At 35.4% G+C, this 144,179-nt stretch overlaps 1 protein-coding gene across 1 annotated transcript; it reads right to left on the bottom strand.

Moving 5' to 3' along the window:
* Positions 1-7,671: 7,671 nt before the first annotated feature.
* On the bottom strand, positions 7,672-101,778 carry LOC149547207 (uncharacterized). The gene is made up of 4 exons (XM_089791551.1): positions 101,471-101,778; positions 8,729-9,719; positions 8,424-8,590; positions 7,672-8,269 (listed from the first exon to the last, which is right to left on the bottom strand). The coding sequence occupies exons 1-4, from the start codon at positions 101,638-101,640 to the stop codon at positions 8,062-8,064; spliced, it is 1,536 nt and encodes a 511-aa protein (XP_089647677.1). The 5' UTR covers positions 101,641-101,778; the 3' UTR covers positions 7,672-8,061.
* Between the last annotated feature and the right edge of the window lie 42,401 nt (positions 101,779-144,179).

The following is a 144,179-nucleotide window of genomic DNA, read 5'->3' on the forward strand; positions in this document are numbered from 1 at the left end:
AATTGCCATCACTTCTACCCCCCCCCCCCCCCCCCTCCCAACTCTACTTCCATCCCACCATCCATACCTACACTACTTCCAACACCCATCAACCCTTCATCCAATACCTCCCCCTAAACATTGTCCCTATTTTCATTGTCCTTCCCTCCACCCTAATTCTAAACTAGGATAAGAGAGACCAAAGCCTAAAGGCCTTTACAACCAAACCTAATACTTAAACTCCCTAAAACATGGCTTGCACAATAGAAGGTCCTCTACTCGCTTGCACAAACATCCCATGTGCTAGATGCAAGCTCCGCTCTTACCATCACTTTCCATATCACCGCAATGACACACTGGAACAACAACCGATGTCAAATCACACTCCCAAATTTGTGCCAATGGAGTGAGAAAGAAAAGCATCGTTAGGGAGCTGCGCATAGCAAATGGGTTGTTTCTTTATTCCACTCTTATAGGTTCAATGTCATTGATTTCATTTGGAATCTCATACTGCATTCATCCTTTTCTCATTCTTGGAAATGGCTCCCTCATCACTCATGATAAGCAGCACAACTGCTAGATGATGGCTCACCCTTCAGATCACTTTCTAGGCAACCACAATGACAACCACTATTGAACCATTTCGCAAATTATGCTAATGAAGTTGCATAGAGACAACTTTGGGGAGCCCTTGCATAGCAATCAGGATGCTTCATGGCCCTCTAATAGAAAGGATGCTAATGCCAATATTCGAAATCTAGAAAATGTGTCTTTCTTGAACACCAACAGTAATTCTTTTGGAGGGTCGCTGAGAGCTTTTGTTATCAAATCTCTCATTAGCCACGATAGGTTCATAACAAATTGCTAGAGTGCCAAGTAACCACCTAATGCTAGATGAGGGCTCACCATTAGATCAACTTCAAAATTGCTAAACAAATGCACTATACAATGGTAATTGTTGCCAAGCCTCTTTCGAAATTGCATTGGTCCAAGAAGATGATCTAACAAAGAGTCCACGGGTAGGCATTTGTTGAGGGATTCACCTACTATATTTTTTTTTTAACCACATAGTTTGGTTAAAATTTTGACCATCTCCTCATGGTTTTCCACCAACAATTGGTTGCAATTTTGCCCAATCTTTTGGTCGTGACCATGGCATTGTGGTCAAAAACTTTCAATAATTGGTAGAAATTTTGACCAAATATTGGTAGAAAAATTTCAAGAATTGGTCAAAATTTCCACCATTGCTTGGTTGAAAACATTCAAAAATTGGTGGAATTTTTAACCAAATATTGGTAGAAAATTTTGAAGAATTGGTCGAAATTTCTACCAACACGTTGGTCATGACCATGGCATCCTAGTTGTGGGATAGGCTAGAATTGGTCGAAATTTCAAGCAATTCTTGAAAGTTTTCTACCAATATTTGATTGCAATTTCCACCAATTCTTGAAAGTTTTTTACCAAAAATTGGTGAAAATTTTGACCAATTCTTTAAAAAATTCTATCCATATTTGGTCAAAATTTCCACCAATTCTTGAAAGTTTTCTACCAAACATTGGTGGAAATTTTGAGAAATTCTTGAAATTTTTCTACCAATATTTGGTCAAAATTTCCACCAATTCTGGAAAGTTTTCAACCAATTTTTGGTCAAAATTTTGACCAAATATGGCAAATCAGAGCAAAGATTTTTGACCAATGTATTCGCTGAAATTTTGACCAACCTGCAAGTTGGTCAAAATTTTGACAAGAAAAATACCGAGCAACTACTTGGTCAAAATTTTGACAAACTTGGGTTGAAATTTCGACCAAAATTCGTCAAAAATTGAGTCCAAATTTACTAGTGTTAGAAGCATAATGACCAAATTCATCACAAGTCCAACATTTAAAGATTTTCTTACCATCGCATTCTCTCCTTACAAGCGAGAAAATTCCTTCTTCAAACCTTCTTTCTTTCTCAAATCTGGATCTACTACTACTAGCATAATATTCATTGGTGCTCGCACTTCTTGATAAGGAAGGGTGAACACTCAATGCACTAAAAGTAGTTTCCACTCTAGGAAAATCTCCAAATTGTTTCAAGCTTACTTATGTTGCTTCCAATCTTCCAAGAAGAATCTCTTTGGTGAATTTCAGTAAAAAGTACCAATTGCTCAGTCGTATGTGCTGTGCGCTTGAATGGTGGTGTCAAGGTTTTCAAGATCTTCCATATGATATCATCTTCATCTTTAGTTCCATTAAAAGGCATGTTCTTTGCTCAAAATACAAAAGACAACACTTAACAGGTGATATTTTTCCATTTGTTCTACTTTCTTTTCTTTTCGAAGAAAAGCTTCAATTGAGCCTTTTACTTCAATAGGCTCCATACGTATTTTCTCCTACAATGAAATATTGTTGCATTCCTAACATGTTAAGATTCCTCCTTGGTTTTCCATCTTATCACTAATTGTTCCACTACATCTGTGATCTTCTTCTCATAATATTTACCCATATGCTTCTCTATGGTGTCAATTTTCAGCTACAACCTATTTTCCTTTCTATTTATCCTTGTGCATACCTTACGTCTACAGTCTATCAAAGGCTCATCTTTAATTGGATTGTTCATAGGTTCAATCAATGGATAATTTAAGGCACATTTTATTTAAAAATTCTTGACTGATAGATCCCACTTTCGATCCTTATTTGATTTCAGATCATTTTTTTATTTGTATGTTCTTTTTCCTTTTTGTGGTTGTGCACCCTCGTCTTCTTTGGTATTCTCATCCAAGTCGATCATATTGTTTAGGCTACTTTGTGTATTTACCTAAAAATCTTCTTCAAGTTTAGCGTGATAAAAAATATTAGGTTTGTCAACTTCAATATGCAACGGTGGTGTACTAATACTTGTAAGTTGGGATCTTGTAAATGTACTTGTGGTGATGTAGCTTCTTGATTTTGGCTACAAACTTTTTGCCGCTAAAATATGATGACAAGGTTTTGCATTTTGTTGACCTTTCTTGGCTTTCCCCAAATTCAAGACTCTTACCCTTAGTCATGTTTGACATCTCCAAAGAAATAAAGGATGCCAAAAGAAATATTAACATATTGAAGAAGTGACAATAAATTGTCACATGTATTTATCTAAATTTGATCCATTAGTTGTATGACCTAAAATATAAAATATAGATGTCATAATGTCTGAGGTCTCCCAGGTGACCATTGACCACTAACTTGTATCCACTAAATAAGAATAAACTCAAATTGTAGACAAATGGAGATCTAAGTAAACTTCAAAAATTAATCACTCACCTTTATGTCAATTGCAGTCGTCAGTTGCTAATGCTCTCGCAAGTTTGAGACTTCACTATCGATCAGAATTGAGATAACCAACCTAAATTGTGTAAAACATCATTGATCTATGTATTATACCAATCATTTTTGGCAAATTTGGTGGGAAGCTTATAGCGTATACAAATATTTGGTGAAGCACATGTAATAACAACATAGCTTATGTCATTTTTAGGTGATTAAGGTTCATCGAATATATTGTCATGAATAATAGAGTTAGCAAAATGGCATTAGTTTGTGACATGCATCTGCAAAATTTCAAGCAAATTTTGGCCCTCCTCTAAATAAATCCTTATAAAGCCATGGGCAATTTTAGGTTTTAGAAATTGTAGTCAAATGTTTGCAATTTGTTGTATCCAAAAAAATTAATTTGGTTGGCTATATTGCGCCAAAAATTGAGATGATTTCATAAATCATTGGGTGACATGCCCATGCAAGCCAATTTTTATAAAGTTTAGGCGACACACACCATTCCATATGTACAATTTATTTGCTAAGTCTTTGTTTACCAACATGTAGAATATGTGAATTGGGGAATATCTGCCACTAAAATTATCCATATTCAATTGATTAGAATATAAGGGCTAGAAACCCAAATTGGACTGCAGTCCACAAACTAAACTAGAGAGTAACGTCACCTATGCAAGAACAATTCCTTGTAAGTGCAATAAGATCAGCCTAACCTTAACATCTACCTTTTCACATATTTAGCAAGTCAACACATCATCATATTTTCTCTATACATTGCACATCAAATCACTTACAAACTTGATCTCTTATACCTAATCTCAAGAACAAGACTTAACAAGTCGGCTCCAACAATGACATAAGGAACATGTAGAACACTAGATAATACATCAATCAAATCTTCATGCTAACCTCTACCAAAGGTATATGTGATATGAAAATCTTGGTTCAACCAATATCAATTATCAAAATGATCATATCATCGATCTAACAGGATTATAATCAATCCAAAAAGTCTCTATCACTACATAATGTAGTTTTTTGTCAAGTTGACACTCATATCATCATGATGTATGCATAAGACAACATTATCAACTATGAGCATAGGAGTATATGCATCAGAACCTCTATAACTATAACAATGTAATACAAGATTCTTTGTACTTTTCTTATACTGATCCAAAAATTGACCTAGTATATTGGCCTATTTACTCAAACTTAGTTGATTTCATCAAGTAAACTATGTTACCTCCGAAAGCTATCAAGTGGCCAAGAGAATAGAATGTAGGCATACATGACAACATACAAAATATATGTAGTAGCGTCTCTTGCTAACAAATTATTGTCCCAAAACAAGTACTTGAATTCTTTCTTAATTGCACTATTTTGGTGAGTTAGTGGCTCCTACCAATTTGGGCCTATTTTCATATGTGCTAATATCAAGTCCCTGATAGTTATACCTCAATCCTGGTGTCTCAATATGATCATTGGAAGTCATTTTATTCGCGAAATACCTTAAGAACCCTATATAACAGCATTCTTTCAATTTATTTTCACATCCTTTATTTTGCAACCAACACAACACATCAAGCAAGTATCAAGCAATCAACGTGACATTTTACCCCACCATATCATTCAAGCAATTTTTAGATCTAAGCATTATGGAAAGTTAGAACAATCAATATGCAAACATATCTTTATGATTGATCTTCTTTTTGTCATGTCATTTTATCGTATCAACACGTGTGATCACATTGAAATGGATATGTATTAATAGGTATGAGGTATGAGATTCAGTTATTTGCTCCAAAGTTGTCATTTCAATTCAGTTTGAAGGTTAGTTCCACAATCGAGGCTTTATGTAGGCAAGCCCTTGTCAATCAAACATTTTTTATTCTTTGTTTATGTCAGTGGCAAGATTGAAAGACATGGATTTAGAATCAAATAAAGAAGACAAATACCTATAGAGTGAACTTTTGCATATCTAAAAATTCAAGGTCAAAGATGCTCTGTCTAACTTTGACCTACACCTTTTTTATGAAACTTTCAAGAAAGAGTTTAAGCATTTGTCTGATACCAAAACAACAACTTCCATTTGCATCTGGCATTCCTAGGTCAAGATCACCCCAAGCACCATTGACCTAATGATTTCAACCCATTTGCATATATATAAAAACCAATTTCTCACCTTTGGCCATAGATTTAGCATCAAATTCAAGTCATTTGTACAATAAATTTCAGCTCAAACAAGGAGTGTTGAATCCATCTTGTGGTCAAATCCTCTAACCCAAGTGGATCCACTCCCAATATAATCAAGGAAAAATGGATCTAGTTTCTAATTTGCATGCATAAACTAGTGAATACATTTTCCACTACATTATGATTTAAAATATCAAAGAGCAAGATCAGCAAAAACTTCATCTTTAGACAAAATAATAATAATAACTTTCCACAAACAAAATGACTTGTCACCCATAACTTTGCTTAAAATCTCAATCCATTACAAACAATGACTTTTAAAAAGATAATATTACAAGAAGAAGAAGAAATGCACCAATTCAACCAAAGAAAGGAACAAATACAAGTATTTTCCTTTGATATTATTGAGTACGAATGCACTAAGATGTTTGTGACTTGAACGAAATTGTAGACCATCATTACATCAAAGTGTGGGATGATCAGTCGTACTAATATGTCCTAAAGAAAAGTTAAAAATTAAAAATGGTTTCATCTTATTAAACATAACTTTAAATTTTTAAAACATTAGATATAAGTTGTGTTTTTCAATTACAATGTGCACATTAGTAATTGTCTTATTGATGTTATCAGCCTTGTCAATAGTGTAGAGATAAAGATCCACATAAGGATAAATGGGATAATATTGCTTACATTAAATATGGAATATTTATATAAATGATTTGTAGATCCGTTTCTTTTGGACATCTTTAAAATGATGTTATCAACCTTGTCAATAGTGTAGAGCTAAGATCAACATCAGGATAAATGGAATGATATTGTTTACATTAAATATAGAATATTTATATAAATGATTTGTAGATCCATTTCTTTTAGACCTCTTTAAAATGTTCCTCGTGTTCTTACTAACTAATTATTGATAACCAAATGCTCAAGAGCCAAATCCAAAAGAATTTATCCAGAACATTTATCCTTGTATATACATTTTGTCTATTCCTTCCTATTTGTGAAAGCTTGGCTTTCACTCACAAGTTTTTAATTCTCTTTTAAGACACTAATTCTTGCAGCTATACCATCTCCATATATTTTTGTACTCAATAAGCCGTCTCCGTATATTTGTGTAATAAAAAATGTTTGGCTTTCACCCAGCCATAAGATTCATAAGTAGCATCTTTTGTGATCAGACCCTAACCCATTTGCCTTAAACAGTGCAACTACACTCATTAATTATGATTCTATTATTCTATACTGGTAACAATACTTATGTTTGTCAGAGCTAATAACAAGTTTGGGCATGTAAATTACAAAATGAGACTTTAACTTCATAATATTACCATCAAATGAATCACTAATCATAAGGAACAGTGTAATTATTATGAATATAGAATCATCGTCATTTCAACGTTTGGCCATTATAATTTAATCTTAAAGTTTCGAAAACTAGTTCCAAAGAATATTTCAAATTAATACTCTCCTTGTTAATTCTTTATTTCTACAATCACGAGTTGTTTAAGTGGCTTGATTGAGAGAGGTATTTAATTTTTAACATGACAAATACCAAAATAATATAATAAAAATAAGTGAAAATACATTTTCTCGTGTATCTGTCAAGTTTACTCCATAATAGTGCTAATTTATAGACTGCTAGTTGTACACAGGTGATTTTTGTTTCCAGATAAAAACAGTTAGTAATCATCCAAACGCCAGTAAGCGATAATACACATGCACAAAAAGGAGCTATTATAGGTCTTCGCTTTGGCTCAAATGGAAGAACGAAAGAAATCTCAAGTTCTCTACAACAAAATAAAGTAATTTCATTCTCTGTTTGTTCCATTAACATGAATATGCCAAACAGTAGAAGACTCTAAAGTCTCAACTGATTACAGACAATGCTACATGTTTGCCTATCAATTCCATCCAGCGGACCTACCCATCTCATAGATCCTTCCAGTATTTACAACCTTAAGAATTGATAATAAACCTTTCTCTAACAACTTCAGAAAACCCCAAAACCCATTGCTGGGAAGTGTCCATAGTAAACAGGACACTGAATTCTGCAATCTTTTGTTGCAATTAACCTCATTACCCACGATGTTGCAGTTAAAGACTGGCCATTTGAGCTTTCTGAAGCTCTCAGCACTAGAGAAGTGAACCTCTTAATATATGTCCATATGATAAACATTAGATATTCAGAATCATAGCAAATTTTGAAACAAGCTACTCAAATTGTAATTTTTTGCACCAACAATTTGGTTATCAAGGGGAGAAAGTCCATGTGCCAACAAGCTACTCCAAGATAATGTGTCAGGGCGTCCACAATAAACAAAGGAAAACTGAAAAACAACATGCCGGTGTCAAATCATTAAAAGTAGACACAATTCAAGTTTGACATAACAAAAATCAGGAAATCAGTTAGTTGTACATAGCCATGACACCAGCAAAATCTCTACAAAGAAAGCTTGTGCCTAGTGCAGTGAAATACAAGGATGCATCATGCAAGAGATTATCGATACCCAAACTGAGATAATTTCTTAAATAAATTTGAAGATCTAAGTCAGTCTCAAATCCTAAGACAGATTTCTGGAGTCATTAGAACTAACAACCAACCAAGGCCCGAGGTCTATGCTCTATTACTAATAAGGGCATTCCTGTCTGCCGTACTGCTCTTACAAACCCCATATTAGCAGTCAATGTCGGAGATTGAAAGAGATCTCCAGTGCCAAAGATCACTTTGTGCTTCAACTTTATTTTCCCGGTCTCAGGAAGGCCCATCACACGAGCAGAAGGATTGTCTGGCAGCACCCTGTAATTTTATGTAGATCACCAAAAATTTACAAAGTCAACAATTCCCATACCAAAATAATAATAAAGAAAAATATACGTGACCAGGAGTAGCAGATGCTAGATGCAGATTTAGAATAATAACATTTAAGCTGAATTAGGCATAGGTTACTTACAGTATAAACTTTAGTAAGCATTCTGCTCGCAGTTTCTCATTAGGACCACTGCACATTGAAATAAGATCCCTGAATTCATCATCAACAAATTGAGAAATTATTGCTCTTTTTCCTCCTAAAATAAATGCCATATCTTCCAAGATGGGGCACTCAAGCTCGGACTCCGCCTGTTTCAGAGGTGCATAACATTTTAATACATCCATGGTCATTTAAATCAACAAAATCTCAGTGTCCTCATATAAAACAAGTGACATTAAAGACTAAATATCAAGCCTGCTCAGAAATTAAGAAGAAACCAAAATTACCTGCTCCCTCATGAAGCTTGCCGTGCTCTTAAAGCGCCTGTTCATATCTTCTTCTGACATTTCAACAAGTTCCTTTGCACAACCATTGCTTAGTTCCGACACAAGTGCCACTAAGGCTGTTGTATCCAGATTAATCAAATTGTCTTTAAAATTAGTTGTCTCTCCACCATTTACCAACACATCTGAAGACAGGTCCATTGATACAAGTATTGAAAGAAACTTATTGTCAAGATGAGGGATGTATTCCTTCAAAAGGCCTGCATTTCCACTCAATAACTTCTCTTCCAATTGAACGATGTCTTTTCCTTCTGGGACAAAGCCTTCATCAGGACATTTTTTGTCTGCCATATTAACCCTATCAATTTGACATTTGATACATCCACTCCCAAAACTTTCCTCTTTAACTTTTATCTCAAATGCCATCCAAACTTGATTTGGATTGGAAGCATTACTCCTAGAATCATCGATACATTTTTCCTTCATATCAAGAATATTGACCCATTCACCACCTTCCACATCCTGAAAAATATCGAAGTAACAAGTCCCTGGCCTTCCTAAATATTCTTTAGTGAAACTTTTCTTTTCAACAATATTTTGCTTGAGATCAGGTATCTCCACTGCATGATAATCTTCTTTGAGTCTTTGAGCAATAGCATTCTCAATTCCATTGGCAAAACAAAGAATTATTGAAACTGGCTGTAGAATAACACAGTTCAATGCAGCTTCCAGAAGGAAATCCAAACGTGTTTTTAATCCCTTTCTAGTGCATTTATTTGACCAAGAAATATACTTCGGATTTCGATCAGAAACAACAAACCACGCTGGCTTTCTATTATAAGTACAAACTATATCAACGTGAGTTCCTCTGAAATCAGTATTAAAAGTTCCACCTTGCAATGGTCCTCGGATTGTCTTGCATACACAAGACACCCCATTTATACCTGGTTGTAGCACAACATTCAGAATAGCTTCAACATACCCAATGTTTGTACTGCAAAATAACAGAAATCAGTTAATGTATAGAACAATCCCTTTTAAACAACAATTTGTTTTTATCATTTAACAGGTTTCTCTGCCCAAAACACAGCAGCATGTCACAGAAACTGAAGAACCAGCGAAAAAGGAAGGGAGGGAAGCTTTTAGGAAAAACAAGTAAGTTCAATGAAACTAATCCTTAAAACAGTTGGTAAAGATGGTGTACACCTTGCACAGGAATATCCAATATCATCTAAAATTAATGCCTGTCTCAAAATGAAGCACCGGGTGCAATATTTTCCTTGGGTGATTGTTGCATATAACATTAGCACTCTATTAACGTGCTGGGACACTGAAAAAAAAGCACTTAAAACTGAAGATCACGAATTAGTGACCCAATCAATGGCTTAATGGCCTCATGAACCAAAGTCAAAGGGCATATCAGGCAGATGCATTTAATGTGAGAGGCACATAAAAGATGCATTTAATAGCTAAATATCTTGTTAAAACCATTTAGAAAAACGAGTTCAATGAAACTAGCCCCAAAAACAGTTGGTAAAGATGATGTACACCTTGCACAAGAATATCTAATATCATGTAAAATTAATGCCCGTCTCAAAATGGAGCACCACATTTTAGGGGTGTAATATTTTCCCTGTGTGATCATTGCATATAACATTAGCAATCTACTAAATGTGCTGGCACACTCAAAAGAATAGCATTTAATACTGAAGAACACAAATCAGTGACCCAATCAATGGCTTAATGACCACATGAATCAAAGTAAAAAGGCATATAAGGCAGATGCATTTAATGTGAGAAGCACGTAATAGAAATGCATTTTATAACCAACTATCCTGTAAAAACCATTTAGAAAAACAAGTGAGTTCTATGAAACTAATCCTAAAAAGAGTTGGTAAAGATGATGTACACCTTGCACAGGAATATCCAATATCATGTAAAATTAATGCCCGTCTCAAAATGGGGCACCGCACTTTAGGGTTGTAATAGTTTCCTTGGGTGATTGTTGCATATAACATTAGCGATCTATTTAATGTGCTGGCACACTGAAAGAAGAGCATTTAATACTGAAGATAATGAATTAGTGACCCAATTGATGGCTTAATAGCTTCATGAATCAAAGTCCTTTCAGGCAGATGCATTTAATGTGAGAAGCACAAATGCATTTAATAGCTAAATATCTTGTAAAAATCATTTAATGTAGAGTTACAACAAACAAGACATCTTAGGTACATGATTGAAGAAAGCATCTAGGTTGCTCTATAAATATAATGATTCTTGATCGTAAAGTCAAACGTGGCCCTGAATGGCAGCAACGTAGTGTGTCCCTAACTAATCAGGGACATAGTGCATCCCTGTTTGGCTAATCAGGGACGCACTGTGTCCCTACTTGGGCCCTATCTTGGGACCTCCCCTTGGGTACCCTGTCCTGATTGATCCCTGGAGTTCATGCGCTGTATTGTTGGCCCGTGGGAGAAAGTCAATCCGAGCCCTTTATAAGCCCATCCATTTGCTCCATTTTCATCCATAACCAACAAGAATCCACCAAGTTCATAATCAAGCATTCAAGTCTTCAAGCATTCTTCAAGCAAACTCCTCCATTGAAGATTGAGGATTCAAGCATTCAAGCAAATTCCTTATTGAAGATCAAAGATTCAAGCATTCAAGCAATTGAAGGAGTTTACCTTCAAGATCCCCCTCAATCCATTCAAGGTCCTTTGTGTCATCTTCTAAATCCATTCATCCCCATTCTTGATCTTATCCAATAGGTAAAGAGAGCTCATTGCATTCGATTCAAGAGATCCTACTATTGTAAGGTGAATTCATACACTTGCGTTACATTTCTATAATTCAATTATTTCAATTCAAGGTTAATTCCTAAACTGGGCAACAAACAAAAACCTTTTTTAATGTAGGTTTCGGATCTTTGATTGGCAAACAAATTGCAGATTCAAATATCCTTTTTGTCATTTGTCAGAATTGCAAAATCGAATTCAAGATCGGACACGGTTGATCAAGGATGCAATGCTCCCCTACTTTAGGAGAAACTTATAATCGCACAAAAGTTGACCTTGCTAGATTGTCGAATGATTATTGGGTTTTGTAGATTCGGTAATTTCAAGCCCAAATGTTGAGTTGTTTTGTCCATTTTGAGCAAAACAAGTAGAAAATCAGATCCAAAGGTGCATCCTCTAATCTCCTTTGTTATTTATAAAGAAGGCAGGGAGAGGGCCCTGAACCCGAAGAACCATTACAAAAAGATAGCATTGCCCTCGGCCATTACAGCCAAGCAGCAGACTAAAGCATCATAAACAAGCTATGCAACCTTCCACAAAAATTATCAAAAACAACCAGCAAAACTAACAAAACTACACTATAATTTTCCACAATAAAAACATACAAATTACTATATAAGGAAAACATAGATCTATGTCTATTAAGCATCATGCTTAAACTATAATTAAACCAAAATATATATCTCAAAATGTTAAGCCAATGGAGATCATTACCTTAACACTTAACTAACATAAACATAAGAAAGTTCAAACAGCTTTTTAAACATAAGCATCTCTGAACCAAGAGATAACCAAAACTAATAAAAATAAAAGAACAACAGAACTTTCAAGCCTACTTGATGGCATTCCATTCCTTCTCCAATTGATAGAGCTCATACTGCTAGTTGATGGTGTCGCCAGCGTCCTGGTCGTCCTTCTTGTCGCCCGTACCTGCTTCCTTGGCCTTTTTCATCTTTCTCCTTCGGGTCACAACACCAAGAACAGTTCTTTCCAGGATCTCATGCTGAATTTTGCATAGGATAGAAGCAATGACTCCTAGCTCAATGTTAGCAATAGCCTTATTGTACATTTTGTCGAGGGAGTCAATCTTGCTCTGCATGTTATCCAATCAGCTAATTAAATTGAATTCCATCTCTTTTATCCTTACATGCAGAGCATCCATTTCTTTCTTCCCCTTATTTTTCTCTTCCATGGCTTCACTCTGACTCCCCTATTTGTTGGCTTCATCCATATTGGGCTTCTCCTGGCCAGGACTCACCACAACTAAGTCCACCTCAATGTGTGCCTCTCGTTCTTCCATTCATGTGTCCTCATCCTCCCCATCATAACTCTCTTCCTCTCCCTCTGCATACGCTTCATTCTCGGAGTCAATATCTACACTATCGTTAGACATTTCAGTTTCAGCTTCCAAGTATTTCAACTCTTCTTCTGCAACTTTTGTTTCCTTCTTGTCCTCCCTCATACTCATCTCTTTCTTCTTGTGGATGCATTCAGACCTCCTCTTCGTGGAGCTGAACTCCTGGCTTTTCCCTTTAGTTCCAGCATCCTCATTTTTTCCAACCTCTTCCTTAGACCCCCTATTAATTGGCATCTATAATTTCCTTTTCAATTTTCCTATATTTAGGGTTAGGGCCTTGGGGATTATGTTGGGGTGACTTCTTCCTCTTGGGTGGGGTTTCAAGCAAAAGGGATTCTTCAAGAGAGAGCATTTGGGTTGTTAGTTTTAGGGCTCGAGGGTTCCTTAATATCATTTTTTTGGGTAGAGATCTTAGGGTCAGCAAGATTATTCTTCAAGCGAGAGGAGCTAATTTCTTCAATCCTCATAGAGGAACTAATGCCAACATCCTCCTTTCTAAAGGCTAGACTCCTACTAAAAGCAGGGCATTGTGAGAAAACATGGCAGTAGAGCACAAAAGTCAGCCCCTGGTGGAGCGGAGGGTTATCACCACTAGCAATACTACCTTGTAGACAAGAAAGTAACAACAACACATTTATCATTTCAGCATTACGCAAGATATTAAGCAGGGGGAAATGATAAGCATGGTAAGGATTAAAATGCCCCTTAGGTAAAATACTTCATGACTTAGAGACAAACAATAGCAAAAGGAGGAACTAGAGAAAATTTGTCATACCCGTCTTTGGATTTTATCCTTTCTGCCTTCTCCTATTCTTGAAGAATTTCTTCTTGTAGAGGTTGTATCTAGCTTGGCTTTTCCGTTCTACCCGAGCCCCTTCACATTTAAGACCAGTAGCTTCAGCAATTACCTCCAAAATGACCACCAACTAAATATTGCGTATCGTAATTGTGCCCTTGTGCCAAGAATTAGCAAACCTAGATGAGAGTTCATGGTTGAAACCTCTCATGGCTTCAATGTAGGTATTCAACCCAGTTTTTTGGAAATAACTCCATATTTCCAAGTTCTGCTTCAATTCTATGTTATCCCTCGGCTCTATTACATCCCCAAATTTTGACCTAATTAAAATAAGTTATAGCCGTTGAGATGATTAGTTAAAACTATCATTTCCTTGATCATATGAAAAGAGAAGTTATAGTTAACCATTTATTTCATGTGAAAATGGTTTGTTTATTTGAATCGGGTAATTGTCATCATGTTTACTTGTTTATTGATTTTGGTAGTTAACCGTCATTACAGTTATCTGCAATATATTTTAATATTTGATTTAAATGGAGGAACTTGTTATTATTGTGGAAATGTTGCGTTGGTGGTTGCAGGAGTAGACGAAGGGGAGAATGCATTGTTAAACAGGATTCAAGGAACACTACCCTAGTCCATTGTTGATCATTAGGCATGACCTCTAGCTACCTTGACAAAGATTTAGCGACTTCATAGTAGAGTACACCACTGGACAGTCATCAGGTATTTTAATTATCACAAATATATATATATATATATATATATATATATATATATATATATATATATATATGTATGATGCCACCATGATACTAGGATGATATCTATAAATCGTACTTATTAATATATATATATATATATATATATATATATATATATATATATATATATATACATGTGCATACACAAAGAGGATATGATGTTAGAAATAAACCATATTTCTCTTAACTACACACGTATATAGATATACGTATATCTCTAGGTGCAACTTTAGATATACTAAATAGCATGATGAAATCATATCTTTAAAATAATTAAACATATGTATAATTTGAGAAAAGGAACTTTTAATAATTTAAAACTTATAATCTCTTCATGAGAGGCAACCAGGTACACTTGGCGCCACCTTTCAAATTCTATAACCTTGAAACCGAAGATCTTTGAAACTGTCATCTTGAACAAAGTGCGTGACTAAGGCTACAGCTTGCTTGAGCCAATGGAGAGATATATATATTGAACATCAGGCACCAAATGAGAGACGATCTTCATATCACAAGAAACAAAATTCTTCTTTTTATTCTTGGACTGCCCGATTTCATTCTAACTCTTTTTAGCCACCATCAAGAATCGGCCATCAAGTCGTGCGGCTTGGAAGCATCAGACTCCTTGGGACAATCATTACCAATAAGGTTATGTTCTAAGTCCTTTGTATCTCGATTTCACTATGGTTTTCTTTTTCTTTGTATCTCTACAACTTTCTATCAACCATTTAAAGGCTCGATATGCAAAGAGCCTGAATTTATTGTCTATCCGCTTTCCTCTCTGTCATATGAAATCCTTCTTAGAAGAATACTGTAATATAAGTCTGGTAACCGAAATGGAATACATTATGGCACATGATAGTGTCCGCGGTACATCGGCCGATGGATAGCAATCCATGATCATTATGAGGTTTTATATCCAAATGAGATTACATTCTCCAAGGACTCACCCTAGCTGGTATAGCCAATGAAGAAGGGTGGAGAGGAGGGGATCCCCAAGGGAAAAATAACACAAATCAGAGCTTCAATGTATAACATGGTAAACTATATGATGATTTCTAAAAGAACATCCAAGTTAGCTCATGATTGTCCAATATGTACCCTGTTGTCAAGTTGAGCAGTGGTGATTGGGTATTAAAAACCCATCTAAATCCTTGGCCAAGGTTGTTTAGAGGCATGCTTGTCTAATTTGATCACAAAATGTCGATGGTGCGAATGAATTAGGCATGTCCGCCTATTATTGAGTAGACATTCTAAACACTGGTATGCTCGGATGGTTGAACTATAGTGCCCCAAGCCTAACCTAGGGTAGAGAGGGTCTTTCTTGTTAAAAGATTGTGAGGGGATTTACAAGGTCCGAGGTTGGGAGGTTAAGCCTATGTCAATGCTTCTCCTCTTACCAGAAAGCCAAGGCTTGAACAACAACTTCAGTTAGTTTCAATATGTTTTCTGGATCCTTTCTTGCAAGTACATTTATCTTACTTAATGTGTAAATCTTAGAATAAATAGAAATGATTTAGATTCCTTTTTGAATTGTTATAGAAATCAGTTTAGTTAGTTGTTTCAGTTTTGGAAGTTAATTCAGTTATCATCACATGAAAGGGCTTGTAATAAATGTTGCTTTGGAAATAAAGTTAAGATGTATAGCTTTCCTCACTGCTTTACGTGCTTCTAGTTAATTGTATAAGTTATGGACTTCATAATTAAGTACTTATTTGCAGTTTAGTAAATTGGTATGTTACATATGGATCAGAGCATTGGGTTCAATACTGAACCTCGAGCACATCACTTAGCAACTTAGCAAACCTGAGAATCTTTAGATTTAAATATAGCAGGATGTATTCACGAAAGACTCCTTGCAAGAAAGCATGGCATCCCATATTTCCCTACTTGATCAAGAACATGCCAAGTTATGACTACTCTTATTGTCCCATGGCCCGAGATGACAAAAACTTAGCACAAGCATTACAACGAATGAAAAAAGGAAAGGGTCAAATGAACTACTGCCAAGAAGGCAACTTATAGAGACAAACTCATCCAAGCTTGGAATGTCCGCCAGGCTAACCCCCTTATGCACTTCCATAGAGCCTGGATAGTGCGAGATATGTATAAAACTGAAAACTAAGCAAGAATCCTAGAATAAGATTCTGGATTGATCAAATTTGTAATTCAATATAGCACCCTCAGAAGAAGGAATTTTGTAAATAACACATGCTACAATTGTAGCTAAGGAAATATGGGAATAAATAAATAATTAGCAAAATTCTTGTCTTGTGGGATTCTCTTTTAAAAAAGATGAGTATTAATAGGAAATTGACTCAAACATTGTATGTAATTTTTTTCAGGCCAACTAAAACTAGGAAACTTGAGCAGCAATGGAAACACTTTAGACAATGAAATAATCCATGAAAACAATCCACCCTTTCCCTCGGATCTGCTGCATCAGGTTTTGCAATCCACGCAAACGAAGCTAGAAAGTATGGAAAAGAAAATGAACAATCTGGCAGCCCAGATTGGGCGAGGTGAAGAAGAGATGCAAACTTTGCCTCCTCCCGAACTGAACATGAAAGCTTTGAACACAGTGAAAGGAATACTCAAGCCTCACTCACACAAACTAAGAATCAAAAGAAACTGGAAATAGTTAATGACTTATCCTTGGATTTAGTAAATTGGTATGTTACAAGCTCCCTTCAACGAGCCTCCCATGATTTTTATTTTACCCAATTCCTCAAGCACCTCCCAAATATCTTTCGTTTCCTTGGCATTGTCCTCCTGGTAATTGGCAACTTTTTGCATTCTTATAGTAAAAGCTTTAGTTTCATGGGAATCGTTACTCTGAGAAGGTTCAAGATCCATGATATTTTGCAAAACTAATCAACCTTCATCATTTATAAAACACCCTTGAAAAACGGATGTCCTTGGGCCGTTTGAAATGACATAAATCTTCACAGGCAACCTTCGCACAAATGTTTTTCATTAAGGATCTTAAGTAATTTATATAAAATCGTACTTTCCTTCTCCCTTATTCTTTTGAAATCACTCTAAAATCTTGCCATTAATGCCGGCATAGGCAATATCTTTAAAGATGGCCCCAGTAGAGTAAGTTAGCAGGTTACCAAATTTAGAGAGATTATAAACTTTTCAAATACCCATTTTAGTATTAGGAAAAGGATTTATCTTTATTGAATGAAATATTTCTAGACCTTTTGAAAATATCCTTTGAGCCTTTTTTCAAACTTTCGCACTTGTTAACAGCCATCGGTAAAAAAAATAGCCTCACACCTTATAGAACTAAAATAATTATTAATATATCTCCTAGGGAACCAAACAAAGATTCTCTTAGCCTCTTTCTTGCCCGATCTACATTTCTGTATTATCATTGATTAAAATTATCTGGAGTTCCTCAAGGCAGTTCATACCTGACACATATCTTCCTTTAGAGTAACCTAGGCCCCAGTTGGCCAAGAAATCAGCAGTGCCATTTCCTTCTCTCAAGGTATGTTTTATCTTGACATTCCAAAACAAGGATAGCCTTCTTTTACAGTCCTCCATAAGATTTACAATTCTCCAAGGACAGGTCGCTTTATTGGTGAGGATATCAGCAATGAGCTTTGAGACTACTTCCATAATGATATTGTTTGCACCTAGCTCTTGAAGAATCTTAATACCTTTCCACATAGCCATTCCCTCAGCATAATTGTTAGAATTGACTCCTACATCACTAGCGAAACTTTGGATCATTTCTCCTTTATTGTTTTTCGCCAGACCTCCTATACCAAAGATATAGGGTTGCCCTTAGAGCAACCATCCACATTGTATTTCACACAATTTGACTCGGGACGGTGCCCTTTAGTCTCCTTTCTCTTCCTTATACTGGCCCAATTAATGTTACTTAGGCTTTGATTGATAGGCCAAATCTGTTTCACTCTGGAGTCAATCAAGCTGGGGAAGGCAATACATTTAGGATAGGTAGCAGCATTAACACTATCCCTAACCAAGCTTTTGACTAAATGAAATAAGTCCACTTTTTTCCTCTCCTCTCTGAAAGTCCTATTATTCCTTTCCTTCAACAGGGTCCAAGCGACTATAGGAAGAACCTAGAGCCATAGATTGTACATAACATGGTGGTTTAAAGGAGAAAAATTCCAAGCCAGTCATGTCTTTAACGATTTTTGGCATAGCCCATTGAGTTTGAAGAGATTGGAACAGTAGACCCCATAGATCATAGGCCATATCGAATCTAAGGAAGATGCGATCAATAGACTCCTCATTCTTCTCACATAGCACACATCTGTTAGGGAGGTAGAAACCTCTTTTGGATAAATTGTCCAAGGTTAAAATTTTGTTATGAACCACCGCCCACCAGAAGCAGTTAATCTTAGGCATGACTTTAGGAATCCAAACCACCTTCCATGTAGGATCGGGTTCTACATTCCTATCTTGGAATAAGAATGCAAACTTAACTAAGAAAGTTCCATTGCTGGTATGTTTCCAAATCCATCTGTCCTCAGTACCCACTGAGAACAACTTAGGACACGGCAGCAAATCAAATAGAGATACTCTTCTTTTCTAATATTAGGGATTCTTCTCATAGCACGATGCTTTTCCTAGATATTTTTTAGGTCTGTACATCTAGCTCTACCCGCTTTCCAGACTAAGTAGTCCCCCACCTTGTCTCCCACAATTCTGTTCAGCCATTCCATCATTGGATTGTCCATGAACAGCACCTTCAATCATCTCTCTTCTTTCTATAACTCCATCCAGAGGCATGTATTTCTATCATTGCCTATGAATTTTCTACTCCCCTTTCTGAGAATACCTTTAATCTTGTTGATGACATTGGTGTTGTTCTTTTCCAAGAAGGTTCCATCCTAGACATGAGGTAAGTATTTAGCTCTAATAATACCAACCCATTCTTTTTCTCCTTCCATCAACTGCCAACTTACCTACCTAAGCTACAAGTTTGCAAACTTTCCCATCTAACCAAAGGCATCTTCCTTTTGTCCTCAATGTGCACCCACAAAAAGGTCTTTTGTATTTTTTTCCAAAGTGTCAGCAATCTTACTTGGCATGACAGCAATAGACATGAAAAATATAGAGATGCTCTGAAGACAAGCTTTTAGAAATTGAAGTTTACCTCTGAGACTCGGGAGCTTCCCTTTCCACCCAGCAAGTTTCTTTTGGAATCTCTCCACAAGGCTATTCTAAAAAGATATAGGGGGCTTGTTAGTAGAAAAGGGGAGACCCAACTAGGTATAAGGGATAGGGGATATTTCACAGTTAAGAATAGAAGATATATGGATCTATATATCTCTCCTCGTATTAAAGATCAGATAAGATAAGATAAGATGAAATTATTAATGTCCAACAAAAGACCACAAAAGGTCTATGGGACTAAGAGTTTACAACCAGACAACTGACAACAGCAGGAGCACCAAACGGTGTTCGAGAAAAGCGAATAACAAAAAACAAGAAGAGAGAGGATAAGGCAGACTAGGAGTCCTTCCTTGGCAAAAAGAAATCAGTCACAAATGGATAAGACTATGAGTGGACATGAGCCCTGAACTATCTCTATGAACTCGTGGAGTGTCACTGACGTAAGAAACCATTGTGAGATCTGACAGATCTGAAATGACTAGCAAAACTGGTAGAACTAGCCGGCCTTTTTAACCCCGTAAAGGAGATAAGGGTGCAAAAAAGGCAGTAATAGGCTAATCAGAGCTATGTTGGTGAGGAAGTAATGACTATAGAGTACTATCATGGAGTAGAGTGGCCTCTTGAAGATAGAGTGCTACATGCTGCTGATCACAATAACTAAAGAAAGATGAAAGAGAAAAGTAGTCTCAGAACAAACAATAAAATCTCCCACTGATCTCATAAAAGATAGGGCATCAGAAAAAAAAGTTGTCTCTGTCTCAACCTCAGCTAAAGTACACAGCTTGCAGATTCGTTCATCTCTGTCAATATGATGGTCTGTCTGAGCACGGAGACAGTGAGAACCAACACTGAAAGACCCTAGAGAGATACGAAGAGCATAACTCCACCGTCGAGAAAGGTAATTAGGATGGACAATAATCCCATCACTGATCTCCAGAAAGTGCTCCATATAGAAGGCCATCCTCGAACGTAAACCACAATAAGGGTTAGTCCAGGTAGTCCTAATATATTGTCTATAAATATCAAGTCTAACATGCTCATTCAACCTCTGTCTAGATGGGAGGAGATGAGCAAGGGCATTCAATGAAAACTGATGAGGGAGACAATCAATATCAATCCCAATCGAACTGAACAAAGAAGCATGTGCATACCAGCAACAAGCACAAGAGCTAGTATCAGAATGTACAATAACAACAAAAGAACAATATCCCAGGTAGGAATATCTATCATGTTCACCAACCGAATCTACAAAATCATGCAGACAATGAAGGAACCAAATCAAGTCAAATATAGCCGCAAGAGTAAGGGATGAGCACCAAACTCAGAAGGAATGATACTGTGAGGAGTGAATCTGTGACATCTAATGATGCGCCATAAAAGTAGTGTCCAAACCCGATCGATCGAGACCCAATCAAAACTAAGGAGAGAGGGCCCCCAAACCACTGAGCCATAAAGAACAATCGGCCAAACAACGCCAAACAAGGGAAGCCTCCTTTTAAAGAAGAACAATTTACTTTTTTGAAGGTTGATGCTTTGTCTTGAGACTCTACCATAATCATTTAGAAGAGCTTTCCATCTTTCTACTTCACCTATAAGAGCTTCTCCAAATAGAACTGTGTCATCAACAAATTGTTGATGTGTCGAGGGAACAAGTCTATGAGCAGCTTTAACCCCTTCCAAATCTTGAATAGTGTTCAAACTGCAAAGGTTTCTCCCTAGAACTTCTACTACCAAAATAAAGAGGTAAGGAGATAGGGGGTCTCCTTGTCTGATCCCCACCCCCACAGAGAAGAAACTAGTAGGGGCCTCGTTGATCAGAATAGCATACTTGGTAGTTTTAACACAGCTCATGATCATGTTTAGGAATTTACCTTTGAAACCAAATTTTATCAAAACTGCTTCCAAGAAAGTCCAGTTAATGCTGTAATAAGCTTTAGAGATATCTAGTTTTAAACTCATAGTCAGTTTCCCTTTGGAATCCATAGAATGGATTAATTCATGAGTAGTTATAACCGCATCCATGATATTTATTCCCTAGACAAATCCCTTTTGTTCTTTGGAAACTAATTTATTTAGAATAGGTTTTAATCAATTCACCCTAACCTTAGAGATAATTATATATGCAGTATTGCATAGGCTTATAGGTTTGAAATCCACCAGGGAAGTAGGGTTGTCCTTTTCTGGAATCAAGGTAATATACATATTGTTTAGGTCTCTAGCTAGCTTTCCTGTTCTAAAGAAATGACAAACCAAATTGAAGAGCTCATTTCCCACTAACTCTCAATACTCTTGGAAGAAAGCAGTGGGGAAGTCATCAGGTCCACGAAACTTGAAGGCTTAAAAAGAAAAAGTGGCTCTTCTAACTTCCTCTTTGCACTCTAGCCACAAGATTATAGTTGTCATCCTTAGAGACCAGTTGAGCAATGCAGCTAAGAAGATCTTCAAGGTCCTCAAGATTGTTGCGATTTCCCCTATTCATAAAGTAGTTGACAGCCTCAGTGTTGATGTCAACCTCCTCAGTGACCATCGTGCCATCTAACTTGGTTTAAGATCTGATCCTGTTTCTACATTGATGTTTCAACGTTGCTTCATGAAAAAACCTAGTATTTTTGTCACCTTTAGTAAGTCATTGGACTCTAGTTTTTGCTTCCAGAAAACCTCTTCCTGCTTAGATAGCTTCAACCACTATTCCCTTAGGTTTCCTCTCTGATTTTCCCAACTCTTCATCCTCATAATCTATCTCCATTTAGTTTTGGACTCTCTTGGTCTTCCTTATTAGGTCTTCATTCCTTTAAAAAGTGCTGCCTAAAGAGCTCTTATTCCATCCTTTAACTTTGATTTCTTTTAGCTTAGAACACATATTAATCATAGGGGAGCTCACAGCTGAACCACTCCACCATCGATGAACGATATCCCTTAGTCTATTGTGTGAGAACCACGTATACTTGAATCAGAAGGGGGAGGCCACTTTTTTGCCAAAGGTCCATTTCAGCAAAATAGCATTGTGATCAAATCCATTTCTAGTTTTAGCAATAAGATAACATGCAGTTTCAATTTCTGGATTTGATTGTGTATAGCTTTTTTATCATCAACATTTTGGATTTGATTGTGTCAGACGAGTTCGGGAGAACCTGGCCTAACATATTGCTTCATCCAGAATCTTCTTCTAGGTTGAGTTAGGAGAGGACTATTTTCCTTCATCTCAAGGGAAGAGGTTGGTTGACTAGTAGGGAATTTAGGCTTGATAACGAGGATACCTCCAGTATTGAGGGGGGCGGGGGGTTAAGCTCTTCAAACACCCTGAGGCACTGTACCGCCTATAGAGGAAGGGAGGGAGACATTAAGGTGACCAAACCTTTTGCACTTAACACAGAACATCTCTACTTTCTCATATTCCAAATGTTGGACAACCAGTTTAAATTCCAATGTCACCACTATAGGCAACTCCTTGTTTACCTTAATGCTCACACAAGTTCTAGCAAAGAGGAGCCTAGACTTAGCTTAAGTAATCTTATCCACGGATAGGAGCACACCAAATGACTTTGAAATTCCTCTGAACACTTTGTTGTTCCAAAATTCAAGGGGGAGTCTAGGGAAGTGGACCCAAGTCAAGGACTCCGATCCAAGGTCAACCGTTGGGTCAAGTTTAGGCTTCCATTTGCATATTGCCAAAGTGTTTTTAGCATTTGATCCTAGAGACCATGGCCCATTAGAAAGAACACTAGTGAAATCTTCCTTATTGAATATCTCCTTATTGTATCTACATTTCATTTCCTAACTTACATTACAACTAGGGTTTTCAAGGACTTTTGCATCTTTTCCCTTATTCTACTTACTAGATTCTAGCTTTGCATTAGTGCTCCTTTATCACTTGGCTAGCACTAATCTTTCTATATCTGGTCTTTTAGAATTGGGATTGAAACGATTAATTTCCTTGACTCCCTCTTCAAGTTGTACAAGTGTGGTTATGTGATGAACCTAGGTTTACATTCCTTGATTCACATTTCCCTCTTAACATCTTTGGTGAACTTGACATGTACACCCTTTGTATTTGGAGTTTGATTGTTGTGTGTTCACCTTTCTTTGGTGAACCTCTTCTTTTGATTTTGGAGTTAGATCATTATATGTCATTGTGTTATCTCTTGTGATCTATCTTTGCATGCTTTATATCTCTTGTGATCTATCTTTGCATGCTTTATATATTTACTTTCTAAGCTTATATTATGTGCTTTGTGATTTAGTTCATATCATAAGGTTAGATTCCTTTTGTGTCTTCTTTCCTTGTTTAGTGTATGAGTTTTATTACCTTAAGCTGTCATGTCCCCACTCTAGCTTAGTCTAGCAAAGACATGTGAGTCAGCTTATTATGGGTCTTGTAGGCTGACAGGGTTGGATAGAGACCCAGTATGGTTATTCAGTGTTGGGGACTTGGTGTTCTGGCGGTTATTGATCAATTGGGAGACGTTCCTTGTTTTTAGGAGACAGTTCTTATATTTATGGGGTTCATTCCTACTTTTTAGGAGGTATGATCATGCACAGGGTTGGGTTTCCATGAGTTTTCTCTTTGGGTTCAGTTTTAGAGGGATAGAGCTTGTTTCCTAAAATTTAGGAGCATCCCTAGATTTTAGGGATGAGACTACCAATGGATCCTTGATTTCCGACTTCAGTCACAGACAGGTGACAGGATGATTTTATGGTTTGTGATGTCAGTTGGGCATTTTGTAGCTATTTGGGTTATATTTTTAATATTTCCTAAGTTAGTGTTTATTAATTAAATAAGGCTGAGTTAATAGCCATTTTGGAGTAATAAGGGAAATTTTGACCTCATTTGGATGCGTACCCCTTGGTGTGATAGCTCGTTGGAAAGGTCTTGAACTTTTCTAAATCTTTCTCTTTGGTCTCAGGGCGATTCAGTGAACGGATTTATGTCTATGGAGAAAAAGGGTCATTTTTAGTAACATTGCCACTTTAAAATAAGACTTAAATCACTTTTGTAACCCAACGCCTTTTGGAGTCACTTTAAGGGTTCGATTTGCTTTGGAAGGGGTTATAAGGAGATGGAGGCGCCATTCCTCATTCATATTATGCATTTTAAAACTTGTTTACAAATTTGCTCTGCTTGGGCGATTTTATTCTGGGACGCAAACCCCAGGGTATTTACTGGCTGGGATGTAACCCTCAGCAGTATTTGGTCTTGGAATTTTCAGTGGTATCAGCTGTTATCAAGGAAGGAGGACGCCATTTCAGCTTGGGTCTGCAGTATTGTTTAGCTGGGCACAATTATGGGTACATGGGAAAGTGAGCCTTGCAGCAGTAGCCACCATTTGCAAGCAGCACTTTGACATATAGAGAGTCGGATAATCAGCAGCAGACGTTTGCATGTTCACAATCCTTTTCCATCAGCCAGTTTGGTGTCATTGTTAGGGAAAATATACTGGATCCTTTATTTGGCTCTATAATTCAGAGATCTGCCCGGTACGATTTGTATCAATTCTGATTTTGCTGCATATTGTTATTTATTTTCAGACTCTTTTCATATCATTTGTTCCTTCTCATTTCTATGTTGAATAATCATCAAAAACGCAAAAACAAACAAACTCTAGTTCTGCAAAAAAACTTTAATAAACAGGAAAAAGAAAATTAAAAAGAAAAAATATAATAAAGCTACAGCAGATTAGCGGCAGAGATCCATCAGGGATCTTTCAGTGGTATCAGAGCTTACATCCTGCCAGCCTGTAGGGTTTGTGAGAAATTATTACAACAGTTTTTGGCTGCTGGGTATTGGATAAAAAGTTTTGATAATTCATTTCAGCATCTGGGTACTGGCTAAAAAGTTTTGATAATTCATAGTGGCATCTAGGTAGTCACTAGTTGGTGGATTGAATACAAATCTATGCATCCTAGTGGAGAAATACATAGGTTCTACGAGCGCAGGAGAAACCAGTGGCAAGCAGAGGCCACCAGAGACACACAGATACCAACTATGGGTGAGGCACAGGGTGTCGCTGGCGACAGCATGCCTACAAAGGCAGAAGAAAGAGAGATGGTGCGGACCCTATTCACTACTCAGCCCAGGATCGCTCAGGCTTTAGACAGATTACAGGATACCTTGGAGCGTTTGGAGATGGGTGGACACAGAGGCAGGCAAGCTAGATCAGTTTCAGTGGCTGGTAGTCAGTGCAGCCATCAATCCCATTCTTCAGTTGGGAGCTCCCTTCATTCCAGTAGGAGGCATCGCCATCATACACCTACTACAAATAGGCCATTGCTTCCCCAATTCATACCAAGTGAATGGCCAGCACAGGTGGAACCACTAGAAGTGGGGTTTCAGGAGTCAGTTTTGGCGCCCACAGCTGAGTGGAGAGCTCTACCTCCTGAGGTTAGGGACGTCTTCCCTCTTCCCCAGTATTGTGCACAACGTAGAGATACAAACAGGTTCAGGGGAGATCGTGGTAATAGACTACCACAGCAACAGCAGAATTATGACCTCAACAGAGCTACTGGGAAGATTACATTGGCCCCATATAATGGCTCAGAAGACACTAGCGCACGAGCTTGGGTCCACAAGCTAGACATATATCTTTCATTAAGGCCCATGCCTAAGTGTGAGGCTATTCAGTTTGTTGTGTTGCATTTAGAGGGGATTGCCTATGATTGGTGGCACCATGGATTGGTCACCCAGGATCATGCCTTAGTTCACTCCTATGCTGAGTTCACCGAGCGACTCATTGCATGGTTTGACTGTAAGGATACAGAACTTTAATACTGAGAGTTGGCTCACCTTAAACAAACTGGTCATGCAGAAGCCTATATTAATGAGTTCCAGCATATTGCAGTTATGGTACCTGATATGCCCCAGAAACGTAGTGTGATGTTGTTCATTGAGGATTTGCAGGATAGGCTAAAGGGGTTGGTACGTGCTTTCCAACCAGCTACTCTTAAGGAGGCTATTGATGTGACATTGAGACTAGATACTGTTCCCACTTCTTATCAGGCAGATAAGAAACCATTTAGAGATTCACGGCCTGCACAAAAGGCCAATACATCACAGAACAAAGGAGGGACCTCATCTAAAACTCTTTGGATGAATCAGGAGACGAGGAATGAATTGAGGAAAAAGTTGTGTTTTTCCTGCAAAGAACCATGGGAACCAAGACACCGTTGTATGGGTAAAGGAAAGGTTCATTTGATTGAGGTGACTTCTGAGTTAGGGGATGAGGAGGTTCCTGATACTGATATTGAGGATAATACAGAGGATGTTGAGCAGTTTCAGACACAATTGGAGTTAGACACCCCTGAGCCTGTGGCATCAGCTAAAGTAGCTATGGCTACCCTCTCCAGTTATCCTAAGTTTCATGCCTTTCGGTTGAAAGGTACACTTAAGGGTAAGCAAATCACCAGTTTGGTAGACACAGGTGCTACGCATAACTTTATTGATCAAAAATTAGTTGAGAGGCGTGGCTCACAGTACGAGGAGTTTGGTGGTTTTGGAGTGAAGGTGGCTAATGGTGCTATCTTGGGTTGTACCAAGCGGATTCCACAACTTAGTATTCAGATGGGAGATTATACTTTGACTGATGACTTCTATGTGCTTCCCATAGAAGATTATGATGTGGTTTTGGGCATGCAGTGGTTACAAGGTATTGGGCGTTACATTATTGATCACCACCGTATGCAATTAGAGTTTCTTTCTGGTGGGCAAAAGGTGATTTTGAGGGCAGCGTCAGATGGTGGACCTAGAGAGGTGACTTCTTGCAGGATGGAGACCATCCTTAGGCATAATGATGTGCTTTGGGCTACACACTGTTTGGTTAAATCCAAAACACCCATATCTCAGGATGACTGTGTATTTCATGTGGACATTCAGTCAGTGATGGGTCGTCACAGTAGAGTGTTTGGTGATATACCTCCTGGAATACCACCAGATAGAGGGTTTGAGCATGGTATAGAGTTGGAGGATGCAACGAAGCCAATGATTACTACCCCATACCATCATCCTAGAGCCTATAAGGATGAAATTGAGAAGACTATTCATGAGCTATTGGACATGGGTTTCATTCGGCCTAGTTCCAGCCCCTTTGCTTCTTCTATAGTGCTAGTTAAGAAGAAGGATGGGACTCTATGGATGTGTGTAGACCATAGAGCTTTGAACAAGAAGACAATAAAAAACAGATATCCCATTCCGCGCATTGATGAGTTGTTAGATGAGTTACATGGGGCTGTCTACTTTTCTAAGATTGATCTTTGTTCAAGCTATCATCTGATACGGGTGTGGGCAGAGGATGTACACAAGACTGCCTTCCGTTGTCACTAGGAGCACTATGAGTTTCTGGTAATGCCTTTTGGCCTTACCAATGCACCAACTACTTTCCAGTCCTGTATGAATCATATCTTCAACAAGCAGTTGAGGAAATCGGTTCTAGTGTTTTTTGACAACATATTGATTTACAGCAGTACTTGGGAGGACCACCTCAGACATATCGAGGAGGTACTTAGCATAATGGAGAGTCAGTCTCTATTTGCTAAGCTCTCCAAATGTGAGTTTGGATTGAGGGAGGTGTTATATTTGGGTCATGTGATCAGTGCTGAGGGGTGAAGGTGCATGAAGAGAAGATTCAAACAATTCAGAATTGGCCTGTTCCTCGGAACATTACTGAGTTACGAGGATTCTTTGGATTGTGTGCTTATTATAGAAGATTTGTGAAGGGATTCTTGCAGTTGGCAGCACCTTTGACAGATCTCACTAAGAAAGGGGCTTTCAGATGGACAGAACAAGCACAGGGGGTCTTTGATAGACTCAAGGAGGTTATGAGTACTTGCCCCGTTTTGGCACTACCTGATTTCTCGCAGCCATTTGTCCTAGAGTGTGATGCTTCGGGTTTGGGTATAGGAGCAGTGTTGATGCAGAATAGACACCCCATTGCCTATGAGAGTAGGAAGCTGCAAAACAATGAAAAGTTGTACTCTACCTATGATAAGGAAATGTTGGCTTTTATGCATGCGTTAGCTAAGTTCAGACAGTATCTTGTTGGCAGCAAATTTGTGGTGAGAACAAACCATAAAAATCTGAAATATTTCCTAAATCAAACAGAGCTCAATGATTGACAACAAAAATGGGTTAGCAAAATTCAGGCTTATGACTTTGACATCGAATTCATAAAGGGGAAGAATAATACTATGGCTGATGCACTCTCTAGGAAACCTTCATTGGCTGCCCTATGTTCATTGAGCGAGATTTCAGCGGATTGGAAGGCTCAACTTTTAGTTGAGTACTCCAAGGATCAGTATGCTTGTGAGATCTTGGAAGGGTTGATAGTGGATGACAGATACAGTGTGGTAGATGATATTATCTACTACAAAGGCAGGGTTTACCTTGTTCCAGGTTCTCAGTTGAAGGAACAAATTTTGCATGCTCTCCATGATACTCCTACAGCAAGACACCCAGGATATGGTAAGACTTACAGGGTGGTTCGTGAGAGATTCTCTTGGAAGGGTCTCAAAGATGATGTTTTACGCCATGTCCGTGAGTGTATGACTTGTCAGCAGAACAAGTCGGAGCATACCTACCCAGCAGGATTATTGCAGCCATTACCTATACCAGAACAGAAGTGGACGGGGATCTCAATGGATTTCATTACAGGTCTTCCTAGGGTTCAGGGGAAAGATTGCATTTACGTTGTTGTGGATAGGCTAACAAAGTATGCCCACTTCTTTCCAATTGCGTTAGATTTTACAGCATCTCAGGTGGCTGAGTTATTCTTCAAAGAGGTGTTTAAACTTCATGGTCTTCCCAAGACCATTGTGAGTGATAGGGACAGCAGATTCATGAGTTCCTTCTGGCAGGAACTTTTTAGGTTAGCAGGTACTTTGTTGACACCTAGTACTAGTTACCACCCTCAAACTGATGGGCAGACAAAAATAGTCAACAAGTAGGTTGAGGGATATTTGCGTAACTATGTGTCAGGACAGCAAAAAGCATGGGTGCGTTGGTTGCATTTGGGCGAGTATTGTTATAATACTAGGCATCATATGTCCATTGGCATGACGCCTTTCAAAGCTCTCTATGGATATGAGGCATTATCTTTCACTGATTTGGCATTTAGTGACAGTAGAGTACCCTTGGCTCAAGATGTCATGAGATCTCTTAGGGAGAATTTACAGCAGGCCCAGAATCAACAAAAGATGTGCACTGACAGGCACAGGATTGAGAGAGCATTTGAGGTGGATGATATGGTCTTTCTACGCTTACAACCATATCGGCAAAGCACCCTAAAATGGGGGGGAGCTGAAAAGCTCAAACCACGTTTTTATGGTCCATACAGGATACTCAAGCGAGTGGGAGAGGTTGCATATGAGGTTGAGTTACCACCTGGCAGCAGAGTTCACAATGTATTTCATGTATCTTGCTTGAAAAAGGCCCTTGGACAGCATATTACGGTTTCACCTGAGTTACCTCCTATGGATGAGGAAGGTAAATTGATTTTGGTCCCTGATGCGATTCTTGAGGTGAGGGAACGGCGGCTGAGAAGCCGAGTGATTCGAGAGTATTTGGTTCGATGGAGAGATCTTCCCATAGAGGATGCCACCTGGGAGGGTGAGAGCATTTTACAGCATCCAGCATTACAGTTGCGTGTGGGCAAGCATCTCCGAGAGGGGAGGACTATCATGTCCCCACTCTAGCTCAGTCTAGCAAAGACATGTGAGTCAGCTTATTATGGGGTCTTGTAGGCTGACAGGGTTGGATAGAGACCCAGTATGGTTATTCAGTGTTGGGGACTTGGTGTACTAGCGGTTATTGATCAGTTGGGAGACGTTCCTTGTTTTTAGGAGACAGTTCCTATATTTATGGGGTTCATTCCTACTTTTTAGGAGGTATGATCATGCACAGGGTTGGGTTTCCATGAGTTTTCTCTTTGGGTTCAGTGTCAGACGGATAGAGCTTGTTTCCTAAAATTTAGGAACATCCCTAGATTTTAGGGATGAGACTGCCAGTGGATCCTTGATTTCCGACTTCAGTCACAGACAGGTGACAGGATGATTTTATGATTTGTGATGTCAGTTGGGCATTTTGTAGCTATTTGGGTTATATTTTTAATATTTCCTAAGTTAGCTTTTAATAATTAAATAAGGCTAAGTTAATAGCCATTTTGGAGTAATAAGGAGAATTTTGACCTCATTTGGATGTGTACCCCTTGGTGTGATAGCTCGTTGGAAAGGTCTTGAACTTTTCTAAATCTTTCTCTTTGGTCTCAAGGCGATTCAGTGAACGGATTTATGACTATGGAGAAAAAGGGTCATTTTTAGTAACATTGCCACTTTAAAATAAGACTTAAATCACTTTTGTAACCCAACGCCTTTTGGAGTCACTTTAGGGTTCGATTTGCTTTGGAAGGGGTTATAAGGAGATGAAGGCGCCATTCCTCATTCATATTATGCATTTTAAAACTTGTTTACAAATTTGCTCTGCTTGGGCGATTCTATTCTGGGATGCAAACCCCAGGGTATTTACTGGCTGGGACGTAACCCTTAGTAGTATTTGGTCTTGGAATTTTCAGTGGTATCAGTTGTTATCAGGGAAGGAGGATGCCATTTCAGCTTGGGTCTGCAGTATTGTTTAGCTGGGCACGATTATGGGTACATGGGAAAGTGAGCCTTGCAGCAGTAGCCGCCATTTGCAGGCAGCACTTTGAAATATAGAGAGTCGGATAATCAGCAGCAGACGTTTGCATGTTCACAGTCCTTTTCCATCAGCCAGTTTGGCGTCATTGTTAGGGAAAATGTACTGGATCCTTTATTTGGCTCTATAATTCAGAGATCTGCCTGGTACGATTTGTATCAATTCTGATTTTGCTGCATATTGTTAATTATTTTCAGACTCTTTTCATATCATTTGCTCCTTCTCATTTCTATGTTGAATAATCATCAAAAACGCAAAAACAAACAAACTCTTCTGCATTTCTGTCTAGTTCTGCAAGAAAACTTTAATAAACAGGAAAAAGAAAATTAAAAAGAAAAAATATAATAAAGCTACAGCAGATTAGCGGCAGAGATCCATCAGGGATCTTTCATAAGCCCTACCTATAGTGTACCCATTGGGAGAAGTTGTAGACTCATGGCTCACTTTGATCCAGAATCTTCTTCTCCTCTCTTCAGGAACCTTAGTGATCCTATGGCTTCTCATGATCTTAATCCTTCTATGGAGCATGACTCTTCTCATCCATCTCATGATGAAGATGGGGCTTTGAGGGTTCCTCCTAAACAAGTTCATAAGCTTGCTACTAAGACTGATAAAATGCATGATTGGCTTCTTCAAGAGAATCACAATATAGATACTATTGCTACTTTTGATGCTCTTAAGAAAGTGATTTGTAATGATGAATATGGTTTTAATCTTTGCATCGTCTTCCCTTGTTCACTCTCATGTTAACCCTTTGGCTCAAGTCGCATCTAAAATAGGATTGGCTCCACCTGTAACTACTATTGAACCCACCTTACCTATTTCCACACCTATCTCTAACATTCCTACTTATGTTGCTCCTATTGTGCCTATTTCTATTCAACAATCTAATCCTCCTATTAGTAGTCTTCCTATTCCTTATCTACCTATGAGTGTTCCACCTACTTCATTGCCTACCTACAAGCCTTCATACAATAGTGTTCCTTACACTTATCCTAATCCTCTTGTTGTGGTTCCTAGTGTCCCACCTATAGTACCTTTTATGTCAGCTAATTAATATTTAATATTATATGTTATTTTATATTTATATTATATGTTATATTATATAACATATAATATATATAATTTCATGTGTGTGTATATATCTATTATTATATATTTAATATTAATAATTTAATATATATAATATAATATATAAATTGTTTAATATTATTTATTTCTCATTTAATAAATATTTTAAATATTGTAGTATTTGAATATTTGATATATTTATAATTTAGTAAATGTGATGTTTAAAGTGAATTTGATTTATTATTTATATATGGGTTGATTATTATATATTATATTATATTTTATAATATATATATATATATATATATAATTTGATAATGATGTATATTAATTAATAAACGAATTATATATATATATATATATATGTATGTATATATATGTATGTATGTATGTATGTATGTATGTATGTATGTAGAACGAAATATATATAAATATTTTCTAATGGCTTATGGGGGTCCAATAGAATAAATTATGTATCATAATACACAAAACTTTCTTAATAGAACTTTGATAAATCATAGACACTATTAGTGACTCTTAGGTGAATTGGAACCTAAACATGTATTCAGTCAACTAAAAACTGGGAAGTGATTTTGGAAACCTAGAACATCTATTGAAACATTTAGCTAGTGAACTTCGAAAATAGGAAAATGGAAACCGAAACAAGAATCTTTTAAACATCCAACTTGAACTATCAATTTGTACAACGAAAACATTTGAATCGATTATCAATGTAGATGCAATTCTTTTTAGTTAAGTGATCAGTTAACCTAGTAGTTAAACCTGTTAGACAAAAAAAATTGGTGTGTTTTGTCCGAATTTTGGGTATGACAACCTCCAAGCCTTCATACAATAGTGTTCCTTACACTTATCCTAATCCTCTTGTCGTGGTTCCTAGTGTACCACCTGTAGCACCTTTTATTTCAGCTAATTCATACACTCTTCCTAGTCTGTCAAATGTGTCATTGCCAACCATTTCCTCTAATTATTCCACTATCATTAGCCTTGCTCAAATTGTTTCTCCATTGCAACAACAACTTGCTTCCCTTAGTCAATTCAAGTTTAATGCACAATATCAACATCAACATCAACATGTCTACACGTGATATGGGTAGTCCTTTGTCTTTTGACATTATCTATACCATTGCTCCTCAACAAGTTGATATGCCTCGCCTTGATACTTATGATGGTAAGGGTGACCCTGTGACTCATCTTAAAACTTTCCAAGTTCTATGTATTGATTATGCTCATGATCATAGGATTTTAGCTAAGTTGTTTGCTCGCACCTTTTGTGACAAAGCTTTGCAATGGTATTGCTCTTTGACACCTTATTTTATTGATTCATTTCATAACTTGCTAATGCCTTTATCCAACAATTTCGTACTAACATTGGTCCTCAAGTGTCTTTGACTGATTTGATGCATTATAAACAAGGTCCTAAGGAAAATTGACTAATTTTATTAGTAGAATTAAGCATTTGCATGCTCAGATTTCTTATCCTGTGTCTGATATTGATGTTCACCATATGTTTATTGTGAATTTACAAAAAGACATTAGAGATAAGGTTTTGCTTACTAAGTTTGCCTACTTTTCACAACTTAGTGCAGTGCTTCATCATTATCAATTACAAGTGAGTGAGTTTGAGAGCACACTCCAACAGCTCCTATACTCATTGATAAGAGGAATGCCACACTTAGTTACAACAAATTCGAGAAACCTAATAATTATGTCAAGATTAACAAAGCCATGAATACAATACATGAACAAGTAGTTGTTGCATCCAAAGGTATCATTGCTTCTTCCTCTATTTTTTGGATGAAATGTAAGTATACTCCTCTTTCTAAATCTTTGCATTTCATTACAGGAAGATTGGTTAGTGCTAATATTATTACACTTCATCCTGTTAAACCACTTCTTCCTTCTACTACATCAAGCCACCCTCAATCTATACCAATCCTTTACCTCAACACACTACTAATACAATTGTTCAATCTTCTTCTTCTCCTAATCTAAATGTTGCTTATGATACCTTACGGGAAGAGAATGACTGTACTCTTAAAACTGTGGAACGTGTATCTCCACCTCCACCCAAGAAGAAAGTTCCATCTAAATCTCATGATCAACCTAAGCCTAAGCCTAAGCCGAACCTCAAGTGTGCTAGAGACCATACAATTTCATTTAATGACTCTGATATTTTCAAGGCTATTAATGGCCCTCTTTACATTGCTACTAGGATTGCTAAGTATCCTTCTTATGGCTGTCTTGTTGATCCTACTTCCATGGTAAATTTTATCACTAAGGAACATTTGTTTACTAAGCAAAATACATCGTGACTTCTATGATTCAAGTGATACTTGGATTCAGACTTGTAATGGTTTCTTGTATCCCCCTCAAGGTTCCATTTCCTAGCCTATTAAATTGTGTGGTAAAGTGGTGAGTAGTAACTTTGTTGTCATTCCTACTTTCAATAAGTTCCAAGTCAAGTTTGGTGCACCTTGGTTGATTGCCATGCAAGCTATTCCTTCTCCAATTCATCAATGCATTAAATTTCCTTACGATGGTGAGGTTAAGACGATAAATCATAATCTTTACAATCCTTCTAGGCCTAGACATTGTGCTAAACTTGATTTCTTTTGGCCTTCTATTCCTACTATACCTCCTACTCGTCTTAATTATCTTTTTCAATCCTATCAAGCTCATAAATGTCAAAAGATTGTTGAGTTGAGTATGCCTAGGGATATCTCATGTGGTCTTTTGCCTACACCTATTTCTTCTTATTCTTCTATTTATAATGGTCAACCACCTCCGGCATCTAATGATCCTTCTAATATGGTTCAACCTAGTGTGGCCCCCCTTCTAGTGTGGTTCCTCCTCTTAGTTCTCATCCTATTGTTGTTCCTCATGTTACTCCGTATAATGATAGTAAGGACCTATGGTTGTCGATCCTTCTTCTCAACAAAATTCTGATGAGACTAGGCCTAACCGACATGCTCGTGAATGTCAAAGGAATCATTAAGCTCGTATGCATGCTTCTCATCAGCCCATGTCTGTAGAGGAAGTTAATCATACTAATGAGATAGATATATGTGATATTCGTACTTTGGATTCTATTGTAATTAACCTTGATGAGGAAGCTACATTAGATGATGATGAGCAATAGATTATTGATCTTGATGTTGGTTTGCCTACATGCCTTCTATGCAGCTTACACCTACATCTAGTGTTGAGCATAGTGACTCTCAAGGGAGTCCTCCTTTAGACTTAGATATTGTTCTTGTTGTGTTGGATGTTGCTCCTCTTGCAAGTTGACCACCTTCTCTGGATACTACTGACCAAGATAGGGGAGGAGGGCAATGCACCTGAGTGAGTACTCTACCATAGTATTTTTTTGTGTGTTTGTCTGTTGTAATGTGCTTCCCATGTATTGGGTTTGCTATATGTTTGCTTACATTTCTTTAGACGACCTTTCTTGCTCTATTGGGGCAAGGTGATAAGGGAATACAAATGTTGTAATCATTCTTCTATTTGTATCCCAGTTCTTCTATATATTGTTATATGTTATGTTGTACATGTTCAGCGTTCGTAGTTGTATCGTTGTGTTGTTTGTTTGGATTTGTGACATGGTAGCATCAAATTCTTTTTGGTCTCCATAATGACAGTCCAAAAAGACTCTTCTTTGTAACTCTTACATTTGTTTCTTCCATTGCGTTGTAGTTCTACTTCCTTTGGGGAATGATGATATTGTTGGCAATTTGGCTAGGTAGATAAGTTGTAGTTGTCATTTATTGCAACATATATCTTGTATGAAGAAAGCATACTGTAAAGTCAAATATACAACAGTTATACTTAGAAAATTGTCTAAGAATCAAATAGTTTATCTGGCAGAACAGATACAGTTTTGATATGCGTAGTAGACAGAGACATTATAGGCACGTGTGCAATTAAGTAGAGAAAGGACAGTGTCAGAATGACGTATGGATGAGCACAAGTCAGCTTGGTTAGTACGGAAAGAGATATAACGATTTTACCAATCACAACTGAGAACAGGCAGAACAGAGCATGATAGGAAAGAGATAATTATGAATTAAGAAATTATTTTGTTTACAAAATAATTAATTAATTAGGGATGACATCCTAGATGTTAACCCTAAGTCAGCAAATGATATTATTATATTTTGTAAAGCATGTGAAAGCTTGAAGGTCGACTAGACAGTATTTTGTAAATTGTAAAGGTATAAAAGAAAGTACGAAATGCGAAGTTAAGTGTGCTCCTAAGGAAGACTATGTGAACTGTATGTGATGCGAATTCTGATGTATGATTAGAGGAATGTGAATATTGTGATGAGCAGCAAAGGAAATATCAAATATTGAAGATATCAGCAGCAGTGAAAGAGGTTTTTGTATCTATCTCTTTGTATCAAAAAACTACATTGTATATTGCATGTTTATGATGCAGAAGCATCCAATGGTGTAAGGGCAATCCTATATCAGCCAAAAATATGCTTAGTGTTAGTTTATGTTTAATGTGTTTTCATTTCTGGATACCCATTTGGGTCAAATAAAGATTGCAACTCTCATAGTTCCACTACTGATTTTCTAGGTTAGAGTTTTTGAGCACTTTGGGATACATGTCAATGCTAAAATAAGTTATTTTGTAATTGAGCCGTAATTATAATGAGTTAGAGGGTGTAAGTTGGAGGGATGATTATGCTTGTAATTTAAAGCACTCCAGAAAAAGAATCAAGTCAAAAGGCTTTACATTTTGAAAGTTATTGCAGTTTTAAGTTGCCTGGAGACCTCCTAAGAGCACTTCAAAGTCAAATTTGAGGTACTAAACGGCCTCGTACGGGCCCGAAAAATGGGGGGCAATAGTCCATAGGGCCATAGAGAGCTTGGAGAGCTTTCTGGAAATGTAAACAGTTCCTCAATCGAAGTCCTAAATCAAAAGTTATGCCTCCTGGAAGTTGGACTACCATTTCTAGATTCTTCTAATTTTACACCGACTTTTGACGTGTTTTCTAGAACCTTCTATTTTGGCGATGGATGCCAAATGGCATATTCTAAAATGTATTTCTAACCCTAAACCTAATTTGGTTTTATCAGAAGCATAAGAAACAAAGGTAGGTACATAGGAAGACCCAGTAGCTGATTCCTTCCAGCTCCAAGAAAATAGTGTAATCTCTGATCTATATCCTCCGCCAACTCTCCTCCCCACTATTCTAAAGGGCGGCCCCTAAAACTCCTCCTCGAGAATAATAGTGGTTAGTTTGCACATGCATAGACCTATCTTGTGACCTAGGTAGTCTGCATCGGACCCCAACTTACTTAAGGACATTTTTGGCATTGTAAAGGCAGTTTTTGGTGGAGTTTGGGAGAAGGTACCGTGAGAAGGATTTTCTCCAAAATCTAATAACATTGTAAGCCCACAGGGCATGTCGTGGAGTCTATTTTCATTGTACAGAATGTAGTAGCAAATCACTTATGATAATAATATGCCCCTTTTCCTGTTGCGTTCATTTTTGTCTTATAGTGTGCCCTGATCAAGTGGTATCAGATCAGGGCTTCCTGAGTGTGTAGACAGAGTGCCGACTATGAGGCAATTTGCACCAGGATCATGTGGTCGTGGGTTTGATACAAGAAGATGCCTCCACGAAGGGAGCGTGGTGGAAAGGCCAAAGTTGTTATTCCTGAGGATAGAGCCCTCCAGAGACAAGTCCAAGCATTACAAGAGGAGATCTGTAGAGGGATGAATGTTGTTGTAGGCAACGAAAGTGAGGAAGAAAATGAAGGAAATATTGGGCAGGAAGGGGAAGGAGACAGAGAATTCCTAAACCAGGCAGAGGAGAGGCTTTTTAGGGCCATTGCCAAGCTTGGAAAAAGACCTAAAATTGACGTCAACATGTTTTCGGGAAATCTAAACCCGAATGAGTTGATCAACTGGATCAATGAGTTAGAGGAATATTTTGAGTATGAGGACATCGGGGACCCTGATAGGTTAAGTGTGCGAAGGCCAAAATAAAAGGCCATGCCAAAATCTGGTGGCAAGAGATTTAGTTGGAAAGAAATAGAAGAGGAAAGGAGAAAATCACAAGATGGGATTGCATGGTGGACAAACTAAAGAAGCAATTCATTCATGTTGATTACGCGCTTGATTTGTTCAAGAAGATGCAAGGGTTAAAGCAAGCGGGAAAATCTGTCCAAGAATACACAGAGGAATTTTACCGAGTCCTTCTTAGGGTGGGGCATGCAGAAGCAAACAAGGAGAAGGTTGCCCATTACCTTAGTGGGTTAAGACCTAGCATTCAGGAGGAGTTAAGTCTGGTTAGAATGACTAGCATTGAAGAGGCATACCAGTTTGCCTTGTGAGTTGACGAGAAACTAAACAAAAAGTTTGATGGAAGGCAAAAAGGGCGCAGTCAAGGAGGAAGGGGCGGTGGCAGGTCATTTGGAGGTCGAAATCAGAGGAGCGAGGGTTTCAACCGTTCCCGTGATTAAAAATTTGGAGATCAAAGAGGAAGAGGTAGAGGACATCGACAAGGTTCAGTTAGAGGAGGCTTTTGTGGTACCTATTTTCATTGCAATGAAGAAGCTCATCGTGCCTTTGAATGCCCTCAACGCCAGGGAAGGACAGATAAGAAAGCCGATGGTTAAACAAGGGTTCCTCATGTGAATGATGATGCACAGTCATCACATTCAAAGGATGCAAAAAGAGGAGAGGTTCTAGTTAATGAAAGGGTCTTACTGAGAGGTGAGACTGAACCTGGACAAAGAAGTAGTTTGTTTTGTATCAAGTGCAAGTGCAAGGGTAAATTTTGTGATGTGATTGTTGATGGTGGAAGCATTGACAACTTGGTGTCAGAGGAGATTATCTCAAAGCTAAAGCTCAATAGGGAGAAACACCCCCGACCCTATCGGATTGCTTGAGTGTAGGATGATAATAACGTCCTAGTTAGTGAGCAATGTTTGGAAAAGTTCAAGATTGGGAGTTACCATGATGAGGCTCTTTGTGACATCATTCCAACGGTTGTCTTTCATTTATTGTTGGGAAGGTCGTGGCAGTTTGAGAGGCATGCTATACATGATGGTCATGCAAATACATACTCTCTGACAAAGGATGGAGTTTGCCACAAATTGAAGCCCTTGATAAAGGAGGGTGAAAAGGTATGCAGTAGTGCTAGGATATGTCTTGTTGATGGAAGAAAATTTCTGGATGGCATGAAACATCAGCATGTGGGTTATGCTTTAATTCCTAGAAAAGATAAGGTAGTAGTGAAATTCCACTTGAAGTTTCAAGTCTATTGAGTGAGTATGGAGATGTCATCTCTGATAATGTTCCAAAAGGGTTGCCACCAATAAGACAAATTAGTCATCAAATAGATTTAGTCCTTGGAGCTAGTTTTCCTAACAAGGTTGCTCATAGGATAACTCCTACCGAGACTGAGGAGCTAAACAGACAAGTTCAGGAGCTGTTGAGGAAAGCTTTGATTCGAGAAAGCCTGAGCATGCAGTGCTGGCACCAAAGAAGGATGGAGAGTGGAGAATGTGTACAAACTCTTGGGCTATAAATAGAATAACTATCAAGTATCAGTTTCCTTTGCCAAGAATGGATGATCTTATGGACTATTTGAGTGGAGCTCAGTACTTCAAAGATAGATCTCAAGAGTGGTTATCACCAGATACAGATACGAGAGGGAGATGAGTGAAAGACTACATTCAAGACCAAGGAGGGTCTATATGAGTGGTTAGTCATGCCCTTTGGACTGACCAATGTGCCAAGCACCTTCATGTGGCTTATGAATGAGGTACTAAAGAAATTTTTGGGAAAATGTGTTATTGTCTATCTAGATGATATTTTGATTTTCAGTAAGTCTTTAGATGAACATTTATTGCACATTCGTAGTGTCCTTGAAAGGTTGAGAGAAGAGAAATTGTTGATTAATTTGAATAAGTGTAGCCTTGTCAAAAAGGAGTTAGTATAATTGGGGTTTGTTGTATCAGCTGAGGGTCTCAAAATGGACCCAGAGAAGGTGAAGGTCATCTTGGAATGGCCTACTCCACGGTGTGCCACTAAGGTGAGGTCATTCCATGGTCTGGCTAGTTTTTATAGGAAGTTCATCAGGAATTTCAGTAGTATATGTGCACCCTTAACCGAAACAATGAGGGGGGATAGAAAAGAGTTCAAGTGGACTACAGGAGCTGCAAAGAGTGTTGAATTGCTAAAGAAGGTGACGGAGCACCCTGTGTTAGCACTTCCTGATTTCAACAAAGTGTTCCAAGCGGATTGCAATGCTAGTGGCAATGCTATTGGGGCTATATTGAGCTAAGAAGGAAAACCTATTGCCTATTTTAGTGAAAAATTGAATGACGCAAAGAAGTATTATGTTTATGATCAGGAGTTATATGCAATAGTTCAGGCCTTACAGAAATGAGGCATTATTTGTTGCCAAAAGAATTTGTTTTGTATACTGATCACCAGGCATTGCAGTACCTAAATAGCCAAGGTAAATTGAATCAGAGACATTTGAAATGGGTAGAGTTCATGCAAAGCTATACGTTTGTATTGAAACATAGAAATGGAAGATCTAATAGAGTTGCAAATGCATTAAGTAGGAGACAGTTGTTGTTGACAATAATGCAGGTTGAAGTGGTTGGGTTTGATGAACTCAAGAATCTGTACCCTGAGGATCCTGACTTTGCAGAGGCTTGGAAGGCTTGTAAATAACCTGTTACTCTAGACAGGACCAAGTGGCTAGATTGCATGATTCAAGATGGTATGTTGTTCAAAGGAAGTCAATTGTGTATTCCAAAGAGTTCCATGTGTAGTGCCTACCCTAGTTCGCATTTCTGTTATCATTGCCTAACTCTTTTAGGCTAGTTTTATGCTTATGATTAGTGGCATTGTTTTAAGTTTCTCAAATATTCTTTCAAATTCAATTTATTATATGATGAGATTACTTATATTTCATATATGCATGACGATTATTCAGTGATTTCAGTTATGGATGATGATTAGTTAGACGGATTATCATATGTGCTTTCTTCTGGATACTTACCCTATACTACATGTGTATGGTGTGCGTGTTTGTTTTCTTTATGTATGGCATTTCTGATATGGTTAAGGAAGGGAGTCGTAGTCACTTGCTAGTCGAGATCTACACGATGCACCACTTCTTGCCATTGCTTGTTTAGCTTAAAATATTGTGTTTGTACATAAGTGGATTTTATGCGGGTTGCAGGTACCGGGTATCAACTTTCCTAAATTGCCAGGATGAGCATACCCTATCACATTATCTCAATGGTAAGAGAGGGGAGATAGATTCTTAAGTCCAAATCCTAAACCCTTAAGCCATTTGTCCTAATTGATAATTAAGATAAGTATCCGAGTTCTGTACTCTCCAAATGCGTCGAATGACGTTAATTCGTGATTATAACCCTTTAATTTGATTTTGTATATGTTTTGCTATGATGGGTTTTTCGAATGTTGTTTTATGAGTCTTTGCTGGATTTTCTATTAATTGAGTTAAATTAAAACATTTAATTAATGATTTAATTTAATGAAAAATTATTATGATATTTTAATATTTAATTAATTGAGAAATTAATTAAATAAATAAAATTAAATGTGAAGATAAAAGTTACAAGGATAAATTTAGAATGTGATAATATTTATTTAATTTAATAATAATATATTTAGAGTTCATTTTTAAATAAATGTTAAATATTATTATTTACGTTAATAAATATTTATCAAATTAAATGTTCAAAAATAAATTAAAAGTGAAAAAAGATATTAAATTATGAAAAAGTTTTAAGTTCACATGATGCCCACATGAGATTGAAATAAAAGAAATTAATTAAAAAGATAAAATAAGTATATTTAATAAAGATATTTTAAGTGCATAAATTGCGCATGGGGTTTAAATTTAACAAATTAATTGAAAACAGAGTCAAGTGGAAATTAAATAAAGTAATTTAATAATTTATTTAACGTGCATGGAAAAGATAAAAGAAAGATTAATAAAAGTTAGTATTAAGGGTTGTGAGCAAGGAGTTCTCCCGGGTGAATGCACAATCAGTGCCCCAATTTAAGGAGAGAACTCTTTATCACAAAGGAAGGGTTCGTTTTTGAGAGAGGATGGTGGAGATGAATTTGGAGACAAATTTTGACATGAATTTTGGAAGAAGTTTTTTTTGGATAGAAGCGAATTCTCTCACAATCTTCGGGTGGTTGCATATTAGCATCAAGTTCAGGTAGGGTCTTGTGTTCTGATCACTAATTTATTTCGCAATTTCCTTTCCTATCTTCTTCGTGACTGTGGTTTGTTTGTTGGTGTTTTACTGTGATGAATCCTGTAATCTTGTTATGTGGAAATTTTATATGCATATCATTTTCATCTATATTTGAGAAAATTGAAAACATCAGAGCAACCCTCCTTTCTTAGAATTAAAATTTAAAAATTAATTAGGAAGGGTTTGAATTTAATGATGAAATGTTAGTTTGGTAATTTGAATGGTTAATGATATTTCTTCTATCAAACTATAATTGTAAACGTTTAAAAAAAAAAATTTTAAAAAAACATATATATATTATTAGCAAAGGAAGAAAAAAAATTTTGTAATGAATTTTATTAAAAATAAAATATAAAATAAAATCATACATATATATATATATATATATATATATATATATTATCACGCATTTGCAAGGGGGTTTTGTTTTATGGAAATGTTAAATAAAACATGATTTTAAAACAAATTATAATAATAATAAAAGTTTATACATTTAAAAAATAATAATAATTAAAAAAATATAATACATGTGGGAGGGGTTTGACCCACCCCCCCCTCACGTACTTCTTTGGTCGGCAGTTGCACTGCATTAACCGTAGTGTACTGCGATGAGGTGGCCGCACGGCTAAACCCAAAGGGCCAGCGGCTTATTTAAAGCACCCCCTTTATAATTATTGTTAACCTTGCATGATTCATTTGATATTTAATTTTTATTTTGAAAAATATAATTGAGTGAGCCAATTTTTAAGAGACTGTCCATACAACTAAACTCTCTATTGAATTAATTCTGTATATTGACTCTCCACCCAAGAATAATTATTAATTATGTGGGGCCATGGAGATTAAATTGGCTGTTCACTTCCTTCCACTTCACTTTTAAATACTTTTAATACTTAGGTTCCCACTTTATTTAGTCTCTTACATAGACATGAGTAAGGGAACTTTAAGTTTTGTTTGGCTATTCTTTTTATCCTTAGAAAGAATATTCTTATTTTGAAAAAAAAAAGGGATTTGTCTCCTCTAATTAAAATAAACTCATCTCATTATTTTTAAAGATCTCCATTCCTTAAGATATATTTTTTAGGTAACTTTTGGTGTTCAAATTTTTATTTGAAAGTATATTTTGGAGGATTTAAAAGGATATTTATGATTGAAATTTCCTTATAGATATTTTTAAAAAAAGATTAGCTAAGGTTTATAAATTGTTAGGAAAGTTTAAAATTTATTTATTAATTGTAATAATTAAATATAAAATATATTTAATAACTTTAGATAATTTTTCTTGCCAAGGATTTAATTTATAATATAAATTGAGTGTTGATTAAAATCAACTAGGAATGATGATGTTATTTAATTTATTTTAAATCTATTATTGATTTAATTAAATAATCATCTATCTAGAGAAATTGAAATTTGTCAACCTTATTTGTTTGGAGACTTGAAAAGGATCAAAACTGAAAACCCGATTGAGATCAAAGACATTATCAACTCATGTTATACTTAGGAAATGAAAACTGAAACCTTGGTTGCTATTTAATCTTTGTATTTTGAAAATAAAGATGAGAACTTGGAAACCTATATAATGAAAATTAAACCATTGTGTTTTCTAAACCTAATATTTTGTGAAAGTAACCTTTGTATGCACTCTTTTTATGACATGTGATTTTAACTGGTGGGTGTCGGTTTGACCTAGCTTTGACCAATCCTAGGTTGTTACCAGAGGCTTGGGTGTTCTATGGATTGTGATGATATGATGTTCTGATTTCGATCTTTTTTATACCCAACCATGGTAATGCGATGGCATGCTCTATGATGTGCATGGATTATTGATTGTTATTGCTTTCCAGTCTTCTTGTGTGAAGTTGAGGTGTATGTTTATGAGATACCTGACTTAACCACTTTTGAGTCATTGATCAGTTATATTTGATTTGCCTTCCAGTCGCTTTGAGAGGACTGAGATGCTTTGGATGATTTGTTCTTGATGATATCATGTTGTGATATGTTTGACTTGACCATTTTGGAGTCTTCGATCAATATTATTTTGGGATGCTTTTTGGTTGCTCATTGAGAACCAATGGATATTATGGGATACTTTCCGATTGCTCGTTGGAGAACTGATGGATATTGTGATTTATCATTTGATGCTATTCAATTGTTCATGGAGAACTGATGTGATTATTGTGGATTATACTTATCATGCTTTCCAGTCACTTGTACAGAACTGAGGTGATTTTACTATGATTCTTTGATTTGTGATTTCATGAGCTTAGGGTAGATAATCTATATGTAGTGTCGGGAAATGGCTTACAATGGGGGATGGGGCCCTAAGTGGTTGCCAGGTTAACTCATTGCAAGTTGTTTTAATGAATGATAAAATTTACACTATATGAGAGTAAAATGAACCTAACAAGATTAATTGTATGTTCTCCCCCACACCTCGAGTGCTAGTACAGACTATGATGGGAGTAGAGAGAACACTTGGTTATGACCTTGCATTCCGTAGTATGCCTCGTCAGTACAAGAGGATACTAGTGGCCGCAAGGATCACTAGGGACCCGAGATTCCTAAGGGATTGCTCAAGTAACTCCAAACGTGATTCGTGCGATGACACTTGCCCGCTTATATAGTAGATTCCTACGTGTCTTGTGTGCCTCTAGGTCTAAATGTCGGTCTGAGTTGGAACCTTTGAGTTAGTATACTTTTAGGATTTCCTGGACTTAGAGAATTTTTGTGTTATGTGATTTGATATCCTGTTTGGGACTTGAGACTATCTCCTCAACGCGGTGGGAGTGGGCCATTTAGATTCCACGTGGTCGGATGGTAGTGCTTTTTAGTCTTACTATTGAGATCTGTCTGTAGTCACTGTGGCTGGAGCTTCTTGGGATGTTATTTATCATGTTTAGGTGATGTTATTCACTAATGCATTTCTTTATATTGATGATTAGCATGTTAGATTTATTTATGCATATGCTATAGTATGTTTAGTAGTGACGTCCCTATTACTATAGTACGGACGATCTATTCGATGGCTTGCGATGTTACACGCGAGGGATGGCTAGGGCCCACGATGGTCTAATGATGCTATTGATGATTGGGAGGAACAGCGTACTTAGTTATGTTTTATGATGGATAGTTGTATTTCATGTTGGATGTTTATATCTTTTATGATGGATGGATGTATCATGTATGGTAGATGGTTTCATTACTTTATTGTACTTTGTATCATGGATCCAAAGAGGATGATGTATTTCTGTTTCTACGTATGTATATTCTTTTAGCCTTTCATACCCTGTGACATGTACAACGGATGATTGAGCATTTCGAATTAATTTGCCAAGAGGCATTCCGAACAAATGTATATTAAATGGACATTGGACTTTATAATTATTCTTTCATGTGGATGTGGTAGTTGATAGACTTAGAGTTAATTAATGTGAGTACACGTCTTCGGATCCTTAAGGAATGTAATCTATTATGTATGCTTATCGTTGATTGTATGTCATTGCTTCCACTACTATGGGTTTGATGTGCATGTTATACTTTATTGTTTAAAAAAAAAATGTTTAGCAAACTTAGTAAAACTATTACATCCCAAATTTTTGCCCTAAAATTTTAAGTTGTTTCTAGCCGTTGATATATCATGTTAGTTCCAAATGTTATTTAGTTTTCATGTTCATGTGAAATTGAATTAGTTAATTTTAGCCGTTGTATCAGTTTGATCATGTTCATGTGAAATTGAATTACTTAATTATAGTCGTTACATCATTTTGATTATTAAATGAAACTAGTCAATTAAATCTATACGTTGTGCTCATGTGAAGTGGAATTAGTTAATTTTAACCGTTATGTAATGAGATTTCCTAATGATCATTTGATGATTTTGCTTAACAAATTATGAATCTCGAATTGATATTTTGGCAAGAATATTGTTGAAAATGTTTGCAAGATAAAGACCAAAGAAGGAGAGGAAGCATTACAAAACGAGGTCATCCGGAAATGGGATAATCATATGACCTAGTTATCAGGTATATCAAGTTTGATCTAAAAAGTCACCATGGCAAGATTGTTAGGGTTTGACAATAAATTTCTAAGTGGAAAATTGCATGAGCTAAAATTTTTTTAAAAAACAATACAATTATTAAAATAAAATAAAATTCTTACCTCTATTTATTAAATAATAATATCATTTAATATTATATTACTCTCTTGATTAAAATCACAAATAAATATTTGCAAAGTGGCACTATTATATTAGGATTTATAATACAATAATGTCACCTTATAAATACTTAATTATAATCTAACCAAGACAATAGTATAACATTAAATAATATTAATAAAACTTTTTCACCTTTGTTCCAACAATTCATTTTTCCAATCAATGGAATTCAAAGCGCATATGAGTCTTGTAACGGCAAAAGCTGAAAAGCCATTTCAATATCTTCTTATATTTTTGACTTTGTCATTTTTGGACACACACCAAAAAGATTTCCGTCTGTTCCTTGCTCCGCCATAGTCTCAGAACTTTTACTATTCTGCAACCCGAGTTCATACATCAAAGGAAGTTTATTTGCCTTGTTTCCTGAGCCATACATCTCTAACTCGCAAGTCATTGTTTTCGTGGAAGCAACAAGAGGCGTTAGCCAATATTAGTAACTTATCCAAAGGGCAAGAAGTCACGTAAGGAGATATTGTTTTCCTTTCAAAACTTTTGCTTATTTTCTTTCCATTTGTGAACTTGTAAGTAGAGAGTCGAATCTCCTTAGATTTAACCTTGTAATACTAGTCGTTTGGAAGCAAGTAATAGTCGTTTGGAAGCAAGTAATCATGTCCACGATTCTGTAAGCATCGAATCACGTAAGAAAACATTTTTTACACTTTCCTTATTTTATTGAGCTGAGTCCGCAGATGATCAATATGTACTCCAATCATTAACAAAATGAGTTGAAATCTATATACTCTTGTATCTGTACTTAAGTCTATTCCATAAGAAATAGCTGACGTTGAATGATGTACTGGTTTAATATAAACTTATCAGAATTAACTGATTGCCATAATGTAGAATCTTTTGGAAGTAAGAATAATCCATCACCATATATACATTAGAAACTCTGTAGAATTTTTCCTGAAAAGTATTCTTCTGAATTATAGATTAGAGATCCCAAATCTGAGATAAGTCAAATTCCAAATATAGAAGAAAACTATAGGCTGCAAAGCTAGAACCTTGTGAGTACATGCATGTTGAAATTAAGGGTTCAGGCACCAAAGATGCACCAGCCTGATGATCTGTTAATGGTGAGGAGGTGTAGATGAACCTGTTTAAGAAAACAAGTATTATATAAATTCAGTAACTAAGTAATTTCAAATAATCTAATAACTTTAGCTCATGCAAAAATCCACTTTCAAAGTTAGTTGTCAAGCTTGAGTGGTGGAGATCGAGTTAAAAACCACCATCATGAAATCCTTGGCCAGGGTGATTAAAAGGCATATTCGCCACAACAAATTGCTCGTGTTGTTGTCTTGATGCTTCAGTTATTCTTTTGAATAGTTGTTGGGACCTCAACCCACCTGAATACTCCGATGGCTAGATCAATAAACATCCCGTGCCCGACTTCGGGGTAGGAAGGGTCGTTCTATTAACTTAGAACTTGTGGGGATAAGTAAAAAGGTCCACGGTTGGGAGGTTAAGCCTATGATAATGCTTCTCCTCTCACCAAAGTCAGAGCCTGAACAACCAATCAAAAAGAGTATCAACTAAAAAGTAAGTTCCTTCTCATCTGAAAGTATAGTAAATTTTTCATTTCAAAATTGTAATTTTATTTTACTTAAAGGAAAAATATTATCTGGAAAATCTAGTTATATGTTTATTTTCATTAATTTAGATTTATTTTCAGTTTAATTATATTAATTTAAATTAACATTGTTAAACTTGTTAGAATTTAACTCTCAAATTTTCAAACAGTTTTTCTTGATTTCCATGTCTTGAGAATAGGAAGTTAAATCTAATAGATAACTGATGAATTTAGTTAGTGGAAAAACCAGTTGTTACATATGGTATCAGAGCGTTGGGTTCAACACTGAACCTAGGGCACATCACCTTCCTAAAATTTACTAAAAATTGAAAAATATATAATACGGGATGCTAATACAAAGAACACCTCGCAAGAAAACACATCATCCTATTTTTCCTTACCTCATCAAGAATGTGACTAAGTACGATTATTCATGCTGTTTTGAGCCTCAAGATGATGAAACACTGAGTCAAGCCATTCAACGTATGAAGAAGGAAAGAATTCGCTAGACCCCTACCAAGAAGGCAGCATACAAGAATAAACTAATTTTGGAATGGAATGCTCAGCAGAACAATTCCTTCCTCCATTTTCATAGATCGTGGATGGTACGAGACATGTACTAGGCAGAACCAGAAGCTGAAAAGCAAAAATTTTAATTTAAAAAAAAATATATATATATATATATTCTACGAATGTAAAACAAACGACCTCACTAGAGGAATTTTGTAAATAAAGAAAAAAAATTTGCTTTGATGAGCAATGGAAAAGAAAAAATTTTGCTTTGTTGAGCAATGAATTTAGTTTGTGAAAAAAAAAAAAATTTGCTTTGTTGAGCAATGGAAATGAAAATTTTGCTTTGTTGAGCAATGAATCTATCCTTGTAATAAAAGATTGCTTTGTTGAGCAATGAGCAATGAATATAACTTTTGTGAATCAAAATTTGCTTAGTTGTAAATCTTGCTACTGGCAAATAATGGGAAATTTTAGAAGTGAAAAATTTTTTAGCAATGAAAAACTAAAACTATAAATTTTTAACTGTGTAAACCAGCAGGTGAAAAACCTGAAATACAACATGAGTAACAATGAAAATGCAAGAAATCGAGAGATGGTGCGTGAGAATCATAAATCTTCTAACGAATTACTACTTCAAATTCTACAAGAAACACAACTAAAACTGGAAACTATAGAAAAAAGAATGAGTGAGATGGCAGCCCAAATGGGGCAACATCATGCGGAAATGCAAGACATACCTAGAGCCGAGACAGAAGTCTCAAGTCATAATAAAACTTCCTCTCCAATACAAGATGATAAGCAAAAGAAAAAGGAAATCGTAGCTGACTTAGCAGCAGATATTAAGAAAATTAAACCCCCTAAGTTCTTCGGTACTGAGTCAAGAGAAGAGGCCGAAGCATGGCTGACAGAAATGGAACAATACTTCGAGATCCGAAACTTTTCAGAAACCTCAAAGGCAGTTTGGGGTATATATCAATTCACTGGAGAAGCAACAACTTGGTGGGGAAACACCAAGGTGGAACTAAATATTAAATCCACTGACATTACATGGGAAAAATTTGTAGACATATTTAGAACACGATGGCTGCCTCAAACTTTCTTTGATCAGAAACTTATGGAATTTCAGAATTTGAAACAAGGGGATTTGTCAATTCATAGGTACTGGGAGAAATTTACCAGGCTACTTAAGTACGTACCAACCTATCAAAAAGACATCAACCTAAACGTAAGAAAGTTGATTATGGAATTGAATAACAGGATAGGGGGAGCTATAGATGTCCTTGCACCGCAAACCATGGAAGAAGCCTTGGAAAAAGCTGTTCAACAAGAGCATAAGATTAAAAAGGATGATTCTATTCAAGAGAGTAAGAGAAAGACCAATTGGAATTACGAGGGTACTGAATCTGGACGACTAAGAAAAAAATTTAGGGATTTTAAGAACAATAAATCTGAAAACAAAAGCAGCAGAAACAAAAACATTCAAGGAAATTTTCATGTGGTCAAAAGTGACAAAAATAATGAAGGAAGAGGACCACCGGGAGGTTGTTATATTTGCAAAGGGAACTAGTACAGAAGACAGTGCCCTAATCTCAATCAATCACAACGCACACCTTTGCCACAACAACAGCACGTATTTCAGCAAAGAATACACGCAGCCTTGGATAACAAATAGGCACAGCAACAGTTAGGTCCCATCGAGACACCGGGTAAGATGTATGGAAACCCTGTAACTATACTCATTGATACCGGAGCAATTGAATGTTTTATATCACCTAAACTGTTAAGTAAATTTCCAAAAAGAACTGGTTTTATGGCAAACCCATGGATGGTTGAATATGCAAACCAGTCAAAGGCCAAGGTAGAGAAATGCCTGTTTGAAGCCTAGGATGATTTCCCAAACTTCTCTATAGAATTGAATTTATATGTAGCTCCATTGGGGTCCTATGATATTATCATTGGAATAAACTGGCTTAGTGAACATAAGGCTAAAGTAGATTGCCTTGCCAAAATCGTCAATTGTGTGGATGACAAGGGTAGACCCACACGTATATCAGGAATCAAACATGAAATTAGAGTCCAACAGATTTCAACGATGCAACTTAAGAGACACGGAAGGAAAGGCTATAAAATATTCGCAGTAAAGGTTGAGGATACAAGAGAAACCACTTATGGCCATGATTATATTTACGAAGATGGGGAAATCAATCAAAAATTAAAAGAATCATTCGAAGAAAAATATCCTTACTTGAAGAACTATCAAGATGTATTTCCTGAGGAACTTCCTGGTTTACTCCCTTCTCGGAAATTTGATTTTACCATAGACTTAATACCGGGAGTAGAACCTGTATCCAGAGCCCCTTATAGGATGATCACCACAGAGTTAATGGAATTGCAGATTCAATCACAGGATATGTTGGATAAGAAAATGATTTGACCTAGCATCTCACCATGGGGAGCCCCTGTGTTATTTATAAGAAAGAAGGATGGAACCATGAGACTGTGCATAGACTACAGAATGCTTAATAAAGTCACTATCAAAAATCGATACCCATTACCTAGGATAGATGATCTCTTTGATCAAATGAAGGGTGCGACTGTGTTTTCAAAAATTGACTTAAGCTCAGGTTATCACCAGCTGCGAATAAAGGAAGAAAATATACACAAAACCGCTTTCAGAACTAGGTATGGACATAATGAGTTCACAGTGTTACCATTTGGGTTAACTAATGCTCCAGCAGCCTTCATGAACCTAATGAATAGTATATTTCACGATTGTTTGGACAAATTTGTGTTGGTATTTATAGATGATATTCTTATATACTCTAAAACTGAAGAAGAACATCAGAGACATTTAGAGAGAGTATTACAAAGACTTACAGAACATAAGTTATATGGAAAATTATCAAAGTGTGCCTTTTACCAGAAAGAAATATAGTATTTAGGGCATATAATTTCAGCACAAGGCATAGTAGTAGATCCATCTAAGATTAAAGCAATTAAGGACTGGCCCATACCTAGAAATGTATCTAAAGTCGGGAGTTTCATGGGGTTAGCTAGATTTTACAGGAAATTTGTCAGGAACTTCTCAAAAATAGCCTATCCCATCACATCACTTCAGAGAAAGGGGAAGAAATTTGTTTGGACAGGAAAATGTCAATCAGCTTTTGAGTTTCTAAAAGAAAAATTGACTACTGCACCTATTTTAAGGGTACCTAATCCATAGAAACCATTTGTAGTAATCATCGATGCTTCAGGTGAAGGATTAGGGGGCGTGTTAATGCAAGAAGAACAAGTCATTGCCTATGAATCTAGGAAGTTGAAAAATTACGAGCAAAATTATCCACCTCATGACTTGGACTTAGCAGCCATAGTACATGCTTTACAAATGTGGAGACATTACCTAATTGGAAAACCCTTTGAGCTCCGATCCGATCATCAAAGCTTAAAATATATTTTCACTCAACAAAAGTTGAATGCAAGGTAGCAAAGATGGTTAGAATTTTTGGCAGATTATGAGTTTGACATAAGCCACATTAAGGGGAAAGAGAATAAGGTGGCTAATGCTTTAAGCCAAAGAAGACATATCTCAACAATAACTAAAATAAAATTTCAATTGAGGGATCAAATCTTACAACATTTAGAGCGTGATGAATTTTATGAAGAAATCAGCATGGCCCTTATTAGAGATCCACAAGACCCCAAATATTTAGATTTTAATTTGGAAGATGATGGACTGTTGAGATATCACCACAGAATTTACGTACCAAATCAACCTGAGTTGTGAAGATTGATTTTAGGAGAGTATCATTCAGCTCCATATTTAGGACATCCGAGGGTAACAAAGATGTTATCTGACATAAAACCTTTATACTTTTGGAAGGGAATAAAAAGAGACATAATTGAATTTGTAGCAAGTTGCTTAGAGTTGCTTAGAATGTTAGAGAGTAAAGGCGGAACATAGATACCCAGCAGGATTGTTGCACCCGAATGAGATACCTGAATGGAAATGGCAAGTAATATCTATGGACTTTGTACAGGGATTGCCTATGACTAAGAATCGACATAACACTATTTTGGTCGTGGTTGATAGATTAACCAAGGTTGCACATTTTATTCGAGGGAATTTATCCGATGGAGCACCTGAGATAGCCCATAAATTCATAAAAGAAATATTCAGATTACATGGGGTTCTAGAGAAAATCATTTCAGATCAAGACACAAGGATAACTTCTAGATTTTGGCAAACATTATTTTCAGCCATGGGTACTAAATTGAATATAGGTTCAGCTTATCATCCTCAGACAGATGGGCAAATAGAACGAGTGAATTAGGTACTAGAGGACCTTCTAAGGGTTTATTGCATGGATCGATAGTATCAATGGGAAACGTACTTACCTTTGGTTGAATTTGCATATAATAACTCATACCAATCTTCGATAAAAATGGCTCCTTTTGAAGCCTTGTATGGTCATAAATGCAGAACCCCAATAAGTTGGAATCGAATAGAGGGCAGCGTCATTGTTGGGCGAGAAATGCTACAAGAGATGGAAGAATAAGTATTTCAAATCCGCCAGAAATTGAAAGAAGCAAACAATAGGCAGAAAAGTTATGCTGATGCAAAAAGGTTACCCAGAGAATTTTCAATAGGAGACAAGGTGTTATTGAGAGTCAAGCCTCAAAAGAGTACAATTAAGTTTGGGAAGAATGCTAAGTTGGCCCCCAGATACATAGGACTTTTTGAAGTTTTGGAGGTTGTTAACCCAGTGGCCTACAGGATTGCTTTACCTCCTGCCCTTGCCAGGATGCATAACGTTTTCCATGTGTCTTACCTTAAAAAGTTTGTTAATCATCATGACCACATGATTGATTGGAAATTGTTGCAGGTACGAGAGCCAGGGGTGGTAGAGGCAAAACCGCTCAGAATACTCGAGGTATGTAAGCTACGCTTACAGAATCAAGAGGTAACACAGTGCAAGGTCCAGTGGGACCAATATTCAGAAGATAATGCTACATGGGAAGATTATCATGATATTTTTCAGAAATACCCCTACCTATTTACAAAAACTGGAAACTAAATATTTCATTCCTTTATTTTAATTTTCTGATGTTATTTCATCGTGGACAATGAAAAACTTAAGGGGGTGGGTATGTTACATCCCAAATTTTTGCCCTAAAATTTTAAGTTGTTTCTAGCCGTTGATATATCATGTTAGTTCCAGACGTTATTTAGTTTTCATGTTCATGTGAAATTGAATTAGTTAATTTTAGCCGTTGTATCAGTTTGATCATGTCCATGTGAAATTGAATTAGTTAATTATAGCCGTTGCATCAATTTGATTATTAAATGAAACTAGTTAGTTAAATCTATACGTTGTGCTCATGTGAAGTGGAATTAGTTAATTTTAACCGTTATGTAATGAGATTTCCTAACGATCATTTGATGATTTTGCTTAACAAATTATGAATCTCGAATTGATATTTTGGCAAGAATATTGTTGAAAATGTTTGCAAGATAAAGACCGAAGGAGGGGAAGCATTACGAAACGAGGTCATCCGGAAATAGGATAATCATATGACCTAGTTATTAGGAATATTAGGTTTGATCTAAAAAGTCACCATGGCAAGATTGTTAGGGCTTGACAATAAATTTCTAAGTGGAAAATTGCATGAGCTAAAAATTTGAAAAAAACAATACAATTATTAAAATAAAATAAAATTCTTACCTCTATTTATTAAATAATAATATCATTTAATATTATATCACTCTCTTGATTAAAATCACAAATAAATATTTGCAAAGTGGCACTATTATATTAGGATTTATAATACAATAATGTCACCTTGTAAATACTTAATTATAATCTAACCAAGACTATAGTATAACATTAAATAATATTAATAAAACTTTCACCTTTGTTCCAACGATTCATTTTTCCAATCGATGAAATTCAAAGCGCATATGAGTCTTGTAACGGCAGAAGCTAAAAAGCCATTTCAATATCTTTTTATATGTTTGCTTTTGTCATTTTTGGACACACACCAAAAAGATTTCCGTCTGTTCCTTGCTCCGCCATAGTCTCAGAACTTTTACTATTCAGCAACCCGAGTTCATACATCAGAGAAAGTTTATCCACCTTGTTTCCTGAGCCATACATCTCTAACTCGCAAGTCATTGTTTCCGTGGAAGCAACAAGAGGCGTTAGCCAGTATTAATAACTTATCCGCAGGGCAAAAAGTCACGTAAGGTGATAGTGTTTTCCTTTCAAAACTTTTGCTTATTTTCTTTTCATTTGTGAACTCGTAAGTAGAGAGTCGAATCTCCTTAGATTTAACCTTGTAATACCAGTCGTTCGGAAGCAAGTAATCATGTCCATGATTCTATAAGCATTGAATCACGTAAGAAAAGAGTTTTTACATTTTCCTTATTTTATTGAGCTGAGTCGGCAGATGATCAATGTGTACTCCAATCATTAACAAAACGAGTTGAAATGTATATACTCTTGTATCTGTACTTAAGTCTATTCCATAAGAAATAGCTGACTTTGAATGATATACTGGTTTAATATAAACTTATCAGAATTAACTGATTGCCATAATGTAGAATCTTTTGGAAGTAAGAATAATCCATCACCATATATACATTAGAAACTTTGTAGAATTTTTCCTGAAAAGTATTCTTCTGAATTATAGATTAGAAATCCCAAATCTGAGATAAGTCAAATTCCAAATATAGAAGAAAACTATAGACTGCAAAGCTAGAACCTTGTGAGTACATGCATGTTGAAATTAAGGGTTCAGGCACCAAAGATGCACCGGCCTAATGGTCTGTTAATGGTGAGGAGGTGTAGATGAACCTGTTTAAGAAAACAAGTATTATATAAAATCAGTACCTAAGTAATTTCAAATAATCTAATTGTTAGAAAGGTTAATCTTTCCTTGGATATATTTTAATTAGGATATTCCAAGGGTCCCTACATGTAATTTGTCCACTTGTACACATGTGGAGGACATGTCATTATTTGTCCATTATTCCACATGTAAGGACAACTCTTGTTTATTTCTTTATTTAGTTTATCCTCCTTAAGAGGATTGTGACACTTTGCACACACCTATTATGAATGTGGCATTCATAGAAATGGGAGTTACAAATGCAACTCCTCTCTCATCTCTATATAAGAGATGCTCCTCCTTCTTTCTTCACAACTACACACCACTCTAAGCACTTGATGTTATTGTATTGAGCTACCTTTGCTCCAACACTCTCTCTCTCTCTTCTTTAGGCATTTGCCTTCATTCATAATAACTCACAAGGGGTTTTCTTTGCTTTCCCCTTATAAATCCTTGTCTCCATTGTTGAACCATCTTGGTGTATGCTCTTGGAGTTGCTTATCTCATGGTAACATTGTTTCACACTTAACTTACTTGGATTGTTTCTCGTTCCTTGCTCAACATTATTCATTTCTTACATGGTATCAGAGCTTGGTTATCTAATCCTTGTTTTAAGTTTTGTGGTGAAGGTTGCCATTCATTGGAGCACACCTTATTTGGAGACGTTATTGAGAGAAGAAGATTGTGTTGTGATCTTAGCTCGTTTTAACTAATCTTGTGCATGTAAGTTTTTTTTACTAACCCTCTTTGGAAGGCTTGCCGCCAAAGGGTTTTCTTGCAAAGCTTCATTTTTTTTACTAACCCACTTTGGACGGCTTGCCGCCAATGGGTTTTCTTATAAAGCTTCTTATTCTTTTCTAACCCTCTTTGGACGGCTTGCCGCCAAAGAGTTTTCTTAGTAGTTTTTTTTGGTTTGTTTTGGACGGCATGCCGCCAAAACAAAACATATTACAATAGTGAAGCTTTTTATCTCTTTATTTTTCCTCTCACTTTATTTATCAAAAATTTTTAGGAAAAATAATATATTTTACTATTTTAAAAAAATATATATTTTACTTCTTTTTGTTTTTTTTTTCAAAAAAAAATACAACAAAAAATATAGTATAAAGTTTTTATATATATATAAAAACAAATAAAAAAATTTTTCTTTTATTTTTTTTAGGCGGTCGCGCCACCCGCGCGCCACCTCGTGCCTCAGCCATCCGCCGAAGGCACTGCTTCATATTTCGGCCCGAGCTCGCTGCAGAATTTTTCGGCCGCGCAAATCGCGCCGCCGCGCGAACAAATCACGCCTCCGCACCACCAATCCCGCCGCCACGCAAACATTTGCGCCGCCGCGCCATCAACCTCGCCGACGGTTTCATTCCGCCGCCGCCACCTCTGCACCGTTACCGCGCACTTTGCGTTTTTTAAAAACCCCCCACCACCGCCCGCGGCTCGCCGCTCCATACACGCAGTGACCACCGACGTTGGCCGCTCCCGCCACGCGGCAACCACCGCCCGCGGCTCGCCGCTCCACACACGCGGCGACCACCGACCGCCGCTTTCTCTTGCCACGCGGCAGCCACCGCTCGCTTCCCTCCATTTTTGATTTAAATCCGTTTCCCCCTTCTTTTTTTTCATTTTAATTAAACTTTAATTATTTTTAAATTCCACTATCACTATTAATTATAATTAAAATAATTATAAAAAAAAAAATCAAATATTCTTAAAAAAAAATAATAATAATAGTAAGATAAAATAATAAAATATAAAATAAAAAAACAATTTTTGTTCAATTCATAAAAAAAAAATTTCCAAATCATTTGATTTTAAAATTAAGGGCATTTTTTTTTCAAAAAAAAGAAGGAAAGAATTTTTTTTTCCAATCATGTCAACATTAATTCCAGAAATCAAACTTAATTATTCAAATTATCATTCTTGGAAAACTCATATCTCATTTATTTTTCGTTTTAAACATCTCTTTGAAATAGCCACTGACCCTTCTCTTGAGCCTGGTTCAGCAGCTACTCAAGATGAGAAAGATACCTGGAAAGCTAAAAACGAAGAAGCTTTAGGGTTAATTGGTATTTCTATTATTCCAGATTTATATGTCTTAATTGCTCACTGTTCTAAAGCTCATGATGCGTGGTCCATCTTGAAGACCAAGTATGACAGTAGCGATGAATATCGCAAAATACAATTGCAAGATCAACTCGAAGATCTCAGGTATGCAGATTTTAAAGGTATGGATGAATTCCTCTTAAAATTTGATTCTCTTAAAAGTCAAATTATGGCTTTAGGTATTCAATTAGAGGATATTCGCTTAATCCATCTTATTCTTAAAAAATGTCTTCCAAGACAATTTCAACAGTTTATAACCAATATTCATGCACAACTTGCTATTCCTACTTTATCTTCTCAGTTAACTTATGTTATTTTCCAAACTTTATTGAGACAGGAAGAAGCTAAGCTAATCCAGTTTGGTACTCTCAAATCAACTGAACATGCATTTGTCTCTAGAAATTCAACTAATAATTCTCGTTCCAATACCCATAATTACAAGCCATCTAATTCAAATAACACTAACAATAAATTTCATCCCAAATATAATAATACCCATCACCCTAATAATACTCGAAATCCTAATCAGAGGAGCCATTCCAATCCCAAACCTCATTGTTCTTATTGTGGCAAAGATGGTCACCTTGTTAATAATTGTTTTAAAAAACAAAATGATAAAAGACCTATGAATCATAGTACCAATCATCAAACCTCAAACCATAGAAAAGGTAATTCAACTTATTCTAATTCTCGTCAAGCTTTTACTTGTAGCTTTAATCTTTGTAAACCTCTAGAGTGGATTGTTGATAGTGGTGCATCCCAACATGTCACCTCTCATAAAGAAATTTTTGATTCCTTACAACCTGATATTGCTAACATTCCTATTCAGTTAGCTAATAATCAGACTTGTAAAGTTGAAGGACTAGGTGATGTTACTATTCCTAATGGTAAATTGCATAATGTTCTATATGTCCCTGACTTGAAAACTAATCTAATTTCTGTTTCACAGCTATGTCAGAACTATAAAGTTGAATTCTACAAAGATACATGTTATATTATAGATCCTCAAACTCTTAAAGTAATTGCTTATGCTAAAATGGATAATGACAATTTGTTTAAATTTCATGAATTTGCTAGTTCACGATATTCTTTACATACTTCTATTGATTTCAATATATGGCATGAAAGACTTGGTCATTTAAATTCTGATTATATTACTTTCATGCAAAAGCATAATATGGTTGATGGCTTGCCTAACATTATTCCTTCCAAGATTACCTGTACAGGTTGTATGAGTGGTAAGATGCATAGGGAGCCCTTTCCAAGTGGAAAATCATGGCGAGCAACTCATAAGTTGCATCTTGTCCATAGTGATCTTTTGGGTCCCATGGAGAATACCTCCATCCAAGGTTCTCGGTATGCACTTACCTTTGTTGATGATTTTTCTAGACGAACTTGGATATATTTTTTGCATAGCAAGGATCAAGTTCTTGATATATTTATTGAATTTCAGTTATATGTTGAAAGGCAATCTGAGTATAAACTTAAAATTCTTAGAACTGATAATGGAAAAGAATATGTGAATAATGCTTTTCATTCTTATTTGAAATCATGTGGAATTAAGCACGAGCTTACTATTCCTTATACACCACAACAAAATGGTGTAGCGGAAAGAAAGCATCGGACCATTGTTGAAATGGCTCGAAGCATGTTGCATGCTAAGAATTTGCATTATAAATTTTGGGCTGAAGCCATGTTTTGTGCAACTTATATTCTTAACCGGACTCCTACCAAAGCTCTCAAAGCTATCACTCCAGAAGAGGCTTGGTCTGGTAGGAAACCAAATTTACATCATTTACGGATATTTGGTTCTACTGCTTATGTCCATACGCCTAAACAGAAAAGGCATAAATTAGATGCTAAGTCATCTCCTTATATGTTTGTTGGCTATGATGAACACACTAAGGGTTATCGAGTTTATGATTCCACTACTAACAAAGTTCAAGTTGCTAGAGATGTCTGTATTGCAGAAACTGGAGTTCATGACTGCTCTACTACAACGGATGAAGAATTCAGTGGCACTAAAATTGTGCTAGTGGAGGACCAACCTCCCTCTCTTAACCCTACTCTTTCTTTTAATCAAGTACCACAGGTTATTTCTACTCCTCCATCGCATGATACTCAAATAGATCCTAATGATACCATTCTTACTCATGATTCTTCCTCTAGTGATAATTCCATTACAACAAAACGTAAACCTAAATGGGCTCAAAACCTCATCAATGAAGCTGATGATTATATTTCTAAATCTGGTAGAATTACACATAGAAGGATTAATTATTGTAATTATGCTTTGATGACTACTATTATGAATTCTAACGATCCTAAGTCTTTTGATCAAGCTAACTCTCAACCTCATTGGCAGAAAGCCATGCAAGAGGAATATGATTCGTTACTTGCTAATCACACTTGGGACTTAGTTACATTACCTCCTGGCAAAAATCTAGTTTCATGTAAATGGTTATATAAAACAAAATTGAATACTAATAATGAAATTAGTAAATTTAAAGCTAGACTAGTTGCTAGAGGCTTTTCCCAAATTGAAGGCTTAGACTATAATGAAACCTTTGCACCTGTTGCTAAAATGCCTACTATCAAATTAGTTCTTGCTTTAGCATCTAAACTGAATTGGCCCATTCATCAAATGGATGTTAAAAGTGCTTTTTTAAATGGTGAGTTACATGAAGAAATCTATATGGCTCAACCTCCTGGATTTGTTAAGAAAGGTAGTGAAAATCTAGTGTGCAAATTGAACAAATCTATTTATGGCCTTAAACAATCACCTAGAGAATGGTATTCTCAAATTAATTCTTTGTTCATTTCTCAAGGTTTTACTAGAAGCAAAAATGATCCTAATTTGTTTATTAAACATACTACCGATGATATTATCATTATTATTGTTTATGTAGACGATTTAATTCTCACTTCTAGTTTAGACATTTTGATTTCTGATATTAAATTCCAACTTAAACAAACATTTCAAATGACCGACTTAGGTATCTTACATTACTTCTTAGGTATGCAAATTTTTCAAACTCCTAATGGTATCTTTGTTTCTCAAAGCAAGTATGCTTATGATCTTTTAGAAAAATTTAAGATGAATGACTCTAACCATGTTTCAATTCCATGTGAATTAGGAACTAAATTAATAAATGATATGAATACTCCTTTTGTTGATGAAACTTTGTATAGACAATTAGTAGGAAGTTTAAATTATTTAACTCTTACTAGACCCGATATTGCTTATAGTGTTGGTTTAGTCTCTCGTTTTATGTCTAAACCTCAACAAACTCATTTTAAAGTTGCTAAACGCATCTTAAGATATATTAAAGGAACTATTAATATAGGCTTATTTTATGATCCAAACTCTGAATTCATTTTACATGGCTATACTGATTCCGATCTAGGTGGAGATCCCAATGATGGGAAATCCACTTGTGGTTATGTTTTCTTTGTTGGTTCAGGTCCCATTTCTTGGAAAAGCAAAAAGGAACACTCTATTTTCCTATGCTCAACGGAAGCTGAATACAAAGGGTGTACCAATGCAGCTAAAGAAGCTTTGTGGATTCGAAGACTTCTTGATGATTTTGGTCTACTTCAACAATCACCTACACCTATACATTGTGACAATCAAAGTGCTATTGCCTTGGCAAAGAATCCAGTATATCATGCTCGCACTAAACATATTTCACTTCAACATCACTTCATTCGAGAACAAGTTGAAGACAATCAAATTATTCTTCTTTATTGTAAAGGAGAAGATCAAGTGGCTGATATCTTAACCAAACCACTTTCTAAAGAGAAATTTCAGTTCCATTGTAAAAATTTGGGTTTGCAACCAGTTGAAGTACACTCCCCAAGTAAAGCTTAAGGGGGGGTGTTAGAAAGGTTAATCTTTCCTTGGATATATTTTAATTAGGATATTCCAAGGGTCCCTACATGTAATTTGTCCACTTGTACACATGTGGAGGACATGTCATTATTTGTCCATTATTCCACATGTAAGGACAACTCTTGTTTATTTCTTTATTTAGTTTATCCTCCTTAAGAGGATTGTGACACTTTGCACACACCTATTATGAATGTGGCATTCATAGAAATGGGAGTTACAAATGCAACTCCTCTCTCATCTCTATATAAGAGATGCTCCTCCTTCTTTCTTCACAACTACACACCACTCTAAGCACTTGATGTTATTGTATTGAGCTACCTTTGCTCCAACACTCTCTCTCTCTCTTCTTTAGGCATTTGCCTTCATTCATAATAACTCACAAGGGGTTTTCTTTGCTTTCCCCTTATAAATCCTTGTCTCCATTGTTGAACCATCTTGGTGTATGCTCTTGGAGTTGCTTATCTCATGGTAATATTGTTTCACACTTAACTTACTTGGATTGTTTCTCGTTCCTTGCTCAACATTATTCATTTCTTACACTAATAACTTTAGCTCATGCAAAAATCCACTTTCGAAGTTAGTTGTCAAGCTTGAGTGGTGGAGATCGGGTTAAAAACCCATATCATGAAATCTTTGGCCAGGGTGATTAAAAGGCATATTCGCCAAACAAATTGATCGTGTTGTTGTCCTGATGCTTCAGTTATTCTTCTGAATAGCTGTTGGGACCTCAACCCACCTGAATACTCCGATGGCTGGATCAATGAACGTCCCATGTCTGACCTCGGGGTAGGGAGGGCCGTTCTATTAACTTAGAACTTGTGGGGATAGGTAAAAAGGTCCACGGTTGGGAGGTTAAGCCTATGATAATGCTCTCCTCTCACCAAAGTCAGAGCTTGAACAACCAATCAGAAAGATTATCAACTAAAAAGTAAGTTCTTTCTCATCTAGAAGTATAGTAAATTTTTCATTTCAAAATTGTAATTTTATTTTACTTAAAGGAAAAATATTATCTAGAAAATCTAGTTATATGTTTATTTTCATTAATTTAAATTTATTTTCAGTTTAATTATATTAATTTAAATTAACATTGTTAAACTAGTTAGAATTTAACTCTTAAATTTTCAAACAGTTTTTCTTGATTTCCATTTCTTGAGAATAGGAAGTTAAATCTGATAGATAACTGATGAATTTAGTTAGTGGAAAAACCAGTTGTTACAAAAACTTAAGGTTAATTCTTTTGGATCCCTTGGCGGGGCGTTACACCATGAGGGAGAACTTGATCAAGGAGAAGCACAGTGGAGGGATGGCAGGACACTTGATTGAGATAAGACCATTGCTATTATTAGAGAACATTACTTTTGGCCTCAATTGTCACAAGATGTGAAGAATTTTGTGCAGAGTTGTCAAGTATGTCAAACAGCCAAAGAATTTAGTCAAAATACTGGACTCTATCAGCCATTGTCTGTTCCATCAAAGCCTTGGGAGGACATAAGTATGGATTTTGTTCTTGAATTGCCAAGGACACAAAGGGGTAAAGACTCAATATTTGTGGTGGTTGATAGGTTCTCCAAGATGGCACATCTCATTCCATGCCACAAGACTCATGATGCAGTGCATATTGCAGATTTGTTTTTCAGAGAGGTGGTGAGGCTACATGGTCTCCCAAAAGTATTGTTTATGACAGAGATACTAAATTTGTAGGGTATTTCTGGAGGACTTTGTGGAAGAAGTTGAAGAATTGAAGTTTAGTTCTGCACATCATCCGCAGACTGATGGACAAACAGAAGTAGTGAATAGAAGCCTGGGCAATTTGCCGAGGTGTTTAGTAGGAGATAGACCCAAGGGATGGGATTTGATTCCACCACAAGCAGAATTTGCTTACAATAATTTTGTAAATAGGAGTACTGGGAGATCACCATTCCAAATTATGTATACATGTGTCCAAAGACTGCACCAAAGCTGAGGAAGATGGAGCAAGGAGAGAGGACAAGTACTGAGGCAAAAGACTTTGCTGAACATGTCAAGAACCTACATAAGAAGGTGCAAGCACATATTACCAAGATGAACCTACAATACAAGGCTAGGGTAAATCAAACGAGGAGACATAAGGAGTTCCAAGTTGGAGATCAGGTTATGGTACTTGAGGAAGGAATGATTTCCAGTGGGTACCTACAACAAGCTGAAGATGAAGAAATTTGGCCCTTGCAAAATTTTGAAGAAACATGATTCGGGGAATGCATATGAGGTGGTCTTGCTAGATGGGATTCACATTTCTCCTATTTTCAATATTGCAGACTTAACAGAATATCATAATGATGGTGCAAATGAGAAGTTGATGATGGTGCAGATGAGGAGGTTATGTTGGAGCCATGTCCAATTCCTACTTCTGCGAAGGAAGAGATTGAAGAAATTCTGGATAGTCATGTGGGCCAGCGTACCAGAAACAGACAGTACGAAGAATACCTGGTGAACTAGAATGGACGACCAATAGAAGACTCAACTTGGGGATCCGCAATGGAGGTTGCCCATTTGGGGTTTCCTCTACCAGCTATAAAGTGACAGAGTCACTTTTCAATCTACCCTAGGCGTCTAATGTAGGAGCATCCAATGGTGTAAAAGCAATCCTGTATCACCCAAAAATATGCTTAGTGTTAGTTTTTGTTTAATGTGATTTCATTTCTGGATACCCATTTGGGTCAAATAAGGATTCCAACTCTCATAGTTCCACTATTGGTTTTCTGGGTTAGAGTTTTTTAACATCTTGGGATACGTGCCAATGCTAGAAAATAGATTATTTTGTAATTGAGCCATAATTATAATGAGTTAGAGGGTGTAAGTTGGAAGGATGATTATGCTTGTAATTTAAAGCACTCTAGAAAAAAAAAAAAAGGTCAAAAGGCTTTACGGTTTGAAAATTATTGTAGTTTTAAATTGCCTAGAGACCTCCTAAGAGCACTTCAAAGTCAGATTTGAGGTGCTAAACAGCCTCGTACGGGCCTGAAAAATGGGGGATGAGTGAAGCTGGTTCATAAGGCTATAGAGCGCTTAGAGAACTTTCTGAGAATGTAAACGGTTCCTCAATCGAAGTCCCAGATCAAAAGTTATGCCTCCCAGAAGTTGGACTACCATTTCTGGATTCTTCTAATTTTACACCGAATTCTGACGTGTTTTCTAGAACCTTTTGTTTTGGCGGTGGATGCCAAATGGCATATTCTAAAATGTATTCCTAACCCTAAACCTAATTTGGTTTACTTAAGGACATTGCTGGCATTGTAAAGGCAATTTTTTTGTGGAGTTTGGGAGAAGGTACCATGAGAAGGGTTTTTTCCAGAATCTGATAACATTGTAAGTCCATAGGGCATGTCGTGGAATTTATTTTCATTGTAGGGAATGTAGTAGCAAATCACTTCTGATAATAATATTCCCCTTTTCCTGTTGCGTTCATTTTTGTCTTGGAGTGTGCCCTCATCAATTTGGGCAGTGGGCTCTTCTGGCATACATTTTGTATTTGTATATAACAACTCTTAACAGGGTTGAGGCTTCTAACAAGGACCAAGACACTATACAGATGTAATAGACTCCTAACAGGGTCAATATCTTTAACCAAATACTTTTGATTAGTAGATCATTTTGTGGGTACTATCCCCGCCGAAACTTTCCCTTAGCCAGGGTTTCCCTAGTTAACGAAATATGGTGTTATGAGTTCACTTATTGTGTGGTTATGTTTATTGTTCAACATAATTAGTTTACTTTCATATGTAAGTTATAAGGCAATTACTAATATCCGATTTTGGGCTAAAGTCTGTAGAATACTGATTGACACCCCCCGCCCCCGCCCCCCCCCCCCCCCCCCCCCCATTCCCTATTTCTAACAATTGGTATTAGAGCACAGTTACTCAAAAGAGGCTTAACAACTTTAGTAAGATCCCTATAGATATGGAACAATTATAGAAGAACCTAGAAGAAACTCTTGAGCTAATTGGCATTCTCACTAAAGAAAGAGATAACCTAAAAGAAAGACATGAAGATGTCTCAAATCCAAAAGAGATTCTAAAGATCAAATTAAGGATAATGATGAAGTTTCAAGATTTAAGAAAGAAAACGAGATCTTGGAACATGAATTGAAGATCACTAAACTGAAATTGAGCTTAAAAAAGGATGATAACAAAATTGAGTCAAATCTGAAATCTGAGAATGCAAATCTAAGATCCCAACTTACAAAAGTTACAGCTGAACTTGAATCTGCCAAATTGGAGTATGCAGAACTTGAGAAGCACAACAATATTGTGAAAGCAGAGCTAACTCAAACTAAGCATTAATTAGAGAAGTTATATTCCAGCAGTGAAAATTGATGAGCAAATATATTTTCAGAGACCTTATGACAAGATTGGTTTTGGATATTTTATTGGAGAAAAATCAACCAAGAAATCTAAAGCTAGAAAGGAAGCTAGTCCTAAAATCAATCAGCATATTCAAGAGAGGAGAATTGAACAAAGTTGAACCAAATCAATCTGATAATGCATCCAAGGAGATTGAACAAGTTGATCAACCTAAACAAACTAACAAACCTGAGCAACCTGAGCAAACTGAATCACCCAAGGAAGTGAGGTATGAGTTCAAAGGTAGATGCTTTGCATGTAATCAAATTGGACATATGAAAAGAAAATGCAAAAGTAAGCCATTTCAACATGTTACTAATTTTTATTGTTATAATTATCATGGTTTTGGTCATAGAGCAGTAAATTGTAAGAAATCTAAATTTGATAATAATAATAGTAGCAATAGTAGAATGTTTAGAGATACTAACCCTCCAGGTGAAAGGAGATGTAATGAAGGAACTAATAGACCAAGGAACAACATTGTGTGTTACAAATGCAACAACTTTGGACCTAGGTTTGGAAGCAGTGCACCAGTATGTCAATTGTGCAACAACTTTGGGCATATAGCAAGATTTTGCAGAATGGATATGAGGAACATCAACAGGAATCCAAGTTTTATAAAGAACACAAACAGAAATGTCAGAAGGAATGATAACAGCAATGATAGGCAGATTGAAAGCTTAAAGGAACATGTAGAAGAATTCAAAGAAGCTTAAGAATTCAAAGAAGTAGTTGTCAAAGCTAAAGATTCATCTAGTTCACATGCAGTATTAAAAGAGCACTCATTTGATGCACCTGAAGGAAGATTGAAGTCAGCAATTGTATTAGATTCATCTTACTTGAATTAAGTGCTTTAGATAAGAGATCGAGCATCAGAAAGGTAAAGGTAACGACAGAGAGCGAGTTAAGGTTTGCGTAGTTAGTATGTGGTACAACATGATGATGTGAAGCCGTGGTTAAGAGCACAAATAATTTGGAGATCATATGTGAGTGCGAAAAAGAAATTAAGTTTCCTAGTAATCAGGAACAGCTTTTTGTTAATTGCATACTTGCACAATTAATGCAGCAGTAAATCGGAAGTGATTTAAGCATTGCGAATGAGATTCTGTGTACCATTTGATCGTGTGAGAAGTTAAGGAGTAGCTTAGAGCAAATTGAAGGCAAATTGAAAGAGTTTTTCAAGTGTGAAGTGAAGAAAGTCCTAGTTACGCAAAAACAAGGTATTTATTATCTGCAAAACTGATATTCTAAGGTTTTAATCTGAACTATGGTAGTACCCACAGTCTATGATGTTAATGAACACCATAGATACAAGTTTAAGAAACATCCTTATGTATCTTTGGAAGATGACCCATTAGGAGCTTTTTCCCAAGTTCTCGCAAATGCACTGCATGTATAAGACATTAGAGCTTACATTCACTGTAAATTTGAGATCAGTGGAGACAGTGACATACACAAGGATTTACACCTAGTGTGCGAATGTCCTAGATGCGGGACATATGATGAGAAGATGAGTCCAAAGTGAGCTATACAGCAAAGACATCAAGAGGAAAGTGGAAAAGAAGATTGAAACAATTCTAAAAGGAATTGGTACGACTAACGAAGAATTCAAATAAGCAATGGGAATTGCTAGCGAAATGAGGGAAACTGGACAATCAGACATCTTGATTGCCACACCACTAGCAGTTTGGGGGAATAGCCAAAGGTGTGACTATTGTAGGACCATCTTCACAAACTCCCAACGCACCCTATGCAATGGTTTCCCAAGTACAACCTACTGTTGTACAGACAACACAAAAGAAGGATGATGAAGAAGATGTGAGCATTGTAAAAGTGCAGTCAGCTACTCCTCTTGGCACCAGAAAGTCTGCAAGACTTACAGAAGTTAAAAAGGAGCAAATAGAACCTCCTAGGCAGCAGAAGAGAGTCAAACAGATGGCCAGTGGATCTGAAAAGAGAAGAAAGACTCTTACTCCCAGAGGTAAGACACAGATAGTTGAATCTGAATCACAGTCATCAGAAGAGGAAACAGAGGTGAAGGAAGCTGAAGAGAAGAAAATAGAAACCAAAATACCTACTGGAAAGAAGGCATGGAAGCCGAAGATTGAAACTCTAAATGATGTCATTATAAACAAAGGAAACTTTTTACAGCTGAATAAATTTTATGATTTGTATAGCAGTTTTGAAAGATTTGAATTAGAAAATGCAATGATAAGACATTTGATTCTTAATGATAAGAAGTTTGCAGATATACAAGGTCTTATTCCAGAGGACTTGTACAAAAGACTATGGATAGAAAATAGAAAGTTGTGGAAGAAAACAAAAAAATAAGAGAAAATCACCTTAGAAAACTCTGCTAAGTAACAGGTGAAAATCACTTGCAAATTTTATTGAGCAACCTTGAACCCTATCTGGGAAACAAGACAAGATCCATACTCATAATGGGAGGAAACTATGAAGAGGTGAACAAGGAGACAGAAGCAGCTATTATAAAGATGATGACAGATCTGCAGAAATCCAGTCAGCAAGAAGTAAAGGACACAGAAGCACCCGCAACAGTTGATGCAGTTATGGCAGAGGTATCTCTTACTCCACAAATAACCATCTCAACAGATGCAATGCATATTGATAGTACAATAATAACTGTTGATGATAAAGAAAATCCTGTTGAGGGTTATGGTCCGAACATTGTTGACAATTTGGTCAACTATTCTAGTTTTGATGATGAAAAGGAAGAAGAAAATAAGAAAAAGAAGGAAGAAAAACATAAGAAGCAGAAGAGAAGAAGAGGAGCTGAGGAAGAGGTGTGAAGAGTTCCAGGATCTAATAAATCAGCTTTAGCAGCCACGACAAAAGGTAGAAGATATAGAGGCAAACATTGCAAAGACTTATGATGAAATAAGTCTAATTGAGATGAAAAAGGAAAGAATTACAAAAACGTACTCACTTCTGAGAGAACACCTATCACTGAAGATCAGCACCCTCAAACAACAAGTGGAAGAATGTCTGCAGGTTAAGACATCCTTTGTAAATTTTGTTTATTCAGACTTGAAAATAATTGAGATAGCGTCTTATGGGCTATGCGCTCTTCTCAATATATCAGAGGGAGTCAGAGACTCATGGGAGACGATCTTCAAGAGTTTGAAGACAAGTTTTGATGATTGCATTACACACATATCAACCTGATTTAGAGGTAAAGGACAAAATTTTGAATTGTACATGAATTCTGACACCTTTGTCATTGATGTCAAAGGGGGAGTAATACAGGAAAATTGTATTTAAGGAAGTCTATAAGAAAATTGTATGATGTATACAGAAAGAAGTAGTAGTAATATAAAGGATTCTAATTGTATGATTGTATAGATATGTATGAAAGAGAAATTAGTCAAAGGGGGAGCAATATTGTAAAACGAGATATAAGAAAAGATGGTATAAGAATATAATGATCCACAAGTTTTGAGGTTTTGTAAATTTTTGTTAAAACCAAGTTTTATAAATTTTTTTATCAACATTTTGGGACTTAGCCAATTTTCCCATATGTTGCCATCAATGTCAACGGGGGAGATTGTTGGCAATTTGGATAGGTAGATAAGATGTAATTATCATTTATGGCAATATATATCTTGTATGAAGAAAGCATAATGTAAAGTCAAACATACAGGCATAATGTAAAGTCAAATATACAGTAGTTAGAAAATTGTTTAAGTATCAAATAGCTTATCTGACAGAACAGATACAGTTTTGATATGCGCAATTGACATATACATTATTAGCACGTGTGCAGTTAGGTATAGAAAGGATAGAGTGTCAGAATGACGTATGAATGACCGCAAGTCAGTTAGGTCAGTACGGAAAGATATATAACGATTTTACCAGCCACAGCAGAGAATAGGCAGAACAAAGCATGAGAGGAAAGAGATAATTACAGATTAAGGAATTATTTTATTTATAAATAATTACTTAATTAATTAGGGACGACATCCTAGATGTTAACCCTAAGTCAGCAAAAGATATTATTATATTTTGTAAAGCGTGTGAAAGCTTAAAGGCCGACTAGAAAGTATTTTGTAAATTGTAAAGGTATAAAAGTAAGTATGAAATGCGAAGTTAAGTGTGCTTCTAAAGAAGACTATGATCAGAGGAATGCGAATATTGTGATGAGTAGCAAAGGAAATATCAATTGAAGATATCAGCAACAGTGAAAGAGGTTTTTGTATCTATCTCTTTATATCAAGAAACTACATCGTATATTGCATATTTGGGCAGTGGGCTCTTCTTGCATACATTTTGTATTTGTATATAAAAACTCCTAACAGGGTTGAGGCTTCTAACAAGGACCGAGACACTATACGGATGTAGTAGACTTCTAACAAGATCAATATCTTTAACCAAATACTTTTGATTAGTGGATCATTTTGTGAGTACCATCCCCACCGAGGTTTTCCCTTGGCCAGGATTTCCCTAGTTAACAAAATATGGTGTTATGAGTTCTCTTATTGCATGGTTATGTTTACTGTTCAGCATAATTAGTTTACTTTCATATGTAAGTTATAAGGCAATTAATAATATCTAGTTTCGGGCTAAAGTTTGTAGAATACTGATTCACCCTCCCCCCCTCTCAGTATTCCCTATTTCTAACAGATACTCCATACTTGATATAATATTTACATGTTATCATATGATCATACTGAACCCGCAGTTAGGAGATCCCTTTGTGTTCTCTTTATATGTTATCTACTTATTTCCCTCAAGTTATCTTCTCTTGGGGGTATCACATAGTGGAAACATCTCTTAGTGGGATGTACGTATACTCCGTCAAAGTCATTGCTCATGTTTAAGTGTTAGCAATTACTTTAACATGGGGGAATACACTATGCTCATTCTGCTTTCAATCATGGAGTAGTAAATACAAATTCAGAGTATGGCTTAGGGTACTTTAGCTTTGGATGCTTGGTATGCTTCCTAGGTTATCCTCAGATCTATGCACTACTACTCATCCCTTCTTTTTGCATACATCCTATGAATTCCTTTATGGATTATGTACAAACCTAAAGAAAGGATTCTTCATGTACACCTTCAATTTAGGAAGTAAGCATCCTTGACATTGAGTCTCTCTCCTTTTCACACAAATATGCTAATATATGGGTTACACATACAAGCTTGCTAAGTCCCATACACGGGCAACGCATTTAGACACATGTGCTAAATCTCATACACGAGTAATGCATCCAAATATATATGCTAAATCTTATGTATGGATAACATGCAAGAATTTGCTAAATCTCATATATTGGTAACACATACAAGCACAACATGCTAAGTCCCATACACGAGTAACGCAATTTTTTTTTGTTTTTGTTTTCCTATGATTCATAATGATATGTACATTTCTCATTGGAATTAATCCCACCCCTTCACTCTCTGCTTCTTTCAACCAGTGATTTCTCTCTAATGATCTTAGAGTTAGCAAAGACTCAATCCCTTGGGGGCTTGATGGATTCCTTGTCTCCTTGATCGTGATGAGATTATCTCATGTCTTGTGCTCTACTTTACCAAGAGTTTGGATCGCGTCCACACTCTTGCTAAAGAGGGGGCTAAATGTACCATTTTAAATTAAAAGCACTTCAATTTAATGAGGTTTAGCACCTATTTAATGCAAGGTCATCATCTCCTTGCATCTCTCCTCCTTTCTTCCCCTTTCTTCTCATTTCTCCTAGGTGGAATTAGGGTAAGACCTAATTGATCCTATTTAATTCTCCTATTTTCATGGCATAAAGCTTGAAGTAGAATCTAACCACCTAGGTCCTCCTTGCCTACATCCAATCAGTCAAAATCTCTTTTTCGTGTCATACAGTTATATCTCAAAATTTGTACTTGATTTTCAAGATACGGGACCTGTTTCGGAACCCCGCAAGAATCATGATGGTTCTGAGCCCTAGATGACAAGGACATAGTGCATCCCTGCCCAATTAGGGATGTAGTGCGTCCTTGTTGGGCTAACCAAGGACAAAGTGTGTCCTGGTTGGGCTTATCTTAGGACCTCTCAAGTCCCATGTCCCAATTGATCCTCGAAGTTAATGCATTGTATTGTCGGCCTGTGGGATAAAGTTAATTTTGAGCCCTTTATAAACCCATCCATCTACTCCATTTTGCATCCATAATCCACAAGCATCCACCAAGTTCATGATCAAGCATTCACGCGCACTAGCATTCAAGTCTTCAAGCATTCTTCAAGCAAATTCCTCCGTAGAAGATCCAGGATTCAAGCATTCAAGTAATTGAAGGACTTTATCTTCAAGATCTCCCTCAATCCATTAAAGGTGCCTTGTTGCATCTTCTACATCCATTCCTCTGAATTCTTGATTAAATCCAATTGGTAAAGAGAACTCATTCAATTCGATTCGAGAGATCCTACTATTGTAAGGTAAATTCGTACATTTACTTTACATTTATGCAATTCAACAAACAAAAACCCTTTTTATTTTAGGTTTCGGATCTTGGATTGGCAAACAGATAGCAAATTTGAGTACCCTTTGTCATTTGTGACAGCTGCGAAATTGGATTCGAGATCAGATATAGTTGATCAAGGACACAGTGCTCCCCTGCATTAGAAGAAAGTTGACATCGCGTGAAAGTTGACCTTGCTCGATCACCAAACGATTTCTAGGTTTTCCAGATTTGGTAGTTTCAGGCCCCGTTCAGCTGTTGTTTGTCCATTTTGAGAAGCACAAGCAGCAAAAAATCAGATCCAAAGGTGAGTCTTCTAATCCCCTTTGTTATTTCAACATATCTCCATATTATATCTACATTTCATTTCCTAGCTTTCATTACAACTAGGGTTTTCAAGGACTTTGCATCTTTTCCCTTATTCTATTTACTAGATTCTAGCTTTACATTAGTGCTCCTTTATCACTTGGCTAACACTAATCTTTCTAGATCTAGTCTCTTCGAGTTGGGATTGAAAGGATCAATTTCGTTGACTGCTCTTTGAGTTGTGTAAGCGTGGTTATGTGATGAACCTAGGTTAAAATTTCTTGATTCACATCCCCTTAACACATGCAAAGCAGATAACAATGTAGCAGGAAAGTAAATTAATCATTAACATTTGACGCAAGTGTTTCTCGCATGGAAAACCTTGGTTAGAGGAAAATAACAATGGGAATTAGTACCAACAAATCTTTACTACTATAGTAATAAATTTCCTTGTTAGGACCTTTACAATGAGATATGTTAGGATCTACCTGGTTAACAGGTTTAAGAACTCTCTGAGAGTCTTCAAACTTGTTAGGATCCATCTCATCTGGTTAAGAGTAGCCTTGTTAGAGGATCTCTCTTGTCACCTGTTACAATCAACAAATATGGCTGATCTAAAAGTTACACTCAATGCATGACAAATCCTTTATGCTCTTGATTGTTGCTCTGTTCTAGATTGCTTCTGACACACTTAACTGCACTCAAAATATCAAAAATCGCATCTACTCTTACCACACATTGATCTTTCAATCATATTTATACTTGTCTTAAGACAGTGGAGTAATCCTAAATGTGTTACCCTTAGTCATCTTCAAAAGAAATGTAAATTTCATGAGCAAGCGCTATAACCTTGAATTAGTACCCACAAATCTTCACTACTGCAGTAGTAAATTGCCCTGTAATGAGATCTATGAAGATCTACCCGGTTATGGAATTTTATAACTCTTTGACTATCACCTTGTTATAGGATTTTGTCTTCAGACGTGTTAAGATCCTACTCACCCTATTAAGAGTGGCCCTATTAGAGGATCTCTCTTGTCAAACTGTTAAAATCAACAAGTATCGTTGATCTGAAAGTCGCACTCAATGTATGACAAATCCTTTATGCTCTTGATCGTTGCTCTGCTCTAGATTACTTCTAACACACTGAATTGCATTCACAATATAAAAAAATACATCCACTCTTACTGCGCATTGATCTTTCAATAATATTTATACTGCTCTTAAGGCGATGGAGAAACCTTAAACATGTTACCCTTAGTCGTCATCAAAAGCAATTTAAATTTCATGAGTGAACACTATAACCTTGAATTATGTGCTTGATGTTGGCCCAAACATACCTAACCACTTGACTCTTCAACCAACATCACAATCATTACCTGTTCACTGAATCTATACAAGTATACTTTGTAACTTAACTATTCTTCACACAATGATATATAAACCTTATCAAACCTTAACTTCCTATGAATTCCTTATAAATATTATTACTTGGTTGGTTCAACAGCCACAAATATCAATTGTTACTAACTCAACAGTTATGCCATCATGGCTAAGGCCACGTACACCAATAGATAAAAACACACACTACGTTTAGAATTCCATCAACAGTAATATAGCACTATAAACCTGAACGCCAATATGAATGAACAAAAAACACTAGGATGTTGATAATGTGACATCCCAAAAACAATAGTTACTCTCCAAATGAAGTCGATTAATAAAGAAGACTCTTTACAACCCCAAGTCACATGACAATGCATTTACACAACCTGAAAGAGATGTATTTATCGCAGGTATTAGAAGAATGTCTCCTCCAGCTACAAAATTTAACACTCCCTCTTAACAAAGGAGATATTTTTCCAGACTCTTATGTCATGGAGTCTCTCAAAATGATAGTCACAAAGGCTACATCCATTGTGAAGAAAACCAAAACTTTATCATAGTCTCTCAACATGAGAGGATCATGGAGTCACTCAACATGATGCTCAACATGACTACTCCCGTGTGTCAAATAAATACAAGTTTACATCACAGAGACAATCAACATGTTGTCATGGAGTCTCTCAACATGACATCCACTATGGCTACTTCATGAGGGGAAAGAGCAACAAGGGCTTTCACCTCAAATTTCTCCGTCTCAATGAAAATACATTACATGGGCTTTCACCTCATTCTCCATCTCAGAGTAAAATGTATTACAAGGAAATTTACCTCAAATTTCTCCTTCTTAGAGAAAAATGCATTACAAGGGCTTTCACCTCAAATTTCTTTGTCTAAGAGAATAATGCATTACAAGGGCTTTCACCTCAAATCTCTTTATCTCTGAGAAAACTGCGTTACAAGGGTTGTGACCTAAACAAATTCTATCTCTAAGAAAAATGCATTACAAGGGCTTTCACCTCATATCTCTCAATCTCTGAGAAAAAATGCTTTATTAGGGCTTTCAGCTCAAATTTCCCTATCTCAAAAAAAAAAATGCATTAAAAATTTACAAGGGCTTTCACCTTAAATTTCTTCATCTTAGAGAAAAATGCATTACAAGGGCTTAATAATAACAACCAAATGCTTAGATTCCCTCACAACAAGAGCCACATTCTCACAGCTTTGATTGTCACAATAAATTACAGCTAACTCCAAAGTTTGACCAAACAAGGAGATTTTACGATCACACTACTACACAAGCCTGTTGATCCTCTGCCAGGGATTTAGCACTTTCCATCTACTGCTCAAGCTCCCTCGGAATCTTCAAGCACTTGCATCAACCTTGTGACCTCATTCAAAGTTGCATGCAATGCTTGCATGAGAGTAATGGTTACAACACACACCTCTAAAACTTCTAGCATGCTAATGTCCAAGATTGTCCTTGACCTCATCCCAGATCACCCTATGATGCACAAGCATCCTGGGGTAGTTAGTGATCCTACGTGCCAGAGTGGTTTTGTCTTTGAAGTTGGAGAATTCGGTCGAAGAAGGGATGTTGCTCGGTCATTATTGGGGTAGTTTCTAGTTGCAGTGTTGACCAAGGAACTCGGCAACTGAAGGAGCTTAGCAATGCTTGTGGGAGCTCGGTCGTCGTGCTTGCTCGGTAATGCTTAGTTGGCTCGATGGTTTTGCTAACGCTTGATAGTTTGGCTCACTGAATGGTATTCTTATGGATTGGATCAGCCGACTTGGTGCATCTAATGCGCAAACATATGATCGTGTCATGAATCGATCGTGGGGGTGTATGTGGACCTATTTGGGTCTTGGTTATTTATCCTATTGGTATTTAATAATGGTTGTAAGAAGACTAAGGCATTTTATGTTTATTTGGGTTCTAGATGATTCTATTTGCAACAGGCCAACTTGTGACCGTGCAAATATTTAAGGAGGGCTTGGGTAGTGTTGCAGGCATCGATAGAGGAAGAGCAAAGATCCAGGAAGGAATCTGGAGTTGCGAATTTGAGAGCAAAGCTAGTAGTTGCGGCTTAGAGAACAAGGAGATGGCTTGGTGGTTTGCGAGCACAGATCTAGATCTTCTTTGTAAGAACCCTAAACGGTTATAACTTCGTCAAACACCAAACTCTTTTATAATTCAATTGCTTGACATTTCATCAAACACTTTGCAAGCAAACTCTTATACCACTATAATAACCCGACTAGCTCTCAAAAAATGTGTTGAAGAATTGATTTCTTTTTTTTTGTTCTTGAGACTTTGCAATTTTGATACAATAATATAGTAGCAAACTAAAAGATTTTGCAATAATAATTTCAACTCAAATATTTAGATATTACATAGGGAATATACAACTGAAAAATTTCAGATTTCAATATCAACTTAGATACTTCGTATTTTCACAAAATACCAACAACTTAGTTGATAAAATATCCCCTATTATCTCAATTAACAACACCCAGAAAAATTAGAAGTTACAATCCATGAACTTAGAGGTAAGACATGCCTTGAAACCTTTTGAAATGAAGTCTAGCAGCAGCAAAAGAATTCTCCAAAAAACAAATGCAAATGTAAATTTGGAAAATGTTGCTCCCAAAGTGTAGATAGAAAATAACACCAAACAACAGATATAAATTAGCACTCAACCAACTCCAAATTAACGAGCACACAATTTGATAAAACAATTCCAGTGAATCCCTTCACAAATTCCAGAACAACCTCCAGCAACAAGAAAAATTAAACTTCTCAGCAACAGTTAATACAGTAGGAGAAATAATAAATCATATACCTGAGCACAATTTGCCAAGCAATCTCAGAATTGAATCTACAATACTTCAGTTGTAGATCCCAAACCCTTATACTTCAACAAGGGCACATAATTTTAGAACTTTAGGAGTGTCACAAAGACAACAAAGAAATATAAGATAATCAAATAATTGGATGCTTTACTCATCAAATAGGCTCATATTTATAATCTCCAAATGGCACAAAGTTTCCCAAATGAACTTCACTTAGGAAGCTTCCCACATATAAAAAGTAAAATATAATAAAGCGTCATTATAAACTAATTTATTAATTGTTTTTTGCTCCAAAAATAACCTTTTCCACCATAACTTAAAATTCTGACACATAAGGCCATTGTTTCTTATTCCTGTGATCTAAAACTTTTTGTCCCGGTTCCAACAAGCTATGATACTAAAGTGACCAACCAACAACACTATCAAAAATAGCAACCTCAGCATATTTATATGAATAATAATAATAATTCGTCCATCTTGCGAAAACAGCTGAAGAGGCATTTGAATCAAAATCTTACAACAACAAAGTGATCCTAATGATGAAAGATGATGAATGAACCTGATGGGGTAACTTACTATAAATAGATGCTCCCTCCAACTCCTCTAACTCAACTAAGCTCATCGGAACAAACAGATTGACTTACTATAAATAGTAAGTCCCTCAAACAGAGCCAAAACACACCATAGGCTACTGGAAAGCCTATAACCGCACAACTGAGACCCTCAAATCCCATTGTCAGCTCATGAGGGTCTCGATGAGGAATTGACCTAGCCAACTGTAGGAACCTACTAAAAATGGGGACATTACAGTCCTCCCTCCCTAAGATTGTTTGTCCCTAAGCAATCCTAGAGCAAAATGAACATCACAATCCCCCTAGATCCCAAAGGTAGAATTGCATACTATCCCTGCTATGCACAAGAAACTCCTGTAGCATTAGCATCCAAATAACTGGTATGAATGACAGAATCATCTAGAAACTAACTGTAGATGCTAATGGTGATGACAACCAATTGGAACTCAATCCAACTGAAATACAAACTTTGTCCATACCTGAGTCCCCATCAAACTAATACCCACACCCAACTGCATTTAGTAACAACCATAGGTAACTGAAACACTACCACCAACTCCAAACTCTGCCAAATTGTCCCGGGTGTGTATATACTGCAAGGGTCTAACTTGCAACAATCAATCTCATTTGCAAAAGATGGTGCTAACCCATCCCATAATGGATGGTATGAAACTGGAGCCAACCCACATCGACGTGAAACCAAGTCCTCTACCTGTGGGTCAAAAGAAAATGATGAGCACTCCTCATAATGTAATGCCGATAAAAACTCTCGATCTTTGTCAAGAGCTCATTATCATCAAACTCGGAATCAGAAAATGGCTCCAATCTCTAATTCCGAACTATTGGTCTAGAAGGATCCTGGGCAACCCTCTCAGCAAACCCAACCTCGAAATCCCTATGGAAAAGCATAGAAGACAGAGTCTCTACAATCTTTCCCACCAACCTCTGAATAGCACGAGAGCCTCAGATGAGAGTACCCTTGGACACTCTATATAAATCCTCCTGCACATCCAAACTGTTGGTGTAAATAAGTATTTACTTATTACACTTACTTAAGTTTACTTAGGTTAATGCATTATTTAATTATTTTGCATTATTTTATTTATTAGTCACCTAGGACTATGTGCACTCTTGTGAGTTGTCATGATGACATCACAGGGGTCCGCACCTCTTTTAAGCACATGTCTACAACACAGGAATCTTCTACACACATATGACACTTTGTCATTCTTATCCATTCATCTAGAATGTTGGATAAGGTGCTTAGTTGTCTTATCTCCTGGTTGTTTCTAGAGACATTTTAAGTGCTTCCTGAGAGGCCTTTATATACAGGCACTCCTAGTGTACTCTTAACATGGCACATGGAATATATCATCATTCTGATCATACTCTCTCTTTCTAGTCTACTGTGTGCTTGTGTTTGAGTTCTTAGTTCCTGGGTGAATTTTGCCCTTAGGTAAATTCTTACATGGTATCAAAGCTTGAAAATTTTCTCATAACATAGTCATTTCGAGACCACGCTTGCTTCAGCACCTTAGCCCAAATCCGAAGTACTGCAGAAATTGGGAGCATTTAGAGCCAAATATGATCTTGCCATTGCGTCCCGAACCCTAAACCGATGAAAATCGACTATAAACTCAACTACCTTGGCCTAAAGTCGACCGTGAGGCAAAAAAATTTTGCAGATCGGAACCTGAAGGCCCCGATTTGCAGTTCGAGTATGGTCATTATTTGCAGATCTTATTAATTCATTTTCAGATATGCATTTATTTTTATTTCTCTGCTATTTATTTTCCGTCAAATAATTTGCGGAAATTCAGAGAAAATCTTTTAGCAGAACCAGGTAGTGACACCTCGGCTCTGCCATTTTTGGAGGGTTTATTTTATTTGGTCACTGGAGTTATTTTTTACACCGCGAGCATTACAGTTGAACTTCAATCGTACCACCAATTAATCGAGGCAAGGACTGCCCACCCTCCAAGCGGCCCAGAATTCCCGGCCATGCACAAATATTTTCCAACGTATACAAACCACATTCCCAACCGGCCGCTTGACTTCATATTATAGACCACGACATTTTCCTTTCAAAATGCATTGGAGGCCATTCGCAACGTGAATGTGGGATCATCCCACTTACCGAAATTCAAAATCCAACCTCCGCAAAGCAAGTTTTCGACACCGCCTTTGCAGAGATTCCTGCAAACTCCGCCCACATAGTGCAAAATACCTACCCGTCTACATTGAAGTTTTCTGGCATCGATAGCAATTTACGACAACTGCAGAATTTTATCCATGCGATCGATAGTAGTTTTCTGGCATTGATAACTGCTCCCGGCGAAAGATTCCCAGCTCGCATTTTTTTTATTTTTCCCGCCCGTGGTAAACTCTCGCCCGCCCAGCTACCGTGACTTTTTATTGTTCTGGTTTGGCGTCAGTGGCAGTGAATAATTGGATATTCCGATGTCAAACTTGGGTTTCCGGCCTTATTCTTACTACGCCATGCATCAGTCCTAGAATTTGCAAACTACAGTTCCACAACAAAACTTTTTTTCCGCCTGCGCAATTAATCCTCATGCCACGCGGGCCCCTTTTTCAGTGATCCAGCAAAGGACACGTGGCTGCTCGCTACTTGGCATGTGTACAGCACTAACACATCAGCCGAAATTGCCACGTGCACCACGTGGACAGCCAACTTTTTTGCCACGTCATACGTACGGATTATGAAATGTGTTAGTCCATACAGTACAGACGCCAAATCATCCCGACACGTCACCCAAGGGCCTCTTTTTTGCTGACATCAGCAGAACACTGAGTTAAATTTGACGGTCGTTTGACCATCAAACCCAGTCATTTGACCGTCAAATTTAGACTCAGTTTTTGCTCCAAACCCCTCTCCAGACTGCATTTCAATTTGGCAGCCTGACTTCGCGAGCCCATAACTCAAGCATCTGGACTTCGATTCAGGTGCAATTATTTTTGAAATTGGGTAAAATTTCTTGAATTTTCCAGTGGTGGTGTTGTTTTCTGGTTTTGGTGCACAAATTTTGCAGAATTTGCGTTTTTTGGCGACTGTACCTGCATAATCCTACATTTTGCAACTTCAAACGCTCCGTACGAGCACCTCTGGTCACTTTTTTAGGTTCCGTTTTTTTTTTTAAGTGCATATTTTTTTGTCTACTTTCTAGATCTGAAGTCAGATTCTTGGGTTGTGTGGACCAATTCTTAGTTTCAGAATTAGGCCTTTTTCGGCATTGTAAATCTTTGATTCTTTTTCAGAATTGTTGTAAATCTGAGGTACAATGCTTAAGTGACAGATTTAAGCCTCATAAGGCAGTTGTAAAGCAAAATCAGAAAGTCCACTTTGTTCTTTTTGACAAGTGGCCCATTGTAAACGAACTACTTATAAAGTGTCAAAGCATCTTTTTTGGGGGGGGTCTTTTGATTGAGTGAAAAGGGTGTTTTTGTGTCTATCTATTGTGCTCTTTTCATTTTCTGCGTCATGGATTTTAAATGTCCTCCTCTAACTTGACACAACTATTCTACATGGAAAGATATTACATGGAGTAGATTAATGGAAAAAGGATATAGTCTTTACGTTGATGGTACAATTACCAAACCTACTGATGCTAAAGAACCCATTGATTGGCAAAATCAAGACCAACAAGCTTTAGGAGTTATCAGGAGTTGTGTACATGGGGATCTTCTCTTTCACATTAAAAATTGTTCAGACTCTAAAGAAGCTTGGGATAAACTTGAACAATTGTATGGTAAAGTGGATCAAGAAAAGGGACTTCAAATTGAAGATGATCTACTTCTCTTGGATCTAAAGAATTTTGACACAATTCAGGATTATATCATCAAAGTCAATGAGTATAGGGCACTTCTTAAAGATTGTGGAAATCCCATGAAGGATGACAGGTTGATTCATCACATCTTGAAGAGGCTACCTTTTGAGTACGCTAACTTTGTTTCGAGTTTTAATACTCACAGGTTGACCATGGGATCTACTTACCACAAGCCTTCCTTTGATGCATTTGCAGAGATGTTGATTGTTGAACAATCTCACTTGGTGGATTTTGGACTTCTCAAGTCATCAAAGACCAAAGCCTTGGTGGCTAGTGATGAGCACAAATCAAGGTACTAAGGGTGGACAATGAGAGCAGATATGTTGACAGAAGACTTAAGAACTTTTGCAGAATTGAGGGGATTGATCTTCAGAACTCACCAGCATTCAGTCCGCACAAGACAGATGTTGCAACAATGAGGATTAGGACTCTCAAGACCATGGCAAGTTGCATGATAAAGGCCAAGTCTCTCAATCCTACACTTGAAGTTGAAGCCATTAGCAATGCTACTCACATACTTAATAGGTCTCCTCATAATGCCTTAGATGGGAAGACACCTTTTGAGGTATGGTGTGGCAGAAAACCAATTGTGAGTCACCTTAGAGTTTTCGGTTGTCCAGCATGGGCAAACCTATCTTCCAGAAGTTGCAAGGCACCAGCACCTAGGCCTTGTACCTTCATGGGATATGAAGACAATGCAAAGGCTTACAGACTTATGGATCTAGAGACACGAGATCTTTGTGGAGAAGGATGTTCACTTTAAGGAAAGTTCACCCATCTTATCCTCTCATCCTCTCTGCACATCATACACAGTGGAAACTGATATTGACACCAGCGATAGTGCTTCAACAGGCTTAGACATGTGGGGTTCTATCAACAGTTGCAGTGAGAGGTCACATCAATCCAGTCCACATGCTTACATTGCCACAGTGAAAGGTCCATCACAGCATGGTACATCTCATCTTCCAGCTCCAGCTTCAGTTGACTTGGGAGACAGACTTGAGGACTTACATCTTCTCATTGATGATGATGATCCTTCTACAGTTGTTGCGAGGGCTCACTCTGACCCTCATGTCCATTCTCTACATGATCAATCTGTACAAGTTGGCGTGATTGTGGATCCTTATGAACAGCAATTAGTGGAGGTCTCTTTGTCAGTCAAGGAGATAGATGGTTCAATGGAACAGGTTCAAGAGACATCCTTGCCAGATCTGCATTTGTTCTTTTCAGCACAGTTGGAAGGGGCGAACATCAACATCTGCACAGGGATACTTGAGCAGGTTTCAGGGCCACCATACATCTTTAGGAGTGTACCTTGGGCATTGTTTCTTCCTAAGGGGAGAAACATCATTCTGCATTCTTGGACTAGCTTCTTCATCGGAGCGGCTTTCACTTGTCGGCATTCTTCTTTTGGGGGGGGAGCCTATTATGTCTCTCTTCCTTCTCTCATTCTCTTATGTATATACTAGATGTATGTTGTAATGGGGGGGTCTTGATTACTCCATCCATCGATGCATCCTTATTTATCTCTCTTTTTGGGGGAGGGTTTTTCCCATGAGGTTTTCCCTCTTTCCCCGCTTTACGAGAGACTGCATTTTCATTATGTACATGGGTACCTAACATTGCCTAGTAGCCGGGACCCATTATGCACTTCATCCTAGTTTTCGTAAGCTTAAGGGCATTCCCCTAAGTTGCACTTAAGGGGGTGTTGGTGTAAATAAGTATTTACTTATTACACTTACTTAAGTTTACTTAGGTTAATGCATTATTTAATTATTTTGCATTATTTTATTTATTAGTCACCTAAGAGTATGTGCACTCTAGTGAGTTGTCATAATGACATCACAAGGGTCCACACCTCTTTTAAGCACATGTTGTCTACAACACAAGAATCTTCTACACACATATGACACTTTGTCATTCTTATCCATTCATCTAGAATGTTGGATAAGGTGCTTCGTTGTCTTATCTCTTGGTTGTTTCTAGAGACATTCTAGGTGCTTCCTGAGAGGCCTTTATATACAGGCACTCCTAGTGTACTCTTAACATGGCATATGGAATATATCGTCATTCTAATCATACTCTCTCTTTCTGGTCTACTGTGTGCTTGTGTTTGAGTTCTTAGTTCCTAGGTGAATTTTGCCCTTAGGCAAATTCTTACACAAACTCTCCAAAAGATACTCCATAAAAGACTCTGTGCAGTAGAAATTATATGTGGAAGCATCAACCTACTCCCTCGCAACCCACAACTGATCCCTCTGAAAACGTGGCACTGTCAACTTTCCAATGGTACCAGTTGTATGAAATGAAGAAATAGATCCGCTTCCGACAGAAGGAAGAAAATCACCATGAAAGTTTGTCTTCACTAATGCTCTCACCTCCTTTGTACCTACTACACCCATATGTTGGATGAATGTGTCAGTCACATTATCATGTCCATCATCCCCAACCATAGAAGCAAACTCACCACCAACCACAATATGTAACTGAACAGTCTCTGGGGCTGGTGTCAACTGTACCCTCTCTAACTCCACGGTAACGTCATCTAACTGTGACTAACTCCTGAAGAGCCAACTGAGTGTATTGAAGAGAGTCCACAGTCACCTCAAGCTCCTAGGTGAGCTCAACTACCTCCTCCTCTTTCCCTAACAATGTTTCATAACAAGTGCTACCCCACTCGAGAAGATAATTCCTGTTAGACACTAACTGAGAGTAACTATGCTTCAAGATCCTGACAACCTCTCGAAGCGCATGAATCTCTAGTAGGGAAAAACTACTATCACCATGCTCATCAAACATAGGTGCACCCCAACCAGATGTAGCTAGCATCTGTCGGATAGCATCATGGTGCTCAAGAGCTGAAGAAATGTCACTATCACTCACCTTTAGCTAACAAGTCACGTGATACCTCTGTAATACCTGACTCCTATGCAAGCTCTCTGTCTCACTAACTGCGATGTGATAGGAAACTAACTCAAAACTCTCCACCAAGAGATCGCTCATACATGTAGTATCGTCCTCGCACAATTCTGCATCCGAGATACAACTACCATGTACCTCAACCAACTCCACATCCGAAGAAATGGAAGCCCTCGCAATATCAATCTCTTTGCATGTCTCAGCTTCCACCTCAATAGTAAGATCCTGTAAACATCGATCCTAGGACCCATCAAAAAACTCCTCGGAGTCATCACCCAATATCTAACAAGGGGTGTCATACCCAGTGCAACTCATACCATCATCAAATGGATCATCAAATGTGTCCATACTATCTGCATCCCCACCACCTGGCAAAGCGTCAACTGTCATCACCTGACTGCACACGACTATATGTCAGGTTGTGAATCAATAACACTAGAGCATAAACCCACATCTACTTACTCTGTTGTAACACCCACATCAACAACATCACAGCTTGGTGACTCTATACATGCATCGGTCCCAACCTAGGAAGTAACTGCCTCTTGTGTTGGAGCAACACTATGATAACTCACATACAAATCTCCAATAATAATCCCCTTCTCAAGAGAGCAAGAAGTATCAGTGGTAACAACTGCATCGACTGTCTTTGCACCAACTACAGCAACAGCTCTAGGAGCCTCAGCCTGTTGAAGCTTAATGTCACTATCCTTCACTGCCACTAACACAACCACATGTCCTTGTGAACTAAGTCCATCATCAATATTGTGGATAGGACTAGCAGGTGTCTTAGTAAATATAGGTACATCTGCATCATGGACACCTATCGGAGAAAACTCAAGTTTCCTTCCTTGCAACCTCGATGTCAGCCTTCTAAAGGCAGAAACCATATACCTCACTGCCCTCTCAACTGTCTCTAGATCCGACAAGCTCTTCCCCAACCTCTGTTGATGAAGCTTAAGTTTCTCCATACTCTCCTACAAAGCATTCATTTTCACACTATCTTCCTCATTACCCCACCGAATTCTAGAACTGCCAGTCCTCCTATGTCTATCTTGTTGGTTATCAAAATCGCCAACTAGAAACCTACCAGCCTTGCCTACTCGATGCTAGGTATCTAACTAATTTTGGCCAACTAGACAGGACTGACTTCAATCCTCTGCGCTTTTGGTTCCACTAACCAAGGCATGTTTACCTAAATCCTAGATGGCAAAACTCAATTCCAAGATGATTTATAGCGGATTACAGGAATCAAATAAACTCCTCAATTGGCAAGCATCAAGGACAAATTCTGAATTGTAGTTATTATTTGTTTGTCTTCAAACTTCGATTATTATTTTTTAACTTTTGTGTTTGCTGAAAAGAAAAAAGGTTTTAAAACAAATTATTATTATGGTATGATTCAATCTCCCTCAAAGAAAAAGTTGAAATATTGCCAACATGTAAGTTAAGAATTCATGAACGGGTTAGTGATCAGTGTTGAATCTGGTGATAGAGTCAAATGTATATTTCTTATGTACAATTATTGATATTAATGATGTTATGTATGTTAATTATTTAATTATTACGATGCCACGAATTAATTCACTTTTGCACATTCAGATCGGTCTGTAATAATTTAACCTTTGTTTGGATAAAACAGATACAAATTGAAGAAAGATTATATATCTTGCAATATTCATATTGATCAGATCTGAATAGCAATGAACAATTCAATGCACTAATCGAAATATTAAATTATAAACATACAATCATCAAAATCATAAAGGACAAGATATACACCTTTACACTTCCAAAAACAAACAAATTTCTTACTGATATTATTGCTGGAATGGTTTGTACTGGAGACTCTCAAAAACTTGCAGGAGCTCTATCCAATAAGACTCAATCCACAGGCAACTCTAAAGATTGCGTTAAATAATTCTCAAGCTTTATCTGCTTTGTTCAATACTTAAACACTTTCCTCTTGTTGAAGAGATTAAAAAAAATATATGCTCAGAGTATGAAAGGAAATCTAAATAATGTGTATTGTCTTCAAAAAACAAACTCCCCTTTGCCATCTCTCACGCCTCATAAAAGGCGGAAGGGTGCTTGTCGAAGCGGTACATCTTTTCATAGAACCTTTTCACTTTTAAACAAAAAACTGAAAAAATAGTTGGAACAAATCGCTAACTAATTTCAATATCATAACCCACTGCCGACTAGTTTTTTGAGTTTTGAAAAACCCAAACAAGCAAACCATGGCTCATGCTGTGGACTGGGTGTAGTGCCTGCCCCTAAGTCGCATTTCTGTCATCCTTGCCAAACTCTTTTAGGCCAGTTTATGTTTGATGATTAGTATTATTATTTTAGAGATTATCAGATGTTGTTTTACACTCAGTTTATTATATGATGAGATTACTTGGTACTCTATATTTCATGCATGTATGATGATTATTCAATGTTTTTTTTATCGATGATGATTAGTTAGATGGTTTATTATCACATGTGCTTTCTTATGGATACTTACCCCATACTGCATGTGTATGGTGTGCGTGGTTGTTTTCTTTATGTATGGTGTTTCTGATGTGGTTAAGGAAGGGAGTCGTAGTCACCTACTAGTCGGGATCTACACGATGCACCACTTCCTGCCATTGTCTATTTAGCTTAGAATATTGTGTTTGTACATGCGTGGATTTTATGCAGGTTGCAAGTACCGGGTATCGACTTCCCTGAATTGCCAGGATGAGCGTACCCTATCGCATTATCTCAATGGTAAGAGAGGGGAGATAAACTCTTAAGTCCAAATCCTAAACCCTTTAGCCAATCGTCCTAATTGATAATTAGGACAAGTATCTAAGTTAAGTACCCTCCGAATGCATCAAATGATGTAATTTCGCAATTTTAACCCTTTCTGTTTGATTTAGTATGTGTTTTTCTATGATGGGTCTTCGTATGTTGCCTTATGAGTCCTTGATGTGTTTTCTATTAATTAAGTCTAATTAAAAAGATTAATTAATGATTTAATTTAATAGAAAATTATTATGACATTTTAATATTTAATTATATTTAATTAATTAAGAAATTAATTAAATAAAAAGAATTGAATTTGGGGATAAAAGTTTTAAGTATAAATTTAGAACGCGATAATATTTATTTAATTTAATAATAATATATTTAGAGTTCATTTTTAAATAAATGCTAAATATTATTATTAATTGAATTAATAAATATTTTATCAATTAAAGTTTCTAAAATAAATTAAAAGTGGAAAAGATATTAAATTATTAAAGGTTTCTAGATCGCATGATCTAAGCATGAGTTTAAATATGAGAAATTAATTAAAAGATAAAATAATAGAAAATAATAATGTTATTTTATTTTCATAAAGTGCACATGAGATTAAAGTAATTAATTAATTTAAAATAGAAGTCAAGTGGAATATTAAATAAATTTATTTAATAATTCAACTTAATGTGCATTAAAAAGATAAAGCAAAGATTAATAAAAGTTAATTTGGAGTTTGAGTCTGTTAAGCAAGGAGTCCTCTCGAGTGAACGCACAATTAGTGCCCCGATTTGAGGAGAAAACTCCTTATCACAACTTTGGGGTTCATTTTTGGGGGACACGAATTTGGACAGGAATTTTGGAAACAGAAATTTTGGGAGACAACTTTTGGAAGCGAATTTTCAGAAGGAAATTCTAAGAAAGATTTTCAGAAAAAGGTTATGGAAGAGGAGCGAATTTTCTTACAGTTTTTTTTTGGGGATTGCATAATAGCATCAGGCTCAAGTAGGGTCTTGTGTTTTGATCATCGATTAAATACGCAATTATCCTTCCCTATCTTCTTCGTCCCTGTGGAATATGAATTCAAATTTCTTAGTGATGAATACTTAAATATTTCAATAATGTAGATATGTTAATATCCCTGTGTGTTCGTGGAGATTCAAAGTATAGTTACGAAAACCTCGTTCTGTAGATTTATCAAATTAATCCAGGGAAAAGAGTTTGAGATTAAAGAAAATTCAATGAGAAATTAGAAATTTAATTGAATAATTGGTTTCCTCCTATCAGATAAGGATTGGAAATATTTATTAAAAAAAATTTATCAAAATAAAAATTAATTATTAATCAAAAAAAATTATTTATTAATAAAATATATATATATATAATAATAAACTTAAATTATTAAACTTAAATGAAAAGAGGGTTTTTTTTTTATTAAACAAAGTTATGCCATTTTTGTGAGGAGGCGATTTAATAATTTTATAAAAAAATATATATATATTTATTAATGGGAGGGGCAGGAAACCCCACAACCCCCCCAGTACCTGCCGTCGCCTTTAAAGGCTGCGACAGCAGGTACCCTACTGCGCGCAGCAGCAGTTGTACTGCTGACTGCGACAGCAGAGGCACTGGCTGCCGCAGTATTAAAGACGACGACCTCTAAGGCGCCGTTTCTTTTTTTATATATGAGTCGATTCTATTTTAATATGCATATTTTGTTATAATTATTAAAATTTATTAATATTAAGATTTTAAATTAAAATTTATTTTTTATTATTATTATTATTATTAAAATTGATTAAGATTTATTATTTTAATAAATTAATTAATTTTAAAAAAAGAAGATGATTATTATATATGATTATTAATTAATTTAATTTAATGGAATTTTAATTAAGTTAATTAATAAATGAAAATATTTAATTTAGATTTTTTTTTTTAATAATAACGATATTGACTATATTAAAATTGAAAATTATTTTATTGAAAGATCAATAGTTATTAACTAAATATTTACCCTTATATTATTTTTTGAATAATTGACTTTAAATCAAACAAAGGGTAGTTGTACATTTTGTTCAATTGTATAAATGAGATAAATTTATATGTTACTTAAAAAGAAGAATGGATTAACTGAAAGTGTGAACTACGAGATTTATTCACTTGAAATATGTGTTTAACTAGAAACTGGAACCCTACCTTTAATTTAACTGTATGCTTTCAAATCAAACCAACTCTGTGATGAATCTGTTCTATGTGACTTTTCTATTGTCTTTGATTTGGGATTTGGGTGGTCCTAGAGTGTTGACCAATCCTAGGTTGTTACCAGAGGCTTTGGGGTTATGCGATTGTGATATTATGACGATTTGTTCCCGATCTTTCTAAACCCAACCATGGTGATGTGTGATATGCTCTATGATGTGATGTTTTTACTGGTTGTTATTGATGTCCAGTTTCCTTGTGAGAAGCTGAGGTGTATGTTTATGAGATACCTGACTTTACCATTTTGATTCATCGATCAGTTATATTTGATTTGCCTTCTAGCCGCTTTGAGAGGACTAAGGTGTTTTATTTGCTCTTGGTGATGTCATGTTGTGACATGTGTTGACTTGACCATTTTGGAGCCTTCGATCAGTTTTGTGTTCTATTATTGGGATTCTTTCTGGTTGCTTGTTGGAGAACCATGGGATATTGTGATTTATCATTGATGCCTTCAGATGCCGATAGAGATTTGTTGTGATCATTATGATTATTATTTGAGGCTATTCAGTTGCTCATGGAGAACTGATGTGATGATTGTGGATTATATTTATGATGTTTTCAGTCGCTTGTATAGGACTGAGGTGATTTTATTATGATTCTTGATTTTGTGATTTCATGAACCTAGGGTAGGTTATCTATGTGTAGTGTCCGGAAGTGGCTTGCAATGAAGGACGGGAGACCCGAAGTGGCTCTGGGCATGACTCATTGTAAGTTGTTTGTTTTAATAAGTGAAAACATCTCACCTAAATACTGACTTAAATGAACCTAATAAGATAATTGTATGTTCTCTCCCATGCCTTGAGTGCTAGTACAGGCTAGGATGGGGTAGAGAGAACGCTTGGTTACGACCTTGCATTCCGTAGTATACCTCGTCAGTACGAGAGGATACTAGTGGCCGCAGGATCACAGGGGACCCAGGATTTCTAAGGGATTGCTCGGGTAACTTCCAACGTGACTTTTGCGATGACACTTTCCCGCTTGCATAGCAGGTTTCCTACGTGTCTTTGTGTGCCTCTGGGTCTAGATGTCTATCTATGTTGGAACCTTTGAGTTAGTGTACTTTTAGGATTTTCCAGACTTAGAGAGTACTTGTGTTTTGTGTTTTGATACCTTGTTTGGGACTTGAGACTATCTCCTCAGCGCGGTGGGAGTGGACCATTTAGGTTCCACGCGGTCGGGTGGTAGTGCTTTTACTCTTACCATTGAGATCCGTTCGTAGTCGCCGTGGCTGAAGCTTTCTTGGTTGGCATTTATCTTCACTATGTTCTTGGATTATTATGATGGATGGTTAGATTTTATGATAGATGTTTTATCATTATGGATGTATGGATGTATCATGTATGGTGAATGATTTCATTTATTTTACTGTACTTTGTATCATGGATTTGAGGATGATGTATCTTTATTTTTACATATGTATATTCTTTTAAGCCTTTCATACCCTGTGACATGTACAGTGGATGATTGAGCATTCCGAATTAATTTGCCAAGAGGCATTCGGAACAAATGTATATTATATGGACATTGGACTTTCTTATTATTCTTTCATGTGGATGTGGTAGTTGTTAGGCTTAGAATTAATTAAATATTAAATGTGACTCAACGTCTTGGGATCCTTAAGGAATGTAACCTGTTTATGTATGTTTGTTGATGATTACATGTTATTGCTTCCGCTACTATGTGTTTGATGTGTATGTTATACATTCTTACTTTTAAAAATTTAAAAAAAAATTTAGCAAACTTAGTAAAACTTAAGGTTAATTCTTTTGGATCCCTTGGCGGGGCGTTACACTAGGAGGAACAGCGTTGTCTTCAATAGCTTTTTCCATACACAAAATTCCTTAGTGATGACATCCCTGGGAACTGCAGATGGTCATTCTTCAAATTGGAAGACCAAGAGCGTCCGCATGCAAAACCTGTTATCATGCGCTTCAACACACATGTATTCCACATCCAGTTGCCATCTGATGCCTGCAACAACAAAACAAAAAGACAGTAAGCGTTCATATGAGTGCAAAGCGTAATATATATATTTCACTTTTTAACGCAAATGCATATAGTAGGAGATTCTCAGCCCATGAATAACGGTTCTCCTGTGATTGGTACTCTCTTTAGTCACGCCTGAAACCATTTTTTTTTAATTCCTGCTGATAAAATATATCAAACTGCTTTGATAACGCCACTTTGGGTAACTCATTCTCAAAATCTCGCAACTGTATTGGCAGGAAGTCTGTTCATAAATCCATCAGTCTTCATTTTCACTCAACTCGTCCTTATTGAATTCATTCCTTGCCAAACGTTTCATCATTCAACCTTTTATAATCAACATCCTTCCATTGTCTTCCAAATGCACTCGTCATTATTGGGCTCTGGTATGAAGTCTTTTGTACCATCATACTTTCATCCATTTCAAATTCCTGTGAGTTCCGTGTCCTCAGAATCACTGTTTTGCCTTCCATTGCTGCTGATGAAATTAATTAAGTCAAAAAGCTCTACAACTTGGAAAGTCTAAAAAGTTCTTGTGGGCATCTTCACAGGGATCAGCGATTCATCTATTGCATTTTCTTTATCAGTGAATTTGCACCTCTTCATTCCCTTAGAGATATATCCGTTTAGATTAAAGAGGTTTCTGATTCACTGTCGCCTGTGTTAGAGGAATTGGTGGTTCCGCATAAATTGGAATTACATTCTCATAACCTGCTTCGTTCTTATTTTCTTTCTTTTCTGGATCATAATCATCATCTTCTAAATCATCTGATGGCCATTTCTTACCAATTCCAACAAGCAAATTTTTTCCATTGTTCTAAGAGTAACATTGTGCACACATACAGATATTTTGGTGAAAATACACTCCAAACAAATAGGTGATTTCTCATTAGCACCAACACACCAGCGAATCCAATTAACACAATGGAATTCAAAACCAGTTGTAAAGAACATGGAAGGGCAATAATCTTCAGAAAGAAATACCCTGAATATCTTTCTTTTAGTAATATTCACCGATTTTCTTCTATCCTCAAAGGATGAACACACCATTATGCCAAAGAGAAATAGCACCAGTAATCCATAAATAATGAATAATAAAATGCCTGGTAGAACTGTTGAATGTATAATTAGTCCAATGTATGCGCCTATCACATCAACTGTGGCAAGCGTATTACTGTTTCTAAGTCCAAAGTGACCTGCCATTCCTAACCAGTACATAGTGACGACCATGATTCATTCTTTATGGTATGGCCCAGAATTGTAAAAGCAATTTAACATTCCTAAAGGTTGTAACAGAAGCACCATGATAGGCAAAACATTTCCAGGGTGTTGAAGTAGGAGCTGTAGGAGGCACCAGATAAATATATAGACCACTCCAACAAAGTGAATGCAAATTTTTGTTCCTCCCTTAAGGTAATTTATGCCAATACTGGAGCATGATTGAAGCTTGATAATTGCATCTGACCTTTGAACTTTATAATCTACTTCACTGCCTCATCAAAATATAAGAAAGAAACCTCTCCACAACATTTGCTCATGAAATGACGAATTTCTGGGCTCCATCATGTCCATGGCTAGAAAATGCTAAAGTGTTGGTCACTCTAAATACAACAACAAATCTGAAAATAAAATAACTTTCCTACCGCACATGATGGCAAGAAATTGCTCTAATACCAATGTAAGAACCCCAACCGGTTATAACTTCGTCAAACACCAAATTCTTTTATAGTTCAATTGTTTGACATTTCGTCAAACACTTTGCATGCAAGATCTGATGCCACTGTAATAACCTGACTAGCTCTCAAACAATTTGTGCTGAAGAATTGATTTCTTTTTTTTTTTCTTGAGGTTTTGCAATTTTGATACAATAATATAGCAACAAACTAGAAGATTTTGCAATAAAAATTTCAACTCAAATATTTAGATCATAGGAAATATATTACTGAAAAATTCCAAATTTCAATATCAACTTAGATACTAAGTATTTTCACAAAATACCAACAACCCAATTAATAGAATATCCCCTATTATATAAATCAACAATACCCAAAAAAATTAGAAGTTACAATCCATGAACTTACAGATGAGATATGCCATGAAATCCTTTAAAATGAAATCTAGCAGTAGCAAAAGAATTCTCCAACAAACAAATGCAACTGCAGATTTGGTAAATGTTGCTCCCAAAGTGCAGATAGAAAATAACACCAAGCAACAAATATAAATTGGCTCTCAACCAACTCCAAATTAACCATCACACAATTTGATAAAACAATTCCAGTGAATTCCTTCACAAATTCTAGAACAACCTCCAACAGCAAGAAAAATTAAACTTCTCCTCAGCAATAGCTAATACAGTAGGAGAAATGACAAATCATATACCTCAGCACAATTTGCCAAGCAATCTCAGAATTGAATCTACAATACTTCAGCTGTAGATCCCAAACCCTTATACTTCAAAAAGGGCACATAATTTCAGAACTTCAAAAGTGTCACAAAGACAACAAAGAAATATAAGATAATCAAATAATCGGATGCTTTACTCATCAAATAGGCTCATATTCATAATCTCCAAATGGCACAAAGTTTCCCAAATGAACTTCACTTAGGAAGCTTCCCACATATAAAATTAAAATATAATAAAGTGTCATTATAAACTAATTTATTAATTGCTCTTGGCTCCAAAAATGACCTTTTCCACCATAACTTAAAATTCTGACACATAAGGCCATTGTTTCTTGTTCCCATGATTTAAAACTGTTTGTCCCAGTTCCAACAAGCTATGATACTAAGGTGACCAACTAACAACACTATCAAAAATAGCAGCCTCAGCGTATTTAAATAAATAATAATAATTCACTCGTCTTGCGAAAACAACTGAAGAGGCATCTAAATCTAAATCTGACAACACCAAAGTGATCCTGATGATGAAAGATGATGAAAGAACTTGACGAGGTGACTTACTATAAATAGACACTCCCTCCAAGATTCTTGGAGCTCAAACCAAAATAAAAACTGAGAGCATCCTCCAACTCCTCTAACTCAACTGAGCTCATTGAAACCCACAAATTGATTTACTATACTATAAATAGTAAGTCCCTTGGACGAAGCCAAAACACATCATAGGCTGTTGGAAAGCCTATAACCACACAACTAAGACCCTCAAATCCCATTGTCAGCTCACGAGGGTCGTGATGGTGAACTGACCTGGCCAACTACAGGAACCTACTAAAAATGGGGACATTACATTCTTGGGGTTTCTACCAAAGTGTTGTGTTACAGAGCTGGGCTAGCTAGGATTGGGTTGGATCTTGAGGGATCTTGCAAAACTATTACTTGCTTTGTATTTGGCCGTAACAGGGAAGGCCTTACAGCCTGGCACATTGCATGTAATCAATTGTTTTATGAATCAATAAAGGATTGAGTTTGGTATCAGATCTTGTATCTTGTGTTGTGTTTCCGCTGTGTGGTTAACTGCTAGGAACTAGATCACGTCCACTAGGGATTCATCCGGTTCTGGACCGCATCACCCTATACTGAAAGTTTCCAGAGCTACCAATGTCAAATCTAGATTGGCTTTGCAATTTTGTCCTCTGCAGACTTAGCACTTAACCTTGCAACACTACAGTTAACATCTTCACTTCTTCACAGAAATCCCTCTTGATTTTTGTTGCCTCAAAGATTGCAAAGAATCTGGAATTGAACTCACCTCTATTAATCTTAGAACCTTAATGCTCTCAACTCGTGTATTGAATTCTCAAAAATTTGACTTCGTTTGAATATCATTCCTCCTCTTAGAAGAAACTGATCATGAGATGATCTGAATAGGTTCTTCTTCTTTGAGAGATGTCTCTTCTTATGCGCCATCAACTTAACCATATGACAGCAAGTTGTGTCTCCATTATTTAGCTTGCTTGACTTCCTCACAGGATGTATTATGCTCTTCCTCCCTTTAATGCAATCTCTCATCATCATTATCTCCTTCATCCATCCTGCAGCCACTTAAGAGAGATGACTAATAGATCATAGGATCAACCTATCCTGCAGGGAAATTCCAATGCTAGAAGCATACAAGATTCACTATTCTAATGAATGAATTAATAACTACATAAAAGATTTGTGAACATTATTCAAGGATGTGAAAAACTTATCTCTTGATTGTCTAAAGACTCCAATCTACAGATACGCCACTGTAGTGTCTTTTAAATTTGCGAAAGTATCTTACGTAGTACTCAAGTGGCAGCAGATGTAACTGCCACCACAGAGAGCTGAATAATTTGTACCTTCCAAATACTACCAGTTTATTAAATTTGTTTGTAACCATGTAGCAAACTGCTCAAACATAAATTGCAGAAGAGACAAACACTCGGATTAAGAATAGACAATGAGACTCCATAGCTTTGAACAGTTCTAAATCCCAAGAAGATATACGGCACTGCAGTCTACGAAGATCACCCAATCATAAACAATTGATTAAGGCTGTTCATTAAAAACTTGAAACAATGCAAACAATCACCAAGTTTCCAGAGTGAATTTGATTTCAACAGAACTACTCTAAAACCACCCATGGCTTGAAAATCAAGGAGGCTTGATACTCAGGCTGACCCCAAGCTCCATGCACATGCACAGCAACAGTAATCAAATCTCTATAAACTGCAATTTAAATCCTTATGGGTGCCAAAATTTATCAAATATTGAATTGCGCCCATTTAAACAACCCCTGCAATACTTCGTCAATGATTATTTCTGCCAACTTTTAACTCACAGGCAAAAGAAAAAACTACTCTTCAATTATTTCACCGAGAACTAAATTAATCGGAATACATTGATACCTCTGTAAAATATAGCAAAACAGCCTGTTAAATGTATCATCCCAAATGATGCCCTAAATTATTCTCACCTCCATCTTGGAGTACATCACATTGGATCCCACAAAAAAAATTTGAAACCATGCTGTTGATGCTGTGAAGTTCCAGTGCTTCATCTCTCTTTCCTGGTACACAAAGATCCCTGATCAAATGGACAAACAAAAAACTGTAGTTTCTGGAATGCAATGTCTTTCAGTCATTTCCCGATACAAGTCAAATGCCTTCTTCATATTACCCAACTTACACAGACCTTCAATTAATACAGCATACATAGCAGCAACAGCAGCTCTATGAAGATCCAGTGGCAAGGACCATATCTCTCTGCAACCTCAGAGCCAATTTCATCTGCCCCCCATTACAAAGACTACATAAGCAGCTGAGATAGGCAATGTAGAACCATTATGCAAAGATGTAAATTCTTTACTCCAGCTGCAAATTAAGTCATGAAAGCCCTTAACATACGGAGGCCAACAAGTGAGTTTCATTTCATGTAAGAGCTTTAGGGAATTCATGAAGCTTCCCCACACTGCAACAATGATTTATAAGAGCCGAATATGTCAATGAATCAGGAGCACAGCTTTTCTCAACGATTTGTTGGAGGACTCAATGCCTTGATCAATTTTCCCTTCTTAGCCAAGGCCATCCATCATAGCAGAATATGTGATTACATCTGGATGACATCCCTTTTCTGCATCACGGTAAAAAGCTTACATGAATGCTCTGTCTTTCCTATTTTGCAGAGACCATCTACTAGTTGATAAAAGATTATAACATTTAGAGTGCAGCCTTTCTCTGCCATTTTTGCCAAAATACTAAAAGCTGCATCCAACTTACTCTCCTTAAGCATCCTATCAATCAAGGTGCTAAAAATGTGCACATCTGGAGTATGACCGCCTTTAATCATCTTCAAGAGCACCTTCTGTGCTTCTTTCAATCGGCCAGCCTGGCATAAACCATCAATAATAGCACTGTATGACACATCATTGGGCTTACAACCAACTTCTAATATTGCTTTCCACAGAGCCTCCTCTAGTTTCTTAGTCTTGCAAAGACCATCAATTAGAGCACAATAAATAAAAGCATTCGGCTCAATACTAGAAGTTTCGATGTTGTTGAAATCAATCCCTACATTTGAAAAAAAACCTGCCTTCTCTCACTCTACTATATATTTGGGATGCCTTCTCCACATCTCCAGCCTTACAATGAGTGACAATCAGAACTGTATAGGTAATTGCATTTTTTAAACCTGAAAGAATACTTCAATGCATGAACACAATTTGGTTTTGGATCTTTCCTTAAACCTGGCTCTGATACCACATGTTAATTTTAGAAACAGGATTGCATAGAAACAAAGAAAAGATAAATCAAAACACAAGAACACCAGAGATACCCTGGAAAAACCCTCCTGCTCGAGGGAAAAACCCAGCCACACAAAGAATTATCACTTTATTGAATAATATCAGAGTCTAAAAATTACAATGCTCTCAAGCTGAAACTAAATGAATCCTGCTTTGAGTTTACAGACTCTTAATAATCTATACACAGTAATCTCTACGCCATAACAATGAAACTACCACTGATATGCTTAAAACATACTACACTTATCATAGCAAAGACTCTCCATACAAAAGATGCTGACCAGAATCTCAGAGAGTAAACTACTCACAATTAATACACCCCCCAATAATCACTCAATGACCAAGACTTTAATCAGAACAAGAATACCTACAATAATATTACACGGAGAACTTCTAAGCAACCCAGCACATAATATGGTACTGTGAACGCATAACAATCATCAATACCGAAATGTCTGCAAATTAAAACTTCCCAGAATCATCATTTGACTCCATACAGCAAGCTCTAAAACATCTACAGTGGATGATATGCAACAGTCTGACATGAAACAATGAGCCTGCTTTGGAAAACAAAAGCGCTTATCCAAAGAGAATATCATCACCCAGAAGAGACTGCCGTGACTCAACCATCTTCTTGAAATGATCATCTCTGCCAAGACCTTTCATTGACACCCACAGATAGCATATGAACCAAAAATCTCTCCGATCACTTGGCTGACTCAACAGCCACAAACATCAACTGTTACTAACTCAACAGTTACACCATCATGGCGAATGCCATGTACACCAACATTTACCCACACACACTACCTTTGGAATTCCATCGACAATAATGGAGCTCTAAAAGCCTGAACACCGATATGAATGAATGGAAAAAACTAGGATGCTGATGACATGCCATTCCAAAAACGGCAGTTACTCTCCAAATGATGCTGGTTAATAACTCTTTTCAGTCCCAAGTTACATCACAATGCATTTACACAACATGAAAGAGATGCAGTCATCACAAGCATAAAAATAATGTCTCCTGCAGCTACAAACATTAACAGGCACAAGCAAAATAGGCGCAAATTAGCATCAAAGCAGGCTATTGGCCCTCCTTTGCATTTGAAGTATCATTAGGGTTGTTTACCAACATTACCATCAAGGAATCAGCCTTCTCTGTAGATTCTCACCCCACCTAGAGAATACTATTGAACGTGGCAAGATTCCATCGGTTGTGATTCCCTGGGCCAGCACAAGAAGCCACAAGAAAGCACAAACATCTTAGGATCTAATTCTACTAACTGATATGGTGAAGACTCCATCCATTTGCCTCAATTAAGGCTGCATCTCATCTCCATCTATCCTACTCTTACAGGCCCAGACAGTCTTCTCCAATCCCCACAAGGTGAATACCCTATAGTGGCCAACAATAACGACACATAAGCTTACTTGTTTCAATGTTTTATAGGTAACAAGATGATCCCAAATTAACCCAACTACCTTATCCCCCTAATATAAAATGGTGGTCAAGTGAACTTGTTGAGAATTATTTCCTAATGGAAGGCAACAAAAAAATTGCATTTATGATTGAAAATTCTACTATATTGCAACATTAGTCAAAATGAAGAAGAATGTGCAGGATTGGAATTGTTTAAAATCAATGAACTAAGTATTAAGAATTCCAAGTCAAAGCCGGCATCCATAGGTGACTGAACCATATCCTAACACAATCTAGTGGTATAGTATGCGCTTGCTAGACACTTGTATGCTTTGCAAACAACACAAGAATTTTACAAAGGCACTAATTCTATTGGAAACTCATTTAATGCAGCAATGGAAGATAATAATTTGAACAGGCCCTGTTAAACCACACCAAGCAATGGTGGAAGGCTAAGCTCAGAGGCCAAAAAGCTTGAGGAGCTACCAAACCTTGACAAGTCAACAATAACGAACTTCATCAAGCAACAAATATTTGGAATCTAGGATTGGGATCATGCTGAACCCATATGAAAAAGGGCAAGCACACCACCAACATCCATCAGAGGTTAAGAATGATATGTGTAAGGAATTAACTTAGTAAGTTCCCTTTCTGTTGTTCAAAAGGGTTTCATCGAGAATTTAAAAAGTAACAGGGTGATCGCATGAAAGTGGGCTCCAAATTTCTTAGTCATGCATGAGAATTCAAAGCTATATGCAGTGTAATGGCTTAATGGGAATTAAAAATTTCAGTGGTGACGCTATTTTCCTGAAACTTACATCAAACTGCTAACTTTTTATGAACAATCAGTTAAAATATTTACTACTAGGCAAAATCAATCCTACGATATAAGAATATGTCCCTCGAACTACCGACCCCTCTGTTCCATCCTCCTTCCTGCTAAACACCTCTGATCACAAAGTTTATCATTCAGATATTTTCAGGCAAAAAAGTATACCTTTCTTACGTTATTTTTTCGCTTCATGTGATTTCCTTAGCAATTAAAATCTGAGCAGTAGCTCCATGCTACCGTAACCTGATTAGATTAGTCGTTTACTCAACATTCAAATAAACTTCCATTTATAAACCATCCAGGTAGCAATTCTATCAAAACTTGTGATTAGACTGCCATGAGAAAAGCTTAATGATGATGTATAGACTCATTCACCTAGCCTTACAATGGAAAAGACCAAAATAATGTATCTACTATGAAAGGTGTAAATACCAATAAGTGCACTTTATAGTTTATAGCCTAATCTCCCTATTATCTATACATAGTTTGGTCTCCACGCCCTGACATTGAACTTTCCAAGATACTCATCAGCACCGCAATACATAGCATAAATATCAGATCTCTTTACTGCTTAATATTTAGCATAAATATCAGATCTCTTTACTGCTTAATATTTATTTTATCTTTGTGTTTCGGTACTCTTGAATCCATGTGTTTGTACAGAATGAACGATCTGAGAAACCCAAATTTGATTATCTCAATTCATCATTCATCATGACGATGGGTCACAACGTGTTACCCAAGCTGTTGAGGTTTTTGATTTTTTATTGATATAATGAACTAAGTATTAAAAACACGAAATTTGTATGCGATCATCATCCAGAAGTTCTCTATCAACAGATCCTTTTGAACTACTTCTCTAGCTGACTCATCCGACCCTAATTAAATCAGATTAGGAAACAAAAAAAGAAAAAAAACTTGCACAAACAGGAAAAAAAAAAAAAAAAAAGCTTAAAGCTGCCAAAATGCCTCTCCCTCGGTTATTTAAGCATCTAACTTTTATTTTTGTTGTGTTGATGATAGTATGAAAGATGACTGTAGCACAGAGGACAGAATTTCGCAAGCGCTAGATTATTTTCATCAATTTTTGGAAGATTTTGATTGCTGTTTTGAGTCTTTTAACTGATTTAAGTTTCAAAGTTTTGCGCCTTATTTGATCGAGTTTCAAAGTGAGCCTACTATCTCAATACCGTGCTCTCAACAACTATGAGCTGCAGAAATGTGAAGTGTTAATGGCATAACTTCTTTGTCAGAACTTTTCTTGCTAAGCTGATCAAATAAAATCACAACAATCCCATTTTGATTTCAGTATTTGTTTATGTGACATTTGGCCCAAGGTAAGGAAAAAATTGTAGGAATCTTTATTAAGCATATAACATTCACAATTACTTCACATATGAAGACTACATTCCCTCAAACTCCAACGGTATGGTTTTCAAGATTGAAATAAGTACCTTATGGGGCCCGACAAAATGGGTGAGCGGAACAAAAAGTTGAGCTCTGCCTGCACTAATTTCAGAAGGCGGTCTTTGCAGGACTCTGTGATTTTAGAAGTCGGCAGAGACTGGATTAGGTTCACTGCGATGTTGCATCTCCTCGTCAGAGTTTCATTCATTCGATCCATTCTCAGCTAATCATTAGCTTTGTTAACATCCCGGTTAACCAGAGGAATAAAGAAAGATCGAATTTACATGGGAATTTGCATATTTCAAAACCCCATGAGATAATGGTCTGGTAATAACAGTCAAAAAAACCCCGTGGTACCTCAATGTTCTAGTAATGGAACACCTTATGCGTTGAGGTTTCTGCCGTCTATTACGTGGTATACATTTAGCGTATTTGTTTAATTAATAGTAGCACTTGTAGATAGAGCTTTTTTAATTTTTATTAAGTTATTTATTGGAGTTAATTATATCAAGAATAAACTTAAGGATGTTTAGGTACACTTAAAAAAAATGGTGATTGGTATTTTAGATGAAGTGTTGTATAATTCAATTTGAAGCTTGCAAGTTTTTTCAATTAATAATGAGAAATAATGAATTTTAGAACTAAGAGATTATTTGATAGTAATTTTAATATTTTGCAATTTACAATTGTGATTATAAAGTACTTGTTACTAAATGTGAAGAGCATTTAACTTGTTATTATTGAGAAGCACAAATTTGATACACATTGTTGATTATGTTAATTGAAGTGAAAATAAGCATAAATTTGTGTATGATCATGTATTATTAGTGAAATGGTTTTAAATACAATTGTAATCATGTAAGAGGCATCTCCAATCATCCATATGTTATAAATATATGAGTAAAGGAGTTACCAAGATAATAATACATCAAAGTAGTTAGTTGTTGCTTCCAAAAGAGTTGGTGATATATGACTAGTATTGATTGCTTCTAAATCACAAAGCTACAACTTACATAATAAGTACAACATTTCTTGTCAACTGAATAATATTGTGAGGAAAGATCAAGCTCTTCAGTCCATGTGAGAGAGTGATTTAGATTCTCGTGTGTAGTTTCTAGACTTTCCATCTTTTAATGTGGCAAATGTATGACTTGTGCACTAAGAAAATGTCCTTTTTTTTTTGTGAAATATTCATCCATTGTAGCCATGTCTAGTAAACAAAATCATTATAGAAAAATTCACGACCTAATCTTTAGTATTCTAAATTTTTGCTAACGATATCTTTTATAAATATGGAATGTGGAAAAGCAAAAGAGGGAACATCCAAATTGGAATTATTGTGAAGATAGTAGATACCAAGATTATCATGTAGTGGGACACAATAATGGCATGGCATCATAAGCTTGTACAAATGCAAACAATTAACATTAGCATGGACAAAGCAAGTAGACTAGTGACAACATACATCAACATAAAGAAAAATGAGATGGATGGGTATTTTTGAATTACTATTATCTTCTACAAAAGAATAATCGCGTCAAAGAATTTATGTATCACAAAAGGTAGAACATGAGAAAAGTGAATTCAATTTTAATAAATAACACTTTAGAATTTTAATATTTATAAAATCTACACCATATCAAGACTTGTATTAAAAAAAAAAAGGAGAACATGAAATATCACATTAAAACAAAATTCAAACCATTACAATGAATTTTTTTGTACTTTCAAATCGCATAAAGAAAATTGAACAACTTTTATAAGGCCCTTGCAAAAATATATAGGAGATTTTACTAAAATGGTTGAGAGTGAAATAAGTGCATTTCAATTAACATTCATATTTGAAAAATTTACTAAAATGATTAAGAGTAAAAATTCATTAGCAGATAAAAGGAAAGATAAAAATGAAAAGTTACAACATCTTTCCTATGTCATACCTTTATTCTCACAAACTACATCAAAGACATTATGTATGAAAAACCCACTGGAAATCCTACTAACAACAATGTTGCAAGTTTGAATCCCAACCTATAACCGCACGAAAATATTTGAGATCATGGGTGAGAAATGAGTAATATTTGGGCCGAACATAAACAAAAATTCAATGATTTAATGGCCATGCATCTAAAATTTAGCAAAGTGGAACTACTTCAGCTAATTTGTAAAAGAAAATGTCCATGCAAGCCAAATGCAAATACAGAATCTGTCAATGTTGTAATGAATAAATGGAATCAACCAAGATGGAAAAAGGGTTACAAATATGTACAGTACAGTAAGAAAAGCATCTATGAGAGGGAAATGGAGCTTTTCAAAAGATTAATGAAGTATAGGTCCTACCATAGGTAATACATACACAATATCAAATGCAATGTTAAGATGCAAGTTAGGTTCTCAAATATTGAACAAGAAGGTGAGGGTTCTTCTTTTACTATATTGCAATTAAAATCAAAGGCTAGAATCAAAGAACCATGTAGAAGAGAGTGTGAGGTGTATCAGGGTGACATAGATACTCCACTAGTGGAAAGAACAGAAAGAGTGTAATCTTGGTGAAGAGAGGAGTGGACATGGCCTTTTAGAGTAAATGATTCTCTTAGCATCTTAACATGAAGTTAAAATAAAAATTTGGGAGTATTTAATTGTGCATAATGTAGTAACTTTAATGATTGAGGAAAATAAGAAAAAGTGCATGATCTTAAGATCTTACCTTGCAATATGAGCATGTATTATTTCCTCTTTAATGTTTTTGTGTTTGCAATTGACATGTCTACCAAAATGTTGGCAATAGCATTCATAGTCAATGTTTTCATTACGTGCATATCATTTAAGTGGAAAATGTGTGCCTAAGGAAAGTAGGAGAATTCTTAATGTTACTTATATTTAGATAATTAGACAATAGTAATGGGAATAAAATAACCAATATAATTATATTGACAATAACCTGTCGATATTGGAAATGTTTGAATGATGATAAATAAGGAAAACTTCAATAAAGAGGTAACAACATGCTACAAGTACCTTTGTAATGTAATGCAATCATAAAGTGTTTCAACTTAAATTGGAAACTGCATTACAACACAATAACTACAACAACAAAAATAAATAAATTATATTGCACTTCAAAATTTTGATTGCATCTGCATAATAATTTACAATGATATGTTCTATTCAAAGATACTACCACTTCTATTTATGGGCCCTTATTGGCCCTCTAGGTTTGAGAATGGTAGTAGCCACCTAGAGTGGGTATGTGGTATTATATTGGCTTGCTTATGTTAATTTGTGTTGTACTCTATAGTGGACTAGTGTGGTGTTTTATTAGTTTGCTTGTGTGAAATAGTTGTTGTGGTTTTTGGTTGAAGGTGAGATGATATGGAAGCAATAATTACTTTTCTACATAAAAGAATATTTTTTTTCCTTTGCCTCTTAATGTGTATGAATTTTTCTACTAGGGTTTTAATGTCAAGATGCATATCACATTCAAAATAATTGTACTTCTATACCATCATGTTTCAAAGCTTATTGTATGTTGGATCTCAAGGTCTTTCCCTTTTTGTTTGAATATATTTGCACCATCTAAAGTCCAAGACAAATTGAATTATTTATTTATCAAATGGTGTGGTATAAATAAATTTACAAATTAGCACTACCATCAATTTATAATATTATTCAAAAGCTTTTTATAATATACTAGCATGTGAGGAGCAATTTCTAATATTCTAGTCTACTAGGAGACAAACTCTATCAACATTGTGTGTGTGTGTGTGTGTGTGTGTGTGTGTGTGTGTGTGTGCGTGCGTGCGTGCGTGCGTGTGTGCGTGTGTGTGTGTGTGTGCGTGTGTGTTTCTCATAATTTAGCTAATAAAAATGTAGCATAAAATGTTTGTGGTCAAAAAAAATGTTAAAGCATCTACAACGAAAAATTAGAAATAGTAAAGTACTAGGATATATATTCAATGAGTCTACGAATATTCATGTCTTGTGTGTCAGTTGTTAGCTTGACTAATGCACATAAGTTCAATAGTTGTTAAGGGAGTTTGATGATTGTCTTGAAGCATAATTTTGATGATGATTGAATTAGTTATTATGTTGTCACTGACATCAAAATGATAGTTGGCTATGAATTTGTTACTCAACTTAAGTTATTTATGGTACATATGACAAATCAAGTATGCAATTGATTTGTGTGATGAGTTAGCATGCACAATAGATATGGGAAACAAAGAGATATTTTTAATTATTGTATGTGTAATTTCATGTACTATACATAAGTATTAAAAGAGTTATGATTAATTGAAGTGAGGTAATATAACCATGTTGATCAATTTATGATAGACAACAAATGATTTGTTTGGTCTATCAATTCTATGATATTTTAGGGGATGAAACTCAAAATTTATGATGTTTAAAAATGTGTTGGATAACGATCATTTTGGTATATGATTTAGTTTTTAGGAAGACATATTTTGAATGGATTGAATATTTAACTTAGGAAGGAAACTTGAAGAACAAGTTGAATATTTGTGTTTGGTCTTGAACCTATAACATGTGGACCATTTTCAGTAGATACTTTGGGTTGATAAGTTGGTTTATGTTGTGGAATAAATTTTGTTTAGATCAATTAAATACATTGGTAGGTGTGATGGAATTTCTTAGAAGTATGTGTGTTCATATAAAAAAAATGATATTGTCAGATGTTCTTTATTGGATTGACATGTGATTAAAGTGGTTAATTGTGTGGTGCCAGATGATGATGGATTAGTGTTTCCTATAGTACATTTTGGTCAAGCTATGGCTGATTTTAGGTGTAACTCATTTAGGTTAAGTCAGTGGATTGACCTGATGTTGAGAAGTATATTTATATGGCAGAATATTATTTTGCAAATGTATGAGAGTGGATAGTGTAATTGACAAGGGTTGTATGATCAAGCTTGTAGTTTAATGTCTACAAGCAAATATAAATGGTGAACTAAAAGGGATCTTTTCATGCAATATTGAAGTGATATTTATGAGATCACTCTTCTTGGTTAATCGTAATAAGTTATCAAGTCTAAAGCCTCTAACAATGTCACTTTTAACAGGGAGAGTAGGATTTGAAGTCAGTTCCTTTAATAGGGTGACTCATTAATTTGAGTTAGAAATCCTTTCACAAGATTACTCTGAATAGGGTAAAGATCTTAATAGGGTGAATAGGATTTGAAGTCAATTCCTTTAATAGGGGTGACTAATTAATTTGAATTATAAATCCTTTCATAAGATTACTCCTAATAGGGTAAAGATCTTAACAGGGTGAGTAGGATTTGAAGTCAATTCCTTTAACAGGGTGACTCATTAATTTGAGTTAGAAATCCATTCACAAGATTACTCCTAATAGGGTAAAGATCTTAATAGGGTGAGTAGGATTTGAAGTCAATTCCTTTAACATGGTGACTCATTAATTTGAGTTAGAAATCTTTTCACAATATTACTCCTAATAGGGTAAATATCTTAACAAGCATGAGGTAAAACCCTTAATTGGGTGACTCTTGATAGGGTTTTCTCTTAGCCAAACATCATTTGAAGCTCCTAACAAGACCAAGCCTTTAACATGGTGCATTTCAAAAGAATGTAAAATACTTGTGGGCATTAGTTCTTGTTATAGTTATTCCCTCTAATCAAGGGTTTCCATGATAAAAATCTTGTTGTTATTGTGTTACTTGTGTTGACGCTTTTATTAGTTGTCTTATTGATAGCATGAAAAGTTAACATGGAATAGTGGATGAATTCTTAGATGCACGATCTAATATTGGTTAATCCATTTTGTGAAGTTGTCATTAAAGTTTGAAGTTAGTGAATTATTGATTCACCCTCCCTCCCCCACCTACTAGTTTTGGACCTTAAGTATGCTAATACCATTCTTACACAATAATATTAAAACAAGTTGGGAAAAGAATATTATTTGCAAAGTTGATTTATAAGTGAGATTACTACATACCTTTGAATCTCAACACAAAAATGTTGGATGATAATAACTGATAAACCCTTGATAGTGCAAATGTTGAAGCTTGAAAAATAAATCCTCTATAATAGGGAACCAATACAAAAAAAAATGTCATTATACAATTCATAAAGAAAAACATTATTTGTAAGGCCTAAATTGGGATTTTCTCCAAATTGGCATTATATTTAAATTTATTATTATTTTCTATTCATACATAACACAAATATCTAGGTGTGTTATTGCTATTAAGAAGTCATTGTACAAGCATATTTTTGAAAAATATTATGTCCATTAACATTTGGAGAGAGGATGTGGATTTACATAACAAAATAAGAAACAAAAATTGATACATTTAACACAATTTTTATGCATCCAAGTAAGGATTTTAAATTTCTCATTTTTATTTGTTCATACCCTTTTAAAGTTAATTGTAAATAGCAAATGTCTACAAATATAGTTGTCAATTAAGTAGGAATGTTACTAATCCAATTGGGCCCATAACAGGGAATGATACTATAAAGAAAAAATCTTTGAAAATCCCTATTGGAATCATTGTTGGACCTATAGCTACCATAGAATCTCTATTTCTCATACTCATCCTTTGCATAACCCAAAGGAAGACTATGAAAATGAAACTATTATAATCTCTCAGATGACAAATCCATGCAAAAAACAAGACATAAATCATTATAGAGAGGGTGAAACAAGTTAAAATTAATACTTCCTTATTCACAACTCAAGGTTCAAATAGGTGACTATAAAAATTCTTAGGAAAACCCAAATTTTAATGTCATAGAAAATTGATTATAAGCCACTATACATGGTGTGGATTTTTGTATTATATTTAGTAGAAACCTTAAAAGGTATCAAACATGATATAAAATGTGAGTTTTTATATCATATATCGTAGAAATGTTAGTTACTTAAAAAATTGAAGTAAAATAAGATTTTAAAACCATTGAAGATTATTTTCCTAATATAGAAGTTTTTTATGTTTGATTGAAATTTAAATGTCATTGGTCATGACATATTAAACACTGGATTTCAATCATCCTCCCAAGGTTCAAAAGTTACAAATTTGTTGAATTGTAGTGAAATATGTATCATGGTAGCTCTAGCATTAAAAAAAATATAAATCAATTGAATAATATTAAATATTTCTTGCCTCATTTAAATTTGAACATTGGTAATATCACACAATATAATTGGGGGATGACATCATTAGACAAAGCTAGATCATAGTTTAAAGTCAACTACAATCTAGCATAATTAGATACATAAGGTAACATAATTAAAGATAGAAAAAAAATTGAAGAGGAAACAAGCCACAATCCAAGAATGACCAAAATAGTTTTTTTTATAGAAAAATAATAATAATAACCATAAAACATACCCAAAAAAATTATTAAAAACAAAGTAGTAAGCAGTAAGTGCAAATTGAATGAATATACAGGTTCACAAATAGACATCACTTTCTAATATTGCTTTGCTATATTTTATTGTTGTATTGAACTGCCTTTTTGTTATTACAATATGTTAATTATACCTTCCATTCATGTATTCATTATGTTGTTGTCATAAATCACTAGGAAAATCCTAAAGTTCTAACGAAATGGGGCATTCCTTCTCAGAATAGTTATCTCACATACTTTGTACAATCTCTAGTTCAATAGTCTGGCAACAATAGATATGAAACCATATTTGAGAAAAATTTGTACAATCTTCACTCAAACACTTTTATTTGTGTGAACACTTTTCCCATGCTAATATTTCTTTTCATTCATATTATATGATATTAAAATTATCATACAAGAAATGTATTCTAATAAGCTAGACTTGGTTAAATATAAAATGGAGGGTAATCAAATCCTAAACTAAATTCAAAGAGATACACCTATCAAAGGTGGGAAGAAACATTACATATCTAAAACATAGGGCATTGCAAAGAGAATGTACTCATTAGTGACCATTCAACTTATTGAATTACTTGGGAGGATCGTAAGAACAAGTTGCCAAGTGTGAATGTACATTATACTCCAAGAATGACATTAAATGCTATTATACTAACCTAGTGATATGGATGCCATGAAAGATAATTATGTTTATGAAGGTTACTTCTATGACTTTCCAAATTTATAATACTATTTCTTCTTAAATGATGAATGAAATGATAAGTGTAATACCCCAAAATTGGCTCATTGTCATGATACCAATTCTGGTCTATTTCTGACCAATCCTAAAGTCCTATTGCACTAGGCAAATTCTTATTTGACTACTCGCTACTTGACTTAATTGTCAGATGCAGAAAACCCTAATCTGCATTCATCATGCTTATTATTTAATTCCTATAGTATTTACTCATATTAGTCACATTAAACCTATTGATTAATATTTAATTTAATTACTAAGTATTTATACTTTAATTTAATTAAATTATATCCTAAGGCTAATGTACTATGGAATTAAATTTATTTAATATAATAAATGTGCCTATTTTAATTAATTAAATAAAATTATTTAATTAAATGGAGAACTTGCTTCTAATTAATTAAACAAAGTTATTTAATTAAATGGGACTCCATTCATAATTAATTAAATGAAGTTATTTAATTAAATAAGAAAAGTGTCTCTAATTAATTAAATAGAATTATTTAATTAAATAGAAAAGGTAATTATGAGAGCATATCTCATTTTATTAAATTAAATATCTCACCAAAATCTCTCTTCAGTTGAAAAAAGGAAATTCCTAGTTCACTGCTGATCAAATTAGAAGTGACCCAGATCACTTGCTTTTACACTAAAGTCTATCTGAGTTGACTGACTCTTACACTCAGATCTAAGTTAGTTAACTCCCTTTAATTTGGGAATCTTCCTTTATGACTAAACTTCATCTTCAATCCTGATCGTTGATTGAAATCAATCTTGACCGTTGATGGATTCCAAGAAAGTATATTTAAGAGACCTTCATCTCTTCATTTTGGAGAGGTTGAATGAGAATTTGCATCAAATTGCTGCTGGATTGTGCATTCATTTGAGCTCATTACTTTCAGAAGATATTCATTTTCTAGTTTAATCTCATTTAGCATAATATGCATACATTTTAGCATAATCTTCTTTTACATGTTCTTAGATTAAACGTGCATACTCCATTCTAGATTAATCTGCATTCTCATATAGATTAGTCACATTTTCTTTTAAATCCTTCATTCGTAGAGGGTCTGGTTGCTTAACACCTCAAACCTAAGGATATCTAACAAGCAATTCCATTTAGATAGAAGGCAACAGGTCGCCTTGCCAGCTGATTTTCGGATGAACAATCCAATGTTCATTCTGGGATGAATCCACAAATAAGGACCATGTTGAAGTGTGTGTGTTAGCATAGGCTGCATTTTCACATATACAATAAGACCTATGTGTACAACTATTACAAGGCCCTTTTCAAAATCTACTCTTTAGCAATGTGTTTTCCACCTTCTAAGCTTTGTAAATGAATAATTTACCAATATTCGAGTAAGTTGTGAGGAAAAAAAATCTCAAACATGTTTTGTACCCATATAAATAAACCTTAGAACTCTAATATTAAAAAAACCCTCAAAAATGGTTCTTCTTATTTTATATTTTTATGTAGCACTCACCTTCATACCATTACAAATAAAATACAATCAAATTAATCATGATAAAAACTTACCCCTTTCTATCACTTGTACTCCACTATTGCTCATGAGAAGTGGATTCTAGTACTCCATTTAGTACCCATAAAACTTGTTCAATAGTAGATAATGTGCTAAATGCAAGTAGAAAGCATACCATTGAAGAGAAGAAGAATAAGTTCCTCTCCATTTTATTTGTCAATGCAACACATAAACCAAACATCAAATAATTTAATGAGGGCACTAAAAATTATGTATAAAAATATCTTTGAATAAAAAATAATTAAAATAGAGGGAATTAAAATAAGAGAAAATAAATATCCATAATCTATTTGATCATCTTGCATTGATTATCATCAATTACCTACTGTAGATATCAAAATACAAGTCTCCCTTTCCAAATGAACATTTGTTGCCTAATACAAGAGCAGCCATGCATGTTCTTTATTCTATAGATTTGAAGTCCCTTAGCATCATCTATCATTAGCAACAATATTTTTCACTCTCCATTTAGTAGCCATTAAACATGTCAAAAGAAGATATATATGTGTGTGTGTGTGTGCGCGCGCGTGCTAAATGCAAATAGAATTGATACCATTTAAGAGAAAATTCTCCATTCTATTTGTAAATGGAAGTTGTACAACACAAAAACTAAGAAGAAAATAATTTAAGTGAAGTCGTTAAAGATTACATTAAAAAAATTCTCAAATCAAAACTGAGAAGATAAAAACAATTCATTGAAACTTGAATTACAAATATCTAAGTTTTTTCATAAAGTACAGGGAAAATTATTTAAAATATTAAGTTCCATTTCCCATAGCCAAAGAAGTAGGAAATCCTCGCAAGTGTTAATGACCTAAACAAGAAGAGATAATGGCATGGATAAAGCATAAACAAAAGGGATAATATGTTGATTGTGCATCTTATATGTGGTTATAGGCTATAATAAAATTTCATAAGTATTCATTTTTTTATGAAATAGTAACAATAGAATGTAGTAGATTGCTATAATAAGGGACAAAACAACCCTATGATTGGATGCACATCAATGTCTACAGTAGGTGCTTTAAAAAAATTAAGCAGGTCATTATGAGAAGTATTTTGAAATAGGGAGAATCATAATAGATCGTTAAAATATTGCTACCAATATCTTATGAAAATGATATAAAAGGTTGCTATTACAAAGCAAAAATACATAAATGAATCATTTTTAGATAATGATGTTTAAGATAACTAGTTTTTATTCACAATAATAAAGAATGGTTTGACAAGATATCCAATAAAGTACATGATAAAAGTTAAACTTATTCCTTATTGAATCAATACATATTACCAAGATGTAAGACAAGGTTTTGAATAGTGCAAATGAAAATTAAGGAAATTAATACTAGAAGGCAAGCCTTTGTGAAACTTTTTCCAATGATAAGAGGTAGTTTACAAAGAAAAGCAAGATATCCCATATACATGGAATTGTAGGACATAAGAAAGACAAATGATGTATTTTGTGAGCACACTATGGTAGCAATCATTTGACAAGGCCATACTCGATGATAGGAAAAGTGAAACAAAAACTCCCCTTGAACACGTAAAGGTCTAATACAAAGTTGCAAATGAAATAACTTACAGGAAAACAAGGAAATGACAACAATAGGAGGAAATCAATATCAACAATAAGTGGGTTCAACAATATGGAACTTCATATTGGAATGTAGATTAGTTATTTAACTCAACATATCTCTTGGCAAATCAAGAATGGTTGTAGTGCCCACTTCTAAGTTGATTCATGGGAAGGACAATAGGTGTTAAGACTAAACAATACTTCTGAAGATCTGCGATTGGTGATGATCAATAGATAGTGCAACAAAGTTCTAAAGATTATGTAGATGCTAAGGAGTCCCCCTGTGGGGAAGTGTGGCAATGGAAATTAGTTGATACATTGGACATCATAGAGTAACAAAAGCAACAAATGAGGGAAATATTCTCTACTAGACAAATTCTAATCACTAACAAGACAAACAAGCTAATATGGTGTGTTGTTAAGAGTGGATCATGTTTAGTTAAAATAAGAAATATGCCACTATCTTGAGATCTTCAAGAGGAGCACTGGCCCACCCAATTATTCTGGGGAAAAGAATGCCTCCATAAAGAAATTTCATTTCAATGGTTGGCTACTAAAGGATGAATATTGACTAATGATAGGAGGAAGTGTTTTGGCTTCTCTGGACCCTCAAGATGCAATTTATATGAGGAGAAGTAGGAGACAGTTGATCATTTGTTGTTGAATTATGATGTGGCATCTAATATTTGGAGTTTTGTCCAATGTAGGTTGGGTTGGCATGAACCACTACCAAGAACTTTGAAAGATCTATTTTATTGTTGGCCTTCTCAGATGCTCTATTTAACATTTTCTAGCCTTTGGAAGGTTTGCCATTATATTATCATTTGGAAAATATGGAAGGAGAGAAAAGAGTGAAGATATGGACAGAATAATTTGTAGAGTGAATCTGGCAATTGAGGAGGTGGTCAATGTCATTTCAACAGCATCCACTCTTGATATCCCTTTCACAAAATGGGAACAACAATGACAATAAGTATGGATTGGACTAAAATTCAAAAGAATGGATGGAGTCAAACATGGAATGCCAAAAATGGATAGAACTTAGGTAAAGTGGGTGGAACCAATGGAAGTATGGAGCAAAGTCAATTTTGATGGAGTTGTTATAAGGAATTAGGGAGCCGAGGAAATTGGTGTTATCATGAGAGACCAATTAGGTAATATTTTGACAATAGGTGCAATGAAATTATTAGTTGGGAGAAACAATATCATTGAAGGTAGAGAATATTTACTAATAATTTAGTGGGTTGTTGCACTGGGGAATTTAGAGGTCCATCTAGAAGGGGATTCTTTAATCATGGTTAGAGATATTCAAGAGGAAAAATTAGGGTGTGGTATCTTTAATCTATTGTTAGTGCAATTAGGGAGACCCTGAATAATTTTAAAATTTCACATATTTGTAGAGAAGGGAATGTGGAAGTTGATATACTTTCCAAGTGGGCCTTCTTCCTTGAGGAGGATGAAGTTTTCAACTTTGAAGGTTATAGACATATTGACAACTTTTTAAAAAGGGATATATTCAAAACTTCACTCATTTAATTAATTCATTGCTTGCAAGTTTATTTTATTAGCATTAATTATTCTCGAAAAGGGGGTAAGACAAGCATGGAAAGCTTAGGTAGAGCACAACCATTGAACTTAGTTGAGAAATGAGGGGAATTTACGATAGGATAGGGGTAGAATTGGGAATGGCCCATCCCATAAGCAAAAATCTACATAATCACAAGAGTGAGCTTTTAACTGTAATTTTATATGTATTTAAATGAATTATTATGAAAAATTGTCAGAGATGTGTGCATAATTTCATCAACAAATGGGCAGACGGTTTGGGGTGTTGTGTTATTAGTTCCCATTGTAGGCAAGATACTTATGGAATCGTTGAGGACAACATTTTTTATTTTGACTATTCAAACAACCAATAGGAACAAAGAATTAAATTTCCTTGAAAAGGAATACAATGGTATTAATCTTTATTTTTAATAATTTTTAATAATGATTTCTCTTATTTATTATTAGTTTGAGCAAGGTATAAAATTATTCTTCTCCCAAAAAAAAACAATATAAATTTTAAATATTATAACAATGTAAAAAATTTAAAAGCTTTATGAAAGCTTCCCTCTCTATCTTTGCTTCATTCTGGAATCTTTTAAGATGGAGCTTTGTTCATTGAGGAGGTGTAGAAGGCGATTAAGATAAAATAAACCATTTGTCTGGTTATCCTAATGTGGTGACCATTAAAGGTGCCTATGAAGATGTGGCATCTTTTTGTAATAATGCAAAATTGGTCACATCTCTAAATGCAGAATTACATTCTAAGGAATAGGTTCAAACAAATTAAACAAATCAATTAAATTGAACCCATTCACAAATGACACATGAATATTAATTTCTGAATAAAAGGAAATGAGTCATTATCCTTGAAATCAAATTTATATTGATAAGGGGCCCTCTGTCCATAAATGAATATTCTATTCATAATGGGATCCATGATATCATTGTTTATTCATAGTGGGATCACCACTTTGAATTATAAAACCCTAATGGGATCTCCACTATGACTATTTTATTCAAAGTGGGATACCCACTTTGCATATAATGAGAGCTAAATCAAGATAACTACTAACTAACATTGCATTTTACAACTAATGCAATTGATAAACAAGAGTTCCCATGCAACCTCGGAGCAGCTTAACAAAGGGTGCCCATAAGAGGCATTGTTGGTGTGCTCAAGATTTGAGGATGTGGATGTGCTCTCCCAAACACAACTATGATTGATTGAATCCCAATGATAACGAAAGTATGAAAATATGAATGAGCCTATGCTAGATGAGTGAAAGGAATGCTTTCAAGAAATGGCTATGAGTAAGCCAACCTCAAAAGGATTCCAAGTGGATATGAGATGGAAGATGGAATGCAAGAAATGAAGACTAAATTACCAATGCAAATAATTGAAATCTATAAACATCTACCAAAGAGTTAGCTCTAAAAATGAAGTCTCTAAAATCTCAAGAATTAAAATATCATGATAACAATGCATATGAGGGAGATACCTAATGCTATACTAGCATGATAATAATGCATATGGAAGAGGGTGGAAAATGCTTGAGACAAGGGCTCTATTTTATAGGTTTAAGAGAGGCCTTGGGGAGATGGCATCTATGTGGCATCCACATATGATCCACATAGGAGACACATAATCCATGTAAGGGTGGCAAAGGAAATGAATAAAGAAAGGGAGATAGTGGGATCAATTTAAAATTGAAGGTAATGGGTGACATGTCATAGTGGAGGAATTAAAAATGACGAGAGTGGGAGACATGTCATAGTGGAGGAATAAAGAATGAGGTGAGTGGGGGACATGTCATAGTGGAGGAATAAAGAATGAGGTGAGTGGGAGACATGTTATAGTGGAGGAATAAAGAATGACGTGAGTGGAAGACAGGTCATAGTAGAGGAATAAAGAATGAGGAGAGTGGAAGACATGTCATAGTGGAGGAATAAAGAAATGAGAGTGGAAGACATGTCATAGTGGAGGAATAAAGAAATGAGGAGAGTGGAAGACATGTCATAGTGGAGGAATAAAGAAATGAGTAGAGTGGAAGACGTGTCATAGTGGAGGAATAAAGAATGAGGTGAGTGGAAGACATGTCATAGTGGAGGAATAAAGAATGAGGTGAGTAGGAGACATGGAGGAGTGGAGGATTAAAGGGCAAGAGCAATTTGGAGGTGCCAATCATAGCCAACTGTATCAACAGTTTTCTTTAGGATTTTCAAAATGGTTTTATTGGTAGCTTTTGCTCGGCCATTGCCTTGGGGATAGTATTTGGTGGAAATTTTTTGGATGATTCCGAATTTCCTACACAATATGGAAACTTCCTAATTTTTGAAAGGAGTTCCATTATAAGTCATGATGTATCGAGGTATATTGAAACAGCAAATAATGTAGTTCAAGATGAACTTTGAAACCAGTTTTCCAGTGGTGTAGGTTAATGGGATAGCCTCAACCCACTTTTTCAAGTACTTAGTGGCGGAAATAATATACTTGTGACCATTTGTGGAATTTGGATATACTTGACCAACAAGATCAAATCCCCAGCAAGAAAAGGGTCATGGTGTGATGGTGGGCTAAAGGTCTTAGGTGGAAGCTTGTATCAAATCACCATGTTGTTGACAGGGAACACATCTTTTCACAAAATAATAGGCATCCACTTCCATAGTAGGCCAATAGTAACCTGTCCTAAGGATCTTTTTTGCTAACATAAGGCCACTAGAATGAGCACTACAAACTCCCTGGTGGACCTCTTCTTATGCTATTGCTATTATAGTCTCTTTATTTTTTGACTACATGTGTTCCCATATCGATCACATTAGTTAGAGAATGACGTCATACTTTGAAGTTAGAGCTATATATTTATTTGCTATCATGGCTTCTTCATTTGATGTGTTCCCATATCGATCACATATTAGATGAGGAATTCTTAGTTTCCTAACTATTCTTTGACCACATGTGTTCCCATATCAATCACACATTAGTCAAAGAGGGGCAAATGTAATAATGCAAAATTGGTCACATCTCTAAATGCAGAATTACATTCTAAGGAATAGGTTCAAACAAATCAATTAAATTGAACCCATTCACAAATGTCACATGAATATTAATTTCTGAATAAAAGGGAGTGAGTCATTATCCTTGAAATCAAATTTATATTAATAAGGGGCCCTCTATCCATAGATGAATATTCTATTCATAGTGGGATCCATGATATCAGTGTTTATTCATAGTGGGATCACCACTTTGAATTATAAAATCCCTAATGGGATCTCCACTATGACTATTTTATTCAAAGTGGGATCCCCACTTTGAATTATAAAATTCCTAATGGGATCTCCACTATGACTATTTTATTCAAAGTGGGATTCCCACTTTAAATTATAAAACTCTAATAGGCTCTCCACTATGAATTTGACATTTTGGATAATCATAATTGGATCTCCACTATAATTTTTTTAATTCAAAGTGGGATCCCCACTTTGAATTATAAAATATAACATGAATTTGATATTCTAAATATTCATAATGAGATCCCATTAGGGATTTTATAATTCAAAGTGGCGATCCCCCTATGAATAAACAATGATATCATGGATCTCACTATGAATAGAATATTCATTTATGGATAGAGGGCCCCTTATCAATATAAATTTGATTTCAAGAATAATGACTCATTTCCTTTTATTTAGAAATTAATATTCATATGTGAATTTAATTGATTTGTTTGAACCTATTCCTTAGAATGTAATTCTGCATTTAGAGATGTGACCAATTTTGTATTATTACATCTGCCCCTCTTTGACTAATGTGTGAATGATTTGGGAACACATGTGGTCAAAGAATAGTTAGGAAGCTAAGAATTTGTCATCTAATATGTGATCGACATGGGAACAAATCGAATGAAGAAGCCATGATAGAAATAAATATATAGCTCTAACTTTAAAGTATGAAGTCATTCTCTAACTAATGTTTGATCGATATGGGAACATATGTAGTTAAAAAATAAAAAGACTATAATAGCAATAGCAAGCATTGAGTGATCAGACTGATAGCGATAGTCTAGAACACTAGATAGATCAAGAGCAAATGGAAATGGTCAAGCATATGCCCCTGAAAGAGAAAATGTTGCCAAAAAATAGAAATGATAGATTATGTTTCTATATGCTAAAATGCCATGGATGAGAGAATGTAGATAAGAAATAGAAGTTCTCCACAAGCATAAGTCTTCAATCCTGCGAAATAATGGTAGCAAAAGAGTGGATGTAAGAATGAGAAAAGAAGCAAGAAGCTCTCCACAAGAAAGAAGGTCTTCAAATCTTGTAGCATAATACTGGCCAAAATGATATGTTTGATTTGTTTGATCCTTAGAGCTCTCTAGTCATGGAGTGCAAGAGACATACAAATGAGCACAAAAGAAGCTCTTAGCTAAGTTTTAGAAACACAACCCTTGCTAGTAAACCATGAGATGGGAGATTCTTTAAGCAAGAGCGAGAATGCTAGTGTCAAAGAACTCTTGTGTATGCAATACAAGAACAAGAGTAACTAAGATGAAATGCACAATGCAACTAAGCAAAGCAAATGGAGGTGTGACATCTATACTAATTAGACTATTTGAGCTAAGCTATTGTAAAAGAACTACATTAACATGCAACTATACTAAAATGCTATATGTTAAAATACCATGGATGAGAGAATGTAGACAAGAAATAGAAGTTCTCCACAAGCATAAGTCTTCAATCCTATAGCATAATGGTAGCAAAAGAGTGGATGTAAGAATGAGACAAAAAGCAAGAAGCTCTCCACAATCAAGAAGGTCTTCAAATCTTGTAGCATAATATTAGCCAAAATGAGATACCTTTCCCTCTTGAAATGCCTCCTATTTATAGATTTTTTTCAAAGAGTTTGGAGTAGAGTTTAGGATTTACCATGGTAAGATTTAGATGAATTAAAAATCATTTGTATGAGACACACTTTGAATAGAATATTCATAGTGTGGAATCCATTAGATTTTATAATTCAAAGTGGGGATCCCACTTTGAATAAAATAGTCATAGTGGAGATCTCATTATGACTATTCAGAATATCAAATTCATATTAATTTTTTTTAATTCAAAGTAGGGATCCCACTTTGAATAAAAAAGTCATAGTGGAGATCCATTATGATTATCCAAAATGTCAAATTCATAGTGGAGAGCCCATTAGAGTTTTAGAATTTAAAGTGGGAATCCTACTTTGAATAAAATAGTCATAGTGGAGATCCCATTAGGGATTTTATAATTCAAAGTGGGGATCCCATTTTGAATAAAATAGTCATAGTGGAGATCTCATTAGGGATTTTATAATTCAAAGTGGTGATCCCACTATGAATAAACAATGATATCATGGATCCCACTATGAATAGAATATTCATTTATGGACAGAGGGCCCCTTATCAATATAAATTTGATTTCAAGGATAATGACTCATTTCCTTTTATTCAGAAATTAATATTCATGTGTCATTTGTGAATGGGTTCAATTTAATTGAATTGTTTGATTTGTTTGAACCTATTCCTTAGAATGCAATTGTTCATTTAGAGATGTGACCAATTTTGCATTATTACATTTGCCCCTCTTTGACTAATGTGTGATCGATATGGGAACACATCAAATGAAGAAGCCACGATAGCAAATAAATATTTATCTCTAACTGTTAGAGTAAATAATTAATTAATTATTAATTATTTATTCTATTTACTTGAGCTTACTTAGGTTAATGCATTTATTTAATATTTAGTATTTAATGGTTATAGTGGTTAGTTGTTGACAACACAGGAGTTTGTTCCCTTCTAGCATGTTCCACCTTTTTATGGATGCTTGGTTGTCAACCTTATCTTCTACCACTTTCTAGCTTGTTCTACAAGCTTCCATGAGGCCTTTATATTTGGTCTCTCTCACATTGTAAATTCATCCATTCACATAGCAATTTCATTTTCCTATTGTGAAATATTTTCTCTTACATTGTTTGCTTCAAGCTCTTGCTCCTTCGGTTTCTCTTCAGCAAGCTATTTGCATGTAGGTGATCTTGGTGACTGCGGAGTTGGAGTTCATCAACTCCTACACTAACTTCAAAGTATGAAGTCATTCTCTAACTAAAATGTGATCGATATGGGAACACATGCAGTCAAAAAATAAAGAGATTATAATAGCAATAGCAAGCATTGAGTGATTAGACTAATAGCGATAGTCTAGAACACTAGATAGATCAAGAGCAAATGGAAATGGTCAAGCATATGCCCTTGAAAGAGAAAATGTTGCCAAAAATAGAAATGATAGATTATGTTTTCCCCCTTGGGATTGAATTTGAAATGATAGAGGAAGTGTATAAACTAGCAAGATATGAACAATAAGGAACAAGAACAATCATCAATGAAATAAAAGTATGCCCCATGCAAGGATGAAATAGAAGAAACATGATGTCAAGTGAAATGGTAAGTGAAAAGAGAATGGAAGCAATGTGAAAATGAAGAAGTGAAGAAAAGCCCCAGTTTGACTAGATTTGACCATGAAGGATACAACATAAAAATTAGGTCAAATTGAGTAGAAAGATGATTTTAGATATGAAATGGTGAATTTGAGTAGATATGAACCATAGAAATGATGAAGACATGAAGATGCCCAAGTGATGATTTGGAGATTAGGCCTCATAAAGTCAACTAACTGCTTAGAAGAAGATATAATGTGAAAATGTGATTTTGACCCGAAAGATAAACTCAGATTTTGATTGCACTCCCGACAATGTATCCAGGATGTCAAAATTAGCTAGTGTCGAAAATGATAACAGATACAAAAGGGTAGATAAATGTGATGATAGGGTTAACCACTTGTGATGACAAGATAGCAAAGGATGAAGCGAAAGATCAAGAGGTGAAAAGACATGATAAAGAAGAAAAATGCGAAAGCAATTAGCTGATATGTCTGCAAAAGATGAAGAAAGAGCTTTCTCCATATGCAAGATTAAGCTAAAAATGAACCTATAATGCAAGATAACATGAAAAATGGTTTACTAGCAATGGATACATAACTTTTAGACTCTTATTTCATCATTGAGCATTTATAAGATCATACAATCATCACTAGCATGAGCTATGAAGATATGAATATGACCTTATCCAAATGTCAGAATGAGGTGTAAGCATTAAGGCACAAGAAGCTGGAATGACCATAACACCTATCCCTTTTAATTTAGCAATGGAACATAAGAATCAAAGCATAAAGGCTAGGATGACTAGAATGTTTCTTGCAAACAAGCACACTAGACACATGAGAGATCCTTCTCATGCTAAGTAATCAGGAAGTATTCTGTCTGCAACAACCCTTGTGTTCGTAACTTGAGACAAAAATTTTCTAAGTATACTCATAGTGACCCATACGTTCACTAAGAGGACAAGTATCAATATGTACCATAGCATAGAAAACTCACTCAAATAGACAAGGAGAAGAACCAACCTCACTAAAGCATCCATATAAAATGAGTTGAGGTATACACGTCCATCCAACACGAGATAGAGGCTCTTACAATATTTATGTTTGTGGATGTACATTGGATTTGATTTAGTGTATGACAACTCACAAAAGGTGTTGCATTGAGTGTTTGTTAAAGTGTATTGGTGTTAGCATGTGTGGATGACAGGTAGGAGCACAGATGGGAAACATCTTTTGGAAGAATTAGTATTATTGTGCAACAATCAAAAGGCATTGTATTCTTAAGTTGCAAGATAAGGTTGGTTGTTGTGTGATTTTGATGTCATGAGATGTGCTAAGATCAATTAGAGTGGCATTATTGCACGTCGTTTGTGAAAAAGATGGTGGACAACCTACCTGCTCCCAATAAGTCGGTAGCATGTAGCAGAAGGTATTTAGAGTTTGTTGCCATAAATAGGTGAGCAATACCCATTGATCTCATAGTTTATTTAAGTGATTAACAAAAGTAAGAGAAGCTTGAGCAAATAATTATTTATTTGAAAATAGTAATGGTAGACTCACAAGAGCATGCACAACAAAAACATGAGTCAGTAGAGGTAGGAACTGATGGATGGATTGAGGATAATAGTGAAAGCCTGGTGGATGGAAAGTGGTTGAGGAGGCAAAGGAGAAGAGCAAAATCTAGTCACCAATAAGTGAGTGGAGCATCCTCTTATCGAAATGTGCATCAGTGTGAATGAGAAGCCATAGAGGCAAGTCAAGGTCAATTGCTCTAGGATCCAACAAAAGAAATTGAGGAGGATCCTACCTTGTAGTAGAAATTATATGAAAGTGCGACACCAATTGAAAGACAAGATGTGATAGTGGAGGAGACTAGATCTCCAGGTGGGCAAACAAAACTAGATGTGCATGTCTTCTTTATAGATAGCCAACTAGAAGGTCAAACACCTATGGAAGGGACTACCCCAGTTATAGAGCACAGACCTGTGGTGAAGCTAGTAGCATCACCGTGGAGGCAAGGAAAAAGTATCCTAGGAGGTATGATCAACATACCCAAGGAAAACACAAGTGGTGTTGTTAGGTCTTCATTTCATCCATTTAAAGAAGTGTAACCTAGTATTGTTTTGCAACTAGTTCATGATGTAGTTGTGGCGATGGAATTAGAGCTAAAGAAAGCGTTGGTGGTTGAGATGAAGCAGGCTAATAATGCAGAGTTATTTCAAGGTTTAATTGAGAGACCCTGAGAAGATGGAGCACGCGAGAAAGCAAAACAAACAAAAGCAATTTTGGCAGTAGAATGAGCGTGAGCAGATATTGTAGAGGCATCTCTAGCAGTATAGCAGGCATCGGTGGAGAAAATCCAAAATGAACTGGTCTTGTTGCGAGCACAAGTGGAAGTTTTCAAAGAAACAATGACAAAGATGAATGCCATAGCATATCAGTCGCAAGATCAACTAAATGCTACAAATGTAAGGATTATGCACTTCATGAATCAAATGCATGAGGTGAAGCATGAGAGAGAGTCCTAGAAAATGACTGCAAATATGTATAAGGTAGAACGAGACATCACTCAATAGGCAATAATGCTACTTGGGGTAGTAAGACTGCAGTCAGATATGAATGAAGTTTGAGAGTGGTTAGAGAAGCTTGCACGAGAGGCAACATACTACATGGGATTGTATCATCAGGAAGTCCCTCCAGAGCACAAGAGAGGAATATCCTTCTCAGATAGAATGTTTATGACACAAATGAACACTATGTTGAGATGTGGCCATATCCTGATCCCTATGGATACAATTTGTGAAGGTGTAAGATTGACGCTAAGAGCTTCATCATCTGGAACTATGCAAATAGGTGTGCCCCCAGTTGGAAATCCAAATGTCCAACCTCCATGAGTAGTAGCTCAATGAGCATTCACTATTGTTTTTTTTCTTCATTGTGTGGAGTTGTGGAAATAAATGTTCTTGTGTTGTCATTTGGATGGTTTCTAAGCAATGCTCATTTATTAAAGAAATAAAATTGACAGTTTGTTTTGTTCTCAAAACATTTATTGTATGGCGTATGATGTGTTGAAAATATGGGTTTATTGTAGTGAAGTATTTTGAGAACATTAACTTGGGACCTCACCAATAATTTCATATGATCCTAGTCAAGTTATACATGGCCTTCTAATCTAGAGAAGACACTTATAAATGGACACCAAACAAATATGAAAATATTAGATCATTGCAAAGAAAATATCCGTGAATACTTAGCTTTGTAAAAAATGAAACAATGTTTCAATTTTTATGGAATATATGGACTTTTTTGAAATTTTATGAGTTTTATGAATTTTCTTTTCTTTTTTGAGTATTTTTGAAAATGTTATGGTTTAAAAAAAAAATTAAAAAATGCTAACATTTATGAGGCATTTTTAATTTTATTTTTTGGATTTTTTGAATTTAAAGCTTAGCATAGGTCAAATAGCATTGATTGGATTGATGCAAAGTGTTCAAGAATTTACAACACTTAAAGTAGTAGAAATCTCATCAGTAGTAGTGTGACAATAGGCAGACATAGTTAGAACAATTGGTGGCTGATGCACAATAGATTCTTGAGTAAGAGCATCTTGTTAGTAAGATGGCGATAGTAAACAAACACAGTTTGGTGACTGACACACAAGAGACTCTTGAAAAGCATCAAGATATGACCCTTTAGACTTGGTAGGTTGTCTTTTGAATAGTGTGAGAGTGTATGCATAAGCGAAAGTAGAAAATGAAAGTAGAAAAATGCGGAAAGCAAGAAACTATATAGAAACCAAGAATTTCTATTTTTTTGGATTTTTTTCAGCATCATATATGATTTTTTTTGGGGATTTTTGAATGACTTAAGATTATTAGCTCTCAAGCAAGATCACATCAATTTTTCCTGATGTCTAGCAAGTGTAGGATATTATGGATAAGCAAAGATGAAGAGGTAAGGAGTATGAAGTGACTAAAAGCGATCTTCAAGGACTAACTCCTCAAGAGTACCCAAGCTAGGTAAAGATAGCCATATGAAACATATTTTGGATAAGTAGTGGAAGCAAGGAGCAAGACATAACATGAGCATAAGTTGACAAATAAGATAATGTAGAGGCATAGAAGCCAATAACAAGAGCATAATGACGAGATGTCATGAAAGTAAGCAGTCCAAAGAGTGAACATGCCACAAGAGTGTAGTGATCAAGAGCAAGGATTCAATTGGATATGATAGTGCTAAGATAACAATAGGAATAATGCTAGATATGAAGGATATGAGTGAGTGAGAAATGTAGGGTGAGTGATACATAAGATAGCCAATGCACTTGGATAGCTCATCAATGTCAAGATCAAAGAGAGAAGAGGGAATGGATGGATTATGGAAGAATTACGCACGATTCTTGTTTGCTAGGTTTTCATCATGGTACTTATCCAAGGTGCCACAAGAAGTGGTTTTCACCAAGGCACATTTTCATATTTTCCTTCTTCTTTTTTGAATTTTTATCTTTTATCTTCTTTTTTTTTTATAGAAATAAGGCAAGTTTTTTAGGTAATGCTCCTTGAAAGGATAAACCATGATGTGCTAAGGATTCAAATGATATATTAAAAGATGGTGATAGGGAAAGGGAGATGGAAGAGAAAAATAGAGGATAAGGTTTTAGGCAAAGCAAGTGAGGTTGGAAGATAGGGGGAATAGGAAAATGAGGGAAAAGGATAGAAGGTAGAAGGATAGTGAATGGAAGGATAGTGAAAGGGTAGACAGAAAGGAAGGCAAGATCAATGTCAACACACACCTTGAAGGGTGGTGAGAGGATGGAAGAAATGTAAATGAAGGAAAACATGAAGGAATTTGTGAATGGATAGAAGAGATTGTGGTTTAGGCACATGGAATGGAAGAATGCTTTTGGAAGAAGATGAAGTGGAAGTCTTTGGAAGCTTGAATGTCAACTTCACTTGTTTCTCAACATTAGACTCTTTCAAGAGAGACTTTAGAATCCATATAGCCATAGGCTTTTCATTTCTTTTTGATGATTTAGATAGAATATCTTCAATGATGGATTTTGGAACCCATACTTGTTTTGTAGTTTTCTTCTTAGATATATCTTTTGACTTTATGCCTCTATGTTGATTAGAGGAGACATGGTGATCCTTTTTAGATGGATTCTTGTGTTTCTTCTTTTTCTTGTATTGAACATTCAAGTCACTTCCAAAAGACTTGGGACTTGTGGAAGAAGAAGGGGGATATGACTGGTTTAGATGGATAGATGGGTGAAAAGTCATCAAGGATGAGTGTCTTTGTTGATCTTGAGGTGTGATGGGAGAGATAGGAGATGGAGGAACATAAGGCCCCAATATGGAAGAGAGTTTTGAAGGCTTTAGCTTAGATGGATAAGGACCAATGATAGATTTAGAAGATACAAATGGATAGTGAGAAGGGGTATCAACATCTTTAGAGCAAGCAACATAGCCAAGGCCATCAATAAACTTACAAGTAGCTTTGATAGGAGCAACATCTTTAATAGGAGCATTTAAAGTTAGATCATATATGGTTGAAGTGGATTTTGAGAAGTGGACCAAGAGGGAATACTTTGATCTTGAGATGTTCCTTTAGATAGTATAGGTATGGAAGGTTTCTCATAATTTTCAATAAGCTCAAATATAGTGTCATCATCATACTTAGGAGGTGGAAGGATGACATTTTGAAGGATATGAGTGAGTGGTTGATCTTGATCTTTATCCTTTGGAGAGTCCTCTTGACATGGAGCCACTTATAAGGAAAAGGGGGAGTGCAGAGAGAGCAAAGAATTAGTAGAAGTGGGAGAAGAAAGCATAGAGTCACATGAAGGTTGAGCCTTTTTAGCTTTAGTAGCATGGAAAAGATTTGCAGCCAAGTGTAGATTATCTTGGTTCTCTTTTAGAGGTAATCCTTGAGGATATGAATATCTAGTGTGGAAAGCATTAGGTTCTTTGTTTGATGGAAGCATGTTGGGAAGATTTGAAGCTTTAGGAGACACATGAATGTTGGAATAAGCAGAGGTATCAATGAAACCACTACTAGATGTAGGTTCATCAATATGATCTTGCTCAAGAGAAGTATCCTCATCACATGAGTCATTAGAAATATCAACACTCCCATCATTAATAAGATCATGGAATCTCTGTTTCAGGTCAATACAATCTAAAGTACTATGCTTATTATTTTGATGATAAGCACAATGTATCCAAGAACAGGTTTCCATAGGAGCTAGACTTAGGCAGCATGAGGAGCTCATTAGCAAGGAGTATTTGCAAGATGTTATAATATGAATCTTCCAAGGGAGTAAAAGTTCTATCAAAAGTATGTCTAGAGTCCTTTTGTTGTTTCTCAAGTGAATGGTATACATTCATGTCTTTATCATTATCTTGGTGAAAGATAGGTCCATCATGATAGCTTGGAATAGGCTCAAAGGAGGTATCACTTTCTTTCTCTCTAAGGAGGTTTTTAGATCTAGAAGATGAAGGCATTTGATGTCTTGGAGTAGAATATGTAGACCTTGAAGAGGATGAACCATGTATATGTAAAGGTCTCAAGGAAGATTCATTTAAGAATGAAATCTTCTCCTCTAATCTTTTCTCAAGTTTAGACTTCATTTCTATCATACACTTAGAGAGATGAAGGTAAGAAAGATCATTTGTCTCTTCTAGTTCTTTGTATTGAGCATATAGAACTTGAAACTCTTTAATGGCATGGAGAATATCATGATCATCTAGAATTGGTTGAGGTTTGATAGCACAAGGTTTGAATGCCATAGTGGTAGATAGATAATCAAGCATGGGGACTAGAGGAAGCTAAGAAGGTGACACTAGATAACTTGATGTCCAAACTAGAGAGGTGTGTTCACTTGCCAAAATAGTAAAGATAGAGTAAAGTGACTTGTCAAGAAAGTGTCCAAGAAACTTGCAACACTAGTGACTCAAGTCAAGATCTAGGCAAGAAGCCAAATAGCCAAGTAGGGTGACAAGTGAACAACTTTCCCAACATAAGAGTGTAGTCAAGAAATCAAGGTAACCATTTCAGTAAAAAGATAACTAGCAAGCAGACATAGACAACGAAGATAGAAAGACCAAGAGCACTAAGACCAAAGAGTCACTTTATGCATGTTCAAGCACTAGAGACATAGAAAAGATAACCCACATGTTGAGACTCCCCCTAGTAAGAAATACAAACAAATGTTTTGACTTCAAGTGTTTTGAGATCAAGTTCATCAGCAATTTTGAGAGATAGACAATAGTCCACAAGTATTTGGTTTGAAAACAATAGGGGTAATTACATGTCTTAATTAGTTGACCAAGGGACAAAGCAACCTTGCCAACACACATTTGTGATATCCATACCACTTTATACCATGCTACCAAGATGCTTGATGTGAAATAACGTTAACACTATTTAACACATTTGAAAATAGTAACCAAGTAATCTACCTTAAGGTCACAAATCATTACTCAACAACTTGGCCCACGCTTGATGCTCCTTTTCCTCACACCAAGTGGTTACCCATAAGAGATATTGGATTTGTCATGGAAGTGCCATAAGCACAACCAAGCGAACACATATGGTGAGTGTAAATCTTGGGGTGATCCGGGTAGTCCACTTGGATTGATCCTTGCACCAAGAAGTTGAGCAGCAAAATAGGGTGGATACTAACCTAGGGCATCTAGATAGGGCTTTCATTCATAATGTTCCTCTTGCACTCAATTAAGGGACACCCCACCTTACAGTGGTTAATAGACCTCACGGTCACAAGAGCACTTTAAGCATTTTTTTCCAGTGATCTCCTTATGGTTGAAATCCCATAAGTGATCACAATAAGCGAAGACAAACACTACGTCTACCAAGGTTTTGTGTCCTTGATAGCCTTAAGTTTATAGTGGGTTGGAAGAGCTGGGTAATTTTCTTGTCTCCACTTGGATCATTCCTCTCAAGTTGTCCAAGAGCAGGCCCTCTAAAGGATCCTAACTACCACAAAATGGATCCACTCTCAAGGGTCAAGATTTCTGATTCACCATAAGGGGGAAGAGCATACTCTCCTACCTCGATTGCTTCCCCCAAAAACACCAAGAAGATTCAATTATCTCCTTGCTTTTGAAATCCAAAAGTGGGTCAAGATTTCTGATTCACCACAAGGGTGAAGAGCATACTCTCCTATCACCGAAGAACCTCAATCACAAGTTTAATGTGCCTAGGAAATGAAAAAAACTAGTAAAGTGTCACACATGAAAGTGAATTAACCCTCTTAACTTGGGCTAGATTTTGAAAATAAATGCCACAATTTAAGCAAAAACAAAAGTTTGGGCTTACCTTGTTCGAAGCTAGCAAAGGCTAGGCACACTTTAAAGGGTCTTTGACATGTTTTTTTTTAAAGTCTTCGACATGCATTTTGTAGACCACATGTAGAAATCCAAATTGTGAATGAAATCCTCTTGGTAGCATCCCAAACCTACAATAAAATATTCAAATTAGACTTCCATGATTTGGGTTATAAGTTTTATTTTAAGAAAAATCATTAAAAAAATTATTAAAAATTATTTTATGATCATAAAAATATGAAATTTTTATTGTGATTTGAATTCAGCATCCACAACATGCCAAAAAAAATCAGATTAAAATTCAACTATTTGTGGCCGAAATTTATTTTTTAATGAAAATCATTAAAAAATATTAAAAAATAATCGTTGCTCTGAAAAATCTGAATTTTTTTGGTGAGGCCAAGACATTATTTGAAACCTAAAATAAAAAATTTAGCCCAATTCTGCAATAACAACATTAGAATAAAATAAAATAAATCTAAATATTCAAGGAGGCTTTTTCAAGCCCCACGCTGGGCGCCAAAAATGTACACTAAGAAAAGTGCATTTCTCTAAACCCTTATATCCAAGGTTTTCCATAGATTGGAAAGCTTGAGATGCTGGCTTAGAGCTCCCTAGTCATGGAGTGCAAGAGGCATACAAATGAGAACAAAAGAAGCTCTCAACCAAGCTTTAGAAACACAATCCTTGCTAGTAAACCATGAGATGGGAGATTCTTTGAGCAAGAGTAAGAATGCTAGTGTCAACGGACTCTTGTGTATGTGATGCAAGAATGAGAGTAACTAAGATGAAATGCACAATGCAACTAAGATAAGCAAACGAAGGTGTTACATCCATACTAATTAGACTATGTGAGCTAAGCTATTGTAAAATAACTACATTAACATGCAACTATGCTAAAATGCTATATTCTTAAATGCTATGGATGAGAGAATGTAGAAAAGAAATAGAAGTTCCCCAGAAGTATAAGTCTTAAACCCTATAGCATAATGGTAGCAAAAGAGTGGATGTAAGAATGAGACAAGAAGCAAGAAGCTCTCCACAAGCAAGAAGGTCTTCAAATCTTGCAACATGATATTAGCCAAAATGAGATCCCTTTCCCTCTTGGAATGCCTCCTATTTATAGATTTTTTTCAAAGAGTTTGCGGTAGAGTTTAGAATTTACCATGGTGAGATTTAGATGAATTAAAAATTAATTTTATGAGACACACTTTTAATAGAATATTCATAGTGGGGAATCCATTAGATTTTATAATTCAAAGTGGGGATCCCACTTTGAATAAAATAGTCATAGTAGAGATCCCATTATGACTATTCAAAATATCAAATTCATATTAGATTTTATAATTCAAAGTGGGGATTCCACTTCAAATAAAAAAAGTCATAGTCGAGATCCCATTATGACTATCTAGAATATCAAATTCATAGTGGAGAGCCCATTTGGAAAAGTGCTTATGTCTTCCACTAGTAGAACATTTGTAGGGAATAAGGACAATGATGCTACTTGGTTCCTCACATCTCATTTCAATCAAGTGGCAGTATATGTTGCTTTTGATATTTATTCATTGCTAACAAGCATGGTCTTGTGAATGTTGGTCATCATGATGCCCCTCCTTAAGTTAGTTATTTTTACTAAGTGTGGTCTTGTGAACTTGCAAGTTTGAAGAGCTTTGATGGTGGTAGGGATGATGCTTGGTTGCTCAGCTAGGTTTTCTTAATTATGTTTAGTTGCAAGAATTTAATTAAAAAATCAATTGATCAAACTCCTCTTGGCCTATTTATATCCTTTTTGCTTGTCGTTAGGTTTTCACTAATGGGCAATGGTAACTATAGTGCTTACCTACCTATTTTTTTGCAATTAATGCGAGAGGTCCATACGCCAATGGTCACATTCACAAAATTCTCCTTTCTTAAAATAGGATTCTTCTCCTTGTATTTTGTCATCTCCTATTGATTTTAAATAGGGGATCAATGTATCATTTATTCTCAGATGTATAACCCCTTCTAAGTTGGGACTAGCTTAGTTTTTTGTAGAGGTTTTTAGCTACAACAAGTGACCTCACTACTTCTTTGGGCTTGACCTCTTTATCTTTGTCTTCCTTTCTTCTCCATATCATGTTGAAGTATTTTTTGACTTCTTCCTTATCCGCTAATGTGGCTTTCCCTTTATTATCCATTTTTTGCACTTGGGCTTCTTTCCTTGACCTATAAGTCTTGGTAGCATGCCCTATCTTGTTGCAATAGTAATAGGTCATGCTTGTTCCTTTCAATGGGACCCTAATTAGTTCCTTTGACCAATTTCTACTTGTTAGTGATCACCCATATGTCCTCTATTTTTATAGGATGAGTGTTCACATACGTCATATTTGTTACTCTAGTCAGGCTTAGAGGTTTTCTAAGAATTGTGATCTTCCCATCATCTCGATTTGCACACCTTAGGCTTGTGTCAATACTTGTTACAATAGTAGCAATTTCCTTCGAACCTTTTCTCTTGAGTGTAAGACCTAAACTCTTGATTAGAGTGATAGGTGTAGCAATGAGAACATAATATATATTGTTCATTTGGTGCAATCATTTTGTACCAAAATATATTTGAGGTATGACCTATGTTACCACAACAATAACGAGTAGGCTTCTTAGGCTTCATGCCCTTAGATGATGTTTTCATTCATCTATGTTTGGTTAGGGTCTCACTTTGAGATGCTTCTCCAACTTCATTATTGCCAAATCCTTTATAGTCGAGACCAATTATGTCATTTATTCTCCTTTAAGCTTTGAGTTACTCATCTATCTTCTTGGAGTTGTTATTGAATCTTCTCAGTTTCTCATTTCTTTCATTGTCATCTCTTAGTTCCTTTGTTAGTTTTTAAATCTATTGATCCTTTTATCTGGTATTTTCTTCATCTGCCTTTTTGGCTTCCACGACTTCACTTAGTGCTATTTCATCTTTCTCCAATGCATGCACTACATTGCTTTTCTCCTTTTTTGCTCAACTTGGTCTTACTAATGCTTCTTCTAATTCTTTCTTTAGCTCAGTAATTGACTTGCTAAGCTTCTTATTATTAGATGTAAGGTCAGATATTATTTCTTTATATCCATCTTATCCACTTGGCTCCTCTATTTTCTTGATGATTCCATGACTCTCACTAAGTTTCTTCACAAGCTTATTCCTTTCCACAACTCCTTAAGGTTTTCCTTCAGGTCTTCTATAGTGTCAAGTGATTCTTCCTATAGTTGTCTATACTTCATGGCTACTAATTGATCTTTCCTCAAGCTGTGAAGCTTGCTACTTTTAGGGTTCGGGATCTGATACCAATTTTTGTTCCCAACAAGTACTGAGAAGGGAGTGAGTTAGCACCATCCACAAAATTGGTTATTCTTTTTATTCCTTCAATTATGCTTGATGCAAGTTTCCTTATGTTTAGAAGCAAGATAAATGGTGTAACGTAGAGCATATAAATTCACATACAAAGACATTTATCATTGAATGCATAGATTGTGTACATGGAAACCCTCAGCGAGGGAATGAAAACCATGATGGGAATAATGTACCCACTAGCCTTTTACTACAGATAAAAGGTTTCTCGATTAAGAGCTACAACTTTTTCCTTCTAAGAACACATCCTATTAAGGATGTCTGTAAACTATTAGGATTAAAATCAACCTACTAAGGTTACCCTAGTAAATTATTTAGCACTCTTTCTAAGAGGCACCTCATTAGAGGATTTAATCATATGCTTACAAGAGAAGCATGCTCTCTTAAGAGCTTACAACTTGATTACAATGGTTAAAGAGCAATAAAAATGTGATCTATAATAAGTAGTAGTTATCTTTTTGGCAGATCTCCAATTATTACCTTAGTGATATTTTGACCTCCCCTTGCCTAATTGTCGAACTTTGTGATCTCCTTTGAATCACTTTTCCTTTCACTCATTTTCTTGTCTTTTTAGTATATTCTACTCCCTCTGGTTGGAACTTTTCCTTTACCTTTCAACTTTCTATTTAATGAATCTTGTCCAACATTCAATCTTTTATTTTGCACTCCTCTTTGTACAATTCTTTGTCCTTTGTCCCTCTACTCTTAAGCATTTATTATCAGCAGTCTCTTCCTTCCTCTTTCATCTGCACACATATGCACCTCACTTTTTTTTTGAAGTTTCCTTCTTACTATATGTATGGAAAGCCTTGGATAATATCTCTCTCAAATTAGTGAATTAAAATTTTGAATTAGAACTGTTGAGTAGGTCACAAGCTACTTATGACACCTATGATGTAGGGTTTAGATTGGTAGCATTATCAGTATTTTATAAGATTCGTCTTGATTTGTTTACCCTCTATGCATTCATCCATCCTTGTTAGAATATAAATTGAATTTGGAAACTTGCCATACCTATTATGTCATGTCAATGTGATGACTCCTCATGTTGACTAGGTAGACTTGGCTTAGTCATGTTCTTCCTTGTAGATTGAAGATATCAACCACTATTCAAGAGATGTATACTCTATGACTGGTTGCCCATCAATGGCAACACACTTATGCCAACTATCCTTAGGTTATTGTGACCAATTGGGTCAACATATTCCTCATCAACATTACTCATATTTAACAATCTCTCATTATCATTTATGTCCAACACATATTAACTTCAAGACTTGGATGATTAGAACAAAGATTTTTTTAGAGATAGAATAAAACTCGAGCTCAAAATTACGTGTTGAAGTTCAATAAGGGAAAGTTTTTCCATTGCAATATAGGGAAGAGCATAAAAAAGAAACCTAAGAAATGGAACTTATTTAGGGATGACATTGTTCAATAGAAACTTAAGGATGTAAAACTTGGATTGGCTCTAAATGTCTAGCCACACTCTGCTACGTGTTATATGATGTATCTAAAAAATTCATAAGACCAGTGACTTTAATGGCTTCTAAATATCAAGGAAAGGTGAATATAAAACAGAGATCAAAATTTAGGCGACATGCAATAACCTAAGATTTTATTTGGTAGCATTTCTATTATTCTTATATTAGACCTTGCACAACTACCACCTATTAAGGATAAACTTATATATGTATTGCCACAACTATAAGAATCTATGACACAAATCTAATATAGTTGTAAGTTACAAATAATATTTAAATAAGAGGGTGATGATCTAATTTAGCTAAAAGTTTGTCCCACACTACAAAACATGCTAAAGCAGAAAGAATAGAGCATTGATGGAAAACTACAAATGTCTCACACAAACAAATAACTAACAACACCATAACAAGGATATTTTGACCAATCAATACATGTGTTTATTACAAATGAGCTACATTGTATAATTAAAAAAGGCTAAACCAACTAAATGTACCTATTATATTCTAACTTATAATGAATACACAACTTAAATTAGTTTTTTTCATAATGATGACCAAATTTTTTGAGACGTGTTACCTAGCAAATTTCAATGCATAATACTTATAAAGACCCTATGGATCCAAGTTGGTCCTTTAAATGGATCATTTGGATAGATCTATTATATTGTATATATCTCTTTGCATCTAAACCCAAAAAATTTACATCCTATGTTACAATAATATTTGATAACTATAAAAATAAACCCAAAAGCTAGACCAATACAATTGACATCCTGAGAAAATCATACACAAATACCACTATTCATGGAAAGGGTTATCGCTACATACAAATTACAAGGCCCACCACTAAATGAACATGTTTCACATTTACAACAACCTCTAGAGTCAAATGCATAAAAGGGCTTCGCACAAAGCCTATATTTTTTTTGATTGCCACTCCAAAATTTGAAATAACATATACAATAGTATTGGAAAGAAAGAAGAAGCTTGCCTATAGTTGCTCTTGGAATAATATGTTCAACTACATGGAATTTATTGTGCATTCTCTTTAAGTTATACACTTTAAATTATTCTTATATTTTAATTTACAAAAAAAAATTACTAACCTTTTATCAATTACATCATTTTAACTTTTATATGTGGATGCTCAATGGTCAAGGAAAGGAAAAAAAAACAAGATTTTTCATCTTTCTAAAAAAACATTTTCTTTCTTTAAATTTACATATCTATTAAAATAGGTATGAACAATGGATTTAATAGTGTATTTCAATGGATTTGAATGCTGGGATTTTTTAATATGAGCTAAAAATGTGCAAAAAGACACTAATAGAATTTTGAGATATCTACATGGTGCTAATTGTTCAAAAGAATTTCATCATTTCAAAACAATGATGAAGTTAATCAACATTTTATTCAAAATCATAATACGATGACCCATGTTTAAAGATTTGTTCTTGTATGCACCTATTTTTGTAATTTTATTTTTTTAATGTTTTTCTTGCGATCAATTATAAGTATCCATGCAACAAATGGACTTCTTTTTGTTTCAATGTGATTGTCATCTTATCGATATATATTTAACAAATGTAAAGAAAGACCATAACTATCACTTATAATTTTCATCAAAAAGACTTCTAATTCATTAGTGGCTTATGATCTATATCTATCCACATATTAGTTTCTTATTTTTCTACTTTGTTACATTGAAGGCATCCCTATTTTGAAATAAATTGATTTTTTTTTGCATCAACGCCATGAAATACTCAAAAGAATGGCAAGATGATTGAAATAATCCCAACCTTTCATTTGCCTCTTTTTTTTAGATTTTTAAAAAAAATTTAATAATATTTGATTTTATTCATATATAAAGGATAATTACATTATATGTAGATCCATTTACAATATGACTATATGGGCCTTAGCACTAAAGACAAACATCCATCCACAACTACTCCTACTAATCAGCCATATATCTACTATTAGCCCACTCATACTTACAATATCTACCATGCCAATTAGATGACAACTTGAAATACATGCATAGATCCAAATTACATTAATCAAAATTGCTTCAAGACACATGCATGAAGGCTTACGATGAGAGACATAAAAGAGCCCTTTACTAGGTCCTTCACAATTGCATCACATAATTCTTTCATGTCCTACATTTTCTGTAGCCTATTAGTCATCAAAACAAAAATTATAGACCCCCCATCTCAATACTTCTCCTCATAGGCCTATGAGGCCACTTACCCCGCAAGACCTTTATTCGGAAATGTTTGACTACTCCATCCTCTAGCCATTACAATTCAATTTTTAGATGCATCCAAGTATCCCACCTTGCCTATAGATATGGTTATTGGTCATTTTACCCATCTAGTAGATAAATGGAATCAACCCATAATCCTAGGCATCTTGTTTGTTTGCATAACGCTTAGAAATGTTTGTTCTATGGCTTGGAACCACTCATTCCAAAATGGAGTCAAGTCCTAATAGTAGCTCCTTATCGTATAAGAATTTTGTCACCCATTCGAGTATTTCCACCTTCTTCCCCAACTCCCCCAACTCCAAACCCTAAGCAAAAATCATGTAGAAATGATGTCTATTTGTAGTCTCCATCCAATAAGCATGGAATTTCTTCCCAAGGAAATCTAATAAAATGTACACCACCTTCACTGATTTGAATTTAATCAATGTTTGCATTATCTCTTTCTTAACTAGACCTGACAATCCTTTCTACAACAACCTTGGTGGGGCTACCCTTAAACATCACACACTAAGGGCATGTTTGTTTATCGGCATAGGAATAGAAAAATAGAATGGAAAATTAGAATAGGAATGCAAATGTGGAATGGGAATGGAAAAGACCAATCACATTCTTGTTTGGTTAACTTGACATTTGATGATTGGAAATATGTTACTCCCTGTTTGGTTGTACAAAAATGGAATAGGAATAAGGTGAAGTTTTGTATTTTTAAAAATATTTCCCTTAAATTTTTTGTTTTAATTTTTTGTTTTTTGGTTAATTTTTCAATAATGGTAAAAAGGTTAATTTATTTTCATTTTTATTTTACTCATTGAAGGTAATGAGAACTATAATTTATTTCAAATTTTTAAAGAAATAGATATAATAATAAAAATATTATAAAAAAATGTTTAAGAATTTTTTTTTATAAAAATAATAATAATAAATAAAAAATTTAAATGTTGAAAAATTAGATGGGGAATAGGAGTGATCTATTCCAATAACAACTATTTTTTGGAATGGACATATGCTCATTGTAGGAGCACAATTGGAATATGTATGCCTATTCCTTGTTTTGATTTGGGGTACCAAATAGGAAATACATCTCCTATTCCAATTTTCCTATTCCTATTCCAACAAACAGATGGGCTCTAAGGGAAGAATTAAGCTTGGGAAAAAAAGTCAACTTAAATGACTATTTAACACTTTTTGTCTAGGAATTAAGCTTAGTGTGTGATGTTTAAGTTGTTCTCCTTAGTGGTGACCAAAAAAATTTCCTCCATATTGAGACGCCTCCATGCTCTAAAAATCTTGACTTTCTCTTCGTCACACCCAGTTCACACTACAAAGACCCAAAATTAGGGAAAAAATAAGGCCACGCCAACCATAAACAAATGATGTAGGTGTCATAGTTCTTGTCTATAGTATAGTGTAATGTCTTTCAGAGTAAAAAATGATGAAAAGTAAATGAAATTTTTTAAAAGAAATAAGATTTAATAAGAAAAGGAATGTAAGATGATGTTTCAAAATGCTAGGATAGTTGAGGTTGTATTCACAATTTATGTGGATGGTTGTGAAGTCATAGAAAAAACACGCAAGCTAAAGTGAACTAATAATAGGCACAATGACAATAAAACTAAAAACAATAGCATCTTGAGAGCAAGGCTAAGCCCCATGAACGAGTAAGAAGTTGCCTCATAATTGAAGTCTAAAGTTTTCTTTATGACACAATTACAGTTTTTTTTTATTAAAAAAAAAATCTTGCAACAATCATTAAGGAGTGTAGATACATTTTAGCCCATCAATGGACAACTAATAAATAAATTTGTATAGTTTAAATCGATTTAGATTTGAGGATAGTTAAGAACGGTTATATTTTATTAGCCTCTCACATGTTTATTTATAAAAAACTTCTAAACTTTTCAAGTTTCCTTTTGAATCTTCAAGGTATTAAAGGACGGGTTTAATTAATTTCAGCTTTCTTTTTTGTGCAAAACATCATTAACAACAAATCAAATGCATCAAGAAGAAGACCAAATAATTCCTTAAAATTATCCTTATTCGTGGAGCGTACCATAGATTTGTAGCTCAACTTATCCAAGTTTTCTCAAAAGAACGCAAAACATATAAAAGAAATTTCTAGAATAAAAGTAAGAGAGCTTTAGATTTGGAAACTTCTACAAAAAATTTAGAACATCACATGAATTTAAAATGGAAACTTTGGGAATGGAATAAGAATTTTTTTAATTTTTTGTTGTTGTTTTTGATGTATTAGAAAGCAGCCAAGATAAAGGGGGGCTGACCCCAAGATACAATGGATTGAAAATCAACTAGTAGTCATTTAACAATAATTCACTCTACACCTTTTCTAAACATAAAAAAAATATTCCAACTTCCCAAAAAGATTATCAACCATCATCCTATCATAAATGTGAGTTCTAAATATAATCTAGTGTTCAAACCAAAAACCATAAAAGTAGTAAATCCTAAAGATCCTACTATACTTTGTACAATAAGTCCACTTATACATATTAGCCATTCTGGACAAAGAGTTCATAATAAACGAAAACATAACAAAAATTGGAAAGTAAAACATAAGAGCTATATCTCGTCTTTATCTCCTTGATCATATTTCATGGCCTTTTTGTCCTCTTCATTCATGGGTTTATCTAGCAAGATCCCGAACCAGTCATCCACCAAGAAACTATAGAGTAAGTATGTGGTCTCACTCTCCTTTCTTGCCTTTGCATCATCTTTGTTAATCTACGAAAGATAAAGAGTTCTAGCCACTAAATGCATTACCTTGGTGGTGTACTTCATAGTGGAGTTAAATTTTTTGTTCAGGCTCTCTTGGTTTTTAGCCAAATCCTTGAAGGAGGCCTCTGGCTTACTAAATTTGTCTTCAATGTTATTATATAAATATCATTGCCTTGGGGGTCCCCTCCATCTTCCTCCCACCCCTCTGAGAAGTCTTCATAAGAGACGTGATATCCCCATCTAAAATCAAATTATCCAGTGTTGGATTCACACTATCAAGGGTATTAGAAACATGAGAGGGGTTGGGGTGATCCTTTCTCTCAAAGCCATAACTAGTATGCGCCAATTTTATTTTCTTCCTCTTGGTAGGTTGAGTCTCTATCTCAGTGGAATCTGGACTCACAATAGTGTCATTTTTGGGTGGGGCTCAAAACTTTTCCATTTTAAACTTCTTACTAGATCTCCTAGTACTTTTTTTACTCCTACCAGTATCAATGTCCGAATCAATAACACTAATATCCTTCCATTCACCAGGGGAATTTTTGGCAAACTTATTTTTCTTCATGATCAACCTAGGGCTCGAGTTAGAGGAAATTTGGGGGGTATTAATTGCTTGAGGGTTATCAAATGGTGATGGGTGGAGGGCATGGTGGAATTTGTATAGTTTAAACATAAAGGCTTGATGGAGGATGTAAAAAGATTTGGTTGTTATGATGCTAAAATTTTATATTTTTCTTCCAGAAAAGTATTTTTTCTATAAAAAATAATCTAATTAATGTGTTATATATAGCATTAAATAACCAAATGAAATAATATTAGAAAAACGAGATGAGAAATTTGAAGACGAAAATTAGTCAATTTAAGAAAGAGGAAGCACTAGGTAATATAGAATAAAATGAAAAGCAAATTAGAAACACAACTTTCTAAAATTACAAAAATAAAAAGATTAATTTTATATTTACCATATACATTATGAATTAAATAGTTTTAAAATAATATGAATATTAATCATTTAATATATTCAATTAACAAATTGTATTTACCTCCGATTGAATTCTCAACCTTTTTGTATTCTGTGTTCAGTCCCTGTCTTTTTTACTGCTATCAACTACTTCAAAACAAATTATAAACATAAAATATTTCAGATTCATTTCACCTTATAAATCATTATACTAAAAATTAAAAATCATTAATTCTATTTGATTTGAATTGAAGCTAACCATATTTGCTTAATTAAATTATTATTTTTGTAAGCTTAACTTTTTATTTTCAATTATTTTTGTAATATTGATAATTAATATTATATTATCAACCTAAAATAATAGAATTAAACATTGTCAAAACAATCAAACGACAAAATCTTTTTTGTTCATTAACCATATACAAAAGATATGCAAGACTCTAAATTGCATATGGTTATTTTTGGTTAAAGCCACAATCAATGCACCAACTAATGTGCTACATGTGTCCTCTTCTTTTCCATGTATACCATTGTGTTGTAGGGCAAAAAAGCTAAGCAATATAAGACATGTAATAGGAACCATTGCTTGGAAACAAAATATCCCTTTAAATATGCTAAACTACTTTAGACAAGCTATGTATAGTGAAAATTTGATTTCAAATAATAATCTTGTTACATTTTATTATTGTATGGAATGAATTGCTAATCAGAAGCTTATAGAATATAAATAGGTATATTTAGAAAATTTCTTTGATCCTTTTCAAGTTTTCTTGCATGCAGACACACATTTGCAACAAACGGGTTAGATATTTTCTTATTTTTGGTTGTGTAAAATTAATGCAAGTGTCAAACACTACATTCTTCAAACCATTAGTACCGCCACGTCTGATTATAACTTCCACTATGCGTTTGGTTCAACTGATTTCTTCATATTCCAAATCTATCTTACCTTTATTACCATTTTAATGAGAAGGAGGAATTATTTACAAGGGGCTAGAAAATGTTGTTTGCAACATTAAAATCTATGGGTGTGCAAAAGGAAGTTTGAGATCTTTGTAAGGTATGGTCTTATTTGATCTTTTATTTGAATTTAAAACCAAATCTTAATGGCTATTTTGCAATTGAGTTTAAGAGAGTGCATCCATTCTTTTCTTCCCAAGTGAATAAGAATACAGTGGTGAATGTATATATACTACATCTAATCCTACAAAAAGAGTCAATCAAAAGGTTGTCACAATTGACAATCATAAGCATATGTCAACAATAAGTGGATTTAACCATTTTCTTCTTGGCATATTTTTTCAGAATTGTGCCTCCCCAACCTTCAACATCCATTCAAATTGGAATTGATGTAGGTGGAGCATGCGAATATATTTTTGACATATGCATTAGATGGTGGTTGATGAGCCTACAGGTGAAAGATTGGACCATGCTCCACCTCTTTGAAAAGTTGAAATATCAAGGAATGTGTTTTTGTTTGAAATAAGGAGGTGCTTGGAAATTGTTTTTGTTGAAAAGGAAGAGAACTCTCTAGTTTTGGAAAAATAATTGTGCTCAATTCACTAGTCTAGCCTCATAAATGTTGTTTTCGATAAAGAGATGTGCATCATTGCCCATCTAGAGAAATATTTGTATAAGGATGTAATTTTTTTGGCACTAACAATTTAGAGATCATTGGTTGAAGAATTTTGAGTGAAACTCAACTATTTACACTAAGTATTTCTAGACAACAGATCAATCTTAATTTTCAATCAAGTCTTCTTGGAGTTTTTTCAACTGGGGAAAATTGTGTTATAAGGAGTGATGATAACAAAAGAACAAATTTCAATTAGTATTGTAAAATTTAAGGTACAATGTTGAGCTTACAACCAGAGACAACAGTTAAAAGCTAGGAAGCAGAGCTAGATGGAAATAGAGACATAAGGAAAAAGGAATGAAAGAATTACGAAATTACAAAAATTAGGCACATTTTGACACGATAATAGTGGAACAGTAAATATATAGGAATACATTAGAGTTTTAACTTCCAAAGTTGATCTCCATTACGATACAAATTTTTTATTCTCTCCAACCAACCATATTTAATTGAAAATGGACAAATGCCACAAAATTGAACTTCAATTGGAATAAATAAAATGATTTCCAAGTAAAAAGTATTGAAGATTTTCAGTTGTTGACAACCTTCAATTTTGAGAGTCAAAAATTTAAAACTTCTATGAAACATTAAGATGTAAAGAAGGAAAATATATATTTAAAAACCTACAGTTTGAGGATGATTGGAAGAAGTAGTGCCATAAAGATTACTCATATAAAGGCTTGCATTTTTTCAGTTTGGTTGGAAGGTGTTAACAGTTGAAACCCAATTTCTTTCCATGTATTGCTACTAAAATGTATAGTGCCCTAAAGTCCTTTGCCTCCATCATGATTTTCCCTATCACTGTTATGTTGACAAATAGGTTTAAGAAAATCTAGAGTCTGTTACTCTATAAAATCTAATTTCCCTATCAAATTGCAAAATAAAATAAATTAGTAGTAAACATTTCACTACTAAATATCTAGAACAACTCCTGATTTCTTAGAAGGTTTGCTCCGTCACCTGGCCTCCCAAGAACAATACTTACAAGTAGGCTTGAATGGCACTATTTGAATGCCTCCAAAAAAATTTGGGAACTCATCACCTTATGGACCCTAGTAGTTGCAAAGGTAGGCTTCCCATATTCCCTGTCGACATGAGGTAAGGTTATGCCCTTATAATTATAGATGCACATGATTGATAAGTCCACTCATTATTTTGTGAAGAAAATAAAATGGTAATATGGAGGGTATTGACTATTACTTACAAAAATTATTGGTGCAAAATTCAAACAACAAAAAAGAAAATGGAAAGGAAAATCTCCATCCGACCAACCTCGCTTGACAGATCACTAACTTTGCGACCAACCTGCTCATCTTTATTAGAGGGCATTAAATTTTTAGGCTTAAAATATCTATGCATAAATTTTCAAGCTTCAAATCTCTATGCATAATGTTCTAAGAATGACACTTTTCCACCATGTCCATAATGGTCCTGCTAAACTCAATGTCCTTCACTATAGTGCCCCATGGAAGCATCTATCCAACAAATAGAATAGACATTTTATTATTATTTAACATTAAATTATAATTATAATATAATAGTTTTATAATTTCTAAACTATTAATAAATTCTAATATATAGACATTTTGTCAGTTGGATAGCCAATTTAGCGAATTCAGACAATGATCTCGTCAAACACCTCCCCTCCAACATTCAATTTCGTAAATAGATGAAAAGTGTACACAAGAAAATTGCACTTCTCTAAACCCTTATATCTAAGGTTTTCTATAGATTAGAAAGCTTGAGATGCTAACTTAGAGCTCCCTAGTCATGGAGTGCAAGAGGCATACAAATGAGCACAAAAGAAGTTCTCAGCAGAGCTTTAGAAACATAGCCCTTGCTAGTAAACCATGAGATGAGAGATTCTTTGAGCAAGAGCAAGAATGCTAGTGTCAAAGAAATTTTGTGTATGCGATGTAAGAATGAGAGTAACTAAGATGAAATACACAATGCAACTAAGCTAAGAAAATGAAGGTGTTACATCCATACTAATTAGACTATGTGAGCTAAGCTATTGTAAAAGAACTACATTAACATGCAACTATGCTAAAATGCCATGGATGAGAGAATGTAGACAAGAAATAGAAGTTCTCCACAAGCATAAGTCTTCAATCTTGTAGCATAACAGTAGCCAAAGAGTGGATGTAATAATGGGACAAGAAGCTAGAAGTTCTCCACAAGCAAGAAGGTCTTCAAATCTTGTATCATAATATTAGCCAAAATGAGATCCCTTCCCCTCTTGGAATGCCTCCTATTTATAGATTTTTTTTCACAGAGTTTGGGGTAGAGTTTAGGATTTACCATGGTGAGATTTAGATGAATTAAAAATCATGTGTATGAGACACACTTTGAATAGAATATTCATAGTGGGGAATCCATTATATTTTATAATTCAAAGTGGGGATCCCACTTTGAATAAAATAGTCATAGTGGAGATCCCATTATGACTATTCAAAATATCAAATTCATATTAGATTTTATAATTCAAAGTAGGGATCCCACTTTGAATAAAAAAGGTCATAGTGGAGATCCCATTATGATTATCCAAAATATAAAATTAATAGTGGAGAGTCCATTAGAGTTTTATAATTTAAAGTGGGAATCCCACTTTGAATAAAATAGTCATAATAGAGATCCCATTAGGGATTTTATAATTCAAAGTGGGGATCCCACTTTGAATAAAATAGTCATAGT

This window comes from Cupressus sempervirens, chromosome 7 (genome assembly GCF_028749045.1).
Source record: "Cupressus sempervirens isolate cs-2001-9-10 chromosome 7, ASM2874904v1, whole genome shotgun sequence".
NCBI classification, from domain to species: domain Eukaryota; kingdom Viridiplantae; phylum Streptophyta; class Pinopsida; order Cupressales; family Cupressaceae; genus Cupressus; species Cupressus sempervirens.

Coding starts and splice junctions, on each gene's coding strand:
- LOC149547207 (XM_089791551.1), bottom strand. CDS start 101,640: ATGGATCGAATGAATGAAACTCTGACGAGGAGATGCAACATCGCAGTG. Junction 9,720..101,470: donor ATTTTGTCGGGCCCCATAAG/GTACTTATTTCA, acceptor GTTATTTTGCAG/TACAAACATTGGGTATGTTG. Junction 8,270..8,423: donor TGCTTACTAAAGTTTATACT/GTAAGTAACCTA, acceptor ATAAAATTACAG/GGTGCTGCCAGACAATCCTT.